The sequence below is a fragment of the Oryx dammah genome, unplaced genomic scaffold, assembly GCF_014754425.2.
Source record: "Oryx dammah isolate SB20612 unplaced genomic scaffold, SCBI_Odam_1.1 HiC_scaffold_21, whole genome shotgun sequence".
In the NCBI taxonomy this organism is placed as follows: domain Eukaryota; kingdom Metazoa; phylum Chordata; class Mammalia; order Artiodactyla; family Bovidae; genus Oryx; species Oryx dammah.
The window spans coordinates 55,933,072-56,077,250 of record NW_024070205.1 but is presented as its reverse complement, the minus strand read 5'-3'; positions in this window follow the sequence as shown (position 1 = coordinate 56,077,250).

Sequence of the window (144,179 nt, the reverse complement as noted above, 5' to 3'; positions counted from 1 at the left end):
TATGGGTTTCTGCGTGCGTGCGTGCTAGGTCGCTTCGGTTGTGTCCTACTCTTTGCAACTCTATGGACGATAGCCTGCCACATCCCTCTGCCCATGGGATTCTCCAGGCAAGAACACTGGAGTGCGTTGTCATGCACTTTCTAATACAGGTTAGGTTTCTAGACCATATCAGTCAGCTATCTCTGGAGTCCTCTCTTAGAATTTCTGGGACTCCCACGAAATTTCCTCCCAAAGTGTCATACCGCAAGCTCCAATGAGGTTTGAAAATGTGTGATGGTCTCATAGTACTAGTGATGTAAATGTTCCCCCAGCACTCAGGTAGCCACACCCTCTTCTGCTGGCCAGTTGTTGGGAAGACTTCTGAAGTCATCAGTGGAAGGTAACTCAATTCCTTATTCTGTCTTAGACTAGATTCACATTGCAGTTGTTCATTCTTCTATGGATGGATTGAGTTCTAAAAAGCCATATAGTGTTTTAAAATAGAAATCTTACTGATACCAGATATACTTTCTGGTGTACCCTAGAAGCAAAATCAGGAGTACAGTTGGTAAAGCAATTCCAGTCTGTACAGTTGGATGCTTTTGCTCATTTCCTCCCTTGATCATTGAATCTCAGCTTGCTAATGACATTGACCTTGCTAATGACATTCTTTCTGTTCTGGGAACCATTTCCTCTGCTGGTTGGGTCCCTCTGAAGGGAAACTGGTTCTAGGAACCAGAAGAGAAGTGGACCTCACGAACCTGAGGAGCCAATAGCTGTTACCCATTCATTTTTACCGAATGAATCAACACTATAATACTATCGAATTTTAATTAGGATGCCCATATATTCTGAAGAGCTGTGTGATCTTTAGTAAGTCATTTCAATGTCTTTTGGCCTTCACTTTTTTAATATGTAAAATGAAGATACAAATGATCAGCCTTACTGCTTTTATGGTTTGAGTAAAAAAAGTTACAGCATTCAGAACTAGCGATATGAATGGCGCTTTACTGACTTGTCTGCAGTTCAATGGGCTAGTGGCATCTACACAGCCTGTTACATTGTGCAAGGTACTTAATATGTCTGTTGTTATTTTCTCCATTTTAAATTCCTTGTAGGTATAATTATTTTGCTCTCTTTACTGAGGATAGTAATAACAAACATTTATTGTTTTCTATGTGCCAAACAGTATTGTAAGCTATCTACATGCTTCAACCTATTGAATCCTCACATCAACCTTATGAGATATAGGCACTGTTATTATTCCGTTTTACAGATAATAGCATCAAGGCACAGAGAGATTAAATATCTTGCCCATGATTACATGGTGAGTAAGTCAAACTGGGAATTCAGTGCAGGTGGTTTGACTCCAGAGTTCTCCCTTACAAGATGCTAAGTTATATAATTAGGGTAACCCAGCCCACGAAGGACTCAGATCCTATCTCAAATTCCAGGCTTTTTCTCTATCCATGCTACCTCTTGTTTACCTGATATCGAGGCATTTATAAATAGTTTTAAAAATCGTTATGGAAACTATATGTACATATGGTGCATAAACACACACTTATCTCTGTATATTTAGACAATGTCCCTCAAATATGTTTGTACTAAGAATCCAGCAGACGCTTCCCATTCAGATTAGGACAAGACAAATGTGATAAAGGACCTCCAACTGGAGGCTTTACCATCTTGACAGTCACCGTTTACTCTGAAATGTGCCCTGTTTCCAGCAAGAGGTAGGATCCCAGTTTTCAAAGGTCAAATAAATCACCTTTAAAGTCGTGAAAAGGTAAACAGATTGATGCCTGGGCAGCTTTCCTGAGTTTATGAGGTCTTCTGGCAACAGGGATATACAAAAAGCTCCATCAATCACCATGCACCCCCACCCCCAACTTCCAAAACATTTATTCCTAGGGGGGATCACTCTACCATTCAGGGTAATTTCCCCTAAAACTATTAATAGAAAATATTCAATCAAACGAAAATAGAACTCCCTCTTGCCCTGCTGGAGCAAATACTTCACAGAAAAGCATTTCTCCTCTAGCCAAATTTTAAAAATGTAGTTGTGATTCAAGGAGGCTGAGTGGATGGTTAGAGTGTTGGGGTGAGTGGGGAGAGGGATGTGGGGGAAATATCAGGGAGACGAAGGAGAGAGATATCTGGGACAGACTGGCGTGACATGACATAAACAAAATCGTTGTCACCATGAAAAATAACTGCGCAGCACACTGGGGTGCTTGTTTTCCGACCAGTCAGTTTCCACATTGCTGGTGTCATCTTTTAAGGTCTCGAAAAGGGCCCTACACATGTTCTTTCAGCACATTCTTAAGTGATACGTATATATTAAAAGCTTGCTGTAAATCAGTAAGTCATCCTGGAAATGACTATAACGTACAAGAAAATAAATATCTTTTAAAGGCCTTTTCATCAGAGCACTTAAATTCTGTGCTATCATTTTGCTGCTGTGTGATGAGAGCAGGCTGGGGCAACAAAAACCCTTTAGAGAAGTGACGACCGTCGCGCCTTGCAAGCTGCCAAATGGACTTGACCATCGGCTATATTGAAGTTTGTGCCAAGAACCCTTGGTGATTTTGTCTCTTCCCTGCTTTTCCTTTTGGGTGCAATAACAACCCAAGACAGGCCCTTCCATCTGGAGAAGCTCCCCCAAACTTCAAGGTCCAGTCCTGCTTTCCCTTGGTCTAGATATCATGGGGCCATTTGGGGAGGAGGCATGCCAAGGGACTTAGAATTTTGTAGGAATCTGATTTCAGAATGTGATTATTACTTTTGAGATGGGAGGAAGGGTAAGAGAAGGAAGGAAAGAGGGTCAGGAGGGAAGATAAAAACTCAATTTCTTTTCTCTCTGGTTCCTTTTGAAAATCAAATGGTATCCTATTAAATCAATCTCATTTAAATCTGATTTTTGATTCCTTTTTTTTTTTTTTTTTGCCTGCCTGGGATTTGTCCAAGTCAGGCTGGAGAGACCACCAAGTGTTTTCATTAACCAGAGACCTAATTGTGGTCATTTATTATAGTCTCTTATCTGATAGTAGCTTCATTATCTGTGATAGTTTTACAGGAACAAAATCCAGCAGGCATCCAATGGAGTGTATAAACATGTAACCTTGTGACAGGGTGTCTGTTACTTACTGTCAACACTCACTGGCCCTAGTCACATATCTGCAGCTTATATGAAGTAACGATGAGTTTAATAAGCTCCAGTGAAAGCTGCAATGTAAACATCACATCAGGAGTGTTTGCCTTGTCAGGCCTCTTAAACAAATAAAGGTGATGGAGAAGTACAAACAGAACTGGATTGGAGCCTAATGAGATGACCATCAGGTGGCTGAGGAACATTCCATTTCTGCTTCATTGCAGACTAGATCATTGTTACAGACTATGCATTTATATTTATAATACATTACAAGGGATGCCACCCAGGAAAATCTCTTCAATTGAAAAGTCACCCCAGATTCTGACCTGGGGACTTGGGTGAATTTGCTATCCATTTGGGAGAAAGTACATACTGAAAACGGGTACCACTTTCTTAGTATTCCCTGGTGGCTCAGATGGTAAAGTGTCTGCCTGCAATGCGGGAGACCTGGGTTCAATCCTTGGGTCGGGAAAGATCCCCTGGAGAAGGAAATGGCAACCCACTCCAGTACTCTTGCCTAGAAAATTCCATGGATGAAGGAGCCTGGTGGGCTACAGTCCATGGGGTCGCAAAGAGTCAGACACGACTGACTGACTTCACTTGCTTTCTTTCTTTTCTTAGGATTATGATCTTCAGAAAATATCCAGTAAGACACTTGTTTTTGAAAGGCATTAATTTTGGACTTGATACAGCTAGCGTTATATCAATATACTCCTTTTGTTAGAAAAAGTTTCTGTGTGTGATGGCACTAGGTCTCAGTTTGTCCCCAGGAATAAAACCATAAGCCAAATTTGTTAGATGGTAAAGGTTGTGGGCTGCACGGGTCAGACTATTCAGAGTTACTTTTCTACAGCCCCACTCCATAACTGTGACTACATATAAATACGTGGCTATCTTAATGATTGGTTCTCTTACCCAAACAGGCAGAACTTTCCTTGAGCCTATAGGAAGAGGGAAACTATGATCTGGATGATAAAAAGGAAGAGCTGCACTCCCAAATTCCTTCTCCTCTGGCTTCCTCCTAGCTCTCATGGCATAGCAAGAACTGGTTTCCTTTGTCCTGCCAACACCATGGAGTGACCCAGGTAGACACTATCCATGAAGTGGGTTTGCATCACAACTGAAGAACCCTGAGTTTACAGAACTCAAACATCTGTAATGGGCTGCAAGCATGCCTCGCTGAACTTTGCCCAAGGGGAGACACTGGAAAAAAAAAAAAGTCTTCCAGGATTCCTGCTAGTAGGGATTCATTTCATTATTCTGGGATTAAAGTATTTTTTTCTCTTTGACGTTAAAATGTAAACAGCTCTAGAAAGTGAGCATCTTAACCCCCTATTGACAAAGTGGCTAGCAAAAAGAAGCCGTTAGTAGACCTGGGTTCAAATCCCAGCTTGATATCTCCTAGTTGGGTGAGACTTGAGAAAGTTCCTTCCTTTTTTTTAAGCCTCAGCCTCTTCATTTGTAAAATGTGGATGATGCTACTCACAGTATTTTGGGGAATAGGAACTAGTACCAAACAGTGTGCTGTTATTATTAGTTGAACACGTCAATCTTAGTTCAATTATCTAACTGGATCCTGACAGAATGAGACACCAAATGGGGGTACTTGATGGGAGTTCAGTCTGCAGTAGAGGTTATCAAAGCATATTCTGTGGAGTCATAGATCCTTCCACCATTGTTAGGTGTAATTAAAAAGGGAGAATGAGGTCAGATGCATCTGGGGAAGAGAAGGGGTTAGGTCAAGTTGCTCTATTATAGGACTTCTCAGAGCCTTTAATAATGCATCTTGTAAACATCTAAGAGGAATTTACTATGTAAACATATAACTACACGCTTTCTTTCTCTCTTTAATCATTTCTTAAGGATAAGTATTCCTTAGTGTTTCCAGTTGGAAGTTCTGGCTTGGAGGATCAAGTTCTGTCTGGAGCATGTAGAAGTTGGTGGTCCTCTGTGTGTCAGGTCGTGAGGAAGTAGCAAGGGGTAGAGTTGGGGGAAAGGTTGACACGTGGTGGATGCCCAAAGTGAGCAGAAGCACCTAGGAAGGTGAGAGAAGAGAGGATTGCAGGCAAAGACCATCATCTTCAGAGTTATAATTAGGGCAACTTACTGAGTTGGCTCAATCCTTTGGATGCTAGTCACCAAATCCTAGAAGCTATCCGAAAGGCTATGCACTGCCTCAGAGAAGAAATACATTTGGGAAATATGGGGTTAAATAAGCTTTTTTATTGTAAGATTTCTCACTGATGTACATAGTGAATCTTTAGGAGGGAGACCCACGCCCTTTCAGGTGTAATCAAGTAAGACACAGAAGAGAAGAGAGGGAAGGAATCAAGAAGAGAAGGAAAATGAGGAGAATAGCCTGAGGTTGGTAGGGAAACTTGTGGGCTCTTCAGAGTCACCACCACCATCATTTCCTCTGATTGACATCTCTGTTGACCTGTGAGCTTTGCCCTCTCCCTGCTCCAGACAAAGATGGGCACTCATGTAGTTCGATGCTGTTGCCAGGCACGGTCTCAGGACCCACGAGGTGTGGGATGGAACGAGGGAGATATCTGAGAAATGATCTACTCTCCTAAGCCTTGGCTCTGTCAGAGCCTAGGTGAGCTTTGGTCTGTGGCAGCTGCTTAATAAATATTCAGTTCAGTCGCTCAGTCATGTCCAACTCTTTCGACCCCAATTAAATAGGATGTGTATGGCATCTCAGAGACAGAACCCTGACTTTTTCTTATCCGTAGCCTTGGGGCACTATCATTTTTAGAATTATGAAGTTATATATTAAATGAATATATGTATGAAATATACCATATGTTTTTCTTTGAGAAAAATGGAGCCATACAGGATAGCACTAATAATAATAATAATATTGAGGAGCATGTTGCCTTGTTTTAGTAATATAGACATTCTACAATGGTTGCTGCTGCCGCTGCTAAGTCGCTTCAGTTGTGTCCGACTCTGTGCGACCCCACAGACGGCAGCCCACCAGGCTCCCCCATCCCTGGGATTCTCCAGGAAAGAACACTGGAGTGGGTTGCCATTTCCTTCTCCAATGCATGAAAGTGAAAAGTGAAAGTGAAGTTGCTCAGTCGTGTCCGACTCCTAGCGACCCCACGGACTGCAGCCTACCAGGCTCCTCCATCCATGGGATTTTCCACAAGAGTACTGGAGTGGGGTGCCATTGCCTTCTCTGCTACAATGTTTGGGCACAACTCAAAGTCCATCTACCATTGTCCTCTGTTATGATTTTAATCCTTCCTTATCTTCACTTCTTTTTTTTTTGATAGAAGTACATACTTTATTCAAGTTGCACTTTTTCCACAAATATCCCTTTTTCTTAATGCTTCAGGATCTAATCCAGAATGTTACACTGCCATTTACTCATTTTGTCTTCTTACCCTCATCTTGTCTGTGATAATTTACTACTGTTTCTATTTTTACCGAAAATATATTCTTTTTTAAAAAATATATCTTCTTGGCTGCAAGGCATGGCATGTGGGCTCTTAGTTCCTTGACCAGGGATTGAGCCCGCAATCTATCAAAAGGGCAGAGTCTTCCTCACTGGACTGCCAGGGAAGTCCTGGAAATATTTTCTTTTTAAAAATTGAGATATAATTGACATAAAATATTAATTTAAGGTGTATAATATAATGCTTCCATGTTTGTATATATTGCAAAATGATCACCACAATAAGTCTACTTAACATTTGTCATCAAACATAAGTAGAAATTCTTTTTCTTGTGATGAGAACTTTGAAGTCTGCTCTCTTAGAAATTTTGGAGTATGTGGTAGAGTATTATTAATTATGCCAACATGCTGTACATTTTTTATTACATCCCCAGGACTTATTTGTTTTATGATTGGAAGTTTGTACCTGCTGAGTCTCTTTACCCATATCACATACTATATTTCTCTGACTTATTTCACTTAGCACAATGCTCTCCGGGTCCATTCATGTTGTCCCAAATTGCTTGATTTCATTCTTCTGTATGGCTGAGTTATATACAATATCCATTGTAAACATGTACCACACATTCCTTATCCATTTGTCTCTTGATGGACACTTAGGCTGTTTCCACATCTTCAGTTCAGTTCAGTTCAGTTGCTCAGTTGTGTCCGACTCTTTGCGACCCCATGAATCGCAGCACGCCAGGCCTCCCTGTCCATCACTAGCTCCCGGAGTTCACTCAGACTCACGTCCATCGAGTCAGTGATGCCATCCAGCCATCTCATCTTTGGTTGTCCCCTTCTTCTCCTGCCCCCAATTGCTCCCAGCATCAGAGTCTTTTCCAATGAGTCAATTCTTTGCATGAGGTGGCCAAAGTACTGGAGTTTCAGCTTCAGCATCATTCCCTCCAAAGAAATCCCAGGGCTGATCTCCTTCAGAATGGACTGGTTGGATCTCCTTGCAGTCCAAGGGACTCTTAAGAGTTTTCTCCAACACCACAGTTCAAAAGCATCAATTCCATATCTTAGATACTATAAATAATGCTGCAGTGAACATGGGACTTCCTTCATCTCTAATAACTTTCCAAAGGTCAGGAAACCCAAACTCTTCCCACCCAGATATTCCTGTTTCTCTTAATAATTTGTAGAACATGCATTATCTAAGGAATCCTGTAATAAAGCAACAATTCCTTTTAAATATAAATTTGAATATTGACAAGACTTTTTACAAACAAGGCCTATGATCACAGAGAAGGTTAGAACTTAAGCTGAGGGCTTCTAGTGAGCTAGCATCCTTGGGTCACCATATTTTGTAGCAGCCAGTGTGTGCTAAGGATGCCTACATCTAGAGATCTAGGGTGTGGTAAGGGAGCTTCAGAAAGACTGAGTTCTTTAGCAATGATGTGGACTGATTACATCCTCCTAAAATTCATATGTTGAAGCCCTCACCCTCATGGACTATATCTGGAGAGCAACTCCAACTCTCTCTGTTTCTCTGTCTCTCTCTCATTGACATATAAGGATATATGAGAAGGTGGTCATCTACAAGCCAGAAAGAGAGTTCTCATTATAAATCAAATTGGCTGGCATCTTGATCTTGAACTGCCAGCCTCCAGAATTGAGAGGAAATAAACTCCTGTTTTTTAAACCACCCAGTCTGTGGTATTTTGTTAGGGCAGCCTGAACTGACCAATACAAGTAGCAGAGCTGCAGTTTGTTTCTGAAATTTGACACGAAACGATGAATTCCCAAGAACCTTCTTCATATGAGTGTCTCAAATGGCAATGAGAAGAACTTGGCTCCTTTTGCTTGGTTTTTGCCCAGAGTCTTTCTCCTACTCTTATTTAAGAAGACATCTTTCCATAGACATGTACCCATTTGGGCTGTAAAAGGGGAGCTTTCTTTCTCCATCTGTTTCCTCTCTCTCCTTCGGTTCTCTATCCTTTCGGTTGCATTACCATACATTAAGTGCACAGGAGAGGATGTGCTGAGCACATGCTGATGCTTTGATGTATGGGTAACAAGCCATGTTTGTAAAATGGCAAGGAAAAAATATATGCTGAGGTTCTTCCTCAACAAATGCTGAGCTGCCCATACTTCCTAGCAGGAAGTTCATACCCATGCCGTGGTTTAAAACTCAGGAAGGACATCTGTGGTGAGAGAGCTTACAAAAGCAGATGTATTTTTTTTCTTTTTGAATTGCTGGGAGACTAAGTTGATTATTTGGAAAAAAATAGCATCTATTTATACATGTAGAAATACACAGTTCTTTTAAAAATTGATCGCTTCATGGCAGTGAGTATACACAATGCTCTGCCACTTTGAATAAATAATTGAACTTGACATTTCCTTGAGATCCCGGGTCTCTTCTCAGGCCCTCTGTTCATCTCCTACCCAGTCAGGGAATAGTCTGGGTGTTGAAAAGCTGAATCATGGGAGGAATGGCAAAAGCCCCATCATTTTTGAAAAAAATTTTTTTTTATGGTGGTGGACATAAAGAAGTCAAAGATGGCACTAAGTGTCTTCTGTTTCCTCATAAATGTCAGATCAGGGTCCAAATGAGTTATTTTTAACAACACAAACTGCTGACGTGTCCCCAGAGAATCAGAGTTTTCATCGGAATTCTCAGGAGTGGGGCTGTGGCCAGCAGGATGGAGAGAGGAAAACCTGATGTCCTTGGCAGTTGAGCAACCACACCAATTTAGATTCTGGAGGCCTTGGAGCAATTAGCAGATCAGCGTGCCATCTGCGGGCATTAATTGACTGGCCTGGCCACCTGCTGCTGGGGGTGAGTTTTGTTTGACAAGTGGCAGATGAGAATAGAAGGTCAAGTAGCAGGGAAGATGATTACTGGCCTCCCATCTAATGAGTGTCTACACTATGCCAGCCATTGCACCCTTATTTTGTCTAAGCTTGGTACCAGGATTTAGCATTGTTATAGCATTGTATAGCAACACAAGCCCTGTTAACTTGCCCATTTTGAGAAATACAGTCTTGAAAAGTGACTTGCCCAATGTTATATGGCTGAGAAGTAACAGACCTGGGCTGAATGCATTAGTCTGCCCTTTTTTTGCTCTGCCAAATTGCCACTGTAAATAAGATGAATAGCCTGTACTTTAGGGGCCCCCAAATTAATGGAAGTCCTGCTTTCCTTATTCTTCAAAGTTGGCAGACTTGATGGAGAAAGGCACTTTTATGAGTGTAAGAATATTCACAGACAATAGACAGAATTGCCAAATTGCAGAGTGTAAGGACTAGTACCAGAAGAAGGGTCACAGAATAACAGGTTTAATAACAACTTCTGCAAACCTAGGATGATATGATCTAGGGGTCTTGGGGACAAAAGGTGATGTGATCACACCCACTAGGTTTAAATTACATGAGGGCAGAGACTTAGTCTTATTTACTGCTCTAAATGGTGCCAGATACAGAGCAGATGTTCAAAAATTATTTATGGAAATGAGTGAAGTCTATACAGATATATAAAGAACTCCTGGCTTCACCAGTCCTCCCCCCACCCCATAACATTTCATTTGCATGAGTACCATTTACTAACATGTACTGAACTAGTGCTCAGCCTTTCCACGTTGGTAATCCATTTTGAAGGACTAGAATATTTGGCTGCACACTTGCAGGGATTAAACCTTTTTAAGGCCAGACCCAATGAGCTAATAATAACTAATACACAATTACTACTTTAGGACAATAAGAACTCACATCATTTGAATAAGCATCCACAGTTTCCAGACAGTTCACATTTTCACTATGCAGATGTTCTTGGCTACACACTTTTCTAGTCCATCTTATCTCCCGTCACAGAAGCTAAAATAGTCAGACACTTGCTTTCTCAGATTTTCTTGCAGCTAGGGCCTGACCATGTGATTCAATATTGGCAAATGGGATTTCAGGGACATGCGACTTCAGAAAAAAAGAGGTTCGTGGGAAATTCTTTGCTGACCATTATCATATTTACCTTTGAAGATTGGAACTATGGCAGCCATTCTGCATCCATGGGGATAGATGCTTAAAGATTAAGTCAAAGGCTTAGGTTTGAAGATGGAATGATGTAATTGAGCTTCTGAACCAATCTCTGAACCACCCTCCTCCAGACTTTTTGTTATGCAAGATAATAAACATTCTTATGCCTTATTCATTTTAGTTGAGTGATGTTATTAGCAGACAAAAGTTTCTCTGAGTACCCTTACTGTTTGGACAGAACTACTTGTGGCCCAGTAGCACTTTCTTATACACTTGTGAAATAAATTTCCTATGTTTTTTAGTAATAAGTGATTTTTCTTTGGTGTAAGCTTGGCATTACTCCCTGCTCTACACAATTTGTCTTTCCACTCAGCTCAATGATTTAACCTGGGAACATAGATGTTAGAGTACTTATATGTGTCAAGCATTCTATTTTTTTAAATTTAAGTATAGTTGATTTATAATCTGTTAATTTCAGGTATACAGCAAAGTGATTCCGTTGTATACATGTATACATATACACACGTATATATTATTTTTCAGATTCTTTTTCATTTACATTATTACAAGATATCAAATATAGTTTCTTGCACTACACATTAAGTGCTTGTTGTTTTCTATTTTATATATAGTAGTGTGTGCAGGTTATTTCCAAATGCCTAATGCCTTCCATCCCCTTTCCCCTTTGGTAACTATAAGTTTGTTTTCCATGTTTGCAAATCTCTTTCTGTTTTATAAATAATTTCATGTATCATATTTTAGATTCTACATAATATCATGTATCCATATTATGTGATACCACATAAAATTTGTCTTTCTCTGTTTGACCTACTTTTAAACATTGTTTACAATGTGACAGAGTACCTGTGAAGTGCTTAGGGTCTATCATGGTGTCATGGCTGATTGCAACAAAACTGTGTTGAAGTGCCTCTGGGTCTTCTGTTCCATAGATTGTATCTTCCTTGGGGGCTGGAAGACAACTTACTGATCCTGACTTCCCCACGGGTTTGCCAAGTACCTACTGTATAACCTTAATAATGATCAAGATGCACTGAGTGCTTATTTTGTGTTGGGCATGGCTTTAACTATTTTGGAGATATTAACTCATATAACTTTAAAATATCCAAAGAAAGAGATGGTGACTCTGAATGTGAACCAGACAGGATGGCTCAGAGCCCATTATACTCCACCTCTTACTAATAAAAACTTTCAAATAAATGTTAGTTGAATTGAACAGAATTGAAATGGCTGCTTGACATCATGTTCTCTATGTTGGAGGCACTCAGTAAATATTTGTTGAGTGCAGTCCAGCTCCTACTCAATTGCTAAGGATAAACCAGGGAAGGATCTCTGGAGAGACTGTGCTTTGAGCAAGGCTCTGAAGAAGACAGCTGCTCATGGGCACACTAGAGCCATTTCCCCTGGGGTCACCTGCTCAGGTTTAGCCCAGGCCCTGACTCAGCAGATGGTATCTGTGCGGCAGGCTAAGGGGAGTGAGTGGCGACTTTAGCCTCATGCCTACTGGAAGAGGATCTCTTTGGCAAATCTAAACTCTTTGCTGGCAGACTGAGCAGAAGGCTGGAGTAGCTAGATGCTTCTCCCTGGTGCTTAGGGTTGGGATTTTACTCTCTTCTTTTCTCCCCATGCCTGAAAGCTGGGAGAGAGCTGTGGTTGGGGGAGGGGACTAGAGAGGTTCTCTCTTAGGGCACTCCACTCGTGGCATCAACAAGGAAGGTGGCAGGGTTGTGTGTTCAAGATACAGCAATGCGAGGGTGCAACCAAGAATGGGGAAGCTGGTAGCTCATCATACACATAATTACATTTATGAAATTATGTATATAGATGCTGTCTTTTAGGAGTTTATAACACGTGGTATATGATGATATGAGGAGGATATGTATTTAAAAAAATGCCAACACCTGCAGGAAATATACACAGATACATAGCCGGCGCTAGTGGTAAAGAATCCACCTGCCAGTGCAGGAGACGCAAGAGACATGGGTTCAGTCCCTGGGTCAGGAAGATTCCCCTGGAGAAGGAAATGGCAACCCACTACAGTATTCTTGCCTGGAGAATCCCATGGACAGAGGAACCTGGTGGGCTATAGTCCGTGGAGTTGCAGAGTTGGACATGACTGAGCACATACACACATGGGAGATATATATATATATATATATATGTGTGTGTGTGTGTGTATTTATGTGAATGTATATGTATATATGGTTGAGGAGGAGGAAGATTTGTGAGAAGAGGAGGTGAAGGTCCACAGTTGTAGAAACTTTGAGCTGGAGAAGACCTATGGTCTCTATGACAATGGGATTTATTTCTGCCTATGCCTCTTGCCCATGCCTGACTTGTAGAGGTAGTCTTGTTAAATCTCATTTTTGTCCTTGGAGGGTGGGAGTTTACCGGCACAAGCCTACAGCCTGCCCCTTCCATGGTGTGAGCGTGGGCATGAGTAAGCCCCCAAGGTGTCCTCTCATTCCCTCTCCATTTATCATGACCTCCTTACCCACAAACAGCTGTGATAGGCTTTCTATTTTATATGCTGCTGAAATGATTTATGAGCGAAATATGTGACTGGATTTAGTTGTGGGCAATACTGTCTGAGCTCGTAAGTGATAGTACTCATAGCATTAGAGTGGGTGGAGCTGTTTTCCCAGGACCTGTAGGACGTTTCTATTTCCAGCACTCAGCCCAGTGCCCCTGCTCACGGGGACTGCATGAGCTCAGGTGATTCCAGGTGTGACCAGCAGCCCTACTTGTGGTCTTCCCTGCAGGGCAATTGTTTCCCTGCCATATGATCACAGCCTCTCACTGTCTAGAGCTGATAACAGGACCATAAATCTCCCTTCAGTCTGCAACTTGACGCCCAAAACCTCAGCCCAGACTTGATGTGGAAAAACCAGATAAGACATCTTGATGGGCTGTTTTCAAGCTGTCCCAGGAGGTACAGGGGAATCTTGGTAGCTTACAGGCAGGGATGGCATTCCTCCAGGCACTGTCTACCCTGCCAAGCAAATTCCCGTGAGAGAGATGAATGGCATTACCTACTGATAGCATCTACCTGGTGGTTCTGCATTGGCTTTCTGAACTTGTCAGCAGTTCTGAGGATGCTGCTCCTTGAAATAACATAATAGGATTTGGCAGAATCGGAGGAGAACGTGTTTGGGATTGTGCTGGCCCTGAAGAGAGCAGGGGAATTAATGGGCTACTACCTACGAGATGGAGCCCAAATGTCTTGAATGATTTAGCTTTCAAGACTCTGCACAATCTGGTCCTTTCCTTCCACATTCAGAGGAATAATTTCTGGCAGTGAGTACATGGGTGCTCAGCCGTGTCCTACTCTTTGTGGCCCTATGGGACTGTAGCCCATCAGGCTCCTCTGTCCATGGGATTCTCCAGGCAAGAATGTACTGGAGTGGGTTACCATTTCCTCTTTCAGGGGATCTTCCTGACCCAGGAATTAAACCCACCTCCTGCTTTGGCAGGCAGATTCTTTACCACTGAGTCACCTGGAAAGCTCTGGTAGTGAGAGTTCTCCATAAAAAATGTTTGCTGCCTCTGATGACTGAGTGGTTCAGGTAGAGGTTAGTTGGTCACTTTTCAGGATATCATTAGGAATTAATGAATAAGAAAGGGCTGTTGCAGTTGGCAACTTGTTTTTTTCTCTTCTACTAATGAGTTTATTTTTTGGTTAAAGAATTTTAGTTTGTATTGGAGGATAGTTGATTACAGTGTTGTGATAGTTTCAGGTGTACAATAGGTGATTTATTTATACATATACATGTATCTATTCTTTTTCAAATTCTTTTTCCTTTTAGGTTATTACAGAATATTGAGCAGAGTTCTCTGAGCTATACAGTAGCCCCTGTTGGTTATTTATATATATATTTATATATATATTAAATATGTTTGTTGGCTATTTTATATACAGAAATGTGTACATGTCAATCCCAAACTCCCGAGCTATCCCTCCCCCTCACTCTTTCCCCCTGGTAACCATAGCACTTGACAACTTGTAAGAGGCATTTCCATTATAAGATTTTATGGCTTAATCCTATAGCTGTATAAGTTTTTAGGTGTAAGTAAGTGTCTCTCTACTGGAGTACAGTAAATAAATTAAGTCTTAATGCATAATGCAAGCTTTGTATGTAACAACTTAACATCTTTCCTATGTATCTAGAATGGTACTAGTTATGTATTATCCTTGAGAGAGAAAACAAGAGTCATTCAAAACATTTTCTGTGTTCTGTGTTTTAGAGGAGGAATCCTGGTTGAGAATGTCGTGACTTTAAGGGAAAAGGCAAAGTTTAATCTAAATGAAGGAATTATTACCAAAGATAGAATTGCTTACAGAAGCCCAGGTACGGGGGATGGCTGGAGAGAAAGGGAGAGGATAAAACTGTTTTTAGGCTGTAGATTGTCTCATTCACTAAAACACAAACACACGTATGCATAGTTTTGTAGCGTGGTAGCACTTGGTGATCTTGTTCATTGACCATGTCCGGCCAATAAGATGGCCTCCCTGTGAGCTTGATAACTGATGAAGTTGATAATATAAAGATGTCCAGGCAAAGTTCGGTAAACTGACTCCGGGTCATGCCATCTTCTCGTGTTAATACTATTTATTCCCCACTAGTGGTCCAGCCCATCATGACAAATGGTACAAAGACCTTCAGAGAGGGAAGCCTACGGTGGGCCTCCCAGAAGGGCTACACCTTGAAGTCATTTTGATGTCTTCATCTCAATTAGGTTAAGCCCACAAAAAACAGTGTCAAAGGGGAGCACAGCCAGAATGTGCTGGGAGATCATGATAAACACTCCTGATGCTTTGCAGCTGGCCCATCATCTGTGCATTTCACAATAAAATTTTATGATACATCCAGACACCCAGCTGCTTGTGTTCATGGGGACAGCGTTTCCTCTGCTACACCATTCAGATCTGCCCCGCCTGGGACTCATTTCCCTTTTCCTCCAACTTCTTTCAAATGACAATGAAACTCCATTATCACACAGCTCCTGGGACAGCATTTGAGGAATGTCAGATCCAGAAAAATGTTCTTTAAAGGCAACTTCGTTTTATTGGACATGGAGAAACGATTCCATGGTGCCTAGTAAGCCATAGGGCTATTTGGAGCTCTGGGAAGCATTTTAGAAAAGGGCCATGCATCTCTGTGTTAATTATAAAACCCTAACCCACTTCAAGTGGGCAGGGCCCCCAATTTCTGGTGTAGTATAGCATCGTGCTTAAGAGAGTGAGAAAAGTGGTCCAGATGAACCTATTAACAGGGCAGGAATAGAGACGCAGACAGAGAATGGACATGCGGACCCAGAGGGAAAGGGGAGGGTGGGATGAATTGGGAGAGTATCATTTACAGGTATTCACTGCCATGTGTAAAATAGATAGCTAGTGGAAGCCTGCTGTGTAGCAAGGTAGCTCAGCTTGGTGCTTGCTGATGACTTAGTGGGGGTAGAATTAGAGGGTGGGAGGGAGGCTCTTGAGGGGCGCACATACATACACATGGTTGATTCACATTGTTGTACAGCAGAAACTAACACGACATTGTAAAGTAATTATATTCCAATAACAAAAAGAAAGTGGGCTTGGATATAAGACAGACCTGTCTTTACATCTCAGCTCACTACTTATTCTGAACCTGGTTTCCTCACTTGTAGAATGAAAATACCTATACACACCTGCACTGTTATGATAATGGACTGAGAAGCTGCATGTAAAGTACTTAGCACTGTGACTGGCACACGTGAACACTTGGTAGAGTGTGGCTGCTGTCATTATGTATCGGGTGATTAGGCTGCTTTCTAGGAATTACATGCTATAGGTTATCCGGTTCCACTTTCCACCTGATACCTAGCCTCCCTTCCCAGCAAAGAATTCTCTAAGTGAAAGATTTGTATTTTTACATTGAGAGCATTCACAATGACTTTAATAAAGCCATGCCTTTTTGCCCACATACAGGGACAGTCCTGTCCCAGATCATCGCACCAGTTCTAAGGGTTGCTGTTTTCCGGTAGTTTCATCTAAAGCCTTCCTGCCCTTGCAGAGGTTGAACCACTAGAGCTTTTCCTTCCCTCTCTTTAAATTTAATTTTTAATTTTGCAAGGTATTTGCATGCACATTTTCTCTTTGCAAAAATTAAAATATTACACACAAGACTACAATTTCTCTTGACCAATAGCTCAGTTCTCTCATTCCTCTCTCTTCTTCTTTGCCCTCAACTCTGAGATCACCACTGTGGTTATATAACAGTCCTTCACCAATGGCAAAAAAGAAATTCTTGAAACCCCGATGGTGTGAAAAATGAGGAATTTAAAATCTTATTTAAAAAATAGTGTTGAGAGAGATTCCAAAAGAACCTAAAAAAACCTTTCCTGTGTCTATTAGCTATGTGCATGCGTGCTCAGTTGTGTCTGACTCCTTTTGACCCCAGGGACTATAGTCACCAGGCTCTTCTGTCCTTGGGATTCTCCAGGCAAGGATACTGGAGTGGGTTGCCATTTCCTTCTTCAAGGGATCTTCCTGACTCAGGGATAGAACCTGCATCTCTTATGTCTCTTGCATTGGCAGGTGGGTATACTCCTATATAAAAAAAATAGAAAAGAACTATTCCTAAATACTTTCATACTTAACACAACACAAAACAGACGAGTAAATACACAATTTAATTTTTTAATCTTTCAAAATATGCTTTAGTACAGCAAAATTAAATATTTACCATCCCTTTCTCACTAGACCACGGTTTCTCAGCCTCTCCAATATAAGTGTTTGGGGCCAGAGAATTCTGACTTGTATGGAGTTGTCCTGTGCAATGGAGGGTGTTTAGCAACATCCCTGGCCTCTGCCCACTAGATGCCAATAATGCTTGTCATAGTCGTGACAACCAAAATGTCTCCAGACGTCTCCAAATGTCCCCAAAGCAGAAGTTGCCCCTGATTGAGATCCACTGTGCCAGATCCTTTTTCTCGATAATTCTTTCCCAGTATTTCAGTGAGTTGCTATAGGTTCATTTTGCTTTGTCTTGGATAATCCACACAGCAAGAGGCACTTATTCTGCATCAAGTTCTTCGCCCCAAAGCCCCATGTCTTTCTGATTTTATGGTTCCATGTTTTACTGCCAGCCTCTTTGCACTAGAAGGAACCTAGTAATCCTGGAGCTTGAGACAGAAAGCTTTCCTACTAATCCTTGGCTCAGATGGTAAAGAATCTGCCTGTGATGCTGGAGACCTGAGTTCAGTCCTTGGGTTGGGAAGATCTCCCAGAGAAGGAAATGACAACCTACTCCAGTATTCTTGCCTGAAGAATCCCCATGGACAGGGGAGCCTGGGGGACTACAGTCCATGGGATTGCAAAGAGTTGGACAAAACTGAATGACTAAGCACTTACTGAAATAGTCTGTTCTCTGCTGAGACGTTTTTAAGCCCCTTCCATCTCACACACACACACACATGCAACACCCAGAGACTCAGGTTTATAAAGACTTTTCCCTGCACAGAGTAACTTCATGGCAAAGGTTCCTCCTAAGCCTGCATTTGCATCTGTCATGATTGCTCTTTTCTGTCCCCCAAATCAACTCTCCTAAATTTTTCTAATTATTCTCAGTTCAAGTGACTCACACACAATTCTGAGCTTTTTACAATTTTGGTAAGACCTGCAAAAACCAACCTAGACACATTATTGAATAGAACACTGGGGGAAAAAATAGTGTAAGTGGAGAGTTGACCCCATATTCTTCATTGAATCCAAATTTATAGCTACCAAAGGGCCTGACTGTCCACGCTGTCCCCATGGACTCAGGGACTTTCCTGGGCAGTGTTCTCCTTTGGCTGCCCTGTGCGGTGCAGGGTCACTTCGGGTATTGGCAGGAGAATCCCTGGGACACCTGTTCTGACCTAGGAAGTGTTATAGCTCTTTCAGCAGAACTTATATCTCTAGCAATGATGTAATAATATAGGAAATTTCCCTTCAGTGTCCACTCTGGGGCACCTCTGGATATTACCCCAGCCAGAAATGCCCTTTGGGTCTTTTCATGTCCCCAAGAGCCCTGAGAGCCCCCAAACCACCTTTGCAACATCTTCTCTAGACTCTGAGATAGTGTCACTGACTATCTTGCTGGGAGAAGGATTGAATCTCCTCCTAACCCAGCTGCCTTCCTCTGCAAGGCTCAGTGGCCCCCATTGACACTTACAAGGAATCAACCCCAATAAATTCTCAGAAACACTGAATAGAAATATTCAAATTACTCAGGCTCTCAGGCACAGGAAACACTGCCCTCCTGCATCCCAGGAGAAAAGCCTCTCTTATTCACGGAACCCAGATGGTTGCACTGCATCAACCTCACACCACCATGCCCTTTCCTCCCCATCAGACAATAAGTTCTATGAGGGCTGGAGTGTCTGTTGTTCACCTTTGATTTCCCAGTACAGATGCCAGTGCCTGGAACAGAATAAGTTCTCAGTAAGTACTTAATGAGTAGAATCATAGTCTCAAGAGTATCTGAATTTTACAGTTCCTGAGTTGCTGCCAGGAGAACCAGGCAGAGGAAAATGAGAACTCTGAATACTTACTCCAGACAGAAGACTTAAGCTAACTGGTTTCCCATCCTGGATAAAGCTGACAGATGTTTCTGTAATTCTGCATTTATTTTCCAGTCCTATTTTTGTTTTGGCCAACCACAGATCAATGAAAGGCAAGAAGACTGGCTTCCCTCCACACTTTTCTTCAAGATATCTCAGAGCTCCAAGGCAACCTTGGAGCCCAGAGTAGTCCCAACTTTCCTTGGTATTCCAGGTCGCACATTCACCCCACCTTCTTTACCTGCCAAGTCACCAAAATTTAATTGCAAAGCGTGAAGGTGCTGTGGGCTCAGACAGGCTGGAACTGAGGAACGATTTTGTTTACTATATCCTTATCCTTGTCATAGTCAGCCAAAAACACCTTCAGTTGTCAACTAGTACACTGACAATAGGCAGTACGTTGAAAGATTTCAAGGGACTTTCCTAAGATTGAGTGAAAGTGTTAGTAGCTTAGTTGTGTCCAACTCTTTGTGACTCCATGGACTGTTGCCCACCAGGCTCCTCTGTCCATAGAATTCTCCAGGCAAGAATACTGGAGTGGGTTGCCATTCCCTTCTCCAGGGAATTTTCCTGACCCAGGTATCAAACCTGGGTCTCCCGCATTGCAGGGAGATTATTTACTGTCTGAGCCATCAGGGAAACCCATTACTGAGTTCACACTGGCTATATTTTCAACATGGCTCAACTCAAGAACTCCTTTTCAATCTCTGTTTCCTTTCAAATATGGACAACAGAAATATTTGGGCATTCTAATACTGTCAATGGAAGTAAAATTGTAGAGCAACTTTGGAAAAGAATTAGGCAGTGTCCATTAGAGTTTTAAGTGATCTTACTCTGTAACTTAGTATTCTGCTTCTCCCTTGGAAAACACATGTATGACTAAGGTAATAATAAAGGAATAAAACATGTACAAGGGATGTTCACTGCAGTGTTGTTTACAGTGTTGAAAAACGGGCAACAAACAAAACACCCATCAACAGGGAAGGACAGAATAAACTAATATATTGTTGTTGTTTAGTTGCTAAGTCTTTTCTGACTCTGAGACTCCATGGACTGTAGCCCACCAGGCTCCTCTGTCCATGGGATTTTTCCAGGCAAGAATACTAGACTGGGTTGCCATTTCCTTCTCCAGGGGATCTTCCTGACCCAGGGATTGAATCTACATCTCCTTCGTTGCAGGCAGATTTTAATGACTGTAATTAGAGAGTTAGGATTCCAAAGAAAACAAGGTTTTGTCCTTGTTGTTTAGTCACGAAGCCGTGTTTGGCTCTTTGTGACCCCATGGACTATAGCCCTCCAGGCTCCTCTGTTCATGGGATTTTCCAGGCAAGAATACTGGAGTGGCCTGCCATTTCCTTCTTATATATATCCTACCAGTAAATACTAAATATCTGTTGTATATAGCAGTTGAAGTGCAATTAGCCTGTTTGTATTAGCATGGGTAGGTCTCTAAGACATATATATATTTTTAATGCAAATGTAAATAATATAGCAGAAGTCCACTTGCTGAAAACACACACACACACAAAACTTAAATTTTCTTTATAAATGCAGTAACATTAGGTATGTAAATTGATTTAAAAATGTACAGAATAAGTTCCTCTTGATGTGTGATTTATCCAGGAAAAAGCAAAATGCATCTGTATGCAACTCATTGAGATACTGAAAAAGAATTATCAAGAAAAGAATCTGGAACAGCAGTTCTCAACCAGGGGCAATTTCTGCCTTGGGGATATTTGGGAATCTCTGAGAACGTCTAGAGTCATTGGTTGTCATGACTGAAACAAGTATTACTGGTATCTAGTGGGTAGAGGCCAAGGATATTGCTAAACAACCTACATGGCACAGGACAACTCTATGCATATAAGATTTCTCTGGCCCTAAATGCTAAAACTGGTGATGTTGAGAAACCATGGTCTAGTGAGACAGGGATGGCAAATATTTAATTTTGCTGTCCAGTTCAGTCAGTTCAGTTGCTCAGTCGTGTCCGACTCTTTGTGACCCCGTTGACTGCAGCATGCTATGCTTCCCTGTCCATCACCCTGAGCTTGCTCAAACTCATGTACATCGAGTTGGTGATGCCATCCAACCATCTCATCCTCTGTCGTCCCCTTCTCCTCCTGTCTTTAATCTTTGCCAGCATCAGGGTCTTTTTCAATAAGTCAGTTCTTTGCATCTGGTGGCCAAAGTATTGGAGCTTCAGCTTCAACATCAGTCCTTCCAGTGAATGAATATTCAGGACCGATTTCCTTTAGGATGCACTGATTGGATCTCCTTGCAGTCCAAGGGACTCTCAAGAGTCTTCTCCAACACCACAGTTCGAAAGCATCAATTCTTCAGAGCTCAGCTTTTTTTATGGTCCAACTCTCACATCCATACATGACTACTGGAAAAACCATAGTTTTGACTAAATGGACCCTCGTTGGCAAAGTAATGTCTCTGCTTTTTAATATGCTGTCTAGGTTGGTCATAGCTTTTCTTCCAAGGAGCAAGCATCTTTTAATTTCATGGCTTCAGTCACCATCTGCAATGATTTTGAAGTCCAGGAAAATAAAGGCTATCAGTGTTTCCATTGTTTCCCCATCTATTTGCCATGAAGTGATGGGACTTGATGCCATGATCTTAGTTTTCTGAATGTTGAGTTTTAAGCCAGCTTTTTCACTGTCCTCTTTCACATTCATCAAGAGGCTTCTTAGTTCCTCTTTGCTTTCTGCCATAGGAGTGATGTCATCTGTGTGTCTGAAGTTATTGATATTTCTCCCTGCAGTCTTGATTCCAGCTTGTGCTTCATCCATCCTGGCATTTCGTATGATGTAATCTGCATAGAAGTTAAATAGGCAGGGTGACAATATACAACCTTGGCATACTGCTTTCCCAATTTGGAACCAGTACATTGTTCCTTGTCTGGTTCTAACTGTTCCTTTTTAATCTGTATATAGATTTCTCAGGTGGCAGGTAAGGTGGTTTGGTATTGAAGAATTTTTCACAGTTTGTTGTGATCCACACAGTCAAAGGCTTTGGGGTAGTCAACAAAAAAGAAGTAGATGTTTTTCTGTAATTCCCTTGCTTTTTCTATGATCCAATGAATATTGGCCATTTATCTCTGGTTCCTCTGCCTTTTCTAAATTCAGTTTGAACACCTGGAAGTCCTCAGTTCACGTACTGTTGAAGCCTGGCTTGGCAAATTTTGAGCATTACTTTGCTAGCATGTGAGATTAATGCAGTTGTGCGGTAGTTTGAACATTCTTTGACATTGCTTTTTTGGGGGGATTGGATTGAAAACTGACTTTTTCCAGTCCTGTGGCCACTGCTAAGTTTTCCAAATTTGCTGACATATTGAATGCAGCCCTTTAACAACATCATCTTTTAGGATCTGAAATAGCCCAACTAGAATTCTATCACCTCTGCTAGCTTTGTTGGTAGTGATGCTTCCTAAGGTCCACTTGAGTTTACATTCCAGAATGTCTGGCTCTAGGTGAGTGATCACACCATCGTAATTATCTGGGTCGTGAAGATCTTTTTTGTACAGTTCTTCTGTGTATTCTTGCCACCTCTTCTTTATAGGCTTCTGTTAGGTCCATACCATTTCTGTCCCTTATTGTGCCCATCTTTGCATGAAACATTCCCGTGGTATCTCTAATTTTCTTGAAGAGATCTCTAGACTTTCCCATTCTATTGTTTTCCTCTATTTCTTTGCATTTCTATTTCCTCTATTTCTTTGCATTGATCACTTAGGAAGGCGTTTTTTTTTAAAAAAAGGTCTCTCCTTGCTATTCTTTGGAGCTCTGCACTCAAATGGGTATATCTTTCCTTTTCTCCTTTGCCTTTAGCTTCTCTTCTTTTCTCAGCTGTTTTTAAGCCTTCCTCAGACAACCAATTTGCCTTTTTGCATTTCTTTTTCTTGGGGGTTGTCTTGATCATCCCTCCTGTACAATGTCACAAACCTCCATCCATAGTTCTTCAGGCACTCTGTCTATCAGATCTAATCCCTTGAATCTATTACTTCCACTGTATAATCATAAGGGATTTGATTTAGGTCATATCCGAATGGTCTAATTTTTCTGTAATAATTATTATTTTGAAATATTAAAAATAATTTACTTACTTTGCTGTTTTTGTGTTTTTTTAAATATGAAAATATTTAGGAAAATTTGTTTCTTTTCTTTTTTTCATATAGAAGTGTAGTTGGTTGGGGCTTCCCAGGTGGCTCAGGGGTAAAGAATCCACCTGCCAAAGCCAGTGGAGATGCAGGAGACATGGCTTTAATCCCTGGGTCATGCAGATCCTCTGGAGGAGGAAACGGCAGCCCACTCCAGTACTTTCACCTGGGAAACCTCATGGAGAGCGGAGCCTGGAGGTTTACCCTCTATAGGGTAGCAAAGAATCGGATGCAACTGAGCAAGCAAGCAAATAGTTGATTTATATACGAAAGGATTTTTTAAAGGCTCTTTTGGAATCTCTGCCTCTTAACACTATTTTTTAAAATAAGATTTTAAATTCTTCAATTTTCATACCATAGGGGTTTCAATAATTTATTTTTTGGAATTAGTTAAGGACTATTGTATAGCAGTTATTGATTAAAAAATAAAAAATGTTCTGTTTGAAATATTGTGCTCAGAATTTTGAAGATAGTGTCCACACATTGGAGTATCCAGTGAAGAGATTTTACTGGAAATTCAGGGTATCATTATTATGTTTACAGAAAATAATTAGATTTGTCTTGTGGCATGGGCATTACTTTCTGAAACAAAGTATGTATAGGTATTAAGACCCTGAAAAAACACTTTTTGTAGGTCATTTCCCACCCCTCCCCATAATTTATTATAAAAAACTTCCAAACATAAGTTGAAAGAGTCTTACAATAAACACCACAAAGATTATACAGTTAATTTGCGCTGTATTTATTTATCATATGTCAATCCACCTCTCTCTGTCTCCATTCATCCAAAACTCCACCTTATTTTTTTAAAACTCTTTACTTTGTGCTGGGGTATAGCCAATTAACAAACGATGTTGTGATAGTCTCAGGTGAACAATGAAGGGACTCAGCCATTTGTATACATGTATCCATTCTCCACCACACTCCCCTCCCATCCAGGCTGCTGCATAGCATGGAGCAGAATTCCATGGGCTATACAGTAGTTCCTTGTTGGTTATCCATTTTAAATACAGCAGCGTGTACCTGCCCATTCCGAACTCCCTAACTATTCCTTCCACAGACGCTTCCCCTCAGCAACCGTAAGTTTGTTCTTTAAGTCTGTGAGTCTCTTTCTGTTTCATGAGTTCATTTGTATCATTTGTTTTTAGATTCCACATATAAGGAATGTCATATATTTCTCCTCTGCCTCACTGACTTCACTCAGGATGACAGTCTCTTGTGTTTGAGTGTCTCCTGTGGAGGTACGGGTCAGCAGTGGTCTGCCACAGGGGCAGGGGCTCTGGGTGGTGCAGACCCGGGTACGGCATAAGCCCTCTTGAAGGAGGTATCCATTAACCCCACCATAGAGCGACCAGAACTTACATAGGACGGGGAAACAAACTCTTGGCGGGCACAAACAGAACTTTGTGAGCACCAGGACCCAGGAGAAAGGAGCAGTGATCCCACAAGAGACTGACCCAGACTTGCCTGTAAGTGTCCAGGAGTCTCTGGCAGAGGTGTGGGCTGGTGGTGGCCTGCTGCAGGGCTGGGGCCCTGAGTGTAGCAGAACATGCATGGGATCTTTTGAAGGAGGTCGCTGTTATCTTCATTACCTCCACCCATAATTTAAAGCCAAGTCGCTCAGTCATGGCCGACTCTTTGCAACAGCCTGCCAGGCTCTCCTTCCATGGGATTCTCCAGGCAAGAGTACTGGAGTGGGTTGCCATTTCCTTCTCCAGGGGATCTTCCTGACCCAGGGATAGAACCTGGGTCTCTCGCATTCCAGGCAGACGCTTTAACCTCTGAGCCACCAGGGAAGCCCAATGATAGTTTCAGTTCAGTTCAGTTCAGTTCAATCGCTCAGTTGTGTCCGATTCTTTGAGACCCCATGAATCACAGGCACCAGGCCTCCCTGTCCATCACTAGCTCCCAGAGTTCACTCAGACTCACGTCCATCGAGTCAGTGATGCCATCCAGCCATCTCATCCTCTGTCGTCCCCTTCTCCTCCTGCCCCCAATTGCTCCCAGCATCAGAGTCTTTTCCAATGAGTCAACTCTTCACATGAGGTGGCCAAAGTACTGGAGTTTCAGCTTTAGCATCATTCCCTCCAAAGAAATCCCAGGGCTGATCTCCTTCAGAATGGACTGGTTGGATCTCCTTGCAGTCCAAGGGACTCTCAAGAGTCTTTTCCAACACCACAGTTCAAAAGCATTAATTTTTTGGCACTCAGCCTTCTTCACAGTCCAACTCTCACATCCATACATGACTACTGGAAAAACCATAGCCTTGACTAGACGGACCTTAGTCGGCAAAGTAATGTCTCTGCTTTTGAATATGCTATCTAGGTTGGTCATAACTTTTCTTCCAAGGAGTAGGCGTCTTTTAATTTCATGGCTGCAATCACCATCTGCAGTGATTTTGGAGCCCCCCAAAATAAAGTCTGACACTGTTTCCCCATCTATTTGCCATGAAGTGATGGGACCAGATGCCATGATCTTCGTCTTCTGAATGTTGAGCTTTAAGCCAACTTTTTCACTCTCCTCTTTTACTTTCATCAAGAGGCTTTTAGCTTTCCTCTTCAGTTTCTGCCATAAGGGTGGTGTCATCTGCATATCTGAGGTGACTGATATTTCTCCCGGCAATCTTGATTCCAGCTTGCGTTTCTTCCAGCCCAGCATTTCTCAAGATGTACTCGGCATATAAGTTAAATAAGCAGGGTAACAATATACAGCCTTGACGGACTCCTTTTCCTATTTGGGACCAGTCTGTTGTTCAATGTCCAGTTCTAACTGTTGCTTCCTGGCCTGCATACAGATTTCTCAAGTGGCAGGTCAGGTGGTCTGGTATTCCCATCTCTTGAAGAATTTTCCACAGTTTATTGTGATCCACACAATCAAAGGCTTTGGCATAGTCAATAAAGCAGAAATAGATATTTTTCTGGAACTCTCTTGCTTTTTCCATGGTCCAGTGGATATCGGCAATTTGATCTCTGGTTCCTCTGCCTTTCCTAAAACCAGCTTGAACATCAGGAAGTTCATGGTTCACGAACTGCTGAAGCTGGGCTTGGAGAATTTTGAACATTACTTTGCTAACATGTGAGATGAGTGCAATTGTGCGGTACTTTGAGCATTCTTTCGCATTGCCTTTCTTTGGGACTGGAATGAAAACTGACCTTTTCCAGTCCTGTGGCCACTGCTGAGTTTTCCAAATTTGCTGGCATATTGAGTGCAGCACTGTCACAGCATCATCTTTCAGGATTTGAAATAGCTCAACTGAAATTCCATCACCTCCACTAGCTTTGTTTGTAGTGATGCTTTCTAAGGCCCACTTGACTTCACATTGCAGGATGTCTGGCTCTAGGTGAGTGATCACACCACTGTGATTATCTGGGTCATGAAGATCTTTTTTGTACAACTCTTCTGTGTATTCTTGCCACCTCTTCTTAATATCTTCTGCTTCTGTTAGGTCCATACCATTTCTGTCCTTTATCGAGCCCATCTTTGCATGAAATGTTCCCTTGGTATCTCTAATTTTCTTGAAGAGATCTCTAGTATTTCCCATTCTGTTCTTTCCCTCTATTTCTTTGCGTTGATTGCTGAAGAAGGCTTTCTTATCTCTTTTTGCTATTCTTTGGAACTCTGCATTCAGATGCTTATATCTTTCCTTTTCTCCTTGGCTTTGCACTTCTTCTCTTCTTTTCACAGCTATTTGTAAGGCTTCCCCAGACAGCCATTTTGCTTTTTTGCATTTCTTTTCCATGGGGATGGTCTTGATCCCTGTCTCCTGTACAATGTCACGAACCTCATTCCATAGTTCAACCATAGTTTGGCCCCAGGTAAATAAGAGGGAGGGAATACAGCCCCACTCATCAACAGAAAATTGGATTAAAGATTTACTGGACATGGCCCAGCCCATCAGAACAAGACCCAGTTTCAGTCAGTCTCTCTCATCAGGAAGCTTCCACAAGCCTCTAGTCATGTCTGACTCTTTGCTACTCCATGGACTATACAGTCTATGGAATTCTCTAGGCCAAAACACTGGAGTGGTTAGCCTTTGCCTTCTCCAGGGGATCCTCCCAACCCAGGGATCGAACAAGTCTCACACATTGCAGGCGGATTCTTTACCAGCTGAGCCACAAGGGAAGCCCCCTATCAGAGGGCAGACAGATTGAAAACCACAATCACAGGAAACTAACCAATCTGATCACATGAACCACAGCCTTGTCTAACTCAATGAAACTATGAGCCATGCCGTGTAGGGCCACCCAAGACGGACGGGTCACGGTAGAGAGTTCTGATGAAACATGGTCCACTGGAGAAGGGAATGGCAAACCACTTCAGTATTCTTGCCTTGAGAACCCCATGAACAGCATGAAAAAGCAAAGATAGGACACTGAAAGAAGAACTCCCCAAGTTGGTAGGTGTCCAAAATGCTGCTGGAGATCAGTGGAGAAATAACTCCAGAAAGAATGAAGAGACAGAGCCAAAGCAAAAACAACACCCAGTTGTGGATGTGACTGGTGATGGAAGTAAAATCTGGTGTTGTAAGGGTAATATTGCATCAGTTCAGTTCTATCGCTCATTCGTGTCTGAGTCTTTGCAACCCCATGAATTGCAGCATGCCAGGTCTCCCTGTCCATCACCAACTCCTGGAGTTTACTCAAACTCATATCTATCGAGTCAGTGATGCCATCCAGCCATCTCATCCTCTGTCATCCCCTTCTCCTGCCCCCAATCCTTCCCTGCATCAAGGTCTTTTCCCATGAGTCAACTCTTCGCATCAGGCAGTCAAAGTATTGGAGTTTCAGCTTCAGCATCAGTCTTTCCAAAGAACACCCAGGACTGATCTCCTTTAGAATGGTCTGGTTGGATCTCCTTGCAGTCCAAGGGACTCTCAAGAGTCTTCTCCAACACCACAGTTCAAAAGCATCAATTCTTCGGCGCTCAGCCTTCTTCACAGTCCAACTCTCACATCCATACATGACCACTGGAAAAACCATAGCCTTGACTAGACGGACCTTTGTTGGCAAAATAATATCTCTGCTTTTGAATATGGTATCTAGGTTGGTCATAACTTCCCTTCCAAAGAGTGAGTGAGTGAGTGAGTGAAGTTGCTCAGTCGTGTCGGACTCTTTGTGACCCTGTGGACTGTAACCCACCAGGCTCCTCAGTCCATGGGATTCTCCAGGCAAGAATACTGGAGTGGGTTGCCATTTCCTTCTCCAGGGTATCTTCCCAACCCAGGGATCGAACCCAGGTCTCCTGCATTGTAGGCAGATGCTTTAACCTCTGAGCCACCAGGGAAGCCCCAAAGAGTAAGTGCCTTTTAATTTCATGGCTGCAGTCACCATCTGCCGTGATTTTGGAGCCCCCCCAAAATAAAGTCTGACACTGTTTCCACTGTTTCTCTATCTATTTGCCATGAAGTGATGGGACTGGATGCCATGATCTTAGTTTTCTGAATACTGAGCTTGAAGCCAACTTTTTCTACTCTCCTCTTTCACTTTCATCAAGAGGCTTTTTAGTTCCTCTTCACTTTCTGCCATAAGGGTGGTGTCATCTGCATATCTGAGGTGACTGATATTTCTCCCGGCAATCTTAATTCTAGCCTGTGCTTCTTCCAGCCCAGCGTTTCTCATAATGTACTCTGCATATAAGTTAAATAAGCAGCATGACAATATACAGCCTTGACGTACTCTTTTTCCTATTTGGAACCAGTCTGTTGTTCCATGTTCAGTTCTAACTGTTGCTTCCTGACCTGCATATAGGTTTCTCAAGAGGCAGGTCAGGTGGTCTGGGATTCCCATCTGTTTCAGAATTTTCCATAGCTTATTGTGATCCACACAGTCAAAGGCTTTGGCATAGTCAATAAATGTTTTTCTCAAACTCTCTTGCTTTTTCAATGATCCAGTAGATGTTCACAATTTGATCTCTGGTTCCTCTGCCTTTTCTAAAACCAGCTTAAACATCTGGAAGTTCATGGTTCACATATTGCTGAAGCCTGGCTTGGAGAATTTTGAGCATTACTTTACTAGCATGTGAGAAGAGCAATATTGCATAGGAACCTGAAATGTTAGGTCCATGAATCAAGGCAAATTGGAGGTAGTCAAACAGGAGATGGCAAGAGTGAACATTGACATTTTAGGAATCAGCTAACTAAAATGGACTAGAATGGGTAAATTTAACTCAGATGACCATAATTACTGTGGGCAAGAATCCCTTAGAAGAAATGGAGTAGCCGTCATAGTCAACAAAAGAGTCTGAAATGCAGTACTTGGATGTGATCTCAAAAATGACGGAATGATCTCTGTTTGTTTCCAAGGCAAACCATTCAATATCACAGTAATCCAAGTCCATATCCCAACCAGTAATGCTGAAGAAGCTGAGGTTGAATGGTTCTATGAAGAACTAACACCCCCAAAAGATATCTTTTTCATCATAGGGGACTGGAATGCAAAAGTAGGGAGTTAAGAAATACCTGAAGTAACAGGCAAATTTGACCTTGGAGTACAGAATGAAGCAGGGCAAAGCCTAATAGGGTTTTGCCAAAAGAACATATTGGTTGTAGCAAAGACCCTCATCCAACAACACAAGAGAAGACTCTACACATAGACATCACCAGATGGTCATTACTGAAATCAGGTTGATTATATGCTTTGCAGCCAAAGATGGAGAAGCTCTATACAGTCAGCAAAAACAAGACCAGGAGCTGACTGTGGCTCAGATCATGAACTCCTTATTGCCAAACTCAGACTTAAATTTAAGGAAGTAGGGAAACCCACTAGACCATTCAGGTATGACCTAAATCAAATCCCTTATGATTATACAGTGGAAGTGACAAATAGATTCAAGGGATTAGGTCTGATAGACAGAGTGCCTGAGGAACTATGGATGGAGGTTTATGACATTGTACAGGAGGGGGTGATCAAGACAATCCCCAAGAAAAATAAATGCCAAAAGGCAAATTGGTTGTCTGAGGACGCCTTACAAATAGATGAGAAAAGAAGAGAATCTAAAGGCAAAGGAGAAAAGGAAAGATATACCCATTTGAATGCAGAGCTCCAAAGAATAGCAAGGAGAGATAAGACAGTGATCAATGCAAAGAAATTGAGGAAAACAATAGAATGGGAAAGTCTAGATCTCTTCAAGAAAATTAGAGATACCAGGGAATGTTTCATGCAAAGATGGGCGCAATAAAGGACAGAAATGGTATGGACCTAACAGAAGCAGAAGATATTAAGAAGAGGGGGCAAGAATACACAGAAGAACTGTACAGAAAAGATCTTCATGACCCAGATAATTACAATGGAGAATTTTGAGCATTACTCAAATCACTCACCTAGAGCTAGAAATTCTGGAATGCGAAATCAAGTGGGCCTTAGGAAGCATCACTACGAACAAAGCTAGTGGAGGTGATGGAATTCCAGTTGAGCTATTTCAAATCCTGGAAGATGATGCTGTGAAAGTGCTGCACTCAATATGCCAGCAAATTTGGAAAACTCGGCAGTGGCCACAGGACTGGAAATGTCAGTTTTCATTCCAATCCCATAGAAAGGCGATGCCAAAGAATGCTTAAACTACCGCACAATTGCACTCATCTCACACATCAGTAAAGTAAAGCTCAAAATTCTCCAAGCCAAGCTTCAACAGTGAACCATGAACCTCCAGATGTTCAAGCTGGATTTAGAAAAGGCAGAGGAACCAGAGATCAAATTGCGAACATCTGCTGGATCATGGAAAAAGCAAGAGTTCCAGAAAAATATCTACTTCTGCTTTATTGTCTATGCCAAAGCCTTTGATTGTGTGGACCACAACGAACTGTGGAAAATTCTTCAAGAGATAGGAATACCAGACCACCTGACCTGAGTCTTGAGAAATCTGTATGCAGGTCAGGAAACAACAGTTAGAACTGGACATGGAACAACAGACTGGTTGCAAATTTGGAAAGGAGTCCGTCAAGGCTGTATATTGTCACCCTGCTTATTTAACTGCTATGCAGAGTACATCGTGAGAAATACTGGGCTGGATGAAGCACAAGCTGGAATCAAGATTGCTGGGAGAAATATCAATAACCTCAGATATGCAGATGACATCACCCTTGTGGCAGAAAGCGAAGAAGAATTAAAGAGCCTCTTGATGAAAGTGAAAGAGGAGAGTGAAAAAGCTGGCTTAAAACTCAACATTCAGAAAATTAAGATCATGGTATTTGGTTCCATCACTTCGTGGCAAATAGATGGGGAAACAGTGCAAACAGTGACAGACTTTATTTTCTTGGGCTACAAAATCACTGCAGATGGTAACTGCAGCCATGAAATTAAGAGACTCTTGCTCCTTGGAAGAAAACTTATGACCAACCTAGACAGCATATTAAAAAGCAGAGACATTACTTTGCTGACAAAGGTCCATTTAGTCAAAGCTATGGTTTTTCCAGTAGTCATGTATGGATGTGAGAGTTGGACTATAAAGAAAGCTGAGCGCTGAAGAATTGATGCTTTTGAACTGTGGTGTTGGAGAAGACTCTTGAGAGTCCCTTGGACTGCAAGGAGATCCATCCAGTGCATCCTAAAGGAAATTAGTCCTGAATATTCATTGGAAAGACTGATGCTGAAGCTGAAACTCCAATCCTTTGGCCACCTGATGTGAAGAACCGACTCATTTGAAAAGACCCCAATGCTGGGAAAGCTTGAAGGAGGGAGGAAAAGGGGATGGCAGAAGATCAGATGGTTGGATGGCATCACTAACTCGATGGACAGGAGTCTGAGTAAACTCCATGAGTTGGCGATGGACAGGGAGGCTGGAGTGATGCAGTCCATGGGGTTCCAAAGAGTCGGACATGACTGAGTGACTGAACTGAACTGAAATGTTGGCAATATGGCCATTCATGTTTGTGCAAATAGATTATTTCATCCTCTTTAATGGCTGAATAACATTCCATTATACATATGTACCATATACTATCCATTCCTGGTCAACGGACATTTAGGTTCTTTCCATGTCTTGGCTACTGTGAACAATGCTGCAATGAACATTAGAGTGCATGTATCCTTTTGGACCATGTTTTGTTTCCTGTTATATGCCCAGGAGTGGGATTACAGGGTCATATGGTAGCTCTAATTGTAGTTTTTGAAGGACCCTCCACTCTGTTTTTCATAGTGGCTGTACCAGTTTATGCTACCAACAGTGTAGGAGGGTTTCCTTCCCTATACACCCTCTTCACCATTATATTGTTTATGGATTTTTCCATCATTGCCTTTCTGGCTGCCCACCTTATTTTCTGATACGTTACAAAGTAATACATTTCATCAGTTAGGTTTACTTCATTATGCATTCATTAACTGGAGTCCAGTGTTTATTTAGAGTCCTTTTTTAAGTGGAGGGTGAATTTTGCACTATAAGTGGTACTATTCAGTGAAGTGGTTTTTTTTTTTTTTTTGATATATCCATACACCTAATTAACCCAAACCCCTATCAAGGTTTAGAATATTGCCATCAATCCAGAAAGTTCTCTCATGCTCCTTCTCACTTAGGCTCTATCTCCTGCAACACTGGTGTGATTTTTTTCCACTGTGGGGTTGTTTTTTCTACTTTTGCAGGACATTTTTGACAACACTGAGGTAAATTCTGGTTCTTGCCCCAAACCAAGTAGGCCAATCATATCAGTGCCCCTAAATGGGGATCTCTCAGGAACAGGCGAAAAACAAGAGTGGGTGAAAAGCAGAATTGGTGGACAGAAGCCTTAAAAGCCAGTGATTCTAAGATGGTGTCCAGTGAAAATTCTAGGCGAGTGGCGAGTTGATAGAAGGATTTGGGGGAAGGGACCCTCATGTAGGTGGGTGGATCTTGAAGGCATTTTGCTAAGTGAAATAAATCAAACAGAAAATGACAAATACTATACTATCTCACTTATCTGCGGAATATACGAACACACACATAAAAGCAAAACAGAAACAAAGCAAAAAACAACCAAACTCACAGAAAAAGAGATCAGATTTGTGGTTATCTGAGGTGAAGGGTTGTGGGAAGGGGAACTGGAGGAAGGTGGTCAAAAGGTCCAAAATTCCACTTATAAGATAAATAAGTATAAGGATTTAATGTACAACATGATGACTATGCTTCCCTGATAGCTCAGTTGGTAAAGAATCCACCTGCAATGCAGGAGACCCTGGTTCAGTTCGTGGGTCGGGAAGATCAGCTGGAGAAGGAATAGGCTACCCACTCGAGTATTCTTGGGCTTCCATTGTGGCTCAGCTGGTCCCACAGTGAGAGAGACCTGGGTTCGATCTGGGTTGGGAAGATCCCCTGGAGAAGGGAAAGGCTACCCACTCCAGTATTCTGGCCTGGAGACTTCCATGGACTGTATAGCCCATGGGCTCGCAAAGAGTTGGAGACGACTGAGCGACTTTCACTTTCACTTTCATGTTTCATGATGACTATACTTAGTTCTGTTGTACAAGGCATAAGAAAGTTGTTAAGAGAATAAATCCTAATAATTCTTACTGTAGGGAGCATTTTCTTTCTTTCTTTCTTTTCTTTTTATTGCAACTGTATGAGAAGATGGATGTTAGCTAAAACTATTGTGGTCCTCATTTACAATATATGTCAATCAAACCATCATGCTGTATGCCTTAAACTTATACAGAGATGTATGTTAATTATTTCTCAATAAACTGGAAAAACAAATATCAAAAAGAATTAAATTGAATGATGCACATGAAAGGTCTCTACAGATATAAGTTACCTGGCTCCATGTTGGGAGGCCAGGGAGGGAAAAAACAGAAAGCCTAACCACAAGTAAACCTACCTTCTGAATTTACTGATAAATCATGAATAAGATCAATCTCAACATTCTGTTTCTGCTCTTATATTTTCCTTGCATTAGAGTCGAAGTGCACAGATTCTTCTAGCTTTGTTGTCCCATCTCATTTTTGACCCAACATTGTGTTTCAAATGAATGTCTACTTTACTCACTAGATAAGCCTGTGCTTTGGTTATTAATAAACAAATAAAAAAGCAAATGAACCCTCATAAGAGAGACATTTACTTTTCCTTAAGATATTTGTAAATGTATGCGCAAGACTCTGAGCAGAGATCCAAAAACATTAGGGGAGTTTAGCTTCAGAGAGACCACATGTTGAAGAATAACACTCATTTCGATATCTGTGTTTACATATAATAGAAAGACAGCCAAACTACTTTATTTCGTGATTCATACTTTGTGACTAATCATAGTGACATTTCACTTAGCATCATGATCTTGGTTTTTATAGAATTAGGGAATTTCCCTTGATAATCTGGGTCTCCCACCTTGGCAAGTTAAAGTCTATGGCCAACATGATGGCAGATATCTGAGAACCTTGAACTGAGAGTTGGATTGGAAATCTCAGCTTCTTTACCAAGTAGAGTCTGGAGGTAGTTTTGTTGCCCTAATTGTGTTTAATTCTATATCTGAGGGGTTCTATGAGTCTCTAGTTTTCTAACAAGCAATGTCAACTGTATTTATCTCAGTCTTTTGTGCATAGGCTTTCTTGGTTAAGTGATCTTACTGTCTTCAGTCTCATCCTCAAAACCACCCATCAGTCATCAGGGTATGGTTTGCATGGAGGAGCTATAGGGAATAGAGGTTTCTGTAGTGTTGATGTTTTTATTGGAAATTCAATTCTGGTTCTTGGCCCTGAGTGCCTTTCTCTCCCTGTATTGTCTGATTTTTTGAAACTGTGGAATGTGCTAACAAATATGCCACAAGGAAATTGGATTCGGTGACAGAATCCCCAGGCCCTAGTCAATGACCTGGAACAGGCCTGCCTTGGGTATTCTGGTCCCTAAGAAGTGGATGATCCCCCAAAACCTGCAACCAGGTCCTGCCACATGCTGCTGCAGCTGCTGGCAAAGCTGCTTGCTGAGTTGTTGTCTTTTTTCTTGGTCTGACCATTGGACCCTGAGCCTTGGAACCATCCCCTCATACCTGTTCTGCTCGATTTAGATTCGTGCAGCTCCAAAAGCAATCTTACACTCTTGCCTCTGACAGTTTCTCTTAATATAAAAACAGATGCTCAGGAGCAAGGTTGTTTTTTCTATTTTATATCATTATATTTTAAGACAAATTTCTTTGGGCATTAAGATACTGCTATCTACATCTGTTTGCATCATTTAATTTTCTGCCAAAAATTTGTTTGCTTACATGATTTTAATGGACAAAACTAAAGCTATGGTCTCCTCTCCCACAAGGTGGGCTGGTGATGTTCCTTTTCCACCGCTCTTTCTCCATCCCTCTGTCCCATGAACCCCATCTAAGAGTTCTGTCTTTCACTCTGGAGGGAAACCTTTTATTTTTAAGTTTCTTTCTTTCTTTTTTAAATAGAAGACTGGGGCTTAAGGGAAATCAGCTTGCCTAAGAGCTCTGATTTGATTTTCTTCTTGAGCTTACTTTCTTACTTTGAAGATTCCCCAGAAACAACTTCAGAGATATGAGTACCTAAAATTATGTTTAAATCTCTTTTATGAATTCCTGAAATTACTGAGGTGATAAGGGGCTAGAAGTAGTACTCCTACTGGGTGATTCATTGTCCTCATGTGATTCCTGCTAAATTAGTAAAGTTTAATCTCATATGATGACATCTCCAGGAGACACAAAGTGCCAACAAGCTCTAGAAGAATCCACGGTTTGTCTGTATCTATAGTGGAATGGAATTTATTCATTTAAATCTCATCCATCCTTGCTAAGTATTTCTTTAAACATACAATCTTAAGTTGTTACTAGTTTTCTGCCATGTTTCTGGGGTTGGAGGACGTGTGTCTCTTCCCAAGAGCTTCCCCTGAAGAACCTCAACTTCGGTTGCTTCTGTATGTTGTGGCTCCAGTGGATAGAGACTCAAAGTATGCTAGGTTCTCAACCCCTGGATTTGATGAACCACTAGAGGAAGCTGGAACTAGGAAGGGAACTGTAAACTGGGGACCCTGACCCAACTGAAGAAGCTGATTGCATCAAGTACAGGAGAAGGCCAAACCTGACCATTCATTTGGGACATCAAGCAAAGGAACCATTCAGGTTGATGGTCTGTGGGATTGCCAGGAGAGGTTAGCTCTGTGGTTTTATCTTCTACCAGGTGCTGGAACTCTGAGGACTAAAAACACTGGCCTTTCTGGTGATCACACCCTTCATGGTAGGAACTCGCTGGATCCTGAGAACATGCCTTTTGGAGGAGATATAGGGAACAAGGTGTAGCCTCTAGGGGCAAGGTATTGGAGTGGACCTGCAGTTTGATGGTGATAGAGCTAGAAAAATAGCTTCAGTGAAGCACTCTGTAGAGGGGTTGTCTGGGAGTGTAAATGAAAAAGTGGTCGTTGAAATATCTGGTTCAAGTAATATTTTTTACCAATTACAAAATTAATATCATAGCACAATCTGTGTACATAGATCAGTTCAGTTCAGTTTGGTCGCTCAGTCATGTCCGACTCTTTGCGACCCCATGGACTGCAGCATGCCAGGCTTCCCTGCTCATCACCAACTCCTGGAGCTAGCTCAAATTCATGTCCGTTGAGTCAGTGATGCCATCCAACCATCTCATCCTCTGTTGTCCCCTTCTCCTCCTGCCTTCAGTCTTTCCCAGCATCAGGGTCTTTTCCATTGAGTCAATTTTTGCATCAGGTGGCCAAAGTATTGGAGTTTCAGCTTCAGCATCAGTCCTACCAGTGAATGAATATTCAAGACTGATTTCCTTTAGGATTGACTGATTTGATCTCTTTGAAGTCCAAGGGACTCTCAAGAGTCTTCTCCAACACCAGAGTTCAAAAACATCAATTCTTTGGTGCTTAGCTTTCTTTATGGTCCAACTCTCACATCCATACATGATTACTGGAAAAACCATAGCTTTGACTAAATGGACCTTTGTCAGCAAAGTAATGTCTCTGCTTTTCAATATGCTGTCTTGGTTGGCCTTAGATTTTTTCCCACAGAGCAAGTATCTTTTAATTTCATGTCTGCAGTCACCATCTGCAGTGATTTTGTAGCCCAAGAAAATAAAGTCTGTCACTGTTTCCATTGTTTCCCTATCTATCTGCCATGAAGTGATGGGACCAGATGCCATGGTCTTAGTTTTCTGAATGTTGAACTTTCAGTCAACTTTTTCACTCTCCTCCTTCACTTTCATCAAGAGGTTCTTTAGTTCCTCTTTGCTTTCTGCCATAAATGTGGTGTCATCTGCATATCTGAGGTTATTGATATTTCCCCCTGTAATCTTGATTCCAGCTTGTGTTTCATCCATCTTGGCATTTCACTTGATGTAATCTGCATATAAGTACAACTTGAAAAAAGCTCATAGCATAGAAAATCACAAAGAGGAAAACATCTTTCATGATCCAATTAATCAGAAATAAATATTGCTCATAATTGATACACATTCTTCAAATCTCTTTCTTTGTAACTTAAAGGTTGGTGTTGTATATACACTTTGGATGTCTTTTTTAATAATACAAAGTCCATATTGTTAATTGCTAAACTATTATATATTTCTTGAAGTGAAAATTTTCTGGATCAAAGGGGAGACCCTTGTTGTATAGAACATATATATACATAGATCTATGAAGCAACAGTTAGAACTGGACATTGAACAACAGACTGGTTCCAAATCAGAAAAGGAGTACAGCAAGGCTGTATATTGTCACCCTGCTTATTTAACTTCTATGCAGAGTACATCATGAGAAATGCTGGGCTTGAAGAAGCACAAGCTGGAATCAAGATTGCCAGAAGAAATATCAATAACCTCAAATATGCAGATGACACCATACTTATGGCAGAAAGTGAAGAGGAACTCAAAAGCCTCTTGATGAAAGTGAAAGAGAAGAGTGAAAAAGTTGGCTTAAAGCTCAACATTCAGAAAACGAAGATCATGGCATCTGGTCCCATCACTTCATGGGAAATAGATGGGGAAACAGTGGAAACAGTGTCAGACTGTATTTTTTGGGCTCCAGAATCACTGCAGATGGTGATTGCAGCCATGAAATTAAAAGACGCTTACTCCTTGAAAGGAAAGTTATGACCAACCTAGATAGCATATTCAAAAGCAGAGACATTACTTTGCCAACAAAGGTCCATCTGGTCAAGGCTATGGTTTTTCCAGTAGTCATGTGTGGATGTGAGAGTTGGACTGTGAAGAAAGTTGAGTGCCAAAGAATTGATGCTTTTGAACTGTGGTGTTGGAGAAGACTCTTGAGAGTCCCTTGGACTGCAAGGAGATCCAACCAGTCCATTCTGAAGGAGATCAGTCCTGGGTGTTCATTGGAAGGATGGATGCTAAAGCCAAAACTCCAGTACTTTGGCTACCTCATGTGAAGAGTTGACTCATTGGAAAAGACTCTGATGCTGGGAGGGATCGAGGGCAGGAGGAAAAGGGGACGACAGAGGATGAGATGGCTGGATGGCATCACTGACTCGATGGATGTGAGTCTGAGTGAACTCTGGGAGTTGGTGATGGACAGGGAGGCCTGGCATGCTGTGATTCACGGGGTCGCAAAGACTCAGACACGACTGAGTGACTGGACTGAACTGAACTGAACTGATGCCCATAGAAGCAGTGTTTTCTTTGTCCCTGACAGGGCTTTTCTGAGTCTGAGCTTCATCAGGGCAAGGTCAGAATGCATGGACTCAGGGCACATGTCATTTTGAAAATTCCTTGTAGTGGGGAATGAAGAGTCCTTGAAGCTTCTGATCTTGGCTTGGCCACCAACCTGTATATGACCTTAGGTGAATAACTACCTCTGTGGCATTTGTTCTCTCATCTGCAAAATGATATTGAATTTTATAATCTCCAGGTTCCCTTTAAATTTTTACATTTTGTTGTCCTCAGTAGCAGTGAAAATACTGAATGAATCACCCAGATTTGAAAGCCCAATATTAACATCAAACACTTGGTAAACTTGGACAGTCTTTCAGAAGAAGATTCTTGCTGCACAGATCAAGAAGAAAGATGACATTTGAATGCTGTAAAATAAAACTCCCTCTTCTCCACCTTACTTATTTATTTTGAGTCAAGGAATATAGAATACAACTTTATTTGGAAAACTGGCTGACCGAGAAGATGGCAGACTAATGTCTCAAAGTAACTATCTTCCCCCTGTCTACTTTAGATCTGAAACACCCAGAGGCTGTCACATTCTCGAGTCAATGACCACTCCCCTTCTTTTGCGCTCTCCACTATGCTGCACAGTACATTCTCATTTCATGAAATTAATTTCTTAGTTCTCTTCCCCCCGCCCTTTTCCCCCCTCATATAAGCAGATGGGAAAAGGACAAAAAGGAATGATAAAGAACAAATGCAAAATCATAAGTATGATTTTCAAATTTCATATGAAAATATGGAATTTTGTGAATGAATCCAGATAGCAACAGAGGGAATGGGCTGCTGGTGGCCAGGCTGGAATGGACTACAAAATGCCATGGAGACAACCTTATGTTCTGGCCCTTCTCAAGGCTGCCACTTTTGCTCTGACTCAAACACTAGGACTATTTCTTAGCTTTCTGTGCTGCAACAAGGCACATAGTGCAGTCTGGTAGTTGAATCAATTCTTCCTGGTTGGTTGGGCCAACAAAGGAATGATTAGTTCTTTTCTCTTGGTGCAGCTGAGTTGCTATTTAAAAATGCTCTTAGCACTTAGAATAAAGCAGTATGTACAAGAAACCAGTGGGAACCTGGGGGAGGGGGAAGCAGGCATTCACAGGGCTAATTTATTTCAAATCACACCCAGGAAATCCAGTTTATCTAAACAAACCCTGGGCCAGGAGTTAGGGCAGAGGGAGAGAAACCCTGAGCAGCCACAAAATAGTAAGCATTGCAGAGCTGGATAAAGCAGGATTGGGAGACTCAATGACTGTTTAAATTATTATAGAATGTAAACTCATCGGATGACATCTAATCTGGCCATATTTCCCTCAATTATTTCACCCCAGCAGGGTTTACTTTCCCATCAGTACTGGATCACAGAGCTGTCAGCTGGCGTTTTTGAAGGATGATTTGTTGCTCTAATGATGATACTGAAATCTGTTTATGGTTGTTTATCCAAGGGTCATCTTTCTTCTGAGGCAGTTTTCTCCTCCTGGGATTCTATTTGGGCAGCTCTTTTAAATTCCCTAAACAGAACAACTGTCAGGGTTTTATAAAGAGTAAATATTCTGTCCCTATTAATTTTATGACCTATGACTATATCTTAGTTATTGAGCCAACTATGGTAATAATGATGCTTTATTTATTGAAGATGTTTTAAAGTTTACCAAACACATTCAAATGCATTATTTCACATGACAATTATATATACTGGGCAGTTTACAATGTGCCAGATACTGTTCTAAGCAACAATTCCAAGATGTGGGGACTACTTTTATCTCCATTTTACAGGTGAAGTTATAGAGGCACAGAAGGTTAAGCAACCTGCCTAAAGGTACACAGCTGGTAATAATACTGAGGGCAGGAGAGCAGCATAGTGCAGAGCAGTGCTTAGCAGAGTTCTTAGCCGAAGTTCCCTGGTGGTTCAGACGGTAAAGAATCATCCTGCAATGCAGAAGACTGGGGTTTGACCCCTGGGTTGACAAGGTCTTTCTGGAGCAGGGAATGGCTATTCATTCTAGTGTTCTTGTCTGGGGAATTCCACAGACAGAGGAGTCTAAAGAGCTATATATCCACGGGGTCGCAATAAGACCGAGTAGTTCTTTCACTTTCACTTCTGTTAGAGTAAAGGGAATGAATATGTACTTCCAGAAGAATTTGAATTTAAATCAATCATGACTCAGAAGGCTCAATATTTCATTTAAATTGTGTGTTTTTTCTTATAATTTTGGGCACAATCTGCACTCTTTAGCTGAATTTGTTTTAGTCCAAATCTACATCAAATTTCTAAAGGAAGCTGATGTTCCAGGATGCACTTTGTTTATCTTGAGGCTTCTCATTGCTCTGACATACTGCTCACTGGGCACCACTGGGAGCATACGTCTTCCAGTTTGAGAATTCCAGATATCATGGAGACATCACTGGACTGTGAGTCAGGAAAGAACTAGGGCCTCGCTTCAGTATTGCTAGTGGGTACCTGTGGGTTCATGAACAAACCACATGCACTTCAAAGCTCAAGAGTTTCTTGTATAAGAAGTGAGGATTGGATCAGAGCAGTTGTTCTTACACTAGCCTCCTGAAACTCCTCAGCTTCTAGACAGATGGAGAAAGGAGCAAAGGTGAAGGCCCCTTATCACCTCTGTTACATACTTACATTTTGAGCCTTCTGGTAAGATTTATGCAGGCCAGTTGAATCTCACTCATTTCAAATATGTAAACAAAAACGTTTGGGAAAAACTAACAAATGAACAAGATGATTTCTAAGGCCAATCTAGCCCAAGAATCTAAAGAGAGTGGCCAAAGTCTACTCTCCTTAGACTTCTTAAAAAAAAATTTTTTTTTTATTAGAGTATAATTGTTTTACAATTTTGTGTTAGTTTCTGCTGTACAACAAAATGAATCAGCTATGTGTATATATATATATATATATATAATCTCCTCTCCTTCAGCATCCCTCTTATCCCACCCCATCCCATCCCTCTAGGTCATCACAGAGTACCGAGCTGAGCTTCCTGTGCTGTATAACAGCTTCCCACTTGCCCTGATCTAGGTTCACTTGGGAAATGTCTTCACTGTGTAAATGGTGGTTAGTTATTTTGTCTTGCCATGTTTTAGGCAATGTCCCCTGGGCTTTCCTTTTCATGGCCAAATTTAGATGATTTGTGTTTCTTTTGGAAGTGGGACTGGGATTCAGTTAGAGCATTAGAGGTTACTGTCATTTTGGTTCTTATGCTTGTGTCTTTTAAGAATATCACATAGCTCTGTGTGTGTTAGTCGCTCAGTCATCTCTGACTCTTTGCGACCGCATGGACTGTAGCCCTCCACGCTCCTTCGTCAATGGGATTTTCCAGGTAAGAATACTGGAAAGAATTCTTTAAGTTCAGTAAGCCATTTCCTTCTCCAGGGGATCTTCCTGACCCAGGGATCAAACTGGGGTCTCCTGCATTGCAGGCAGACTCTTTACCATCTGAGCCACCAGGGAAGCCTGGAACTAAATACCATTCTTAAGAGACTAAGGAGAAGGCCATGGCAACCCACTCCAGTACTCTTGCCTGGGAACTCCCATGGATGGAGGAGCCTGGTAGGCTGCAGTCTGTGGGGTCGTGAATAGTCAGACACAACTGAGCGACTTTACTTTCACTTTTCACTTTCATGCATTGGAGAAGAAAATGGCCACCTACTCCAGTGTTCTTGCCTGGAGAATCCCAGGGATGGTGGAGCCTGGTGGGCTGCTGTCTATGGGGTCGCACAGATTCGGACAGGACTGAAGTGACTTAGCAGTAGCAGCGAGAGACTAAGATAACAGATTAGATTAAAAACCAAAAACAAGTATATTATGCCTACAGGAAATAGACCTTAAATACAAAGATACAGAAATTTTGAAAATAAAATGATGGAAAAAGATATGATGTAAAATCTAAAGTAGACCAAAATAGCTATGCTAATAGCAATGGACAAAGTAAATATAAAGCCCAGAAGTGTTACTGTAGCCAAAGAGGGATAGCTGATGATGGTAAAATGTCAATCCATCAGGGAAATAGAACAATTCTAAAGGTATATATAATCTACAGAGCCTCAAAATATTTTAAAAACTGACTAAATTTAAGGGAAAAGTAAATGAATTCACAAATCTGGAATACTCAAAATTCTTAGGATGTAGCTCTTGGGAATATCAAGGATAAACTATACTTTATTTGTATGTTGTTTTATTATGCACAAAGTATTCTTTTTGCTTTGCATAATTCCTTTTAAGTAAGAAAGAAGAAGGTATGAAGTAAGGTTTCTGCTGTACAACAAAGTGAATCAACTATATGTATAGATATATCCTCTCCTTCTCATACTTTGATATGAATATACACATTATCTTCCCAGAGAACTCTATCTATATGCAGTGAATGAGCTTCTTTATTTCTTTGTCCTTGTTTTTTTCCCACCAGACCTCAGGTGCAGAGAATTGACTAATTTATATTCCTTAATTCAAGGCACATTGTCATCATCCATACAGGGCCGCTTTACTGTTTCAATTTACTCCATTTCCCCCCTTCTTTTTCAATTTCTACTCCTACTCAGTCTCAACATTCTACCTTCCTGTCTGCTCTCCCCAAGTATCCTGGGAACAAAAATTTGCAGAGTCTCTTGATAGTAGGGTTCCACTTTATATTTTGCCAATGAAGAGCACTTATTAAAGATTTGGAAGGAAAAATAGATGCAGGTGTCATTAACTTCCCTCCGTCCCTGGCATGCAGATATCAGGATTTAGACAGATGGGATTTTACAACATTTTACTGCATCAGCTGTGAACTTCAACAGTGATTTCCTGCAGGTACTGACTTGGCTAACAGAAACTTCCTACTTCTCTGAGAGGTAGAGCATCCTTCTTTGACTTGTTCTCCTCATCAACTCTATCAATGTTTAACACAGCATTTTCTCTGTTAAGTCCTTTCTTGATTGAAATACGTAGTGTGCTAGTGTTTTCCTGACCAAATATTAACTGATAAAATATTTGGTATAAGTAGCGGCTGCAGGAAATATATATCTTCATATATGGAAAGCTGGGATTCATTATATGGTCTACTTAATATTTGAAAGCAGTGATGTCATGATTGGCAGTGACATAGATATTTATAATCTATGGCATAACCGAAAACATTACTTAAATGATCACCTGTTGTTGCCAACATCAAGTTTTCTGTTGAAGAAAAGACTTTGGGAGACCAAGTGACTGTTGCAGTCAGTTGGGACTATGAGTTGGGACAATGCCTTATGACTATTATAGAGAGTTTAAATATCTGATTAAAGCACAGTTAGGGAACCAGGGAATTTAGATGACTGAGTTAAAATAACCTATTAGATATTGTGGCTACAGGGCTAATGTGTAAAAGTCAGATCCACACTTTGATCCTGCATCTCATAGAATTACATTATAGGTGGAATTCATAGCCTTGCTATGTCCTATGTGACAATTTTGACATTGCTTTGCAAAGAGAGGGACCATAAAGAGTAGGTTGGGAATATGTGGTAAAGGTTGGATGAATCTGGTTACCTTAAAGCCCCACATCTAATTGACACTCTCTTCCCAGCAGGTCTTCCCTCCCTGTCTGAGGGAGCTAGTTTTCTCTTGTTGAAAAAGCCTGTGATAATCTTACCTGGAGCAGTTCTCTTATAAGCAGATCCTAGTTTTCCTTGAGACTTGTTTCTACAAATCCTCATTACCAGCCTGTCATAGCCCAGTATACTCCAGGGGGAGCAGTACATGTCTGATTGGGAAGAGATAGCTTATACTCCCTGATCCCCAGTTTCAAGAGAGAGAGAAACAGTCATGGGATGTGTCACAGTTATTGATATGGCTGCACTGTCGAAAGATTATGGCTTCCGTGTGTGTTAATTTCAACAACTAGGAATGGCTCTACAGTTCTCTCTGTTGGTTGACTCTGTGATACTTTGTTTGCAAAATTTACTCAATAATTCCTTTAACTACTGTATACTTGTCCTTTTGTGATGGGACTTTGCAACTTATTCCATCAAAAGGACTTTACTATTTCTTCACTTCTTGAACCTGGACTTGGCAATGTAGCTTACTTTGGCCAGTGAGACATTACCAAACATGATCTAATCATAGGCTCGAAAAGTCCTTGCTACTTGGAAACATTCTGCCTTTAACAAGCTTAGGCTAGGTGCTGGTGGATGAATGATCACTTGAAGACTTGAAGAAAAGTCTCAACAATCTCAGACAAATCTTTGGATATGCGAATGAGGTTATCCTAGGTCGTTCAGTCTTCAACTCCAAGAACTGCCCAACAAGCCCAGGGAATCACAGAAATAATACTGTGGTTTGAATCCACTGTTTTTGAGAGAGTAATTATGTAGCAGAAGTTAACTAGTACTGTTTGAAGCCTGAATTTAACTCTGTCCCACAATAAATAAATTGAGATGCTAGGACTCACTTATCCACCCCCTCATCAGGTCCTTGGAAAGAGTCCAAATGATACTTGTCTCAGGAAGGCACGAAAAAACAATTTTGTGAGACGAGCATTGACATTCTTTAAAAACTCTGTAGTGACTTTCCTGTGAAAGTTGAGAATGAAGGCTGGTGATGCTGCTATTGAAATGATCTTTTGCTAGGATAGCAGTGGTCAAAAAACAACACTGACAACCAGAGACCAAATGAGCAGATTACCAACATGGGAATCAAGATTGAAGTGGTAATCATGATTGACCTTCAGAAATCTTTGATATTTAATTGATTTTGATTCTCCAAGAATCAATAGATGGAAAGCTATGAAAGTCTTATTTGATATGCATAAACAGAAGTATTCTAGGTCTTGATCTGAGTCCTCACAATGGGGATTTATGGTCCTTTAGTCAATTCTTATTCTTGAACAAGTTTATGGACCTAGAATCCCTTGAATGAAATTAGGGCAGATCCTCTGGGAAAAGAATGTCATGGCTCTGACACAAAGTATGTATTGCAAATATTTTTTCTCCAAAGAGTCACTTAATCATTTACTAGGTGACTATGTACTGGGAGGGGGCTTCCCAGGTGGCTCAGTGGTACAGAATCTACCTGGCGATGCAGGAGTTGCAGCAGACATGGGTTTGATCCCTGGGCCGGGAAGATGCCCTGGAGAAGGAAATGGAAACCACTCCAGTATTCTTGCCTGGGAAACCCCATGGACAGGGGAGTAAGGCAGGCTACAGTCCATAGGGTTGCAAAAAGTTGGACATGACTGAGCAACTGAGCACACACACACACATACTGGGGAAAGAGAAATACCCTGACTTTCGGAAATCGCTGAATATCTGACTCTGAGTTGACACCAATCCCTGAATACCTCAAAACCCACTATGGTTGTGTGATAAATGGAATTTTGACTTAAGTCTATTTCACAATGGCCCCAGTGGCTACTTCTCTAGTTTTGGAATATATATTTAGTAATTAAAATAGGCATACTTGGTAGTCAACCCCAAGTTGGCTATTTGACCCATGGAATAACAGTGTTAAATTTTTCACTTCAGCAATCAACATAATTTAGATTATGCTGGAGGAGGAAAAGGAGAAAAGTATATTACATTTACTCATATTTTTACTGTTCTTTCTTCCTGATTTTCCAAAGTTCCTTATCTTTTTCTTTTTTCTGTTTAGAGAATTTCCTTTAGATACACTTCTAGTGTTGGCCAACTAGTGAAAAATTAGTTTTCCTTCATCTGAGATTGTCTTGATGTTTCCTTCCTTCCTGAAGGATATTTTTACTGGTTGTAAGATTCTGGGTTGAGTACTCTTTTTTTCAACTCCTGGAAAATATTACACCATTTATTTGTGACTTGTATCATTTTTGTTATGAAATTCATTGTCATTAAAATTGTTTTTCCCCCCAAAGAAAGGTATCATTTTGCTGTGGCTGTTTTCAAGATTTTTTCTTTGCCTTTAGTTTTCAGAAGTTTAATTGCTCTGTGTCTTGGCATGGATTGCTTTGATTTATTCTTTTTGGTGAACATTCAGCGTCTTGATGGTCTAGTTTATATTTCTTGCCAAATTTGCACATTTCTTAGCCATTATTTTTTTGAATACTTTTTCATCCTTGCTCTTTCCCCCTTCTTTTTGTGACTATAGTGACATGCATGTTAAACCTTTTGTTATAGTCTCATAGGTCTCTGAGGCTCTTTTAATTTTACATTTACCCCGTTCAAATTGGGTAATTTATTTTGTTCCAGTTCATTGATTCTTTCCTTTGTCCCTTTCATTCCACTGTTGAGCTCATTCAATGAGTTTTTTATTTCCATTATTGCATTTTTCCATTTTAAAGTTTCCGTTTGGTTCTTCCTTACATCTTCTGTTCCTTTGTTGAATCTTTCTATTTTTTCCATTTGTTTTAAGCATGCTTGCAAATGCTCACTGAGGCATTTTTACAGTAGCTGCTTTGAAATATTTGTCAGATAGTTAAACTCAAATTAACTTTGTTCATTTAGCTTAAGATCTTCCTGTTTCTTGCTAGGATGAGTGATTTTCAACTGAAACCTGGACGTTTTAGTTATCATGAGACTGTGGACATTATGTAAAGTTTCTGTTTGAACTGGTTTCTTCTGGCACAGTTTCAGCAGGAAAAGAGAAGGCACCACCTTGTTACTACCAGGTGTATGTAAAAATCTGGATTCTCTGCCCAGTATCCATTGATATCCAAAGGCAGAGGTTCCTTGTTACTGCTGGATGAGGATGGTAGTTCCAGGTCCCCTCGTGGCCACTATAGGTACCATAGAATATAGCAGGCTGGGGATGAGTCCTGGCTCCCTATGTGCCATTCTCTGTCCCCATCCTGGTGGACACTTCACTGTAGCTTTGTTCCTGTGAACTAGTCTTTCCACACAGCCTTTGCTGGCCTGGGGAGTGGCCAGGCTCCTTCTGATTACGTGGTGTTTAACTGGAGAATAAAAATTATTATTATTACTTTTTTCACAGTGGAATATTACTCAGCCATAAAAGGAATGAAATTGGTTCCTTTGTTGAGACCGTGGTTGAACCTAGAAACTGTCATACAGAGAGAGTCAGAAAGAGAACAACAGATATCGTATACTAATGTGTACACGTGGAATCTAGAAAAATGGTACAGCTGAACCTATTTGCAGGGCAGGAATAGAGACACAGATGTAGAGAACAGAGGTGTGGGCATGGTGGGGGTAAGGGGGGTGGGATGAATTGGGAGATTGGAACTGACATATATACACTGAGTGAGTAACTGAAGCCGCTCAGTCGTGTCCAACTCTTTGCGACCCCGTGGACTGTAGCCCACCAGGCTCCACTGTCCATGGGATTCTCCAGGCAAGAATACTGGAGTGGGTTGCCATTTCCTTCTCCAGGAGATCTTCCCGACCCAGGGATCGAACCCAGGTCTCCCGCATTGCAGGCAGACGCTTTAACCTCTGAGCCACCAGGGAAGCATATACACTACCATGTATAAAACAGATTGCTAATGCTTGCACAGGGAGCTCAGCTCAGTGTCCTATGGTGACCTAGATGGGTGGGATGGGGTTGGGGTGAGATGGAGATCCAAAACGGAGGAGTTATAGGTCTACTTATGGCTGATTCATGTTGTCATATAGCAGAAGCCAACAAAACATTGTAAAACAACTGCGCCCCAATTAAGAAAAAGAGAACACTTATTGTCTAAAAGTTTTCTGCCTTATGAGGCTGCTACTTCCTTGGTTCTTTAGCTAGAGAGCAGGCTTTCACTGGAGACATTTTGGGTCTGTACCTTGACTTCTTCAACTCTAAACTGGCATATTCCAAGCAAGGTGAACACCTAGGAACATGCCACTATACTGTTACACAGTTACTAAGGTGCTTAGACAGTCTTCCTTCTCTTCTTCATCTTTTAGAATCTTTTTACATATTTTTAATTCTACAATATCCTGGATCTTCAGTTGTAACTTGGGGGAAAAATAGAGATAAGTGCTTCTACTCCATCTTTTCCAAAAGTCTCTCTCTATTTTATGTAGTAAACACAGCAGAAATTGTTGTAAGTGAGTGGGGTCTTTCAGGCATCATGTGGTCTGCAAGGATATTGCCTATTTCCCCATCTGGCTATCACACCTGTTCACTATATTAATGGCATCCTGGTGAGTGAGTGTGGGTGCGTAGTGCATTACATACATAAGAGAGTGAGAGATAAATCCATAAATATTCTGAAGGCTGACACTTGAAGATTCTGAGCCCAGAGATCCAGAGCAGGTCAAGAAATCACCTTCATAATGAAAAAAGGAAATTCTTCATACCTTGTACCCCTAAAATTAAGATAAAGGCAGAACACATGGCAGGTCTTTCTGAAGTTTATTTTTACTCATTTATTTTGATAAGTAAGAAGTAGATTTATTTAGGGAGGAAAGCACTCTACAGACAGTGTGTGGGCCATGTTGGAAGGTGAGAGGACCCTAAATATGGTGTGGTTAGTTTTCATGGGCTGGGTAATTTCGTTGGCTAATGAATGGGAGGATTATTCCAGCTATTTCTGGGAAAAGGTGAGGATTTACAGGAATTGGGTTGCTGTCCACTTTTTTATTTTATTTGGTCAGCCTCAGGACTGTCATAGTGTTGGTCGGTATGTCACTTAGCTTATTGAACTGTTATGATGAGCATATACTGAAGTTCAAAGTCCAGTGGAAGGCAACTCATCTACTGATTTGGACCCATTCAGTTCTAATCAGTTTATTTCATGTCCTATGGCTATGTCATTCTTTTAAAGGCTGTGTCCTGCCTCTTGGACGTTGAGAGATAAAACACACCCCATTTGATTGCACGTTTGTGACCTATTTACTGAGTAACCTATAATGCTGTAAATTTTAGGGAGTTATAGTATATGAGAAGTCTCTATAGTTAGTCCAGGCTTCAGTACAAATTCCTCTTCCAACTCAAGTTTTATGATTTAGAAGACTCAGTGGTAGTTGAGGTCCGATGGGTAGTGACGCTGTATGGAGTCTCTGGCAAGCCACAGTAAGAGAAGCCACAATAAGAGAACTTAAATACAGATCCCTAGGATTTTGGGAGTAGTGCCACATACCCTCAAACAAATGTTATTTTTCTTTTGAGAAACAGGTCTTGTCTTGATAGTGGGTCATGGATAAAGATTCCACTTCTGATCATGACATTACCAGTGGGCAAGTAACTTGAGCCACTCAGCATGAACTTGGTGTTATCTGACACCCTAAATAAAAAGTTGGGCATATGCTGCAGGACTCTATAATATACTTGAAGTAGATCAAAAAGTTCAAAAAGTAACTAAGGCAACAAGTATATTGTATGAACAGCTGACTCAGACTGCCATCATAGCTCCTCCTGCTGCGTTTTTACTTCTCTCTGGATCCATTTATATGAACTCATGGGAAATTCTTCAAGATCAGTTGACTGAGAAAGCAAAATTAAGCTTTATTTAAATATAGGCTAGCACCATCTGGGAATGGATTGTTGTAGAGTTATAGTCACACTCAGCATTGGTTCTGAAAGATTAGTAAAGACACGTAAGACATGTAAGACAGATCTTCCCAGTGAGTATAACCTCAAATGATACATCTTGTGGCTTACTTTGGATAGATGAAAGGCTGTCTACAGGTATGAATATATGCCCTTCATGGGCAGACATTAGTCTTTTGGCCCAGGTCTTGGAGGAATTAATTGATGACACAGGAATATGGAGAAAGGGTATGTATGAGAGTGGATCATCAAAATTCTCCAGATAGAATGAGAAGATATTTGTGCCTCTTGTAAATGCTAACTAAAGGGTACCTACTGTATAGAAGACTCAAGAGGACAAGGTGACCCTTTTTGTGGATGTCATGCAGCATCTTTTCCCAAAATGCTCCAGTTTTTGCTCAATGGACTCATGGATAAAGTTGCCAGCATTGGAGGTTTTGCATTAGCTCAGCAACATAAGCTTCTCCTCACCAAGGCTTAGACCACTGCTGGATACCAGCTTATTCATGGCAGAAGCTGTCTAAGCCTGACATGATACCATTCCTCAGTGGCAGGTTTATTATATCGGACCAGTTATATCAAAAAGAGTGTAGCATTTTGTCCTTAAAGGAATAGGCATTTATCCCTGATATGAATTTGGTTTTCCTGCTTGTAATGCTTTTGCTTCACCATCTGTGAACTCAGCAAATGCCTTATTCACCATATGGCATTCCATCCTGTATTGTTTGACCCAGTAACTAATTGTACAACAAAAAAGTGTGATAGTACTTTCATGCCCATAAGACTCATTTGTCTTTTTTTGTATTTCCTCCCATAGAAGGGTCTGGTTTTATAGAATGGTGCCTGGCTTAGTGAATACTAGTTATTGTGCCCAGCAGGAAGCACAAAACTTGGATGGGTGGAGAACTCTCAAATACATCATATACTTTGAACAAGTGACCAATTTGTGATGCATCTTCTCCCATAGCCAGATTATACTTGACTGGGGGCTAAGAGTAGGAAAAAGGAGTGGTGGCTTCTTGCACTATTATTTTTGTTTTTGACTGTGCTGGGTCTTCGTTGCAGTGCATGAGCTTTCTCTAGCTATGGTGCATGGGCTTAGTTGCCCTGCAACTTGTGGGATCTTAGTTCTTCGACCAGGGATCAAACCCAAGTCCCCTTGATTGCAAGGCAGAATCTTTACCACTGGACTATGGAAATTCCTGCACTATTATTACTTTTATTAAACTTTTTATTTTGTATTGGGTACCACCGATTAACAATGTTGTGATAGTTACAGGTGAGCGGTGAAGGGACTCAGTCATACATATACATGCATACATTCTCCTCCAAACCTGCTTGCCATCCAAGTTGCCATATAGCATTGAGTAGAGTTCCATGTGCTGTACAGTAGGTCCTTTTTATTATTATCATCCATTTAATTATTTATTTTTAAAGCTTTTTATTTTGTATTGGGGCATAGCCAGTTAGCAATGTTGTGATAGTTTCATGTGAACGGTGAAGGGACTCAGCCATACTTATACATGTATCCATTCTCCTCAAACTCCTCTCCCTTTCAGGCTGCTGCTGCTGCTGCTGCTGCTGCTGCGTCGCATCAGTCGTGTCCGACTCTGTGCGACCCCATAGACGGCAGCCCACCAGGCTCCCTTGTCCCTGGGATTCTCCAGGCAAGAACACTGAAGTGGCTTGCCATTGCCTTCTCCGATGCATGAAAGTGAAAAGTGAAAGTGAAGTTGCTCAGTCATGTCCGACCCTTTGCCACCCCCACGGACTGCAGCCCACCAGGCTCCTCCATCCATGGGATTTTCCAGGCAAGAGTACTGGAGTGGGTCACCAGTGCCTTCTCCTGCAGGTTATTATTATTTTTAATGATCACTATTCCTCTTGCAAAAATTTGCTTCACGTGTCCGAATCTTTAGTCTCTGTTGGCTCAGTGATCTTAGTTCCCAAAGGAGAAGAACTTTCTTTAGGGGACATTACAATGAAACAGAAGTTTCACATTTTGTTCTCATGTCACTGAATCAAGAGACACAGAAGCGGGTTCCAGTATTGTCAAAAATAATCAACTCTCAAATAAGGCTGCTACTTCAAATCAGGATTGGAAAGCATATATGTGGAATCCAGCAGCTAGGTTTGCCTGGCAGTGTTGTACTTTCATGCCAGAAAAATCTGATGAAAGAGTATAACTGGTTTGTGTTGTTGTATGGCAGAAACCCAACACAACATTGCAAAACAATTTTCCTCCAGTTAAAAAATAAATTTAAAAAAAGATTATAGCAGCCCAACACAGGCAGGGCCACTAATAATAGTTCAGACCATTTAGGAATACAGTTTTGGGTCAGTGTACTAGATCAAGAGGGGTTTCCCCATTCTTTAGTGGCTCAGCAGTAAAGAATCTGCCTGAAATGCAGGAGCTGCAGGAGACATGGGTTTGATCCCTGGGTCAGGAAGATCCCCTGGAGGACGGCATGGAAACCCACTCCAATATTCTTGCCTGGAGAATCCCAAGGAGAGAGGAATCTGGCAGGCTACAGTCCATAGGGTGGCATAGAGTCAGACAAGGCTGAAATGACTTAGCACAGAAGCACTAGATCTAGAACCATAGCCTAAAGCGGTAGCTGAAGGGCAAAGAGATTATGGAAAGGTTACTGCAGTACAGTTAAAACATTATGATCTTGGATATAAAAATGATGGCTGTAGCATCTATTCATATTTCCTTGTCTTAGGCTTATATGTATGTCTTTATTTATATATCTTAAACAATACAGAATTTCCATTTCCCTTCTTCTTTCCCCTTACTGTTTTATATAAATATGCTGTGGTTGATTAAGTACATGTCTTTAGATTGATTACATATTGTTGAAGAGGAACTGTGATTGAACCAGATCATGGTTACGGTGATGATGTTACACTTGGGAACATTTTTGGGAAGAGGGTGAATGCCTTCTTATTTGTACAAGAGTTAGCTCTTGCATCACATTAGGCAGAAAGTGTGCTTCTGATACTATTGTTGTTTGGAAGTTAAATACAGAAGGGGGTGGATGGGTCCTGAGCAGTCAAAAGAATGTCTGCTGGTCTTCAGCCCCATTCGAACTTCCTTTCAGGTGTTCCCAGCATCACTAAGCTAAAAACTTACATGTTCCAGATTCCCTTATCAGAAGGGTGTTCCGTTTATATTTCACTAGTGGGAGACGCCCTCACTAGAATTAGAAGGCTATTTTTTTTCCTCTGTAGTGGCAAGCAGATGTGTGAGGTTTGGCTGATGTGAGATCTTGCAGTGACTTCAGGACTTGTCCCATAAATCGCCTGCCTTGGTGTTCATGCAGCTGTAACCATTGGCATTTCCTTTAGTCCTTGTGGGTTACAGTATCAACCTCCTGTTTTTTTCATGAAGTCTGGTGGTGAACTTGGGAACTGGCAATGGTCTTCCCTGCCCTTCACTCCTCTAGCCTTTCCAATAGTTTTCTTTTTAAAAAACTTAAACTGTATACAACATATATTTTTTTTTTTCTGGTCTAAAATTTTATTGCAATAAGCTTCCCCACGGACATATTTGACAGGGATCAGAATTTCTTCCTTCCCCTGTGGGAGGTGATGTAACCTTTGACACTTGCAAAAATTGATAAAATTGAACAACACATTTCAGAGTCACAGGTTTATTCACGCATGACCAGAGTTCCAATTATCTAACACGTTCCTTGTAAAGCTCATTGCGAAGAATGTAGAGGATGGAGGGTGGAGCATGTGGCAAGGTGTGCAAATGATATTTGGTTCTAAAAAAGTAGATAGTAGACACTGTATATAATAGGAACTGGTATATATTGAAAGACCTGCTATGGTAGATTTACAATTATTAGACCAAAGCATGACCCCTTAAGCCTAGGATAATTTTACTGGATGTTCATTGGAGATGCTTGCCTTTCAGTTCAATAGAGTTCAGTCACTCAGTCGTGTCCAAATCTTTGCAACCCTATGGACTGAGGCACGCCAGGCAACATATTTTTTTAAAGTTTTTATTAAAATTAAAAACTTTTTTTGGAGGGGCCACAGGACATGCAGGATCTTAGTTCCCTTTCCCTGTTTAGGGATCAAACCTGCACCCCATGCATTGGAAGTGTGGTGTCTTAATCAATGGACCACCAAGGAAATCCTGAATAGTTTTGAAAGTACCTCAATCCCTACATTAAGTCCTTTTCTGCTTGGAGATTTCTATTTTCTCAACTGGATACTCACTGATAAATCTTTGGTAGAAAACCATTCTTTTATATTTTAAATTTTTTATTGGAGTATAATGGCTTTACACCGTTGTGTCAGTTTTTGCTGTACAACAAAGTGAATCGATTCAACTGTATGTGTGTGTGGATATATATATATATATATATCCCTTCCCTCTTGAGCCTCTCTCTCACTCCCCAAGCCTCCATCCATGCTTTCTAGGTCATCACAGAGCACCGAGCTGAGTTCCCTGTGCTATAAAGCAGGTATACAAAGACGTTTAGGTTGCTTCTATGTACTGGCTTCCCTGGTGGCTCAGACGGTAAAACGTCTGTCTACAATGAGGGAGACCCGGGTTAGAGCCCTGGGTTGGGAAGATCCCCTGGAGAAGGAAATAGCAATCCACTCCAGGACTATTGCCTGGAGAATCCCATGGACAGAGGAGCCTGGTAGGCTACAGTCCATGGGATCGCAAAGAGTTGCACATGGCTGAATGACTTCACTTTCTTTCACTTATGTACTAGTTATTGTAAATAATGCTGCAATGAAATTGGAGTACATGTATCTTTTTGAATTATGGTTTGGGAGGAAATCATTCCAATTCAGTTCAGGTCAGTTGCTCAGTTGTGTCCGACTCTTTGTGACCCCATGGACTGCAGCATGCCAGGCTTCAGTGTCCATCACCAATTCCTGGAGCTTACTCAAATTCATGTCCTTTGAGTCAGTGATGCCATCCAACCATCTCATCCTCTGTTGTCCCCTTCTCCTCCCACCTTCAATCTTTCCCAGCATCATGATCTTTTCTAATGAGTCATTTCTTCACATCAGGTGGCCAAAGTATTGGAATTTCAGCTTCAGCATCAGTCCTTCCAATCAATATTCAGGACTGATTTCTCTTCGGATGGACGGGTTGGATCTCCTTGTGGTCCAAGGGACTCTCAAGAGTCTTCTCTAACACCACAGTTCAAAAGCATCAATCCCTCAGTGCTCAGCTTTCTTTATAGTCCAACTCTCACATCCATACATGACTACATAGCTTTGACTAAATGGGCACTTGTTGGCCAAGTAATGTCTCTGCTTTCTAATATGCTGTGTAGGTTGGTCATAGCTTTTCTTCCAAGGAGTAAGCATCTTTTAATTTCATGGCTGCAGTCACCATCTGTAGTGATTTTGGAGCCCAAGAAAATAAAGTCTGTCACTGTTTTCATTGTTTCCCCATCTATTTGCCATGAAGTGATGGGACTGGATGCCATGATTTTAGTTTTTCAAATGTTGAGTTCTAAGCCAACTTTTTCACTCTCCTCTTTCACTTTCACCAAGAGGGTCTTTAGTTCCTTTTCATTTTTTGCCATAATGCTGGTGTCATTTGCATATGTGAGGTTTATTGATATTTCTCCTGGCAATCTTGATTCCAGCTTGTGTTTCATCCAGCCCAGATGTATTGATGTACGTTTCACATGGGGTACTCTGCATATAAGATAAATAAGCAGGGTGACAACATACAGCCTTGACGCACTCCTTTTCCTATTTGGAACCAGTCTGTTGTTCCATGTCTGGTTCTAACTGTTGCTTCCTGACCTGCATATAGATTTCTCAGGAGGCCAGTAAGGTGGTCTGGTATTCCCATCTCTTCAAGAATTTTCCACAGTTTGTTGTGGAACCATTCCAATATGTGTGAACCATTCCAATATGTGCTGCGATATACGTTCTTGTAAAGTAGTTTTGTGAATGCATTTGATATATTTTTTCTTTTACATCAATGGAATTGTGTTATAATTCTCATTTTATTTCTGACTTTTTATATATTTTAGACATTTACTCTTGCTTTTTAGTTTATTACTGCATAGGATGCCACAGCATGCACTTCCTACACATAATATATTCATTCTCTTAGTGATCAAAACAGTTTGCCTCCAACTGCCTGTGACTCTGAACAAAGTCATGGAAAGCATTATAATGTGTGCACACTTATGAACTTGTGGGATAACTTCTCTGGGATTTATACCTAGGAGTGGACCCACTGGGTCAGAAAAATAAGCATTTTGTTTTGCTAAACTCTGGCAGGTTCTAGGATGGCAGTGCCAGTTTATACTCTCACCAGCTGTTTTTGCTTTCTGGTGACTGTAAAAGGTACCAGGTTGTATCAGGTTGTTTCGGTCTGATTTCTGTGATTATTGGTAAGTTGGAGCATTTTTTCAAGTGCTTGTTGGACATTTGTGTTACTTTTGTGAACTGGCTGTTTATGTCTGCTCATACGGGAGTTGATTTCTACAAAACCCTCTACTAAGTCATCTGTCATTCCTCATTGGTTTGTGTTGATACCTTTATCACATGTCAAGTGTATACCTACCCACCTACATATTCACATGCACACCAGTTTTTGAGTTCTCTCTCTGTTGCACTGATCCATTTTTTTCTGTTTTTGCTGCAGAAGCTTCTGTCTTGATTAATAAGAATTTACAATATATCTTAACATATTAATGCTACTTTAATTGGCACTTGCAGTTTTACTCATAAAGAGGATATATTTCCAAATTGTGTTTCCTATCTACACATTTTCTTATGTAAATATTCCATTCATATTCTCTACATATTTTTATTTTTAAAACTTACATTTTTTTTTATCATTTTGAATCAGATTTTATATCTTAGAGAAAGTAACCTGTGTCCATAGAATTAATGCAAGAATTCCTTTGCTCTTAACATCAAACTGACTGCTGGATAACTGTTATGAGACTTGAAAATAATGTGATTCAATGATAAGTGAGTGTGTGTGTGTATCTATATAAATATGTGCTAAGAAAAGAGGTCAGTAACAGGTTTAAAGCTGGAGGACCCACTAGTCTAGTCATTTTCAAATGAAGGCTCAGAAAAATCCAATCCTTTGCCTAAGTTCCCACAGCTCATCACTGGCAGAATCCAACCTGGACTCCAGGGTCCTGACTCCCAGCCAAAGCCCTCTTTGGCACACCTGGCCCTCCTTTCAGGGGGTTAATTGACAACTTGTGGAGGACTGGAGGAGGCTGAGGGAGCACAGGGTGGGGGAGGAGGTGTTGTGTGGAGGCCTGCTGGTGAGGCGCTTAAGCTCCAAATAGAAACATTGCCTCCTTCACAGATTTCAGCTGTAGCCCTTCATTCTTGGCTTCACATTCTTTGTTTTTGTGTCTGTTTCATGGCAGCTGGGTCCCCTACAGCTTCGGCTGCTAATAACGCAGTCCAGAGTTATGCAGTAAGTAATAGCAGACCAGGAGAGGAGCTCCAGGGGAGAGCAGCCAAGTCCTAGGGCCGCCTCTCCGGCCCGCCCTCCCTGCTTGGACTCCTACCTGCCCAGGGGCTACTGAGGGTGGTAGTAGGCACTCTCCAGATCCTTGGGGGGAAGGCCTGTCCATTCTGGGGGTGTCAATCCTACAGAATCTTCAAGAAAACAGGGAGATCCTGAAGGAAAGGCAGGTTTGTGGAAATGGTTATTGTGAGAGGCAGGCACTGTGACTTTAGAAGGGAGAAGAGGAGTGAAGAGAATCAAGTCTTCCTAAGAGGCTTGTAGATCAGCCCCTGGGGGGTGGCTGGGAGAGGGTGGGAGTCCTGAGGGACCCAATCTGTGGTGTCTGAGAGGGCAGGGTTGATGGTGATGACATTAACAGTGATGTCACCACCACCACCAGCATCTCCACCATTTACTGAGGACTGGTGTATTCCAGGTATCATGTCGAATGTTTATGTGCGAAATCTCATCCAATGCTTACATGGTCTGGAAGTGAATGACCCAAAGTCATCCAAAAGGGACAGAGTGGGGACTCAAAGCCATCTCCAGCTGACTCTTACCACTCTGACTTCTGATCACTCTCACATAAAGTTCATGTTTTTCCTTTTTCTTGCTTGACCTCCACTCCTGAGCTCCAAGGCCTTGCTTTCCATCAGTGATACTCAGACCAAGCCCATCCTTCATGTGACACCCATGGTGTGGTGATGTTTCCCTCCCTGGACTCCTGTATCAGTCACTGTCTGCTTCACGTATTGGGTGCACTTAGTTTTGCCAAGCAACAACAACAGCAACAACAACAAAAGATGACCCTTCTCTTTGTGTATGATTATGTGATTCTCCTTCTCTCTACCTAGAAACTTCTTGAAGGTTTATTCATCTTTCTATTCATCTCCCACCCCCTGCACTGAACATATTACAGTGCTCTGCTCCATAATAGTCATATTTTATTTCTTTAAATGATAAATAGAAAGGCAGTGTCAGGGAGAGCAGAGAGCAGGAAACCTAAACTTCCAAGACCCGAGTGTGACTCCCAATTCTGTCACCTGCTACTTTTTCAACCACAGGACTGGAAAAGGTCAGTTTTCATTCCAATCCCTAACAAAGGCAATGCTAAAGAATGCTCAAACTACTGCACAATTGCACGCATCTCACATGCTAGCAAAGTAATGCTCAAAATTCTCCAAGCCAGGCTTCAACAATATGTGACCCATGAACTTCCAGGTGTTCAAGCTGGTTTTAGGAAAGGCAGAGGAACCAGAGATCTAATGGCCAACATCCGCTGGATCATGGAAAAAGCAAGAGTTCTAGAAAAACATCTATTTCTGCTTTATTGACTATGCCAAAGCCTTTGACTGTGTGGATCACAATAAACTGTGGAAAATTCTGAAAGAGATGGGAATACCAGACCACCTGACCTGCCTCTTGAGAAACCTATATGCAGGTCGGGAAGCAACAGTTAGAACTGGACATGGAACAACAGACTGGTTCCAAATAGGAAAAGGAGTGCGTCAAGGCTGTATGTTGTCACCCTGCTTATTTAACGTATATGCAGAGTGTATCATGAGAAACGCTGGGCTGGATGAAGCACAAGCTGGAATCAAGATTGCAGGTAGAAATATCAGTCACCTCAGATATGCAGATGACACCACCCCTATGGCAGAAAGAGAACTAAAGAGCTTCTTGATGAAAGTGAAAGAGGAAAGTAAAAATGTTGGCTTGAAACTCAACCTTAAGAAAACTAAGATCATGGAAGCCAGTCCCATCACTTCATGGCAAATAGATGGAGAAACAGTGGAAACAATGTCAGACTTCATTTTTGGGGGGCTCCAAAATCACTGCAGATGGTGACTGCAGCCTGAAATAAAAAGATGCTTACTCCTTGGAAGGAAAGTTATGACCAACCTAGACAGCATATTAAAAAGCAGAGACATTATTTTGCCAACAAAGATTCGTCTAGTCAAGGCTATGGTTTTTCCAGTGGTCATGTGTGGATGTGAGAGTTGGACTATAAAGAAAGCTGAGCACTGAGGGATTGATGCTTTTGAACTGTGGTGTTGGAGAAGACTCTTGAGAGTCCCTTGGACTGCAAGGAGATCCAACCAGTCCATCCGAAAGGAGATCAGTCCTGGGTGTTCATTGGAAGGACTGATGTTGAAGCTGAAACTCCAATACTTTGGCCACCTGATGCAAAGAGCTGACTCATTTGAAAAGACCATGATGCTGGGAAAGATTGAAGGCAGGAGGAGAAGGGGACGACAGAGGATGAGATGGTTGGTTGGCACCACCAACTCAATGGACATGAGTTTGAGTAAACTCTGGGAGTTGGTGATGGACAGGGAGGCCGGGCATGCTGCAGTCCATGGGCTTGCAAAGTGTTGGACACGACTGAGTGACTGAACTGAAGTGAACTGAACTTTTTCATCCATTTTAAAAATTTAAGTATAGTTAATTTACAATGTTGTATTAGTTCCAGGTGTAAGGCAAAGTGATTGAAATATATATGTTTATGTATACATTGTGCTTATTCTTTCAGTCATGTCCAGCTCTTTGTGACCCCATGGACTGTAGCCTGCCAGGCTGTTCTGTCCATGGGATTTTCCAGGCAAGAATACTGGGGTGGGTAGCCATTTCATTCCATAGGTGAGCTTCCCAACCCAGGGAACAAACCCAGGTCTCCTGCATTGCAGGTGGATTCTTTACCATTTGAGCCACCAGGGAAGCCTATATATATATAAATAAATATAAATATATATATTACAGACATACACATAAACATATATATATATATTACACACACACATATATATACATGCATACATATATATTCAGATTCTTTTCCATTATAGGTCATTACAAGATATTGTATATAGTTCTCTGTGCTAATAGCACATCCTTATTGTTGATCTGTTTTATATATAGTACAGTATATATGTTAATCCAAAACTCCTAATTTCTCTCCACCCCCTGCTATCCCCTTTGGTAACTACAAGTTTGTTTTTCTAGGTCTGTGAGTCACCTACTATTTTTGAAAACTCAGATCTCTATTTCCTCTTGTTTAAATCAGGCATAGTAATAAAATGAATGAAGAGCTTGTTGTAAACATCTTTGAAAAGTAAAGAATGATACACAAATATTGCTGTGTTTATATATTTCTGTTGTTTTTCAGTCGCCCAGTCGTGTCTGACCCTTTGTGACCCCATGGACTGCTAGTCCTCCCTGTCCCTCACTATCTCCCAGAGCTTGACCAAGTTCATGTCCATTGCATCGGTGATGCCATCCAACCGTCTCATCTTCTGATGCTCTCTTCTCCTTCTGCCCTCAATCTTTCCCATCATCAGGGACTTTTCCAATGAGTCGACTGTTTGCTTCAGATGACCAAACTGCTGGAGCTTTAGCTTCAGCATCAGTCCTTCCAATGAGTATTGAAGGGTTGATTTCCTTTAAGATTGACTGATTTGATTCTCCTTGCTGTCTGAGGGAACTTTCAAGAGTCCAGCACCACAGTTCGAAGGTATCAGTTCTTCGGCACTCACGCTTCTTTACTGGAGAAGGAAATGGCAACCCACTCTGGTACTCTTGCCTGAAAAATCCCATGGATGGAGAAGCCTGATAGGCTACAGTCCATGGGTCACAAAGAGTTGGACACGACTGAGTGATTTCACTTCACTTCACACTTCTTTTTGGTTCAGCTCTTATAACCGAACATGACTACTGGGAAGACCATAGCCTTGACTATAAGGACCTTTGTCAACAGAGTAATGTCTCTGCTTTTCAACACACTGTCCAGGTTTGTCATGGCTTTCCTGACAAGAAGCAATCGTTTTTTGATTTCATGGCTGCAGTTACCATCTGCAGTGATTTTAGAGCCCCAAAAGAGGAAATCTGTCATTTTCCACTTTTCCCCCTTCTATTTGCCATGAAGTAATGGGGCTGGATGCCATGATCTTAGGTTTTTTGTTTTTTTTTTTTTAATATTTCTGTTACTTAAGCTAAAATCATTTACCACAAACTTCATTCTCAGTCTGATTTAGCTCCTCTCACCACACACTTCACATGTCCTCTGAACACCTCTGTGGTGCTGTTCTTGGGTCTTCTACATTTCAGCCTTATTGGCTGGCCATCTTTTCCCCTTGGTTGCTCTGTGTCCCTTCTGACACAGGGACTTTGCACAGGATGTTCTTTGTGTCTGGTTCTCCTTTGCCTGGCTATAATGACTTTCTTTAATTTGAATTGCTTGGGTGTCGTCTCCTCCAGCACGAATTAGCTGTTTTATCTCGTGCTTCTCTCTGTTGTGCTATAATCACTTGTTTACTCACTTGTGTCCCTACTGAATAAGGGTTCTTTGTATCTTTGTGTCCTTAGCATGAAGCACAGTATCTGGTATCTAGCAAGCATTTTATAATTTTTTGTGAATGAATAAAATAGTTCATTTACATCAAGAAAAGTAAATGACCAGTGATAAAAATGAATTAGAAAATAGGTATGATTTTCAAGAAAAATATATTTCAAAGAGATTTTTATAGAAACCAAGGAACATTTCTTTACTTTGTTTTGCCCATTATCTTCAGAATGGAAAGATTTAAATCTTTGAGTGCTACCAGTACAGTGTCATACTCACCCAAAGGTTGAGAAAAATATTCAGAGAGGTGAAAATGCTGAAATAAATACATTTGCACTTAGGTAATGATAAAACAAACAAACAAAAAAAAATCAGTTGATGAGTTACTCAATAAATGAGTAAAGCAAATAGGTGAAACACAAAAATTTTCAAATGAGTCTATGGTGTCAATATTCCCTCATTAAAAAAATGAATGTCAGTAAGGGGATAAATTAGGAATTTGGGATTAAAAAACACACTATTATATATAAAATAGATAAGCAACAAGGGCCTATTGTATGGCATAGGGAGCTGTATTTAATATCTTGTAATAACATAAAAGATATCACATTGCCAACATTCACTGGATCATAGAAAAAGCAAGAGAATTCCAGAAAAACATCTACTTCTGCTTCATTGACTATGCTAAAGCCTTTGACTGTGTGGATCACAGCAAACTGTGGAAAATTCTTCAAGAGATGGAAATACCAGGCCACCTGACCTGTCTCCTGAGAAACCTGTATGCAGGTCAAGAACAACCGTCAGATCTGGACATAGAACAACGGACTCGTTCCAAATTGGGAAAGAAATACAGAAGGGCTGTATATTGTCACCCTGTTTATTTAACTTCTGTGCAGAGTACATCATGTGGAATGCTGGGCTGGATGAAGCACAAGCTGGAATCAAGATTGCAGGGAGAAATATCAATATCAATAACCTTAGATATGCAAATGACACTAGTCTTATGGCAGAAAGCAAAGAGGAACTAAAGAGCCTTTTGATGAAAGTGAAAGAGGAGAGTGAAAAAGTTGGCTTAGAGTTCAACATTCAGAAAACTAAGATCGTGGCATCCAGTCCCGTCACTGCATGGCAAATAGATGAAACAATGAAAACAGTGACAGTCTATTTTCTTGGGCTCCAAAATCACTGCAGATGGTGACTGCAACCATGAAATTAAAAAACGCTTGCTCCTTGCAAGAAAAGCTATGACGAACCTAGATAGCACATTAAAAAGCAGAGACATTACTTTGCCAACAAAGGTCCGTTTAGTCAAAGCTATGGTTTTTCCAGTAGTCATGTATGGATGTGAGAGTTGGACCATAAAGAAGGCTGAGCACTGAGGGATTGATGCTTTTGAACTGTGGTGTTGGAGAAGACTCTTGAGAGTCCCTTGGACTGCAAGGAGATCAAACCAGTCCATCGTAAAGGAAATTAGTTATGCATATTCATTGGAAGGACTGATGCTGAAGCTGAAACTCCAGTACTTTGGCCACGTGATGAGAAGAGCTGACTCACTGGAAAAGTCTCTGATGCTGGGAAAGTTTGAGGGCTTGAGGAGAAGGGGACGACAAAGGATGAGATGGTTGGATGGCATCACTGACTCAATGGATATGAGTTTGAGCAAGCTCTGGGACACAGTGAGGCACAGGGAAGCCTGGTGTGCTGCAGTCCATGGTGTCCCAAAGAGCTGGACACGACTGAGTGACAGAACAGCAAAAAAAATCCCTTTGACTCTCTGGAAGTTTCAACCAGGTGAGCATGGCACAGCAGGGGAATTTGTAAACTGAGTGGAAAGGGAAAAAGGACTTTTGTAGCCGAGATGCCCGTTTACCCAGGTAAAGACCAGAAACGAGAGGAAGTGACTTCTAAAGTTCAATTCCTGCTCTAGGATTCTCTAACTTCACAAAGAGTGTTGAGTAGCAAAACATCTTAAAATGTAAGAAGTTCCAGCCCAATGGGAAAAAAAAATCCCTTTTTTGATTTTACCAGAAGCAGGAACTCTTTCTCCCTAGTTATTCATGTTTTATGCATTTTTCAAAGATAAAACGGGATAACAACAAGTGTCAGCATCTGTTCCCCACATTTCTCTCCCTCTGACGTCCTTGGGTTATTTTGTTCTTTATTTTTTTTTCAGATCATATACATCTGAGAATTAAAGAATAAATGCTTGATTGACTGATGAACAGCTTTTGGGGGGGCTGCCTGTGAGTCAAGAGAGGGAGGAAGGAGGTAATATTAGGCTTCAGTTTGCAGACCTCATACTCCAGTTGGGGAAGTCCAGGGAGCCAGGAGGCAGGGAGCCCCAAGCTGCCTCCGAGCAGGAGACATTGAGCTAAACCGTATCTTTTTTTGAGTATTAAATCATGAACATTTATTTTTCTGTGTCATTAAAAATTCTTTGACAATAATTTTCATGGCTACATTTTAGTTCATAAAACATTAATTTAAGAATATCACTAAAATTGGATTAGTCATGTTGTTTCTATTGTTTTGTTTTTAAATTGAAGTACAGTTGCTTCACAAGGCTGTGTTAGTTTCTGCTGTACAGCAAAGCGAATCAGCTATACATAATACATATACCCCTTCCTTTTTGGATTTCCTTCTCATTTAGGTCACCCCACGTTACTGAGTAGAGTTCCCTGTGCTATACAGTAGATTCTCATTAGTAATCGATTTTACACACAGTAGTGTATATATATATATATCTTTTTATCCTTTTATACAGTTCATGAGGTTATCACTGCAAGCATACTGGGGTGGTTTGCCATTCCCTCCTCTAGTGGATCATGTTTGTCAGAAATCTCTGCTATGACGTGTCAGTCTTGGGTGACCCTACATGGCACAGCTCATAACTTCACCGAGTTACACAAGTCCCTTCACCATGACAAGGCAGTGATCTGCGAAGGGGATTGCATTTAATATGTCAGCAAATCTGGCCAAATCTGGACTGCAAGACCCAGCAGTGGCCACAGGATTGGAAAAGGTCAACCCTCATCCCAATTCCCAAGAAGGGTGGTACTCAAGTATGTGCTAACCATTGGACTTAGAAAGGGTGTTGGATTTAGAGAAGTCAGAGAAACCAGAGATCAAATTGCCAACATCTGTTGGATCATCAAAAAAGCAAGAGAATTCCAGAAAAACATCTACTTTTGCTTTATTGACTACACCAAACACCTTGACTGTGTGGATCACAACAAACAGTGGAAAATTCTTCAAGAGATGGGAATACCAGACTGCCTGACCTGCCTCCTGGGAAATCTGTATGCAGGTCAAGAAGCAACAGTTAGAACTGGACATGCAACAACATACTGGTTGCAAATTGGGAAAGGAGTACATCAAGGCTGTATATTGTCACCCTGCTTATTTAACTTCTATGCAGAGTACATCATGTGGAATACTGGGCTGGATGAAGCACAAACTGGAATCAAGATTTCCAGGAGAAATATAAATATTAATAACTTCAGATATGCAGATGACACAACCCTTAAGGCAGAAAGTGAAGAAGAACTAAAGAGCCTCTTGATGAAAGTGAAAAAGGAGAGTGAAAGTTTGGCTTAAAACTCAACATTCAGAAAACTAAGATCATGGCATCCAGTCCTATCACTTCATGGCAAATAGATGGGGAAACAATGGAAACAGTGAGAGACTTAATTTTTTCGAGCTCCAAAATCACTGCAGATGGTGACTGCAGCCATGAAATTAAAAGATGCTTGTTCCTTGGAAGAAAAGCTATGATCAACCTAGACAGCATATTTAAAAGCAGAGACATTACTTTGCCAGCAAAGGTCTGTCTAGTCAAAGCTATGGTTTTTCCAGTAGTCATGTGTGGATGTGAGAGTTGGACTATAAAGAAAGCTGAGTGATGAAGAATTGATACTTTTTAACTGTGGTGTTGGAGAAGACTCTTGAGAGTGTCTCTTGGACTGCAAGTGAGAAAGTCAATTCCTAGACAGGTTGATAAGAAGTTCAGGGGTCCTCAAGTAGAGAGGGGTCTGGAATTCTCAAGGAGAAGGAAAGGATTTCCTCTACATTCCTTAGGATTATATAACAATAATGTATCCTGCTTAAGGACAGTTTCTGGAAAAACCTTCTGGCCTATACTGTTATTTTAAAATGTAAATTATGGGAGTGGGTCTAGTAAGGTCTTTACAACCTGCAGACATTCTTTTGATTCACTGTAATAATTAATTAAAAGTATGTAACTCCATTGCTAACACTAGTGAGGGGGTACTCTTTCTGCCCCCTTCTGATGTCTATGTCAGAAGCTTTTTCTGTCCCTTTTATACTTTAATAAAGCTCTATTACACAAAAGCTCTGAGCAATCAAGCCTTGTCTCTGGCCCTGGGTTGAATTCTTCTCCTCCGGAGGCCAAGAATCCCAGTATCTTTTGTGGTTCAGCAACAACCTTTCACAAGGAGATCCAACCAGTCCATCCTAAAGGAAATCAGCCCAGAAAGGACGACTGATTCTGAAGCTGAAAGTCCAATACTTTGGCCACCTGATGCAAAGAACTGACTCGTTAGAAAAGATGGTGATGCTGGGAAAGACTGAAGGTGGCAGGAGCAGGGGACAACAGAGGATGAGATGGTTGGAATGCATCACTGACTCAATGGACATGAGTTTGAGTAAGCTCTGCGAGTTGGTGATGGACAGGGAGGCCTGGCATGCTGCAGTCCATGGGGTTGCAAAGAGTTGTACACAACTGAGCAACTGAACTGAACTGATGGAACCATTGGACAGTTGCTCTCATCTCCCATGCTAGTACAGTCATGCTTAAAGTCTTGAAGGCTAGGCTTTAGTATTATGTGAACCAAGAGCTTTCAGATGCCAATGCTGGGTTTAGAAAAGGCAGAGGAACCAGAGATCAAATTGCCAACATTTGCTAGATCAGAGCAAAAGCAAGGGAAATCCAGAACATCTACCTCTGTTTAATGGGCTACACTAAAGCCTTTGACTTTGTTGTTGTTCGGTTGCTCAGTTGTGTTCCACTCTTTGTGACCCCATGGACTGCAGCATACTAGACTTCCTTGTCCTTCACCAACTCCTGGAACTTGCTCAAACTCATTTCCATTGAGCCAGTGATGCCATCCAACCATCTCATCCTCTTTTGCCCCCTTCTCCTTCTGCCTTCAGCATTAGGGTCTTTTCTAATGAGTCAGCTCTTTGCATCAGGTGGCCAAAGTATTGGACCTTCAGTTTTAGCATCAGTCCTTCTCATGAGCATTCAGGATTGATTTACTTTAAGATGGACTGGTTGGATCTCCTTGCTCTCCAAGGTACTCTCAAGAGTCTTCTCCAACACCACAGTTCAAAAGCATCAATTCTTTGGTGTTCAGCCTTCTTTATGGTCCAACTCTCACATCCATACATGACTACTGGAAAACTATAGCTTTGACTAGATGGACCTTTGTTGGCAAAGTAATGTCTCTGCTTTCTAATATGCTGTCTAGATTGGTCATAGCTTTTCTTCCAAGGAGCAACTGTTTTTTAATTTCATGGTTGCAGTCACCATCTGCAGTGATTTTGGAGCCCAAGAAAATAAAATCCGTTACTGTTTCCATTGTTTCCCCATCTATTTGCCATGAAGTGATAGGACCAGGTGCCATGAACTTAATTTTTGAATGTTTAGTTGACCTTGTAGATCATAACAAACTGTGAAAGCCCTTAAAGAGATGGGACTACCAGACCACCTTACCTGTTTCCTGAGAAACCTATCTGTGGGTCAGGAAGCAACACTTAGAACCTTGTATGGGACAACTAATTGGTTCAAGATTGAGAATGGAGTGCGACAGGGCTGTCTGTTGTCACCCTGTTTGTTTAACCTATATTCTGAGCACATCATGAGAAATGCCAGGCTGGATGAGTTAGATGCTGGAATCAAGACAGGTGGGGAAAGCATCAACAACCTTATATATGCAGATGATACCACTCTCATGGCAGAAATCGAAGAGGAACTAAAGAGCCTCTTGATGAGGGTCAAAGAGGAGAGTGAAAAAGCCAGTTTAAAACTAAATATTAAAAAACTAAGATCATGGCATCTGGCCCCATTATGTCATCGCAAGTAGAAGGGGAAAAGGTGGAAGTAGTGACAGGTTTCCTTTTTTTGGGCTCCAAAATCACTACAGTGACTGCAGCCATGAAATCAGAAGATGATTGCTTCTTGGCAGAAAAGCTATGACAAGCTTCGACAGTGTTTTGAAAAGCAGAGACATTACTCTGCTGACAAAGGGAGGTCCTTATAGTCAAGGCTATGGTCTTCCCAGTGTTCATGTACAGTTTTGAGAGCTGGACTGTAAAGAAAGCTGAGGGCCAAAAAATTGATGCCTTCAAACTGTGGTGCTGGAGAAGACTCCTGAAAGTCCCTTGGGCAGCAAAGCAATCAAGGCAGTCAATCTTAAGGGAAATCAGCCCTGAATACTTGTTTGAAGGAGTGATGCTGAAGCTGAAGCTCCAGTATTTTGGTCATCTGATGGAAACAGCTGACTCATTAGAAAAGTCTCTGATGCTGGGAAAGATTGGGGGCAGAAGGAGAAGAGGGCATCAGAGGATGAGATGGCTGGATGGCATCACCAGTGAACTTGGACATGAACTTGGGCAAACTCTGGTAGATGGTGAGGCACAGGGAGAGCTGGCTTGCTGCAGTCCATGGGGTTGCAAAGTGTTGGACATGACTGGGTGACTGAAAAACAGCAGCAGTATAGACATGTCAATGCCAGTGTTGGAATTCATCCCAATCCTCCTTCCCCTCTTGGTATCCATATGTTGTTCTCTTTGTTCTTGCAACAGTCTGAGAAGAACTCTCAAGACAATAAAGCACTGAACCACATGCAGGGCCATTTGTTCCAGAGAAAACTAGGAGTGGAGTGTAGCTAGAACAGGCTTAAAAAAGCCCAACAGATTTATAAGAGAAACTCCTTGATGAAGAGTCTATCCCACTGCCATGCCCTGGGCATCACTGAGAGAATGCTATTCCAGGTCCATGATCATGTCCAAACCATTACCTGGGGTTTTCTGTTATGAAGACAATGTGTAATTTCTTTTACCCCTGCCAGGACGAGGGTTATCACTGAGGGTCTTGCAGGAGAGTGGGGAAGCTGACAGCATCCCGCTCGAAGACTCTGATGGCTGGAGCAACGTGGTGAGGCTGGCCTCTATGTGTTCGTCTGTTCCACTCCCATCTCCCCAGGCAGCCCCACACTTTCCATTTTTAAAATCTTTGCTTTCGCTGTTTTGTCCTGGAGAGCACGTCACAGTAGTTCTGCCTGTTAGAGTCCTACTCATTTGTTGGTATGAAGCTCAACCATCATTCCTTCTGGAAGCTTTGCTTGTCCCTCCCCAGTTGAAAGGCCCCCCTCCCTGCATTCTGAACCTGCCCACCACCCCCTTCATCTGCTGTCTGCTTGGCCTCACCCATCTACAGATAGGTGCCATTGGCATTTGTTTGCTAGCTTTTCCTTTTCTCTTTGGGTCTTAGCCATGGAGGGCAGGGACTACACCCTCCTCTTAACGCATCTCTTGACCGAGTCTGGCCCTCTGTCTCCTCCATCACTGGCTCAGTTCTGTTCCTCATCCATATCTCAGGTGGATAGCTATAGAGATAGTCTCCTAGCTGGCTGTTCCTCCCTCCAGTTTCCTTGCTCCATCAGTCCATGCTGCACGCCACCCCCAAATGATCTTTCAAAGATGCACATTTGTTAAAGCACTTCAGTGGATTTCTGCTTCATTTTGATAAAATCTCTACATCCAAAGCTCCCCACAGTTTGGTTTCTTTTACCCTGTTCATTCCCATCCCTACCGCTTTCCACAAGGACCCTATCATCTAACCTTGGTGAACCACTTGCTTTTTCTGGAACATTCCATCCTTGTTCCTATGTCTTTGATGCCAATCCTGCTGCCTGGAATGTCATTCCCAGACTTGATTACCAGGAGAACTCCTACATGGTATTTAAAAATCCAGTGTAAATATTACTTCTTGGGGGAAGTGTTTCTCCTCCTGATAATTATTAGCTTGGTAGAGTTTTGTTTTACAATACATTATTTTATAAAGAAGATGACACGAGATGATACACGTAAAGAACTTAATGTAGAAGCAGCACTAAGGTTGCTATAGATGTTATCTATTGTTGTTCATTATTATAATACTATTCTTAGGAATTGTACCTAGGCCAAGCCCTTGGAAGGGAGAAAAAGCACCACTAGAATTTAAAAAGCCTAATTTTGAGTGTGGAAGAGTTAAGAAAACACCCTTAACTTTATTAATATATATGTACTAGAGTCTAGCACTAGAGAGAGAGTGTTGCCACTTCACGGAATAAAAAGTGGTCCATCTTCCTTTTGCTGTTTTATTTCCAACTTCAGAGAAAAGTCAGTGAGTCCTGGCTATTATACCTAAGAGAATTATGTGCTAACCTAGAAGTGCATTTTGGGAAGCCTTTCACTGCTCAGCCCCATCTATCCACCTAGAATGTCTCCATCTTTTGGTCTATCCATTGTCATCCTGCCCTTCAAGGTACAGCTTCTTCCCTTTCTCTCCTGTAAATTGTTCCTCAATTATTTCAGTCCATTGGATTATTTTTCTAAGTGTGGGGTTGGGGTAGAGTGAGAGAGAGAGAGACAGAGGGAGAAAAGTCATTTTCTAAAGGGGGCTATTATGGTATTTTCCAGACTGGCAGCCTTTTCTGGAACAAAGAAACTCATCCACAGTCCTTGTCAAGGAAAACAGATCTGGACTTTTCTAAACAGGGGAACTCCAGGCCATGCGACCCTTTGGCTCTGGTGGATTGAAACATGAGTGGGATTGACCCAGGTAGTCGAGGCCTTAGAGGAAGGCTGGCTAGAGGAACTCTTGCCCGAATGTGTGTCCTCACAATTACAAAGGCCTTTCGGATTCTCCTTGCTGAGTGTTTACTGGGACAGGCAGGGCCCCTCAGGTGGTCATGCAGTGAGGGTCGGAGGCCGAAAGAACAGCTAGTCCCACTGACAGAATCTCACTAACTGAGCCAGCAAGCTCCGGTGCTCCGGAACGTGCGACAGTCCTGTCCTGAGAGCTCCTGAGGTGATGACTGACATTCCAGTCTAGTTCTGGTGAAGCCTGTTTCCTCAGGTCCAGTAAGACTCCTGCCTTTTCTTATTACTGGCCTTATAATAACCCCTCTCCCTCATTTTTCAAGGTAGGGCAGTCATTAAATGATTCAGATGTCAGATCCCTGTGCAGCAGGAAAGCCTCTCTTGATGAACCTTGGCAGAGCTGGGCATGTAGGATGTTCTAGTAAGGGTCAGTTTATTAAATAATTAATTGGGTTGACTGAGGGCTTCCCTGGTGGATCAGATGGTACAAAAAATCCACCTGCAATGCAGGAGACAGGAGTTCAGTCCCTGGGTTTGGGAATGGCTGCCCACTCCCGTATTCTCGCTTGAAGAATTGGCCTGGCTTTAAGAAGATATTAAATTCTTGACATCTGGAGCTGTTTCCTCCTGCAGTGACTCCCACAGAAAATCCAGCTTATGCCTCGGCATGTGACGGGTGTTGTATGTACACATAATCCTTGTGGCTTGAAAGACTGGCTCTAGATTCATTTCTTAGCAAGTGCTTCAGATTGACTGAAAGAACATAATACATTTTAGGAGCCATTCCTGTCTTAATGTCCCTAAAATAACGCTTTTCATGCCAATACCTTGACAAGTGAGGTTAAAATCAGGCTTTTAAAGGCTCCCCTCATTCCCACAGACAGCACTGATTTAGCATTGTGCAAAGAAGCGTCATGTCAATTCACTTAGCTGAACTTCACATAAACCTGAGAAGTCGTTGTTATGATCACTCCCATTTTAGAGATGAGGAAACTGAGGCTCAAGTAAATTAAGGGACATTGATCAAGGTCTTGCAGTAAATGGCAAAGTTAGATTTGAATATAGTCTTAACCCCAGTTTCTCTCAGTTAACACAAATTTGGGCTGCATACCAGTCACTAGTGTTCTTTTAGCTTTTAAGAGATCTGAAAAATTAGAAGGAGTGAAAATGTGGTTCTCATCAGTGGGGAGGGAAAATGAAAGTCTGGGCTCCCATTTTTCCACTGAATCAAATACCTTCAGGGCCCAGTTCCTCATTGCGTCAGTAGCCTTAAGTGTTGTTTGTAAATTACTCGAGGGCTAGATATGGAAGCCATAATAAAATGCAAAGCGTTAGAATTTGAGCCTCTTCATGGTAAAACAATTAAGAGTAAGAATCAGAAGAGTAAGAAATAGAGTGGGTCAGAATCCCATTAGAAACTTCTTAAGAAGTTTTGGGACTTCCCTGGTGGTCCAGTGGCTAAGACTCCATGCTTGCAATGCAAGGGGTACAAGTTCCAACCCTGGTCAGGGAACTAGATCCCAAAATGTTATTGTTGTTCAGTCACTAAGTCATGTCTGACTCTTTGCAGCCCCATGAACTGCAGCACACCAGGCTTCTCTGTCCTTCACTATCTCCCAGAGTTTGCTCAAACTCAGGTCCATTGAGTCAAGGATGTCATCCAACCATCTCCTCCTCTGTTGCCCACTTCTTCTCCTGCCCTCAATCTTTCCCAGCATCAGGGTCTTTTTTCACTCAGTCGGCTCTTCCCAACTAATGGCCAAAGTATTGGAGCTTCAGCTTTAGTGGCTCAAATGGTAAAGAATCTGACTGTAAGGCAGGAGACCTGGGTTCAGTTCCTGGGTTGGGAAGATCCCCTGGAAGATGGTATGGCCCCCCTTCAGTATTCTTGTATGAAGAATCCCATGGAAAGAGGAGCCTGGCAGGCTACAGTCCTTGGGGTTGAAAGATCCCATATACTGCAATTAAAATATCCTGCATGCCACAGCAAAGACTGAAGATCCCCCGAGCTGCCGCTAAGCCCTGGTACAGCCAGAAAAGAATAAATAAATAAATGAAAAATATTAAAAAAAGACACTTCTCAGAGGCTCAAAGCCTTCAGTAAATAACAAAGGGGAAAAAAAAAAAAAAACAACCAACCAAGCAACCAAGTAAACCAACCCCCAAACAATCCGACTACCACTGAGACTCTAAAGAGCTCCGGGGGTATTGCTGTCTTGGAACATTACAGCACATTTTTCAGGATTACATGGTAATTTAAAGCAGACCAGAGAGTAGGAATAAGACCCACTCCAATTTGGGAGAGAGCAGGACAATGAGGGAGGTAAGTATTATCATCCTGGGTCCTTAATACCAGGAGCTTGTTGAAGAGGCTGGTGAGACTGGGGACAGAGCTCGGCAGCACCATGGCCCACCTTCCGTGGGTTCCTGAGAAGCCAGGAGATAGCGGGACAGTGTTGGGTAGAGGCAGCGGAGCTTGTGGGATCTAGAAATGAACGCGCCTGTCTGCCTCAGGCTTGGTTTTACTCTTGGTGGAACAGCAGCTTGTTCACAGAGACAGGAGGTTGTTGGCTGTTTCTTCTTTTGGACAGAGTTGTGTGAACTTTGACTTAATCAGCAGTGGTTGACAGGCATGAGCAATGCTTTCATAAAGACGTCTGACTTTGCTAAAATTAGTGCAATGTAATCATGACTTCATGTTGCCCAATATAATCCGTCTTGTGAAGTGAGGGGATGATGTTTTTCAAACGTTTTTAGCAGCAGCCTCAAACAGATCTTGTAATCAGCTCTCAATCATCCCTCGTGAGGCAGAGGAATGGAGCGTGGATGGGCATGACACACAGTCCCAGGATCTAGTACATTTGGTTTTGATTAATGGTTGCGTTGCGTCGGAAGGCAGGTGTTCCTAATGTTCTGGGAACTCAGATTGTTTCACACTCAACACTGAAGTCACGGGCAAGACTAGAATGCTCTCTACAGGCCCGGAAAGGTTGAACAGTTCCCTCCGAGATAATAGGATGGAATCAGTTTCAGCTATGGCCAGTACAGAGCACTGTCTTTGTCATGGCTGTGCAAAACACTGCCCCACCAATGGAGTGGCCTGTAGTTTTTTCTCTTGAGAGGGATGGCTAAATGTCCTGCTTTCAGTGAACCTGTACCACATTACACAGGACTAGTGTACAAAAATGTAGGGACATCTAGGTTGCTTCCATGTCCTGGCTATTGTAAAGAGTGCTACAATGAACATCAGGCTGGGTACATGTGTCTTTTTGAATTATGCCCTGTAGTGGGCTTCCTAGGTCATACAATAGCTCTAGTTTTGTTTTTGTTTTTTTTTTTTTTTAAAGGAAACTCCGTACTGTCCTCCAGAGTGGCTTTATCAATTTACATTCTTATCAGTAGTGCAACCCTTTTCTCTACACCCTCTCCAGCATTTATTGTTTGTAGATTTTTTGATGATGGCCATTCTGACTGGTGTGAAGTGACACCTGTATAACATAGGGAGCTTAGCTAGGTGCTGTATGATGACCTACAGGGGTGAGATGGGAGGGTGGAAAGGAGGCTCAAGACAGAGAGTATATATATATATATATATATATATATATATATATATTTGGGGCTTCCCTGGTGGTTCAGTGGTAAAGAATCTGCCTGCAGTGCAGGATCCCCAGGAGGTATGAGTTCAATCCCTGGGTTGGGAAGATCCCCTGGCGAGGAGAGCATGGCAACCCACTCTAGTATTCTTGCCTGGAGAATCCCATGAACAGAGGAGCCTGGCGGGCTACAGTCCATAGGTTCACAATGAGTTGGACTTGACTCTGAAGAAGTACTTGACTTTGATGAGTAATGTAAGAGGAATAACAATGTGGCATGGAGGCAGGGGCAATGAGGGAAATCTCTGTATCTTACTTTCAGTTTTTCTGTGAGCTCAAAACCACTCTAAGAAAACCTTTTTTTAAAGTCTTGGAAGTTGGAAGTTAAGAAATGATGCAAAGTAGCCTGTGAATAATAAGCTTGCACCACTTTCTTAGGCAAAAAGAAAAGCCTCCACTAGGAGGTCCTAGGCTTCCTGGTGCTAGTGGTAAAGCACCTGCCTGCCAGTGCAGGAGACATAAGAGACACGTGTTCAGTACCTGGGTTGTGGATCCCTTTGGAGGAAGGCATGGCAACCCACTCCAGTGTTCTTGCCTGGAGAATCCCATGAACAGACGAGCTCGGAGGGCTACAGTCCATAGGTTCACAACAAGTTGGACCCGACTGAAGCGACTTAGCATGCACACATGCACGGAAGTCTAGAAAGAATAGCATAGACCACAGATACTTTTGAATTCAGTGAACACTCGTATATGAAATCATCATTCACCAAAGTGCAAGGCACCGGATGGGAGTTTCATATACTTTGCTCAGTTATATTTTAACTCATTTTTCGAAGAGGAATGGAGGATGGTGAACCCATATACAGTTAGCAGTCATTCTTTTTCTTTCACTTTTTAAAAAATGTGGACCATTTTTAAAGTTTGTATTGAATTTGTTACAATATTGTTTCTGTTACATTATTACATTTATGGCTGAGAGATGTGTGGGAATCTTAGCTTCCTGACCAGGCATTGAACCTGCTCTCCTTAAATTGGAAAGGTGAAGTCTTAACCACTGGACTGCCAGGGAAATCCCCAGCAGTCATTCTCATTGTATAGAGGGCTCTGTATAGGGAATTCAGTGGGTGAACTCAGTCGATCCTTGACACTCCTTAGCTTTTAAAAATTTATTTATTTATTATTATTTGTATGTTTGGTTGCCCTGGATCTTTGTTGCTGTGCACAGGCTTTCTCTAGTTGTGGGAGCAGGGACTACTCTTTGCTGTGGTGTGCGGGCTTCTCATTGCAGCGGCTTCTCTTGTTGCAGAGCACAGACTCTAGACGCTCCAGCTTCAGTAGCTGTGGCACACAGGCTCAGTAGTTACAGCTCGTGAACCCTAGAGCACATGCTCAATAGTTAGGGTGCATGGGCTTAGTTGCTCCCTGGCATGTGGGATCTTCCTGGACCACAGCTTGAACCCATGTCTCCTTCATCAGCAGGTGAATTCCTATCCACTGCACCACCAGGGAAGTCTGATACTCCTTAGCTTTTAAGTGTAATGAATCTTGACAAACCCAACTTAATCATGTTTTCTGTTGCCTGGTGGCCATTTGATGAAGACTTTTAGAGAGAAGTGAAGAGAGAGGCTTGATAATTGAGACCCAGGGAAACTCAAGCACCCTAGAAATTTGTCCCAGCTGCCATCTGTCACACATTCACCACAAGTCATCTACCATATCAGACTAATATATATATATATGTATGTATGTATGTATATTTTTGTACCTATTTCTCTGCTCTGGTACTTTTCCAACAGCAGTCTTATTATTTATGGTCTATTCTCTTCAATCTGTTTCTGACTGTACTACTAGGATCAGGAAACAGGTAAGAAGATGGAGATTGGGAATAAATACACAAATGGCCTTGTTCCTGCTCTCAAGGAACTTGTGCTCCTGAGCCAAATCAGTATATTGCAATTGCACGAAAAATGTAACTCTGGGAGCCTGGACAAGATACAGAGATAGAAGCACAAAGGAAGGAAGTTATTTTCTGCTCAGCCATGATCAAGCGTAATGGAAATGGGCAAAGCCTTCAGAGCAGAAACATAATCTGAGTAAGATTATTTGATATTCAGCAGAAGTTTATTGAGCAACTATTATGTATCAGGTCTATCTTAGGTGCTAGAGACACAGCAGTGAGTAAACAAATAATAAATAAATAAAATATCTAGTATGTAACATCAAGGACATAGGGAGATAGGGAGTCCCAGTATGGGAGAGATGGAATATTAGAGGGTGAATTTTCATCTGTATGAAGAGGCAATTTTTTGAGGGAGAAATTTCCCCCCAATTCCAAATAAGCTGCCTCTTCTTCTTCTTTTTTTTTTTAAGGGAGACATTTTGATGGTGGCACTGAAATGTCCCAATTAAATTGAAAAAGTTTCTGTTTTTTTTTTTTTTTTTCTACCAAGTAATACGTGTAATAGAAATGCCTGATTCTTACTTCAAATTTACTTCTAATCTATTTGTGGTCAAGTTTTACTTTGTACTTAATTCTTCATTGTATAGTTTGAAGTTCTTACAAATAATATTTTTAAACTCAGAAAGAGACTGTGCTGTGCTATGCTTAGTTGCTCAGTCACATCCAATTCTTTTCGACCCCGTGGACTGTAACCTTCAGGCTCCTCTGTCCATGGGATTTTCCAGGCAAGAACACTGGAGTGGGTTGCCATGTCCTCCTCCAGGGGATCAAACCCAGGTCTCCCGCATTGTATGTGGATTCTTTACCATCTGAGCCACCACGGAAGCCCAAGAATACTGGAATGGTTAGTCTATTGCTTCTCCAGGGGATCTTCCTGACCCAGGAATTGAACTGGGGTCTCCTACATTGCAGGTGGATTCTTTACCAGCTGAGCTACCAGGGAAGCCCCAGAAAGAAACTAGACTGGCCTTTTAGGGACAAGCCACTGTTACTGTTGAAACCATTACTATAAGAGAAGTAATTACATTAAATATAATATTTCATATTAGAACAGTGCTTAGAAAATGGCACTCAATGGAAAGTTTCCTGAGTTGTCTGGATCTAATACTAAGGATCATATTTTTGCCTGAATATCCTTCCCACTGATGTCTGATGTTTTATACAATCAAATCAAGATAGCTATAAAAAAGGAAGTGTCCACCAAATGGAAAAGTAAATACTGTATCAAGCAAATCAAATGTATGTAGTAACTGAGAGTAACTCAGTATGAACATTGTCAATGTGAGGTGGACATGAAAGAAAACCAGTGCATTCTTGAGAAAGAACAGATATTTTGAAGAGAAGTTTCTGAGTTGAGCACTTGAAAACATATGACTTTTAAAATTACATGTAGTTTGTCAGAACACTCAGCTCATTTCTCCTGAAAATCGCTGCTCCCCTAAAACTATTTCATAGAAATAAATCAGAAACGTCCTCTCCTACCTTTTAGAGAAGGATATGAGGCCCTGCTCATGACAGACAGAGAGGTGACTCTTCTTGCAGCCTTTATGGTTCTAAGACTGGTGAGAGAAATATACCTCTTCACTCTGTGTTGCTACATTGCCTTGACTCTGGAGTGAACACATGGTTTTAAAAACACATTTCAAAAACCTCTGCCTCTGTATCAGAATGGCAACCCACTCCGATATCCTTGCCTGGGAAATCCCATGGACAGAGGAGCATGGTGGGCTACAGTCCTTGTGGGGTCACAAAGAGTTGGACACTACTGAGTGTGTGTGTGCATGCGCACACACACAAAATCATCAAAAGGGCATATTCCGGAGTCCCATCTCACACCTTCAATCAGAACCTTTGTGTTGATACTTCCTTTTAATAACTATAACTATGCTATAAATATTTATCAGTTCTGACTCTAAGATTTACAATGTTCAGTGCCAACAGGAGTAATTATATATATGGTGTGAATATCTCTGAGCAAAGTGAGGAAAACTGCCTCCACATGGAGGAGCCTTTTGGTCGGGAATTCTGAGATAACTGTCGACAAGCGGAACAATATCTGTAGATTCTCAGCAAAGATGTCTATTACTATCCAAATTGCTATATCTCTAGAAGTACCTTGGGGGAGGGCTCGGTTACCCAAAGACACTTGGTGTACTGGGTTAAGTCTTGGTTTTTGTCAGTTGCTCATTTCTCTCCGAAGTCACCTCTGGGGGTGTCAAATGACTTATCTCACGCTGGAGTGGCAGCCCCCACGGCAGGCTACAGGTCACTCCCTGCTTATCACCACTTTACATGTCTTCTCCAAGCAAACAGGGACCCCTACTTGACTTGGGGTGAGAGCCGCAGGGGTGATTAACTTCAGACGAGCATCTGGTTTTCATTACCCGTGGTAGCAGAGGAGAGCAGGGATGCTGTTCGGTCTGGTGTGGTCACTTCACAACCATCAGGACCAGCTATAAAGAAAATTTAACATATCCCGTAATTACAGTCTGCCCCGCACAGAAGGGGCTGAGGAGTCTGCAGATATGATTTCAGGCCTGAGAAAATGTTTATTGTATCTGTTGCACACATTTATTTACTCAGAGGTCGGGAGGCCTGCTGAAATACGGCCTGGCACTGCGGTCCTGCAGGGGCTCAGCCTGCTTGTTTAGGTCGGGGGAGCGCCCGTGGCTCCAGGCAGATTGTCCCTTAAGGCTTTTACAGGCTGGAAATGGGCTGGCGGATCATGTCGGGAGTAAACGGTCCTCATTCTCCACTGAGCTGGGTGCCTGGAATACAGAATTTTTCCCTCAGCTTTGTGGGGGCGCTTGCACTGGCAGCTCTCTTCTTGCTCTCTGAGTCACTAACAACTGCTGGGCATCAGATACACTCCAGGCACGTGCTGGGCATTTTGAGCACCTTATCTCTTTTAGTCCCCAACATTCCCCCTGAATTAGGCATTATTATAAACCCATTTAAAAAGTAAAGAAACTGAGGCTAAGAGTTGCCGATGTAAAGGAAGCAATTGTGCCTTCCTTGACATAAGGGGAGAGAGACATCCCGTCACTACACCCCCCAGAGCCGGAGGACATGAAGGGCTCACCTTTAAAACGCTTTTCTTTCTTCCCTGACCTGGCTGTTGAAAACAGTCCTACCATCAACACTGGGGCGCATGTATCTTTTCAAATTGTAGTTTAACTTATCTAGAGTCAGAAATAGGAGTTACAGATATAGAAAGCAAACATGGTTACCAAGGGGTAAAGGGAGGGAGAGGAATCAATTGGAAGATTGGGATAGATGTAAACACACTGCTGCTGCTAAGTCGCTCAGTTGTGTCCGACTCTGTGCGACCCCATGGACTGCAGTCTACCAGGCTCCTCCGTCCATGGGATTTTCCAGGCAAGAGTACTGGAGTGGGGTGCCATTACCTTTTCCTAAACACACTACTATCTATAAAATAGATTACTAATAAGAACCTATTGTATAGCACAAGGGACTCTACTCAGTTCTCTGCAATGGCCTATATGGGAAAAGATTCTAAAAAAGAGGGGTGTATGTATATTTATAACTGACTCACTTTGCTGGACACCTGAAACTAAGGCAGCACTGTATACTCTCCAAAAAAATTTCAGAAAAGTCTTTCCGTGTAGAATTTGTGACAGAATGACTTCTGAACCATGGGTTAGAGAATCAGATCGACAAATGTTGGTAGTATCCTGGGATAGGAACTATATAAAGTGAGAAAGCTGGTCACCCTGTCTTCAAGGGCATTAAGCTCTAAATTGAGACATCTGTGGAGAAACAAGAATACTACAAGCTAAGAGATCATAAAGTAGAGAAGGGCAACCACAACAATTCAGCAAAGCTTAGTTAAGGGTTGATTCTCAAGAAAGGGGCATGTGTGAGGAAGGAGAGGGTGGCCTTAGAACTGTAAAGTGGAGAAAGGGGAAGTCTTCGGGTTTCTTTTCCTTTCTTTCAATCCCTAAGTCCCTGAGCTGTCTCTTCTCTTCTCTATCAAATGCTGTCCTCAGGAAAAGATCGGATGAGTTTGTTCACAGGTTTAAGTGGCTGATGTCAAGCAATATATTTCTGAAGAGAAACTTTCATATATTAGCAAGTTGATTAAGGAAGTTTGGGGGTAGTTGGTGTCTAACACAGGGCCAGGCTGCCCAGGAACAAGTCGGATCTGAGAAGCTGACTGCTCACCGAGGGGCAGGCACTGGGGAGAAGCCGCACTTTGGCTTCTGAGGAAATACAGCCTTGATCTAGATTTCCACAGACCAGGATGTGAGGCAGGTTAAAAGTGGAGACTGTTATCAGCACTGCTCTTGAGAAAGGGCCTGGGAAGAATTCCTTTTCTTGTATCTGGGGACAGGTGAGTCACAGGAAGCCTGGCTTGATGCTGAGCTGGAGTTTTTTAAACCCTTCTTGGTCAGAGAGCAGTCTCGGGGAGGAGGCCAGGTAGCCACAGATGAAGAAGGAAGAGGGTTGTGTGGACATGGAGCCGGGCAAGCCCACCACATCTGCCACATCCAGAATTATTCCCTGCAGACCTTTGTCTGCTCTGGGCTTCCCAGGTGGCACTAGTGGTAAAGAACCTGCTTGCCAGTGCTGGAGACGTAAAAGACATGGGTTCGATCCCTGGGTCAGGAAGATCCCCTGGAGGAGGGAATGTTACCCACTCCAGTATTCTTGCCTGGAGAATTCCATGGACAGAGAAGCCTGGTGGGCTACAGTCCATGCGGTTGCAAAGAGTTGGACATGACTGAGTGACTAACGCTTCACTTAACTTCTGGTTAAATATGACTTCCCGCATCACTACCAAATCCCACTAAAGTGATAAGAAAGAAATAAAAATGTCATAAACCTACAAGAATAAAGAAAATATAAAAAAACAGGTGTTAGAGTCATTTACCAGTGGTAAATGACTGTGCTTTAGAGAAAGTTGAAAGTTAAATACATATAGGTAGGAAGGACTGTTAAAAAGTTAGCTGAAGAACCTTGGGAAGAATTCCCAGTTGCAGGGCCAGAGCCTCTTCACCAATGTGGGCAGCCAGGCTCCCGCCTCTCCCATAACCTCTAGAGCATTGGAAGTCCACCTCCAGGAGGCAAAAGAGAGAGGCCCTGGATTCAAAGTACCAGGCACAGCAGGGTAGGGCTTGACCAGAAAACAGGAGGATTAAGTAGAGGCTTACAGACCAACCACGGATATCCCCAGCTTCCTTTCCTCTTGGAATGTTGAATAGTCAGGGTTATGCCTTCCTGGGTGATCTGTCCTTGAGGAAACTTGCTAAAGTTTCCTTTAGCTAGGAAAAAAGAATCTAAAGATACTATTAGGGGTCCCCAAGGAAATGAGCAGGTCTTCACTCACAATGAAGCTCATAACTGAGAAGAAGACTTTCACTGAAAAAAAAAAAAAAGTGCTTCTGGGACTTCCCTGGTGGTCCAGTGGTGAAGACTGCTTCCATTGCAGAGGGTGTAGGTTCAATCCCTGGCCACACGGTGTGGCCAAAAAGAAAAAAATTACCATATATCACTGATGGGAATAAAAAAAATATGTTTAGTTAGGAAAACTGATTGACTTAAAAAAATGCTTCTGAATAATATTAATCTTTAATATAGGAATGTATGATCAAGGATCACCAGGCATTTGAGGAAAGCCTCTAAGGTGATAATGTTACCAAACCCAGTAACAGAAAGTGGAGTCTGGCTGCTTGCCACTCCAAATCAGTAGAGGTCAGGTTGGTGAATGCTGGCAACCAGCGGGGGTGAGGGGACCAGTGGGCACCTGTCCCAAGGCTGACTATTCCCCTCCCAACCACAACTCCCTGACATTTGGGGGCAAGAGCTTTTATAGATTGAGGGAGAGAGCTACATGCAGAAACAGCCCAGTCAGCTCTGACAGTCATCTAGAAATTGGCCACTGGTGGTCTGACCAGCGTCACCTTGGTTGTTTTAGGTACACTTAGTCTTCAGTTCCAGAGTCAGTCGGTTCCATTTCTTTGAGGCCAGTTCTTGGAATTGGGGCAGCTTATGTCATGGCTACAGTCCGGTCATCATGTGGTTAACTTCTCCACCTGGTGGGGCTTCAGTGTTTATAAGACAGGTCCACAGGATATGGCTCAGAATATTACCTATAGCCCTTGAGGAGGAACTAAGGGTCCTTGACTTTGCTAAGAGACTACATTATTATTTGGTCTCCTTCGACTGTTTCCTTTTGTTTCTGCATTTTCTCTCTTCTCTGATTAAACTTGTCTTTTGGCTAACGTTTTCCCACAGACAAGAGGCAAGCAGAAGAAGTACTGGGGGCAAGAACCATAGGATTCTGCTCCGTTTCAAAAACAGAGACCACAGTTAAATAATAACAACACAGGGAAATGGAACTCAGAAGAAGGAAAGATAATGCAAGCAACTGAAGCACAATTAAAAATACATCTCTCCCCAATAATTATTACCTCTACAGAAATATATAAAAAGACATTATGAAGAAAGAATGATATTCTACTTAGAAAGGAATATTCAGAGAACATGAGAACTTGTAAATTAAAAAGTAAAATAAGGTAGTGAAATACAAGGGTTGGAAAATAAGTTGGAAGAAATCTACAAAATTAAACAAAAAGTAAATATTTAGAAAATGTGAGCAAGAAAATAAGAAAATTAAATGACCAGGCCAGGAACTAATAGGACTTCCAAAAAGAAAGATCAGAGAAAACAGAAGAGAGGAAATTATCTAAGAAATAATGCATTGGAGGCAGATTCTTTTCTGTTGGAGCTATCAGAGAAACCCTAACTAAAGGACATGAATTACCAAATTAAAAGGGACCTTTGAGTGCATAGAAGAAAGACACATACCAAGAACATTATGGTGAAATAATGTGTATTGGGAACTCAGAAGATCTTAAAAACTTTGACAGAGGAGAATAAAAAGGAGGAGAAAGGGGTGCATTGGAGAAAATCAAGTCATATTCAGAGGACTGACAATCTTGGCAATAGGCTTCTCAAAAGCAAACTGGAAGTCAAAGCATAGTGAGAAACACCTACACAGACTTTAATGCCTAGACAAACTATCGGTGCAGCATGAATGTAGAATAAAGACATAGAAAGTCTGAAAAAATGTATCTCCACATTTTCTGTATCTCCCATCTATTGATGGACTTTTAGGCTGTTTCCATATCTTGACTATTGTGAGTGATGCTGCAATGAACATGTAAGTTCAAATATTAATATCTCTTCAAGATTCTGATTTCAATTTTTCTGGGTAAAAATCCTTAACTGGGATTGCTGGATCATAAGGTGGTTTTATTTTTAATTTTTTGAGGAACTCTCATTCCGTTTTCCATAGTGGCTGCATCTTTTCACATTCTACCAACAGTATACAAGACTTCCAATTTCTCCACATTCTCAACCAACTTATTGTCTAATTGTCTAGAGTTTTTATAATAGGTATGAAGTGATATCTCATTGAATAGATGTTTCTCCATAGAAGATAGGCAAATGGTCAACAAGCATATTTAAAAATGCTTAATATCACCAATTATCAGGCAAATGCAAACCAAAACCACAATGAGTTATTACTTCACACCTGGTATGATGGCCATTATCAAAAAAACAAAACAGAATAGACAGTGACAAATATTAGTGAAGATATGAAGAAATTGGAACCCTTGTACACTGTTGGTAGGAATATATTAAAAAATTGCACTGAATGTTTGTGCTTTCCCAAAATTCACATGTTGAAGATTAAATCCCAGTGTGATGGTATTTAGAGGTAGGGTCTATGTGAGGTAATGTTCTCATGAGGGTGGAGCTCTCAAGAATGGGATTACAAGACTTCCCTGGTGGCTCAGTGGTAAAGAATCTGCCTGCCAATGCTGGAGACATGGGTTTGATCCTAGTCTGGGAAGATCCCACATGCAGTGGAGTGAATAAGCCCATCAGTTCAATTCAGTACAGTCTCTCAGTCATGTCCGACTCTTTGCGATTCCATGAATCGCAGCACGCCAGGCCTCCCTGTCCATCACCAACTCCTGGAGTTCACTCAGACTCATGTCCATTGAGTCAGTGATGCCATCCAGCCATCTCATCCTCTGTCGTCCCCTTCTCCTTCTACCCCTAATCCCTCCCAGCATCAGAGTCTTTTCCAATGAGTCAACTCTTCGCATGAGGTGGCCAAAGTACTGGAGTTTCAGCCTGGGAGTTGAAACTGCTGAGTCCACATGCCGTGCCTAGGGAAGCCCAGGCACCCTAGAGCTCTGCAGCAAGAGAAGCCAAGGCAAGGAGAAGCCTGGCAGCACAAGTAGAAAGTAGCCCCCACTATCCACAATTAGAGAAAAGCCTGTGCAGCAATGGAGACCCAGCACAGCCAAAAATAAATAAATACATGAGTAAAATTATATGAAGAAAGGATGGGGTTACAGTAATGCTCTCCTTAGAAAAGGAGTAGACATGGTAACTTACTCTTTTCTCCCTTGTGAGGATGCAATTAAAAGGTGGCTGTCTGTAAACCAGAAAGTGGACAGTCACCAGACAGCATGTCTCTCATCACCTTGATCATGAACTTCTTGGTCTCCAAATCTGTAGGAAATAAATTTCTCTTGTTTATGAGCCACCCAGTCTACTGTACTTTGTTATAGCAACCCAAACAGACTAAAACCCTATCCTGATAGGTATAAGGTGATAGCTCATTGTAGTTTTGTTTTGCATTTCCCTTGGGGGGTGGATATACATACAACGAAATATTATTCAGCCTTAAAATAGGAAATCCTGCCATATGCAACAACATGGATGAACTTTGAGAACATTATGCTGAACAAAACAAGCTAGCACAGAAGGACAAATATTTCATGATTCCACTTACATGAGGTATCTAAAATAGTTAAACACACAGAAGCAGAGAGTAGGAAGGTAATTGCCAAGGGCTGGAGAGAGGGGACATAGAGAATTGTTGTTTAGTGGGTGTGAAGATTTAGTTATGTAAAAGGATTGAATTCTAGAGATCTTCTGCACAATATTTTACCTGTAGTTAACAACATTGCATTGCACAATAAAGGACAGAAATGGCAAGGACTTAACAAAAGCAGAAGAGATTAAGAAGAAGTGGCAAGAATACACAGCAGAACTGTACAGAAAAGGTCTGAATGACCCAGATAACCACGGTGGTCTGCTCACTCACCTAGAGCCAGACATCCTGGAGTGTGAAGTCAAGTGGGCCTTAGGAAGTATTACTACGAACAAAGCTAGAGGAGGTGATGAAATTCCAGCTGAGCTATTTCACATCCTAAAAGGTGATGCTGTTAAAGTGCTGCACTCAATATGACAGCAAATTTGAAAAACTCAGCAGTGGACAGACTGGAAAACGTATTTTTATTCCAATCCCAAAGAAGGGCAATGCCAAAAAGTGTTCAAACTATCATACAATTTTATTCATTTCATATGCTAGTAAGGTAATGTTAAAAATCTTTCAAGCCAGGCTTCAACAGTATATGAACTGAGAACTTCCAAATGTACAAGCTGGATTTAGAAAGGGCAGAGGAACTAGAGATCAGATTGCAAACACCCACTGGGTCACAGTAAAACCTAGGGAATTCCAGAAAAACATCTACTCTGCTTCATTGACCACACTAAAACCTTTGACTGAGAGGATCACAACAAGCTGTGGAAAATTCTCAAAGAGATGGGAATACCAGACCACCTTAGCTGCTTCCTGAGAAACTTGTATTCAGGTCAAGCAGCAACAGTTAGAAGCAGACAAGGAACAATGGATTGGTTCAAAATTGAGACAGGAGTACGTCAAGGCTATATATTGTCACCCTGCTTATTTAACTTATATTCAGAGTACATCATGCAAAATGCTGGATTGGATGAACACAAGCTGGAATCAAGATGGCCAGGAGAAATATCAGGAACCTTAGAGATGCAGATGATACCACTCTAATGGCAGAAAGTGAAGAGGAATTAAATGAAAGTCGCTCAGTCGTGTCCGACTCTTTGCAACTCCAGGGACTATACAGTCCATGGAATTCTCCAGGACAGAATACTGGTGTGGATAGCCTTTCCCTTCTCCAGAGGATCTTCCTAACCCAGGGATCGAACCCAGGTCTGCTGCATTGCAGATGGATTCTTTACCAGCTGAGCCACCAGGGAAGCCCAAAGAGAAACTATAGAGCCTTTTGGTAAGGGTGAAAGAGGAGAATGAAAAAGCTGGCTTAAAATTCAATATTCAAAAAACGAAGATCATGTCATCTGGTCCCATCATTTCATGGCAAATAGGGAAAAAGTGGAAACAGTGACAGATTTTATTTTCTTGGGCTCAAAAATCACTGCAGATGGTGACTGCAGCCACAAAATTAAAAGACACTCGCTCCTTGGAAGAAAAGCTATGACAAAACTAGACAGTGTATATAAAAGCAGAGACATCACTTTGTAGATAAAGGTCCCTCTAGTCATTGCTATGGTTTTTTCAACAGTCATGTATGGATATTGGACCATAAAGAAGGCTAAGCACTGAAGAACTGATGCTTTCAAACTGTGGTGCTGGAGAAGACCCTTGAGAGTCCTTTGGACAGCAAGGAGATCAAACCAGTCAATCCTAAAGGAAATCAACCCTGAATATTGGAAGGACTGTTGCTGAAGCTGAAGCTTCAATCCTTTGGCCACTTGATGAGAAGAGCCGACTCATTTGAAAAGATCCTGATGCTGGCAAAGATTGAGGGCAGGAGGAGAAGGGGGTGACAGAGAATGAGATGGTTGAATGGCATCATCGGCTCAATGGACCTGAGTTTGAACAAACTCCAGGAGGTAGTGAAGGAGAGGAAAGCCTGGCATGCTGCAGTCCATGGGGTCACAAAGACTTGGACTTGACTTAGGGACTGAACAACAACAAATTTGTTCTTAGCTTCATTGAGTATACTTTTAAAATCACAGACATAGTTCTTATCTCTAGAAATTCGAATTGTATTTACTTCATATTATACATGTTTCTACTTAACATGCTTAAAATTTCCTTTAGCTCCAGGTTTTCCAACCTCAGCAAAATCTAGATGTTTTGACCTTTCCAAATTCCCAGCTCCATCTCTGCAGCACAGGGAGAGAGCACTATACCCTGCGTGGGTTTTCCTCACTGTGTGGTAGCCTGGAAACTCTCTGGGAAGTGAGCTGAGCAATTGTAGAGCTCACCTTGTTTCTTGTCTCTCAGGGATCATTTTCTTTCATTGCCTGAAATGTAATGAAATCTAATGTTTTTAAAATTACTGCTTATCTTCTGTTATCTTTATTAGATGTTTCATATGGGAGGGAGGGCAAATCTAGTCCCTATTACTGTATCTTGGCTGGAAATGAAAGTCAGTTCATTGTAATTAAATTACAGTCTGTTGCATTTGGTAAAAGAAAGCTGCTACCACCTCCTGTAAAGTCAAATAACACTTCTGAATGGTTCAGTTCTTCCTAAAACTTTTGAATTGATTAGTTCCATGGGTTGATACAAATTTTTAAAAAGTTAGACTTTATTTTGAGAACCTCCAGTTTACTTTTCATTTGTGTTGACTTATTATCTTTCTGAGCCCTGTACTGACTGGTGGGAATTAAGATATTTATCCACGTATGCATGGGATTGGTGAATTGATTAGTTTGAATTGTTCAAAGTCAAGAAAAATTAAATAAATTGATTTTAAACTCTGTGCTTTCTTTAAATTGAGTTTCTATGTGATGAATCAACCCTAAAAAATGCTCTTTTTGGTTGTATTTTCATTAGCTACCAAACTTAAAAAAGACTGTCTTCTCAAGTCATGGGCCAACCTATTTTGTGTGTCTGAGAGAAAGAAGCTAAGTATTAGAGCTGCTAACTTAGAGAAGAAAACTTACATGCTTGAAGGAAAGGTTTATGCTGTAAGTGGCATTATTTAGTATTTCAGTAAACTGGTCCAAATATAAACCTACTAGAAAGACTAGACCTCTTGAGTGTGACCTTGTTCTGGTGTCTTTCATGTTCCCTTGGTCCTTCTCTTTATTCATTATCACTGCATGGTCTTCAGTATTCATTTCCAGATTTTGCTGATGAAACAAAGGAAAGCCACTAATTATTAACTATTAATTAGCTCTTGCTTCTAAGCCTGACAGGACTTACTATGTAGAGGTGCTCAGTGAGTTCATGCTATATATAATTTGTTGAGTTATAGGGTCAGACCTGTTATGTATGTGAACTTGATTTGCCTTGGACGGAACATTTTTATGGGGGAATAATAATTATAGCTACGAAACTCAGCCTGCTATGTGGATAGCTTCTCTTTCTCTGAAGCTCTAGACAAAAAAAGACAAGCACCCCCTCCTTTGGAACAACTAAACTCCAAAGAGTTTCTATCTCAATTTCTATTGTCCTGGCTTTTTGCTTGTGGCTGGGGAAGAAGCCATATATCTATAAATGGAATTGTAATCACAATTCCAATGGGATTTTCCTTTTAGAAATTAACTGGAAATTTTAGCTCTGTTTTGGAAAGTCCATTTAGCTAAATAGCATACCAGGAGGCTTTATGTGTAGTTTTCAAAATAAGAGATTGAGGTGTTGAGCCTTTTGCCCTTTGTGTTGATAATCTCATCCAAAGTATTTGGTGTCAACATCAGTTTGTGTAAAGCATTCTACGTGACGTTTGGAAAGAGTAGATAAACAAAACTTGCAACATATCTGGATTTTAGATCTATTGTAGTTACTAAATTATGTCTTTAATCTTCATGTACTAAGTGGGGATGAACAAGGGTATGAATACATTGGTAAGATTTTTAAAAAAATGCCAGTCATATATATAAAGTCATCCAAAAATAACCTTACTACTCAAATAATTTTCTATTGAGATTATAAAAACCTTCTAGTTGTTAAATTTAATGATTCTCTGCCTATGTTTATAATTTTTCTTGCCTTATCTGCCTACATTACCACTGTTGATTACTTTCTTCATCTTAAAATTTGTTTTGTGATGTCATTCTTTCCTGGTTATTTTTTTTAATGTTTTGGTAGTCATGTTTCAGTTTTCCTGGCAGATTCTCTATCTCTAGTTCAAATTTTTCTCTTGGCTTCCAACTTGCATACTGATTGGCCTGACAAAAATAAATCCACTTGGGAGGCCCACAGACTTCCCTAACTGAACAATACCAAATCTGAACAATTCATATTTCTCCCCAAACCCACTTCCTGTCTTGGGTTCCATCACTTAGAGAATGATGCTAGCTTCTGCTCATTGTTCACAATAGAAACTAGAAAGCTATACTAAATTCTTCCTTTTTCTTAGCCCCTACCCAGTATCCAAGTCTAGTGGATTCTATCTCCTAAAATATTTTTCCTACTTCTCATCACTGACCAAACTATATAGAAGCAGGGAGATTGCAATTGCCCCCTTCTTATTGGTCATAAGACTTTTATTCATCTTCCCTGACGTTATCTTCCAAAGCCAGAGTTTTCTTTCCAACAAACAAGTATTCTGTTACTTCCCTGCTCAAACTCCTTATTGATTCCTCTACCAGTAAAATAAAATTAACCTTTTTCCTAATGATCTGGTCTCTTCTTACCAGTTCAACTTCTACCATTATCCTCCTTAAGGTACTTTTGAGCATGGTTCCTTACATGTGATCTATAAAGAAATTACGAATGGATAACAGCAGTCCTCCATATAAATACACCACATCTTTTTACATGTTTCTGTACGTAAACTGTTTATGCTGCCTGGAATACTTTCTCCGTTCCATTCCTTCATGAAACCTCCCATGATGCCTCCTTCCACTCAGGCAGATGCTGGTATTCCTTCTTGGCATCTGTAGCACTTAGCATCTATCTCCAGGAGAGCAGTGTGCAGCCTGCATTGTCATTGTGCATGTGCTTTCCCATCTTTCCAATAGGCTGTAAACATTTGCAGGCTGGGGACAGCAACTTTCTATCTGTGTATCCTTCAGGGCCTGATAACAGTGCTTAAACACAATAGAAGCTCACCTACTGATATATGCAAATCAATCAATATGATACATCACATTAACAAACTGAAGAATGAAAATCATATGATCATCTTAATAGATGCAAAAAAAGCTTCTGACAAAATTCATTGCCTATATTAAAAAAAGCATGCTTTTTTTTTTTTCTGAGTGAAACCATGCTTCATCAATAATTGGAAGGTAGAGATCTTATGTCTTTATTTGGTAGATTAAATCCAAACCAAATTAAAAAAAATGAGTGACTTCTGGTGAGGAGTAAAGCTAAGTGGAAGCCACTTCCCTCTTGTTTGGTGTAAAGAGGGAGTGGGGCAGGTCTGGAACCACTTCCTCTCACTAGTCCTGAGAACTGGCGCTCAGTTCTGACCATCCTCTGCTTCTCTGCATTCTGTCTGTCTTTGGTTTTTGAGAAGATAAGGGAAAATGAACAAGATGGAGAGAGAAGATGTGTGATCTGGAGGATTTTTCTTTTAAGATGTTTTTTTGATGTGGACAATTTTTAAGTTTTATTTTTTTAAATTTATTTTTTATTGAAGAATAATTGCTTTACAGAATTTTGCCTGTCAAACCTCAACATGAATCAGCCATAGGTATACATATATCCCCTCCCTTTTGAAGCTCTCTTCCATTTCCTGCCCCATCCCACCCTTCTAGGTTGATACAGAGACCCTGGTTGATTTTCCTGAGCCATACAGCAAATTCCTGTTGGCTATCTGTTTTACATATGGTAATCTAAGTTTCCATGTTACTCTTTCCATACATCTCACCCTCTCCTCCCCTCTCTCCATGTCCATAAGTCTATTCTCTATGTCTGTTTCTCCACTGTTGCCCTGTAAATAAATTTTTCAGTATCATTTTTCTAGATTCCATATATATGCATTAGAATGCGGAATCTATCTTTCTCTTTCTGACACCTTGCTCTGTATAATGGGTTCTAGGTTCATCCACCTCATTAGAACTGACTCAAATGTGTTCCTTTTTATGGCTGAGTAATATTCCATTGTGTATATGTACCACAACTTCTTTATCCATTCATCTGTTGATGGACATCTAGGTTGCTTTCATGTTTTAGCTATTGTAAATAGTGCTGCAATGAACAATGGGATACATGTGTCTTTTTCAATTTTGGTTTCCTCAGGGTATATGCCTAGGAGTGGGATCGTGGGTCATCTGGTGATTTTATTCCTAGTTTTTAAAGGAATCTCCATACCATCTTCCATAGTGGCTGTATCAATTTGCCTTTGCACCAACAGTGCAAGAGCATTCCCTTTTCTCCACACCCTCTCCAGTATTCATTATTTGTATACTTTTTGATGATGGCCATCCTGACCAGTGTGAGCTGATATCTGATTGTAGTTTTGATTTGCATTTCTCTAATAATGAGTGATGCTGACCATCTTTTCATGTGTTTGTTAGCCATCTGTATGTCTTCTTTGGAGAAGTGTCTATTTAGGTCTTTTCCCCACTTTTTGATTGGTGTGTTTGTTTTTCTGGTATTGAGTTGTATGAGCTGCTTGTATATTTTAGAAATTAATCCTTTGTCAGTTGCTTCTTTTGTTATTATTTTCTCCCATTCTGGGGGTTGTCTTTTCACCTTGCTTATAGTTTCCTTTGCTGTGCAAAAGCTTTTAAGTTTAATCAGATCCCACTTGTTTACTTTTGTTTTTATTTCCATTACTCTAGGAGGTGGGTCATAGAGGATTTTACTTTGATTTATGTCATCGAGTGTTCTCCCTATGTTTTCCTCTAAGAGTTTTATAGTTTCCGGTCTTACATTTAGGTCTTTAATCCATTTTGAGTTTATCTTTATGTATGGTGTTCTAATTTCATTCTTTTACATATAGCTGTCCAGTTTTTCCAGCACCATTTATTGAAGAGGCTGTCTTTGCCCCATTGTATATTCTTGCCTCCTTTGTCAAAAATAAGGTACCCAGAGGTGCATGGGTTTAATTCTGGGCTTTGTATTTTGTTCCTTTCTCCTATATTTCTACTTTTGTGCCATTACCATACTGTCTTGATGACTGTAGCTTTGTAGTATAATCTGAAGTCAGGAAGGTTGATTCCTCCAGCTCCATTCTTCTTTCTCAAGATGGCTTTGGCTATTCAAGGTCTTTTGCGTTTCCATATGAATTGTAAATTTTTTGTTCTAGTTCTGTGAAAAATGTCATTGGTAATTTGATAGGGATCACATTGAATCTATAGGTTACATTTGGTAGTATAGTCATTTTCACAGTACTGATTCTTCTTACCCAGGAACATGGGATATCTGTCCATCTGTTTGTCATCTTTGATTTCTTTCATTAGTGTCTTATAATTTTCTGTGTACAGTTCTATTGTATCTTTAGGTAAGTTTATTCCTAAATATTTAATTCTTTTTGTTGCAATGGTGAATGGAATTGATTCCTTAATGACATTAATTTCTCTTTCTGATTTTCATTGTTAGTATATAGAAATGCAAGTGATTTCTGTGTATTGATTTTTGTATCCTAAAACTTTGCTAAATTCACTGATTAGCTGTAGTAATTTTCTGATACTATCTTTAGGATTTCCTATGTACAGTATCATGTCATCTGCAAACAGTGAGAGCTTTACTTCTTCTTTTCCAATCTGGATTCCTTTTATTTCTTTTTCTTCTCTGATTGCTGTAGGTAGGACTTCCAGAACTATGTTGAATAATAGTGGTGAAAATGGACACCCTTGTCTTGTTCCTGATCTTAGGAGAATGCTTTCAGTTTTTCACCATTCAGAATAATGTTTGCTGTAGGCTTATCATATATGGTCTTTACTATGTCAAGGAAGATTCCTTCTATGCCCATTTTTTTTGAAGAGTTTTAATCATAAATAGGTGCGGAATTTTGTTAAAGACTTTTTCTGCATCTATTGAGATGATCATATGGTTTTTATCTTTCAGTTTGTTAGTATGGTGTATCACGTTGATTGATTTGCGTATATTGAAGACTGCTTGCATCCCTGGAATAAACACAACTTGATTATGGTGTATGAGCTTTTTGATGTATTGCTGAATTCTGTTTGCTAAAATTTTGTTGAGGATTTTTGCATCTATGTTCATCAGTGATATTGGCCTGTAGTTTTCTTTTTTGTGTGTGTTGTGTCTGGTTTTGGTATCAGGGTGATGGTGGCCTTGTGGATGAGTTTGAAAGTGTTCCTTTCTCTGTAGTTTTTTGAAAGAGTTTTAGAAGGGTAGGCATTAGCTCTTCTCAAAATATTGGATAGAATTTTCCTGTGAAGACATCTGTACCTGGGCTTTTGTTTTTTGGGAGATTTTTGATCACAGCTTCAATTTCAGTGCTTGTAATTGGGTTGTTCATAATTTCTATTTCTTCTTGATTCAGTCTTGAAAGATTGAACTTTTCTAAGAATCTGTCCATTTCGTCCAGGTTATCTATTTTATTGTCATATAGTTGTTCATAATAGTCTTTTATGATCCTCTGTATTTCTGCATTGTCTATTGTAACATTTCCTTTTTCATTTCTAATTTTGTTGATTTGATTCTTCTCTCTTTTTTTCTTGATGAGTCTGGCTAAAGGTTTATCAATTTTTTTATCTTCTGAAAGAACCAGCTTTTAGCTTTACTAATCTTTACTATTGTTTCTTTCTTTTTTTCATTTATTTCTACTTGGATCTTTATGATTTTTTTCCTTCTATGAATCTTTTTTTGTTCTTCTTTTTCCAGTTGTTTTAGGTGTAAAGTTAGGTAGCCTATTCGATGTTTTTCTTGTTTCTTGAGGTAGAATTATATTGCTATAAACTTCTCTCTTAGAACTGCTTTTGCTGCATCCCATAGGTTTTGTTGTGTTTTCCTTGTCATTTGTTTCTAGAAAATTTTTGACTTCCCTTTTGATTTCTTCAGTAATCTGTTGGTTATTTAGAAATGTGTTGTTTAATCTCCATGTGTTTGTGTTTCTTACAGTTTTTTTCTTGTAATTGATATCTAGTCTCATAACATTGTGATCAGAGAAGATGCTTGATATGATTTCCACTTTCTTAAATTTACTGAGGTTCAATTTGTGACCCAAGAAGTGGCCTATCTGGAGAATGTTCCATGTGCACTTGAGAAGAAGTGTATTCTTCATTTGGATGGAATGTCCTGAAGATATCAATGAGATCCATCTCATCTAAAGTATCATTTAAGGCTTGTGTTTCCTTATTAATTTTCTGTTTTGATGATCTGTCCATTGGTGTGAGTTGGGTGTTAAAGTCTCCTACTATGATTGTGTTACTGTCAGTTTCTCCTTTTTTGTCTGTTAGTGTTTGTCTTCTGTATTGAGGTGTTCCTATGTTGGGTGCATAGATATTTACAATTGTTATGTCTTCCTCTTGGATTGATTCCTTGATCATTATGTAGTGTCCTTCCTTATCTCTTGTACTATTCTTTATTTTAAGGTCTATTTTATCTTATATGAGGATTGCTACTCCAGCTTTCTTTTGCTTCCCATTTGCATGGAATATATTTTTCCGTCCTCTCAGTTTTGGTCTATATGTGTCTTTAGGTCTGAAGTGGGTTTCTTGTAGACAGCATATATATGGGTCTTTTTTTTGTATCCGTTCAGCCAGTCTGTGTCTTTGGTTGGAGCATTTAATCCATTTATATTTAAAGTAATTAGTGATATATATGTTCCTATTGCCATTTTCTTAATTGTTTGGGGTTATTTTATAGATCTTTTCTCTTCTCTTGTATTTCTTGACTATGTAAGTCCCTTTAACATTTGTTGCAAAGCTGGTTTGGTGGTAGTAAATTCTCTTAACTTTTGCTTGTCTGAAAAGATTTTATTTCTTCATCAATTTTGAATGAGATTCTTGCTGGGTACAGTAATCTTGGTTGTAGATTTTTCCCTTTCAGTACTTAAAATATATCCTGCCATTCCCTCTGGCCTGCAGAGTTTCTGCTGAAAGATCAGCTGTTAAGCATATGGGGTTTCCCTTGTATGTTACTTGTTGCTTCTCCCTTGCTGCTTTTAATATTCTTTCTTTGTGTTTAGTCTTTGTTAGTTTGATTAGTATGTGTCTTGCCATGTTTCTCATTGGGTTTATCCTGTGTGGGACTCTTTGTGCTTCTTGAACTTGATTGACTATTTCTTTTTTCATGTTGGGGAAATTTTCAACTATAATCTCTTCAAAAATTTTCTCACACCCTTTCTTTTTCTTTTCTTCCTCTGAGACCCCTATAATTCAAATGTTGGTGCATTTGATATGGTCCCAGAGGTCTCTGAGACTGTCCTCAGTTCTTTTCATTCTTTTTACTTTATTCTGCTCTTCAAAAGTTATTTCCACCATTTTATCTTCCAACTCATTGATTCATTCTTCTGCTTCAGATATTCTCCTAATTCCTTCTAGAGTATTTGTGATTTCAGTAATTGTGTTATTTGTCTCTGTATGTTCTTTAATTCTTCTAGGTTTTGTTAATTGATTCTTGAATTTTTTTTCTCAGTTTTGTTTTCAAGGGTTTTGATTACCTTTACTATCATTATTCTGAATTCTTTTCCAAGTAGTTTGCTTATTTCCTCTTCATTTATATGGACTTCTGTGTTTCTAGTTTGTTTCTTCATTTGTGCAGTATTTCTCTGCCTTTTTATTATTTTTTAAAAACTTATTTTGTTTGAGGTTTCCTTTTCCCAGGCTTCAAGGACAGTTGAATTCTTTCCTTGAAGAAGGTTGAATTCTTTCTTCCTTTTGGTTTCTGCCCTCCTAAGTTTGGTCCAGTGGTTTGTGTGAGGTTTGTATAGGCTGAGATTTGTCCTGAGTTTTTGTTTGTTGTTTGTTTTTCCTCTGATGGGCAAGGCTGAGTGAGTGGTAATCCTGTCTCCTGATGACTGGATTTGTATTTTTGCTTTGTTTTTGTTTAGATGAGGCATCCTACACAGGGTGCTACTGGAAGTTGGGTGATGCTGGGTCTTGTATTCAAGTTGTTTCTTTTATGTGAGTTCTCACAATCTGATATTCCCCAGGGTTAGTTCTCTGGTAGTCTAGGGTCTTGGAGTCAGTACTCTGACTCCAAAGGCTCTTAGCTTGATCTCTGGTCAGGAACGAAGATTCCACAAATGGTTTGTTATGGCATTAAGTGAGATTAAAACAAATATCCAAAAATGAGAAACCAAAGATGAACCCCAGGCAAGTGGCAGTTAAAAAATCAGGCAAATAATAATTAAAATAATGGAATATACACATATACATATACACACATGAGCAAAGTGAAAACAATCCAACAAAAATAAAGTACAGTAGATTGATCAGGTGAACAAAGGAAATAAAAAATTATATTTACCAGTTAAGAACAAAACTTTTGGACTCTGTGGGAGAGGGAGAGGTTGGGATGATTTGGGAGAATGGCATAGAAACATGTATAATATCATATATGAAACAAATCGCCAGTCCAGGTTCGATGGCATGATACTGGATGCTTGGGGCTGGTGCACTGGGATGACCCAGAGGGATGGTACAGGGAGGGAGGAGGGAGGAGGTTCAGGATGGGGAACACGTGTATACCTGTGGCGGATTCATGTTGATGTATGGCAAAACCAATACAACATTGTAAAGTAATTAACCTCCAATTAAAATAAATAAATATATATTTAAAAAAAGAACAAAACTAACCAAAGCACAAACTGGAAAACAAAACTAAAGCAAGGTGTCGAGTGGGGAATAAACCAATGAAAACAAAACTAACAAATTTGTTGAAAGGAAAGAAAGAAAAGAAAGAAAGAATAGATATGCCAAGTTAAATAGGGTAGATGAAGAAGATCTATATACATTAAAGATTAACTGCAAGGGGAAAAGAACAGTAGGAAAGGCAAACAAAGAAATACATGTAGAAAAAATATGATAGGTTTAAAAAATTAAAATTATATAAAAGAGAAAAGAAAAATAATGGAAGAAGAGAGAAAAAAGAAAAAAAAAAAGAGGAATATTTCACAGAACTGCAAAAGCCCAATGTAAAGACAGGTTTATAGCACCAGTAGAAAGTGTGACTGAATATACACATATACATATACACCCATAAGCAAAATCAAAACAGACCAACAAAAATAAAGTACAATAGATTGACCCGGCAAACAAAGGAAACCAAAAATTATATCTACTAGAATAAAACTAATTAAAGCACAAACTGGAAAACAAAATTAAAGAAAGGTGCCAACTGGGGGATAAAGCAATGAAAATAAAACTAACAAATATGTTGAGAGGAAAGGTGAGAAAGAAAAGAAAAAAAGAATAGATATGGAAAGTTAAACAGAGGTAAAAAAAGAATATTTATCTACATTAAAGATTAACTGCAAGGGGAAAACAACAGTAGGAAAAGCAAACAAAGGAATAAATGCAGAAAAAATAATAATAGGTTTAAAAAATTAAAAATTTAAATTTAAAAAAGAGAAAAGAAAAGAAAAAAAAAAAAAGAAAACAAGAGAAAAACTCCACAGAACTGGAAAAGCCCAAGGTAGAGGCAGAGGTTTATGACAACAATAAAAAATGTGACTGAGATTAATAAAAAGGCTCAAAAGCTTAATTGGATTTCTTAGTGCCAATAAAATCGACAACTACAACAAGGTGGTGGGGGGGAGGAATAAAAAGAAAAAAATCCAAAATAATCTACAGAACAAGTCAAAAAGTAAGAATAATACATGTTTATCTTGAGTCCGTGCTGTCAGAGTCCTTTGCCTTGCTGGGAATCACAGCCTCATCTCCCTTGGATGCCCTCCAACACTGTGCTGATCTCTGGACCTGCTCTGGGGCAGCTCAGATTCTAATCTGGTCCTACTCCTCTGTGTTCTTGCCTCCAATGTCCACAGATATTAGAACTGGTGCATTTTCTTTTGTGGGAGCTCGCAGTGTCATTTTGAATATTCCATAGACACAGAGTCTGCCTAGTTGATCGTGTGGATTTAATCTGCAGCTTGTATAGCTGGTGGGAAGGTTTTTTTTAGGTCTCCTTCCTTAGCCACACTCCCCCTGGGTTTCAATTGTGGTTTTATTTCCACCTCTACATGTGGGTTGTCCACTGGGGTTTGCTCCTGAGTCTGCCCTGGAGGAGTTGGGTTTGCCCCCTGTGAGGGCCAGGTGTGGAGGTGGTGCAGCTGCTTGGGTTGCAGGGGCGCTGGCAGCAACAGGTACTCATGGGAGTTGGGGGTTAGGGCAGCAGGAAGTATAGTGCTCTAGAAGGGTATGGCGACCAGTATTATTCTTGCCTGGAAAACCCCCCTCCCTGACACAGAAGCCTGGCAGGCCACAGTCTACAGGGTCACAAAGAGTCAGACATGACCAAAGCAACCTTGGGTGCATAGACAGAAGAATTTTTTTGCCTGTGGCAGCTATGCCCCAGTGAGAGTTGAGCATGAAGGTGGCATGGTTGCTTGGCTTGTGGGGACCCTGGTGATGCCAAGTGTACAGGGACACTGCCTGCCTCTACAGGAGTTATGGCCCTATCAGAGTCTTTTTTCGAGCCTCTGGTAGCTGGCGATCAGAAGGCCTCTTTGGCCAGGCTTTCTCCTTAGCTCTGCCCTTTCTAGCACTTAGAGGGCTCCCTTGCCTGGGGTTCTTCTCTGCTGTTTGGTGCGTCAAGCACATAAGGGGCTCCCTGGCTGGGGTCCTACTCTGTAGACTGGCATGTCAGGTAGTTAACGGGGCACCCTGGGTGGGGTCCTACTCTGTAGTTCAGTGTGGCAAGCATTTGATGGGCCAACCTCTTTATTGTTTAGCTGCTGTTGCTGGCCAAGTTTTGCGCAGTTCTATATATTGTTTTCCACTGGTCAGGTACTCTTGTCCCCTCTCTGCATGCACTTCTGTGTCTGAAGGTGTATTCCTGATGTATCCATGGAGATAGATATACTCCATGTCCACCTACTCCTCCGCCATCTTGTTCTCTCTCAAGTTTTATTTTATTTTCAATTGGAAGATAATCACTTTACAATATTGTGTTGGTTTCTGCCAAACATCAACATGATTCAGCTATAGGTACATATATGTCCCCTCCTTCTTGAACCTCCTTCCCTGATGTGGACCATTTTTAATGTCTTTATTGAATTTGTCACAATATTTATCATTCCCATTTTATGTTTTGGTTGTTTGGCTGCAAGCCATGTGGGATCTTTTCCCTGACCAGGGATTAAACCGCACCCCGTGCACTGGAAGGCAAAGTCCTAACTACTGACCACCAGGAAAGTACCCCTGGAGGATGCTTCTATGTAGTCTAAGTGGAGGAGGAGATATACTTCTTCCAAAGGGAGGGTGACAAGGGGGTCCTCCTAGTTCCTGGGCCTTAGTCCTCACATATATAACTTAAAACAGAAAGGTCTTTCTGCTGATCCAGTAAGTGTTGCCTAGTACCGGTTACATGATTTGCAGAGCCCAGTGGAAAATAAAAATGTGGGCCTCTCGTTAAAAATTTATGTAGAGTTTTAAGACAGTGACAAGTGACAGCAGAGTTAACCAAGCATGGGGTGCTTCTAGGTGTGGGCCCTGTCTGTCTGCACTTATATGTACAGGAAGCCAGCCCTGGTGCTCTTTGATGGAGGTTTCAAGTTCTGGACTTTAGTGATGAGTTTCTTCTACTTATTTATTTAGAAATTTCTATAAAATCTTTTGGGTGTTAAAAAAGGTATAAAGAAAAATATTAAAAAAAATTTATCAATGTACCCACCACTGGCTTAAGAGAGACAGACATAGAGAACAAATGTATGGTTACCAAGGGGGGAATGGAGGAGGGTGGGATGAATTGGGAGATTGGGAATGACATATGTACATTATTGATTCTATGGGTAAAACAGATAATTAATGACAACCTATTGTGTAACAGAGGGAACCTACTCAATGTTCTGTGGTGACCTAAATGGGAAGGAAATCCAATAAAATAAGGGATATATCTATACCTACAGTTGATTTACTTTGCTGTACAGCAGAAAGTAAAAAAACATTGTGAAGCAAATATATGCCAAAAAAAGAGTTACATGGTGACAAATACATTTGAAACACTTTCTTTTTTTGCTCCCCAGAAGTAACATGAACCACAGGAGTTTATCACTCTTGCACATGTCTATGCTTACACTATATACCTCTGATAAAAATGAATTTTAAAGTGATACAGGGAAATATTTTCACATGCAACTGAACAAGGAATCCTGTGAGACACAGGATTAGACACATCTGAATCAGTGTGGTCAGGGAGTCCTGGTCTTTTTTGGGGGGAGGGGAATACAGATTTAGTCCTTTGCATTTTTGTTCATTGCTTCTGTTTTCTTCAGCCCACATCTACCTTCCTGCCCTTTGTAGAATCCGTAAACATTTCCTTTTCTCTATACCCTGTCTTCTTCCATTTCGTCTTCCTTACTACTTGCTCCTTCTATAATGCAAAGCACCAGAGTCTGGCTCCAGGTCCGACTTCCTTTCTACCCCATAGCTATTCTGAGTCATGGTGTTGAGGATTAATCTGGTCAGATGAGCTATCGATTTTTAGTGTTTTAGGTTCAGTAGGCCCTAGTGACTTAGAAAAGTGACGCTCCAGAGAGAGAGAATCTGGTGGAATGAAAAAAATATATACACATTTAAAAAGTGGAATGAAGTGGATTCAGCAATGAATATTCAGCAAAAAGTCCCATTTGGAGAATTATAAAGAGGGACTGTGAGGGTTGGGGGAGAGGGCTGTGCTCAGCTATGCAACTCTGTGCAGGCATTAATGCAGCGGGAAATGTGATTTTGCCAAAAATAAGGGTGTGGCCCATGAAAGTGGGGACTTGGAGCCTGGAATTGTCTCACACGGTTATAATAATTAAACAATTAATAGTTTACCTATCCTTTCTGCCTTTGAAAAATGCCTTCAAATCTTGCACATCCTCCAGATGAATGTTGGAAACTTTATGCAAAATTTAGCAGTTACAAAGAAAGGCCGTTGTGAATGGCTGATTTTTCTGTCTCTAAGGATTTATCTGCAGAGCAGTAGCAGGACAAAGAGTTCAGGGATGGATTTTGGCGAGTGTTTGAACTGACTAAAATAAAAGACACCCAATGCATCCCTAATTGCCTGACCAAATACTTTACACTGCATCCCTCCAAGTTCATGTGAATAATATGGTTGCAAAAGGCCAATAATAATGACCAGGATTTCCAGCTCAGAGAGTGATTGCAAATTTGACTCATGTGCTGTCCCCAAAATCGCTCTGGCCTAATTACTGTTAAAAACAGATGAAGATAAACGTTAACATGGCCCCAGTGAGTCATCTGGTCAGGGCTCACATTACAGAAACAGTCATTCTGGGAGGAGAATTGAGGACAAACACTTTGAGAGTGGCCACAAACGATGGCAGAGGACAAGCCTGCTAGAAAAGCCTGTGTTTGGTTCCCAGGAATGGAGAGCGAGATAACTGTTACATGATCATAGGGCTGTTCATCAATCTTTTCTGTTAATAAACACATGCAATTGCCATATGGAAATAGGATCTGCTGCCCCAATTCCTCCTAAAATAGAGCATTTCTAATTGCAGTTATTTAACTCCTTTCTGAAATACTCTTCTTACTCTTCCTTTAGAAATACTTTTTAAAATTATCTGGGTTAGCTTAACATGTGGAGGAAAAGGGAATTGGAACCGGCAATTGGAAAGACTTCTCTGAAACTGGCCCCAGAGTCGTCCTCAGGTACGTAGTATTGGCGTCCTTACAGATAAAGAAAATTCGGAGCCAGAGATAGCCTATAAATCAAGTGCCCCTTTGTGCCTCAAGCTCCGTGATCAATCACGATGTTCAATATGGCAGCCTCTCTGGCTTTCAGTTTTCTCACAGATACCTTGGGAGTGATGATACTTACCCTAAAGCAATGTTATTGGTTAATTTCTAAGGGGAGTAAGGTTTTAGTAAATAACTCTATTCTGTAGGAAAGGACTTGAGGATGTGCTCTGGGTACAGATGGTCTGCTCTTCAATCCTGGGTACACAAAGGATGTTGGTCCTCTGCCGAATGGCCCCTGCTGTGTCTGCTTTTTATGCTCTCCTTACAGATGTTCTCTGGGAAAGGGACAATTTATGACAGGCCAGTTCTGATGATCCTTGGGCTGAAAACATTTCTGTTTTGCAGCTGAGAGTTTTACTTCTTTTAAAGATTGAATTGACTCCTTAATTTTCCTTCCTACTCTGGAAATTTCAACATATATACTCTCAGATTCAAAGGGGTTTAGAAACAAAAATATCTGAACTGCCACATTAAAAATATCTCTACTGCTAAAGAAAAAAAGACGTAAGGTAAGGAATACAATAGGAAATTTTAAAATAATGGGAAAATGGGGTTAAAGATGATTTATTTGTAGTAGCAATAAACTGGAAGTAACTTAGATATCCATCAATAGGGGATCACTGCTGCTGCTGCTGCTGCTAAGTCACTTCAGTCGTGTCCGACTCTGTGCGACCCCATGGATGGCGGCCCACTAGGCTCCCCCGTCCCTGGGATTCTCCAGGCAAGAATACTGGAGTGGGTTGCCATTTCCTTCTCCAAGGCATGAAAGTGAAAAGTGAAAGTGAAGTTGCTCAGTCATGCCCGACTCTTAGCGACCCCGTGGATTGCAGCCCACCAGGCTCCTCCGTCCATGGGATTTTCCAGGTGAGTACTGGAGTGGGTTGCCATTGTGTCTACATAGCCATTAAAATACTGTTGTAGAAAGATACATAATGTCATCGGAAAATGTTAACATGTAGACATGTGAGAAAACTAGATTTTAACTGCATCAACAAAATATTAATAGATTTATTGTTGTTGTTGTTTAGTCACTTAGTCATGTCTGACTCTTGCAACCCCGTGGACTGTAACCTGCCAGGCTCCTCTGTGGGTGGGATTTCCCAGGCAAGAATACTGGAGTGGGGTGCCATTGTCCTCTCTAGGGGATTTTCCCGACTGAGGGATCTAAACTACATCTCCTGGATTGCAGGTGGACTCTAACACTGAGCCACCTGGGAACCCCCTATGTATGATGATAAACTATGGATGCTTTCTTTCTAATTGTTAAAGAAGACGCATAACAGAAAATTTACCATCTTAACTATTTTTAAGTGCAAGATCTGTCTTAAGTATATTTACAGTGTCAGGCAACCAATTTCCAGGGCTTTTTCATCTTGCAAAACTGAAATTCTGCACCCATTAAACAACTGTTCCATGTCCTCCTTCTGCAGTCTCTGGCAACTATCATTCTGATTTCTGTGTCTGTGAATTTGACTACACTAGGTGCCCCCATGTAAGTGGAATCAATACAGTATTTGTCCTCTCATGACTGGCTTATTTCACTTAGCATCAGCATGCATCTATGTTGTGCATGTGACAGGGTTTCCTCTTTTTATTCAAGGCTGAATTATATTCCATCATGTGTATACACCACATCCTGTTATTCATTCATAGATTGCCTCATATTCGGGTTGCTTCCACTTCTTGGCCTTTAGGAATAAAACTTTTGTGAACATGGGTGTGCAACCATCTCTTTGAGATCATGCTTTCAATTATTTTGGGTATATACCTGGAAGTGGGATTGCTGGATCACATGGTTATTCTAGTTTTTATTTTTATTTTTTTGAGGAACTACCATATCGTTTTCTACAGCGGCCACACAGTTTTACATCTTGAGTCCCTTGAACTACAAGGAGATCCAACCAATCCCCTCTGAAGGAGATCAGCCCTGGGATTTCTTTGGAAGGAATGATGCTAAAGCTGAAACTCCAGTACTTTGGCCACCTCATGCAAAGAGTCGACTCATCGGAAAAGACTCTGATGCTGGGAGGGATTGGGGGCAGGAGGAGAAGGGGACGACAGAGGATGAGATGGCTGGATGGCATTACTGACTCGATGGACATGAGTCTGAGTGAACTCTGGGAGTTGGTGATGGACAAGGAGGCCTGGCGTGCTGTGATTCATGGGGTTGCAAAGAGTCAGACATGACTGAGTGACTGAACTGAACTGAACCAACAGTTGACAACAGTTCCCTTTTTTCCACATCTTCACCAACACTTGTTACTTTCTATATGTATATTTTTAAATAGTAGTCATTTTTTTTTGTGCTTTGTACTTTGATAAATTCCTCATTTGTTTTTTACTCTAACAATTACTTTTGTAAATAGAAAACCCACAATAAATGTAATGTAGGAGATATGGTGGAGGGACCAATATTTTCTGTGTCTAGTTTACAAGGACTGAAGGATTGGGTATTCCTGGGTTGCTGTTCTAATGACCATCTTACCTATTCCATAGTCATGAATCTGTGTAGCTGAGCATTAGGTATGGTGTCCAACAGCATGGTCTGAAGGAAAAATATCACAGAGTGGTTTCAATACTCTTGTTTGCACACTAGGAAACAAAAGGCATAGTTAAGGCTTTTTCTGTACTTCCACAAAAGAACTAGTTGAATTTCAAAAATTATGTTGATCTATGGCAAAACCAATACAATATTGTAAAGTAATTAACCTCCAACTAAAATAAATAAATTTATATTAAAAAAAATAAAAAATAAAAATGTCAGTTATTTTAATGAAAAAGATCAGTCAAACCAGTGGTCCCTAACATATTTGGCACCAGGGACCAGTTTCATGGAAGACAATTTTTGCATGGGCTGGTGTGGGGGTTAGGGTTTCAGGATGGTTCAAGTGCAGTAGGATTTGTGCTTCTATGAGAATCTAATGCCACCACTGCTCAGACAAGAGGCAGAGCTTAGATGGTAATGCAAGTAATGGGGAGCAGCTATAAATACACATGAAGGTTTAAATACACTGCTCACCTCCTGCTGTGTGGCCTTGTTTCCTAATGGACTGGTACCAGTTGGGGACTCCGAGTTAGATCAAGTGGTTTGCATTTTTATGAAACAATAGACTGATTTATTTGAAATTTGAAGAGAATAATTAGCATGATATAACTTCGTAGGGCTTCCCTGGTAGCTCAGCTGGTAAAGAATCTGCCTGCAATGCAGGAGACCCCAGTTCAGTTCCTGGGTTGGGAAGATCCCCTGGAGAAGGGATAGGCTACCCACTCCAGTATTCTTGGGCTTTCCTGGTGGCTCAGATGGTAAAGAATCTGCCTGCAAGGTGTGAAAACCTGGGTTTGATCCCCGGGTTGGGAAGATCTCCTGGAGGAGGAAATGGCAACCCACTCCAGCATTCTTGTCTGAAGAATCCCCATGGACAGAGGAGCCTGCTGATCTACATACAGTCCATGGGGTCACACAAAGTTGGACAGGACTGAGTGACTAAGCACAGCACATGACTTCATAGATCGCAGTTCCTATTCTTTTAGTGATACCTGGTTTGACAGCTGGCCAAACTTCACTTTTGCAGGTGAAAAGTCATCATGTATTCTTAATAAACCTTTTAACACCACACAGTACCACCATCTCACAGTCATTTATAGAAGGCCTTATTAAGAAATAGTTACTCTGCTTGCATTGCCTTACTTAATTCTGTCTATGAAAGGTAAAGTGAAAGTGAAAGTCACTCATTCATGTCTGACTCTTTGCGACTCCATGGACTACACTATCTATGGAATTCTTCAGGCCAGAATACTGGAGTGGGTAGCTCTTCCCTTCTCCAGGAGATCTTCCCAACCCAGGAATCAAATTTGGGTCTTCTGCATTGCAGGCAGATTCTTTACCTGCTGAGCTACCAAGGAAGCCCGATTCTGCCTATGTGCTGTGCTTAGTCGCTCAGTTGTGTCTGACACTTGCGATTCCATAGACTGTAGCCTGCCAGGCTCCTCTGTCCATGGGATTCTCCAGGCAAGAATACTGGAGCGGGTGGCCATTTCCCTCTCCAGTGATTCTGTCTATAGGGTAGACTATTTTATTTTTTTATAGATGAAAAACTAAGGCTTGGAGATATTAACCAATTTACTTAAGACTACTCAGCGATGTGCTAAAATATTAAGGACTGACTTAGGTTATGTCTTCCCATACCATCTCATGCAGAAGAGACAGATACCAAAAATTGTATCTGTTTGAATGGTGGCTTTGAGGAAGAAACTGCCCTTGAATTCTTCTCTGCTTAAGCTTTTAATGTTAAGTCTTCATCAGGAAGTTAATTGATTTTTCAGTTTTGTTATTCTGCTTTTGAAAGTAGTAATTGGGGCATCACTGATGTAGAATTCATAAATTTCCAAGAGTTAGAGAAGGTTATTTTAGATGCATAGATTATTTTCCTGTTTCCTAACTGAGACCATGGCATCTGGTCCCATCACTTCATGGGAAATAGATAGGGAAACAGTGGAAACTGTGTCAGACTTTATTTTTTTTGGGGGGGGGCTCCAAAATCACTGCAGATGGTGATTGCATCTATGAAATTAAAAGACGATTACTCCTTGGAAGGAAAGTTATGACCAATATAGATAGCATATTCAAAAGCAGAGACATTACTTTGCCAACAAAGGTCTGTCTAGTCAAGGCTATGGTTTTTCCCATGGTCATGTATGGATGTGAGAGTTGGACTGTGAAGAGAGCTGAGCGCCGAAGAATTGATGCTTTTGAACTGTGGTGTTGGAGAAGACTCTTGAGAGTCTCTTGGACTGCAAGGAGATCCAACCAGTCCATTCTAAAGGAGATCAGCCCTGGGTGTTTCTTTGGAAGGACTGATGCTAAGCTGAAATTCCAATACTTTGGCCACCTCATGTGAAGAGTTGACTCATTGGAAAATACTCTGATGCTGGGAGGGATTGGAGGTAGGAGGAGAAGGGGACGACAGAGGATGAGATGGCTGGATGTCATCACTGACTCGATGGACATGAGTTTGGGTGAACTCTGGGAGTTGGTGATGGACAGGGAGGCCTGGTGTGCTGCAGTTCATGGGGTCACAAAAAGTCAGACATGACTGAGAGACTGAACTGAACTGAACTGAATAGTTCATCATCGGAGAATAAAGACTAACCTGGAACACTCTGTATACCTTGTGTCATTAGATGAATAATTTCAGGCTACTTAAGGAAGAAATCAAGACAGAATTCTGCTATCCTGCTTCCCTCCTGCTTCATTCTGAAAGGATTTGAACATCCTTCAAATATGAGATTAAGGGGTGAAAAATATGAGTTTTTTTTTTTTTTGCCATCTTTTAATAGTAGCTCCTTCAGTTAGTGTAGCAGTAAAGAAAACAAAAAACAAATTTATTGGGGCCTGGTAAATGTATGTGCTGGTGAAGATTAGGAGACAGGACTAAGCAAAGGAGCAAGTGTATTTTTAATCAAACTGAAGTAAGTGAACAGAGACAGGAAAATTGTTATTTTTAACTATTGAACATTAACAAGCAAGAAAACATTTTTTACAATAGGCATCATCTACTCAGGCGTGCCTTGCTTATGCCAGGATCAGGGAATTGCAGTGAGAGTTCCTTTGTCTCCTATCTCACTCTCCCCCTCTGCTGGGTACTATTATTATCTCCATTTTGGTCTCCAGGAAACTTAGGCTCTGAGATGTTAAGTAACTTGTTCAAGGTCACCTGGCTAAGAAGTGTCAGAACTGGTGAGCCTAGGTCTGTGAAACCCAGAACCTGTCTTTATAACCAGGACATTTTTCTGTCTCAGACATGTATAAGAATTGCTTATGCAGTTCTAAGCTGAGAGGCAGGATGAGAAAAGGACCTTGAATATAAAGATTACTGTCCAAATTGAACTTTTCTAGGCTCCAACCCAATGTTTGTGCAGGAGTTTGTGTGGCTGGAGACCTTATGGTCCTGCCCCCCACTGGCAAGCTCTCTGCTCTCTCTGCCTCCAGTGGGAAGAGGAATGGGAGGGTCAAAGGGGTGAGGACAGCTTTAGGCTGTCAGGTGAGCGAGTTGGTGCAGTCCCAGGGCAGAGGAAGCTGAGTCCAAGGGAAAGGCTAGCTGAAGCCGTAATACTTTATGACTTACTAATGAATTCCATTTTATAGCCCAACTCCCTTAAGTTGTCTCTTCCTGTGATTAATTCTTGTTCTCCCCGTCCCCCTGAAGCAGACGGCTGTTGATAGGGAGTGTTTCGTGTTGAATGAGTAAAACGTACTAATGCATGTTCTCTTCAGCCAGAGATAACCTTGCTTTAAACATGATGGATGCAACTTTTACAAGGGGAGATATCATCAGGAAAGGGGCCTTGAAGCTTATGCATCAGACCCTCGGGGATAAACTCACTGTCCAGAAGCATCTCAATCTCTCTCCCGATCATTTCGAATAACTTGATCTGGCTGTCAGTGTCCCTCAAATGAAGTGATCCATTGATGTAAATAACCCAACCATGGGGTCATTCTGGATTTAATCAACCTTTTTTATCCCCCTCTCCCTGAAAAATATTCCATACCTTTTTCTTTCTCGGTTAACACCAAGACAAAGAAGCAAGGTTTGTGGGATGGTCAGAGAGCTTAAAAGTCACTAAATGGCACAATATTAGAAGGGACTCCTGGGGACCACAGAACTTTAGCTCTCCCGATACATGTTTATGTGTAGACTTGCAAAGATTTAGAGAAAGAACAGAGAGGTTTTGCTGGTGAGGATTAGAAATTTAGTAATTTCAGCTCAAGTCACCTCAATCCCAGACTTCTTAATTTTGACCTGGTCCACCAAAATATACAGAATAAAGCCACTGGTGATCATTATTTACAGGGATGTGTCCAGGATTGAGAAAGCTCTAGATAAAAGGGAAGGACGGAGTGGAGGGAACTGAGCTGGCAGACTGGCTGGGATTCCCAGGAGGAGGTGCTCACAGGATACAGGTGCCTACTTGAAAGCAGAAAGAAAAAGCAAAGCAAAAGTATCCTGATGTGCACAAATTATTTACATGTCCAGTTTCTTTTAGCTCTTATGAAGGATCTCTTCCATGCTGGCAGAAGACTTTAGTTTAAAGAAGAAGAAAAAAATTCTTTCTCGCAGAACTGATAACCAAATAAAATACTGTTATATTTTCTGTCTAATAAGCACAAGAAGTTCCATAACTCCCTTGATTAAGCGTATTATCCTTTTGCAGAAAGTCAGCTTGATTTATGCAAAAAGCGATTTGGACATACTTTCTCCGGCCATGGAGATTTCATAATTCCTGGTGTATGTCTGGAAAATCTCCTCTCGTCGTGAGTCCAAACCAAATTAATGTCTTCCAGAGTGACCTGAGGAATTAATGAGGTTTTTGCTGTCAGTTCTACCCATCCAGGGTCAAGTAAATCATTTGCTGGCTCTCGGGCCGCTGTTTTTTTTTTTGCTGCCTCTCTGACTCCACGTTCAATGATAACAACGTTGCAGATGCCTTTGAAATACGGCATTGCCGACACTCTCTGTCCATCTGCTGGGACATATTTTAGGCTCTGCTTCTCTTTTTGCTGTAAACTCGGCCTTTAATGGAGTCGGTAATTGCTGATAAATGGGGTATCAATGAAGTCAGTGTACTGGAGGTTTCCCCATTCTTTTCAGCTGATGTATGCTATTTAAATCTCCTCTGACGTGACTTAGAATTATTGTGTGCCCAACTGGTGTTCTTGGCTGAAGATGTGAATTATTTTTTCCCTTTCTTCTTTTCAGACAAACTAAAGCTGGTCGGTAAGAGGCTTTCTTGGGGGTGCTTTGTTCTTCTTCCCAGAAGAAGTTCCACCACCTGCTGTAACGTCTTGACCACAGAATGAGGTGGAGCCTTCAGGACTTTCCTGTCCCTCTCCCACTATCACTAGAGGGCTAGGACCACCAGATCTGGGAATCTAAGCTATGAAATAAGTGGAAGCTTTCCAAAGCTTTGAAAGTGACTCATTTGGTATCTTTGTACTGAAAGTCTGAAATTGTGTTTTCTCACTAAACTTCTTACTGTTTTCCCTTTATTTCTTTAACTGTTTATAATCAAGCATTAAAAGCAGAAGCAATGATCCTCTCCCTTCTAGTCTCCTCATTCTATTTAATTTTTCATTTCTCATAAATATGTGCTCAATTTGTGGCTGTCAATGAGAAAACAACCCAGCTGGACTGGTAAATGTTTTTTCAAAACTTTTTATTTTGTATTGGAGTAGAGCCAATTCGCGTGTACAGCAAAGGGACTTGGTACTTACATGTACTGTTCTCCCCCAAACTCCCCTCCCACCCAGGCTGCCACATAACATTGAGCAAAGTTCCCTGTGCTAGTGAATTTTTATATGGATTCTTAGCCATCTGGTCAGAGGGCCTGGGGGCCTGCTGTTTACCATTTTTCAAAATAGAAGTAGAATTTTAGAAATAGAAATAGAATTTCTGTTTTCTTTCAAAATACAAAAACCTACTAAAGGTACCTATCAACCACTGGTTTTCTGCTCCAAACCAGTCATATGGGTATAAATATGTTCCTACAAAGAGTGAAAGGTTAAAGCTTCAAAAGCAGTCTGAATCTCCCTGACCTTCCAAACCTCAGTTTTCTCAGCTACAAAATAGAGACAGCCTTACCTGTCATTTAGGACTTGGGAACCCTGTGGTGGCTGCCATTGGCTAAATTTTTTTATACTTACTATGTACTATGTCATTTAATCCTCACCATCATTCTTTGAGGCAAGTACTATTCAACAGCATCATCTTACTGACAGGGAAATAGATACCAATAAAACAATGAGGCTTAAAAAAAAGTTTTATAGGGTCTTCCCTGGTGGTCTAGTGGTTAAGAATCCACCTGCCAATGCAGGGTACATGGGCTTGATCCCTGATTGGGAAGGTCTCACGTGCTTCAGGGCAACTAAGCCTGTGTACCACAGCGGCTGAAGCCTTCGCACGTAGAGCCCATGCTTTCGCAACAAGAGAAGCCACCGCAATGAGAAGCCCATGCAGGGCAACTAGAGAGGAGCCCCGGCTCACTGCAACTAGAGAAAGCCCAAGGGCCACCGCAAATATCCAGAGCAGCCCAAAATAAATAAATTCAAAAAACAAAACCCAAACAATAAAGGTTTTATGGCTCTTAATGTTTTCAAAAGACTATGTTATTCCATCTTCCCTCCTCAAAAACTCTGTTAGGTATTTATTATGATGTTCCCTTCACTGGAATATACAGAGAAGACAAGAGGCCTTTTCAAGGTCACACAAGCCAGGAAGGGCAACGTTATGACTTGAAAGAGATATAGTAATTATAAACATGCCTCAAGAAAAAAAAAACGTGAATAATATAATTGGATGCCTAATTGTCCTGGCTATGATGTGATCCATTTGTGCCTGAGTGGAAAACAGCCTTGACACACTCATATTTTAGATTAGACCATAAAACCAACAAACAATAAGCCAAACACTTGTGAGCAAGTGTGTGATAACTGAGGAAAGATGAGGTGGGGCTGAGGAGAAGATGTGGAAGAAATTTCAGTGAACTAAATGAGGAACTTCAGGGAATTTGGTGAAAATTAGGTTGGAGTTTGAGAGGAAACTCTGATGAATAATTTTGCTAAAACCCTGAAAATGTCAGGCTGGCTAACGCCTTTGAGTCCTTCTCACCCATTTTTGATTTTGTTCAGCTGGGAAATACCTCAGAAGTTTTCCTTCAGCTGTTTGTTTTCTGACTGTTGGAAGTGGGTGTGTGGTATCTATAGCTGTTTCCCTTTAAAATAAACCAAAAAGTAGAAGAAACATTAGAATGAACTTTAGGGAACAGAATTGGGAAATGTTCCCTTTGAATGTAGAGAGCGGCTTTTTTGTTTTCCTAGAAGGCTTTATTTTTCTAAATGAGAGTGGGGGACTTCCCTGGTGGTCTAGTGGTTAAGAATCCACCTGCCAATGCAGGGGACACAGGCTGATTCTTTGCTCCAGGAAGATAGACGCCACAAGCCGAGGGTCAGCCAAGACCGCGTGCCACTACCGCTGAGCCCAAGCACGTGGAGGCCAAGCGCCACAGCTACTGAGGCCCATGTGCCTCAGAGCCCCTGCTCTGCAACAAGAACAGCAACTGCAGCGAGAAGCCTGCACAGCGAACCTGTAGACGATACCCTACTCGCCCCAACTAGAGAAAGCCTGTGCACCAGTGAAGACCCAGCACAAACAAAAATGAATGAACGGATGAATGAACAGGGTTGGTTAGGAGCAAGTATAGGTTCTGGGGGTGTAGTGTGAATAAGAACCCCTGAAATAATACCCACAGGATCACTGCATGGGTGGAGACTGGACTAGATGCTCAAGCAGACTGCTTTGTGGGGAAGCCCTGTGTTTGAAACTCTCTTACTGTTACTTCCTAGTGAAAAAACCCTAGCAAGTCAGTGCATACTTAAGCCTCAATCTTTTTTCACCTGGAAAGTGGGGGAAGCTAAGACCTAGTTCACAGGACTATTAGATGGGGTAAAATATATGTCAGGTTTGCAAACTTTGAAGCAGTAGCAACTTCCCTTATTGCTCTTTATTAAGGATCCTCTCCCCAACATTTAAAAATTTATTTTTAATTTTTATACAATTTTGAAGGGTAACTTTCCACTTACAGCTATTATAAAATATTGGCTATATGCGCCAGGTTGTGCATCCTTGAGCCTGTCTTACACCCAACAGTTTGTACCTCCCTCTCTCTCACCCCTATCTTCCCCCAGTAACCACTAGTTTGTTCTCTATATCTGTGAGTCTGATACTTAAAAAAATTTTTTTATTATATTCACTTGTATTTTTAAGACTACTCACGTTAAGTGAGATCATACGGTATTTGCCTTTCTCTGTCTGACTTATTTCACTTAGAGTAGCACCCTCCGTGCCCATCCACGTCCATCCAGCCAATTTTGCTCAAATGGCAAAATTTCATTTTTTAAAAAATGTCTGAGTAGTATTCTCCTCCCCTATATTTTAATGTGTGAAATTAAGTGGAAGATTTAAATCAAGGGCCCCATTGAAACCGTAACTAGGTCAGCAAAAGTGTGGGGGATGTAGGGTTGATGGTGGAGGGTTGTAATTTGAAGGGGCAGATGGATTCTGACTTGATCATTTGTGTGTTTGGAGTTTAGCAAAACCTCTCACTGGAGCCTCCATCTTCTCTCCTACTGACTTCCTCCCTACATCAACACCCAAACATGGGTCCTGCAAATGTGTGGTCATGAGCCAGTTGTTCCTCCATATTTTAGAGCCAAGATGCTTATCTTCAGGATCTAAGTGCTACCCAGCAAAAAGCAATATACAGTTTGGCTTTACCTGGTTTCCCACTGAGCACTGCAGTGTATCATTAAACAGAAATGAAATGAAACACTTGGAAATTTCTGATGCACCCACCATAAGCTGTCATCCATCCTCCTCACCCAGCTTCACTCTGGAGAGTTCTCTTGTAGAGGCTGCTGTGACCCTCCTGTTTGTATCTTCAAGCCACCCACGTGCTGATGCTCTCTGATGCTCTCAGCAGGCAGGTAACCTTACCCCACCTCTGACAAAAACCTAACCAGCCCTGACTTGCCAAGTTTTGAGAAAGGGGTTTCCCAGCCCTCTTCTCACATCAGTTAGTGTTTAGTTTGTAAAACTGCTGGGCAAGAATACAGTCTTGCACAGGATAAGGAGGAAGAAGCCATGTGTTATGAAAGTTCAGTCTCATCTCTGGGGGCTTTGAGGGGCTAATAAGTCCCCCATTGCTGTGTCCCTGTCATTCCCACTGGATGGAAACAGTGATGCTCGTCCTGTGATATTGTTGTGTGATTGTGCTGTAATGGCTTAAGGCGTGAAATACACATGGTTTTGAGAACATGAGAGCCCCCTGCTCCTAGCCCCGGCTCAGGCTCTACTGGGGCCTGATGAATGCATCTTGAATAAGTGAATAAATAAGTGGACAAATTGTGAAGCTGCCTTTGGTCAGTGACCAGGGAAGCAACATGTTTCCGGATGGGCAGCACAATGTCTGTAGGACTTGAATCCATGGGAGGAGAACCATTATCACTTCGGTTTTGTCTGGGAAAGCTGATAGTGTTTCTGCCTGGAGGATGCTTCCATTGATGGAATGGAGGTCATGTGGACTCAACACAGGGATTGGGGGCAGAAACCAGCAAGTGAGACAGAGGGCAGAGGGCCTGGAAGCCAGGTAGGCAGTGTGGGCTCCATCCTAAAGGCAAGGAGAAAGCAGTGTACATTTTTTTTTCTTTTATTATTTATTATTATTATTTTTTTACTTTACAATATTGTAATGGTTTTGGCATACATCAACATGAATCTGCCACAGGTATACACATGTTCCCCATCCTGAAGCCCCCTCCCACCTCCCGCCCCATACCATCCCTCTGGGTCATCCCAGTGTACCAGCACCAAGCATCCCGTATCATGCATCAAACCTGGACTGGTGATTCGTTTCTTATATGATATTATACATGTTTCAATGGCATTCTCCCAAATCATCCCACCCTCTCCCTCTCCCACAGAGTCCAAAAGACTGTTCTATACATCTGTGTCTCTTTTGCTGTCTCGCATACAAGGTTATTGTTACCATCTTTCTAAATTCCATATATATGCGCTAGTATACTGTATTGGTATTTTTCTTTCTGGCTTACTTCACTCTGTATAATCGGCTCCAGTTTCATCCACCTCATTAGCACTGATTCAAATGTATTCTTTTTAATGACTGAGTAATACTCCATTGTGTATATGTACCACAGCTTTCTGATCCATTCATTTGCTGATGGACATCTAGGTTGCTTCCATGTTCTGGCTATTATAAACAGTGCTGCGATGAACATTGGGGTACACGTGTCTCTTTCAGTTCTGGTTTCCTCGGTGTGTATGCCCAGGAGTGGGATTGCTGGGTCATAAGGCAGTTCTATTTCCAGTTTTTTAAGGAATCTCCACACTGTTCTCCATAGTGGCTGTACTAGTTTGCATTCCCACCAGGAGTGTAAGAGGGTTCCCTTTTCTCCACACCCTCTCCAGCATTTATTGCTTGTAGACTTTTGGATTGCAGCCATTCTGACTGGCATGAAATGGTACCTCATTGTGGTTTTGATTTGCATTTCTCTGATAATGAGTGATGTTGAGCATCTTTTCTTGTGTTTGTTAGCCATCTGTATGTCTTCTTTGGAGAAATGTCTATTTAGTTCTTTGGCCCATTTTTTGATTGGGTCATTTATTTTTCTGAAACTGAGCTTCAGGAGTTGCTTGTATATTTTTGAGATTAGTTGTTTGTCAGTTGCTTCATTTGATATTATTTTCTCCCATTCTGAAGGCTGTATTTTCACCTTGCTTATAGTTTCCTTTGTTGTGCAGAAGCTTTTAATTTTAATTAGGTCCCATTTGTTTATTTTTGCTTTTATTTCCAGAATTCTGGGAGGTGGATCATAGAGGATCCTGCTGTGATGTATGTTGGAGAGTGTTTTGCCTATGTTCTCCTCTAGGAGTTTTATAGTTTCTGACCTTATGTTTAGATCTTTAATCCATTTTGAGTTTATTTTTGTGTATGGTGTTAGAAAGTGATCTAGTTTCATTCTTTTCCAAGTGGTTGACCAGTTTTTCCAGCACCACTTGTTAAAGAGATTGTCTTTAATCCATTGTATATTCTTGCCTCCTTTGTCGAAGATAAGGTGTCCATAGGTGAGTGGATTTATCTCTGGGCTTTCTATTTTGTTCCATTGATCTATATTTCTGTCTTTGTGCCAGTACCATACTGTCTTGATGACTGTGGCTTTGTAGTAGAGCCTGAAGTCAGACAAATGTACATTTTTTTTTTTCAGCCAAAATGTGATGTGGATGAAGGTATCTATCTATCCATCTATCTTGGGCTTTTCAGGTGGCTCAGTGGTAAAGAATCTGCCTGCCAATGCAGGAGACTCTAGTTCAATACCTGAGTCCCCTGGAGAAGGGGATTGGAGAAGGGGAAGGAAGATCCCCTGGAGAAGGGCATGGCAACCCACTCCAGCATTCTTGCCTGGGAAATCCCATGGACAGAGGAGCCTGGTGGGGTACAGTCCATGGGGTTTCAAAGAGTCAGGCACAACTTAGTGATTGAACATGCATGCATCTATCTATCTATCTATTCATCCATCTTCCATTTGTCTATTTATGTATCCTTCTATCTATCTGAGAATGAGACACTTAGGAAGAGAGAGAGAGTGAGTTAGAGAGAGAGAAATCAATCAGCCAGTTCTGCAGACCCCATCAGTAACTGGCAAGAATGGTAATATAGTGTTATGTGGGGGCAGTCTGGCAGTGGGTGGAGACAGTGGATCATCCCTTGGAGATTGAAAGAGAGAGACCAGCTCCCCAGAGAAACTGTGGGTGGCTCCCACTCTAAAACCTTGGCTTTCAGTATGTTCTTGGGCTCACTGCATCCCCAACAGCATGAATAGAGGGGAAATTCATATTATGGGATAAACTTTCCAGGTGGCTGCCAGGAGTGACTGTCCTCAGATGGGTTGCCAGGGCAGCAAGGGGCAAGTGCAGCTGCGTCCACGATGGGATGAGCAGGGGTGTGATCAGCCAACACGGGTCTTTGTACAGAACTCAGGTGTAAGGATGTTCAGTCCACAACTACAGTGCATCTGTATTTTCTTTGCATCTTGTCACATCCTAATGAGCTGTGTGCTAAGTCACTTCAGTCATGTCTGAATCTTTGCAACCTCGTGGACTGTAGCCTGCCAGGCTCCTTGGTCCATGGGATTCTCCAGGAAAGAATACTGGAGTGGGTTGCCATGCCCTCTTCCAGGGGATCTTCCCAACCTGTGGAATAGCAAGTGCATAAAAGGTTTACTAATTTGGTAAGGGAATGTTTGGTAACAACAACGGCCTTTTGTGATATTGCTTATGTGTATATGGATTCTCTTATCATTGCGTAATCTGGTTTCACAGCTGTTTAGCCAATCAGAGACTAGAAAGATGAGATTTAAATGTTACTGTGCAGCTCATGAAATAACTGAGTACTAGTGGGCCTTGAGTGTAAAGGCACAGTGGCTTACTGGTAGGTGTTTAAAATACAAGCCCACTTCCATCCTCACTTGGAACCCCTTCCTCCTCCTCCTTCCTTCTGTCCCAGAGAAAAACAGTCTTCATTGCTGGTTGTCAGTCCTACATGGCTCTCCATGTGGCTAGATGAGTAAAAGACTCCGTATTTTATTAATGGACTTCCCTAGAGGCTCAGTGGTAAAGAATCTGCCTGCCAACGCAGGAGACGTGGATTCAGTCTCTGGGTTGGGAAGATCCCCTGGAGAAGGAAATGGCAACCCACTCCAGTATTCTTGCCTGGAGAATCCCACAGATAGAGGAGCCCGGTGGGCTATAGTCTATGGGGTCACAAAAAATTCGGACACAACTTGGTGACTAACCAGCAAACAACTTGTATTAATGCCTAATAATACTGAGTCCCTTCCCAAAAGATTTCAAAATAAGAGAACTGGATGAGAAAAGCAGTTGCTACCTATACATAGCTTAGGATGTGCTTGTCACCATGCTGTGTCCTCTTATGCATTTTCCTCTTTCCTGCCAATTGTCATTGTAGTATTATTCCATTTATTGAGAGAATCATTAGAAAGAACCAATTGCCTATTAGGACAATAAGAAGCTGTATGTGAATACATGCTGGATAAGGCTGAGCTGGAGATGGCAGGCATGGGCTGATGATCCTCTGGCCTGGGAAGAAGATGATTGGAGCAAATTGAGTTTAGTAGTTGGAATAGGTGGTAAACTGGCAGGTACCAGGAATGGTAACAGAGGATCATTGGCTTGAGAACCACTTCCTTCATCCTGAAACATCTCCTTTGGTCTCTGCCTTTCACACTCCTGGTTCTCCTCACAGCTTTCCAACTCCAGTTTCTTCAGTTTTGCAGTCTCTCTAATTCCTTTCCAGTAGCCTATCCAGTGGAGAAGGAAATGACAACCCACTCCAGTATTCCTGCCTGGACAATTCCGTGGACAGAGCAGCCTGGCAGGTTACAGTCTATGGGTTGCAAAGAGTCGGACATGACTGAATGACTAAGCACAGCCTGTCCAGAGAGAACTGAGCTCTACCAGTTTTATCAGGTGGCTATTATTATATAACAAGTCACTCCCAAATTTAGTGGCATTAAACGGCAATCATTGATTTAGCTCACGAGTCTGTGGGTCTGCTGAGCAGCTCAGCTGTCTGGGTCAGGCACTGCTGATCTTGGCTAGACTCCCCATCTACCTGCAGTCAGCAGTTGGGAGCTGGCTGGGGTAGGGTGGCCCCAGTTGGCATGACTTGTCTTTGCTCCTCTATCCTTTAGCAGGTGGTGGCAGCCTTCCAAGAGAACCAGCAGGGTGTGCAAGGCTTTCTAGAACCTAGACGTGGACCTTGTACTTCTGCTAACGTGTCACTTCCGCTGCCTTTTACTGAATGAAGCGAGCCACGAGGGCAGTCCAAATTCAGAGTGTGGAAATAGATGCTTTCTCTCCATGGAAGGAGATGCACAGTCAGAGTGCAAAGGGTTGGAGTGAAAGGAGTGGAGAATGGAGACCATTTTTCCAAATGTTCTGCCTTTGGTTGTTCACATATTCTCCCCAGGTGAATCCAACCCATGTCATGATGTCATCATATATTGTCATCATATATCCAACCCATACCCCATGATGTCATCATATATTGTCTTCTATAAAATTTGATTTGTCTTCTGTCAGATTGAAGATTGTGTTTTTGTCCTTCCTTTTAAGGGACTGAAAATCCCCCAGCAGTGCATGGCACAATTTGGTGAAAGGCATCTGAATGAGGGGCAGTGGCAGAGGCTGCTTCTTGTCCACTCAAACCAATCCTTTCCTTCGTTTTTTTTTTTTCCTGGCTATGCTGGGTCTTCATTGAAGTGCATGGGCTCTCTGCTGCAGTTCACAGGTTTGTCTAGTCGCAGTACGTCGGCTTAGTTGCCCCACAACATGTGGGATCTTAGTTCCTTGACCAGGGATCTGCATTCCTTGCATTGCAAGGCACATTCCTTACCACTGGGCCACCAAAGAAGTCCCCTCTTTTTAAAAAATCCTTCTGTTCTTTACTAGTAGAACTGCTGCTTGATGGCAGGCATTTGTTTGAGACTATATCTCCATGCTTTCTTGCAACTTTGGTCAGGCCACGGGAACTACTTTTGGCCAATGGGATGTGGATAGAATAAAACATGCCAGGGGAGGGACCTGAGTTTTCCTTCCTTTTCTTCTCTTTCCCGGTGGTTGGAAGATGGTGGGAGCTGGAGCAGTTAACTTCAATCCAGAGACTGAAGTCACATGGAGGACGGCAGAGTCACACTGTAAGCACCGGACTCTCCACTTGGGAACTGCAAAATGAGGGGACTTCTCCACTGGTCCAGTAGTTAAGATTGTGCTTCTCCTGCAGGGAGCATGGGTTTAACCATGGTGGGGGAACGAAAATCCCACATGCCACACAGCGTGGACAAAGCAAAACAAAAAGAAATTTACTGCAAAATGAGAAAATAAAAATCAAGTCCAAACTTATTTAACCTTCATTTTTGTGAGCGCTTTTGCTATGGCGGCTTAACCTGCGCCTTGGCAAATATGGTGATGGGAGAGGGAAGCGGAATGATGGAGTGCGACAACGGCCAAGCCAGGCTGGGGTGTCTTTGTTTTTTTCTTCTCCTCCTTCTCCAAGGCATTTCCCCTGTTCTCTTTTTTGTTTCACATTTCTATATGGTGTGGCAGGAAATCTCTAAAGACCCTGGCCTTAGGAGAGGAAATTAGCAATCACACAGAGGTGAATGATACTATATTGGAGGTAAGAAAACCGCTCACGCCTATGCTCCCCGCTTGGCACCCTCCTCCTACCTGGACCGCGAGCCCGGTGAAGCCCTGGCTCCGAGCTCATTGCTGCGGAGAGCCTCAAAAAACGAAAGAAAGTGGAAAGATAGTATTGAGAGTTTTCTATGAACTTCATACAGCTTCCTCTAATGTTAACATCTTACATAATGATGGTACTTTTATCAAAATTAAGAAGTTAGCATCAGTACAGTAACAGTAGCTAAATTATAGACTTTATTCAATTTTTCCAGTTTGTCTAATAATGATTTTCTGTTCCAGGATCTAGTCTAGGCTACCATGTTGCATTTAGTTGTCATAACTCCTTTGTCTCTTTGAATCTGTGATAGCTTCTTGTTCTTTCCTTGTCTCTGCTGATGTTGATACTTTGGGTCAAGTGTTTGGTAGATGACCCCTAAACTTGCATTTATCTGATGTTTCTTATGATTAGACTGAGATTATAGATGACTGGGAAGAATACACCAGAAGCACCATACCAGGTACACAATATCAGCATGACTTGTTTTCTTTATTTTTGCTGGTTGTATTAGCCTCAATTAGTTGGTCAAGGTTGTGTCTGCCGTTTCTCCCCTGCAAATTTGCAAGTTTTCCCTTTTCACACTCTATTTGTTAGAAGTGAGTCAATATTTTCAGCCCATTGGATTCAAGGGGAGGACAATTAAGCTCTTTCGTGGAAGGAGGAGTATCAAAGATTTTGATGTATGTTAAAACCACCACAGTAATTAATAAATATTTTTCAAAGGTACTTTGAAGTTCTGTGCTATTCTCTCACTAATTTTTAATGTGCATCAGTGGATCTTACCTGCCATAATTATTGCTATGTTTTAGTGATGATTTTCTATTTTTCTCATTCATTCTACCTTACTACTTGGGCCTCATCTGTCAGGAAGATTTGTCCTTATTTTCTTTCATTTATTTACTTAAGCATTTATGTCTATCAAGTATGGATTTATGGATATTTATTTTATTTTTAGCTTGTAATCCAACACAATTGTTATCTTGTTGCTCAAATTGTTTGAGGTTTGTTTATTGGGAGCTCTTTGAGGTGTCTTTTTGATATGCCCTCCTCCTTTTGTTTTCATATATTTTTTTAAGCACTTCTTTACTTTTTTGGAACTTTCAGACACTTTGGGTTCACATTTTCTCTACCCAGCTTAAGAGTCAGCCATTTCTCTAAGGATTCCTGGTTCTTTTGGTGGATAATGGTATTTAGAAATCAAAATCTGGGCAGTAGGGATGTTTATTGCTCTTAGGATGTCACTGATTCTAGTACGTCTGAACAGAGAGAGCTTGGAAATATATATATACATATCCTCATTCATGAATCACAAGTCTATATTTATTTATGTTAGTTGCTCAGTCATGTCCGCCTCCTTTTGACCCATGAACTATAGCTCTCCAATCTCCTTTGTCTGTGGAATTTTCCAGCAAGAATACTGGAGTGGTTGCGATTTCTTAATCCAGGGAATCTCCCTGACCCTGGAAGATCCCCTGGTGTCTCCTGTATTGCTCACAGATTCTTTGCCACTGCACCACCGTTTAAGCATGTGTGCATATTGACATCTCTGGTTCTGATCCAGTCAGTACCACAGGATCTATTCTGGACTTCCTTTTGTTATTTGTAGCTTCTTCCCTTGACAGTGAGTGATCTGAATCTCATTGGTTATCATGTATTTGCTTAGTTGTTCAACCTGAGAATACATGTAAAGCAGTTTCAGAATTGTTTACCTGGGCATCCCCCTCCCCCATGAGAAATAGCTAGAGTAGAGTGCTAAAATACAGTTCCTTTTTGCCTTTGGGGTCAAAAACTGTTTTCCAAAGTTTCTAAGTTAGATTCCCTTTTTCTCTAGTCTTTTAAGTAAAGTTTGTCATTTATTTGTAATATAGTTAAATTTATTTTTCATAATCTGCCTTAATTATGCCTGAGTTTTCCTGAATACCCTGGTAGATTTTTAGAAAACTTTCACATGGTGAAATTTATCTTTGTGTTGCAATATTTTATGGGATTTGACAAATTCATAGAGTCATTTACTCACCTCCAAAGTACCATGAAGAACAGTTCCAGTACCCTAAAATTCTGCTGTATGGCTCCTTTGTTGTCATCACTCCCCTGCCTAATAATCATTGATCTCTTTCCCATCCTTATAGTTTTGCCATTTCCAGAATGCCATAAGTAGAATCATATAATATACAGCATTTGGAAATTGGCTTCCTCACTAAAAAAGAAATGTATTTTAAATTAGTCGTGGAATTATATGAATTAAATTTTTTTTCATTTAGTTGTTGAGTAGTATCGAATTGTATGGATATACCACAGTTTACTTTATCCATTCACTTCCAGCATATGGAATTGTGAGTTTCATTTTGTGTGTGTTTATATGTGCCAATCTCTTATGTTTGTGATGGTATCTCATTGTGTTTTTAACCTGCATTTCCCTAATGATAATTGGGTTGTTTATTTCTTATTGTTAAGTTTTAAGTTACTTTAAAAAGTATTCAGGATACAAGTTTTTTTTTTTTTTTTAAGTCCCTTTAAAAAGTATTCAGGATACAAGTTGTTTTTTTTTCCTCTGATTTGTGTTCTGAAAATATATTTTCAGCTCTGTGGTTTGTTTTTACATTTCCTTAACAGTGTCATTTGCACAGCAAATGTTTCTAATTTTGATAGTCTTATTTACTCACTTTCTTTTTTTCAGCAATTGTGCTTTTAGTATGCTATGTTAGACTTTTAATGTTTATAATAGTTTAACATTTATAATACAATATTCATATTTCTGTTTGTGTTCTAATTCTTCATGAATTAAAATTTCTCATCCTAATACAAACTGGATATTGCTACTCATGTCTCTTTAGAAAGTATTTATATTAATTTAGCTCATGTTTTGAAGGGTGGTGAGTTTGAGTGGGTTTGGGGACAGAAGGAGAATTAGGCCAGATGGGTGTTGGGTCTGCCTTGACTGGTTCTGGTAACTGGAATAATCATTTCAACCCCCCGCCCCCTGCTGCCAGGACCTAGTTTTTTCACCTATCCTATTCATATTTGTTTGTTGTACAAGTAAAATGAACTTAGGTAGATTCCGTATAAAGGTATTCTCTCCTTTCTAAAAAAAGTAAATCTATCCCCAGACTTGTCCATGATACATGAGAAGAAGAATCAGTGAAGGAAATAGCGAATTCTCCCTTATGTGAGAATTAAGAACACTGCAATAGAAGAACCTGTGTCCTGGACATTGGAGCATTCTCGGACCTGGCCACACCCCAATTCCTCAAGGATGGGCACTGGTCTTGCCTGACTGGAAGGTTATGTAAGATCGATCGTGATAAACAGCAAACCTGGGGCCCAGTTGGTAATCCTGCCGACTATCACCATTTTCACTTATCATCATAAACTAGCAAAAAATAGAGGCCACTAAGTTCAAGGCTTTTCTTGAATTGTTCAACCTTCTCCTGTCACTTAAAATTCTAAAAATCATGGAATGTTATTTCTGGAAGGGACTTTTCAATACACGACTCTATTTTCTGATTCCTGATTTAGAACACAGGGCCAGGCACATGATCTCCCGGAGGGGTAGTGTGTTTTCTACAAAATAATTAGATGCTTTTTCCACCTGGTCACCCACTCCTCCCTGGGCTTCTTTACCCACTAGCTTTGACCCTGGTAGGGCCCCTCATCTGAGATTCTACCTTTGATAAATTTTCTCCTCCGGCTGAATTTCTTCTTCAAGACCCAGTTCAAATGTCTCCTAGCCTGTCTCATATTCCATCTGATCCTCCTCCCACCACCCCTACCAAAATGAATCACTTGTCTGAGTTGACATAGCACCTTCGTAGCTGTTTTGACATGCAATTAAAGGCTTGCTTCTGTGCATATTTCTGTTGTATACAAGTATGTATACTCGTATGTCTTGTTTGCTAAAGCATGAGTGCCTGGAGGAAAGGAAGGGTGCTTATTTCCATCCCATGGCTTGGTGTACAGATGGCTTTCCTGAATGTTTGTTGCTTGGGATCTGACTTCATGCCTTTATTTTAAAGGTGAGGGAACTGATAAGTGACTTGTATCATTCCTTTTTCAAAAATTCCCTTTCCTTAAGGATTGATAGACCTATATTCAGTATTCCTGGGAGTTGATGGTCTTTGCTGAATTATTTCTTATAATTCTTTTTAGCACAAAGAACTCACAGTTCCTCTTTGTATAAGCTATAAGAGCAAATACTCAGGACTTAAGTAAGCAGACTACGGAGCAAATAGTTCACAGTCTTCAGAGATGCACAAACAATTCTGCTTCTGGTAAGCCCAGCTGACAAAACTACAGGAGGCCCTGATATAGATTGTCTGGGATTTTCCTGTGTGGGATGGACACAATTAGATCTGCAGAACATCGGATCCTGTGAAACAAAGGCTGACAGTACGATGAATAGCCTGCTACTACATTTTCATCAGTGTTCCTACAAACAGACAGACACACTCTCTCATTCACTGTGTTCAGAAAGCCAAAATTTATAGATCTCTTCCTTTGCAAAAACTCCTAAACCTGGTTTATTTCCATGGACTTGACCTTTGGCGTTCAGACTTTCTCCCCACTGGCAGACCTGGGGTCCATTTTTTCCTGCAGACGGCCATTTTGGCAGTCTCCTTAACAGCCTGAGGAAAGAACCAGAAGTTCTACATATGGAGACCTCATCCTCGGTTGCCTAATGGATTCAAAAGACATCCTGAATATTCATCATTTCTCCTTTATGAGTACCTTGGCAATTCCCTCCAAAGGTGAAGGCTGCAGTAAATTCAGGAGTGCCATTTAGTGAATACCAATTTATTCTCAATTCAAGTCTAGTTTTTTTTCCTGCTCTACGGCAGAGCATTGGAGCTCCTGAGATCTCTGTGAATGCAGGGCATTGTCTCAGCTCTGAGGAGGCAGGATTGTTTGTGCAAATCTGAAGCCTGAAGACGTCGTCTGCTCCCCAGCCTACTTGCTTAAGCACTGTGTTCTTACTCTGCATTCTCCTCCAATTCCCTTGCTGGAGGAGCTGGAAATGACTTTGGGGGGAAATATGAAAGTCATGCTAGAATGCTTGTCTTGGTGATGGGGCTTTTAATTAATAGTTGTAAATTAGCAAATATTATTTTTCAGCTCTGCGCACAAGACCTTACCCTTTGGTGTCCTAGGGATCCATTACAATGTTCCTCAAGAGTATTTCCACGATCCTCTTGTGGACAGTTGTTCACATAATGGGTGCAGATTCAGAGAGAGACAAGCACTCTCAGGACTTTTGTTCATTTGATCAGTTCTGTCTGGTTGAACCCGAGTAGTGATGAGGGGAGGTGGGGAGTTGGGGGATGTGGGTTCTGACACTATCTACCGTGGGGTCTGCTCTGTCTCCCCCCAGGGTCTATGCTGCAAACTGTGCTTTCGCCCTCATCTCACATCCCTATCCCCCAGCATGTCCCTCATCAATTTCCCACCATTTTCCTTTCTTTCCTGGTAAAACTGGGACCTGAAATCTCAGCCCCATTTGCTTTTGCACCTTTTTACTGTAGAATAAGCACGTGTACTTATTATTTATCTATTCACGCTGGTAGGCTCTTTAAATAAGGCTTCCAATTCTATCTCCTAACTTATTTTAAGGAGATTATTTCTTGGACAAAGTGAAATGATTGTCAATCCAAATGGCCTGGGCCCACCAGCACTGGCTGCTTGCCCAGGGTTTCCCTAGGGACCTACCTTTCCTCCCCACAGGTTGTTAAACCTCCATCTGAAGCCAGGAGTCTATGCCATTTCTCTTTCCTCCTTTATGTACCCCAACTGTCTTAGTGAATTTAAATAGTTCTTCAGCCTATCATGCAGGTTGCACACCAAGGCTCACAGGCCACATTTGGTCCATGGACATGTTTTCTTTGGCCTTCACATTGTTTTGAAATGTTTTTAATTAGTTGTCAATGTTTACAAATTGGGAAATTTCACATTAAAATATCCTGACTTTGGGAGCCTTGTGAAAAATCTAACGATCTGAGTACTCCAGACCTGCATTTCTATTTAACAACTGCCTGGAACTGAACAGATGGGCATGTTGTGAGGGCTGTGCACGCGCTTACCAGTTTGCCACAATCCCCGCCACTCTCAGTATTTCTTACTAGCCCTCCTTGCTTGCACTGATCTATGTGGCCTCTGTAGGCATTTCGGTTTGTGAGGTATGGTCTAATGAAAGATGGAAAATCTGCCTAGGAGGATTATATTTCTTGATTTTTTGCCCCTCTTCTCCAATTTATTCTTCTCATGGGAAAAAAGGGACTCAAAGAAGAATCATGACTTTCACCAAATTGGGAGGGTGGTGGGTGGAACTCTTGGCACTCACCAGGGTGAAGAGGACAGATGGGTATCACACAGTTTATTGATATATATTTTTTTCACACCAAAGGCAGCAAATAGTCTTGAATTTGGGGGTTCTGCAATTCTCTAGTAGGAATTTAAAAGCACATTGCTTAAAGCAGGAATAGATTCTAAATATAATACTGGGGGAATGCAACCGAGAAGTAATCAGCCGAACAGACTAGGAAATGGTATAGATCTCATCTAGAGCTGAACACAATGAAAAGCAATGGAATTATTGCCAATCACCAGGGGAGAGAAAATAGATAAAAGGGGCCAATTATCCCAGCAGAAAAGATTAAGCATGTTAAACTGCTTTTGAAACTCAGGGTGCTTTATAAAAGCAAAGGATCATTGATCTTGTTCTTTGCTTTAGAGATGGTTGGCAAAGAGAGTGTGCTCCCTTGATTGAACAGTGAGGGGTAGAGAAAGTTGAGCCCTCTTCTATATTCTGCAAAGAGAACCCAGTACCATGCTAGGTCATAGCTGAGTATGGTGGACAGGAGTGAGAATCAATGGTGCTCACAAGTAACCTTTTTCAAAATTTTGCTTGCTCTTAGGATGTTCTTCTGTTAAAGCAAAAAATGTATTGGGGTCCCCTAGTTTGTATTAATAGGGAACTGCTGAGAGAGTAGCAAGCCTCCTTCCAGATCCTAGATTTCAGTATCCTCTGAAGTAGAGAATGTCACATCTCCTACTACTGAGCTCTACATCATCTGTGAATTAAAGAGTTGTTGTTGTTCAGTTGCTAAGTTGTGTCTAACTCTGCAACCCCATGTACTGCAGCATGCCAGGCTTCCCTGTCATGCACCGTCTCCCGGAGTTTGCTCAAACTCCTGTCCGTTGAGTCAGTGATGCCATCCAACCATCTCATCCTCTGTCATCCCCTTCTCCTCTTGCCCTCAGTCTTTCCCAGCATCAGGGTCTTTTCCCTGAGTCAGCTTTTTGCATCAGGTGGCCAAAGAATTGGAGTTTCAACTGCAGCAGCAGTCCTTCCAATGAATACTCAGGGTTGATTTCCTTTAGGATTGACTGGTTTGATCTGCTTGCAGTCCAAGGGTCTCTTAAGAGTCTTCTCCAGCACCACAGCAATATTTTGGGTCTCTTTTGGAGGCAGATGACAACTGAGCAGTCCATCTGAGCTCCATTTTTTTTTTTTTTCACTTCGTGCTATCCAAATCTGTATGCTGTGAAGTCACGTTTTAAACACAGGCCAACTTCCTGCTTTCTGTATTTGGGAATATTCTGATGATCAGACCCACATTCTCTGTAGGATACTTAGACTTCTGACTCCTCAAACTCCTAATTTTTGGAAGTGCTTCATGACTCTTGCTTCTGCTTCTCATTCAGAGCCATGGTGTGGTCCCTCTTGGCTTTTGATGTTAAGTGCCCTACTTGTAATCCGTTCAGGCTGAGAGAAAACTGAGGAATCGGAAGTATTTTATGTTCAGGCTGTGGGCCTTATGAGGTGATGACAACTTTCTATAGGGATATCTGTTCTGCTTTTCCTATTGAAATGGGGAGAAGAACTGGAGCAGAGTGCTTAACAGGGGCAGAGAGCACATGAAATACCTTTGAGGTAAAGCTGAGAATGTGGTGATGGTCTGTATCAGCTGGGCTCAAGGAGGTGAGGTGCTAAGAGCAGGTGGGGGAGGAAGGGAGGAAATGAAGGCTTCTGTACACATCTATGCAGAAGAAAAAGTCAAAGGGGCCAATAAATTACAGAAATTATAATTACTTTGAATAACTTTTATTGTAAACATCCAAAGATGGACCTTTTTGAATAAAAGGAAGTGACTGATGGCTACAGTGGCGTGGGTCAATTGCCAAGGGCTGGGGCTGTGCCTCTGGCTGGAGAGCCAGTCACTGGGCTTGTGGGCAGGGATAAATTTCTTACTCAGGTTATTGCCAAGGTTGTTGCTGCTTAGTTGCTCAGTCATGTCTGACTCTTTGAGACCCCATGGACTGTAGCCAGCCAGGCTCCTCTATCCAAGGGATTTCCCTGGGAAGGAATGCTGGAGTGGGTAGCCATTTCCTTCTCCAGGGGATCTTCCCAACCCATGGATAGAACCTGCATTTCCTGCACCTCTGGCACTGGCAGGCAGATTCTTTGCCACTGAGCCACAAGGTACCTGATGTCAATTCCAGGGCCTCTTTGGACTTTCTATTTGCAAAACAAACTCTTTCCTTGAAAGAAAGATACCAGAAAAAACTGTGGATTCCTATTTTGGTTCCTTTATTTCTCTCCTTTTGTAATTATTTTGTTTCTGTAGACAAGCATAATTGATAACATGTCATTCTGTTCAGAAGCCCCCTGTATAGTTTTAGAGTGGAATTTCATCCTTCTCGATATTAATATGTTATCTTTTTATATGAAGTTCTGGATGTACCAAGGTACTGTGGGTATAGTAAAGTACTAGGAAATTGTCAATAACTGTATTGTATTCTGGTTGAAAATCAGCCTGTCTTTATGATGATTTAGCATTAATTGTTATTGGCTTTGACAGTAAATGAAGGAGCCGGGCACGACTGAGCAACTTCACTTTTACTTTTCACTTTCATGCATTGGAGAGGGAAATGGCAGCCCACTCCAGTGTTTTTGCCTGGAGAATCCCAGGGACAGAGGAGCCTGGTGGGCTGCAGTCTATGGGGTCACACAGAGTAGGACACGACTGACTTAGCAGCAGCAGCAGCAGAAGCTATTTTGAGGTTACTTTAAACAAACTTTAAGTTCCACAGAGGATGGAATTTTACGTAGTGCATCTTTATAAACGTTTGCCCATTGGAACATTCATCTGTAGTCAATAAATCTACCCTATGTCAAGACCTGGGCTCTGAGGGTACATTAGGGAATCCCTTGTTCTCCTGGAGCTTAAAATTGTAATTTCGAAATTATAAATTAATATCTTTATTTGGGATGTAAAACAAAATCCCATGTGTCAGGACTTGGCAGTGCCAGTACAAAAGAGACGTTTCTTGACATGTGTGGACTTATGAGTTAACCCACCAGAACTTGGATGAGTCTGCAAGAGTTGAGTTTCTGTTTGTTGGTTTCCATTCTCCCTTCTTTAGTTTCTTTCCCCACCGTTATGACTTCTGCCTACCAGTTGCTCTTCATGATTTGAATGGTCATTTAGACCACTTTAGAACAGTAACAGTGGCTGTCTTGGTTTCCAGTGTTCTGGCGGGAATTTTTTCTCTAACATGACCAAGTTCAGCATTTCAGCCTGCTGTAGGCAATACCTCCATACCTCATCCTTGACTTGCCTGCTCCAGGCTTGAGCTTTACTGTGGGCATGAATCACTTACTACTTCAGCTCTAGCCTTGTCTTCCTACTTAGCTGTGTCAGGGCCAGTTCTGCTAATTTTAAGTCATTTTCATATGACTCGTTTATTCTTTTGGGTTAGCAATATCTGTGTTTATTCTCTATTCCCTGGTAACTCGGATGGTAAAGAATCTGCCTGCAATGTAGGAGACCCAGGTTTGATCCCTGGGTGAGGTAGATCCCCTGGAGAAGGAAATGGCTACCTTCTCCAGTATTCTTGCCTGGAGAATTCCATGGACAGAGAAGCCTGGTGGGCTACAGGCCATGGAATTGCAAAGAGTTGGACATGACCTTCACTTTAGAGCCTTCCCTGTTAGCTCAGGTGGTAAAGAATCTGCCTGCAATGCAGGAGACCCAAGTTTGATTCCTGGGTCAGAAAGATCCCTTGGAGAAGGGAATGGTTACCCACTCTAGTATTCTTTCTTGGAGAATTACTTGAACAGAGGAGCCTGGCAGGCTACAGTCCATGGGATTGCAAAGAGTCAGACACGACTGAGCGACTAATGCTTTTTTTTGTTTTTTCCTTAGTAGGTTTTAACTAGCTTCCTCTTTTCTCACCCCTACTTTTGTCTCAATACCATTAAATCTATGGCAGTATTTTTTTCTAAGTTTTTTTTTTTTTTAATGTGGACTGTTTTAAAAGAGTTTTTGCTGAATTTGTTACAATATTGCTTCTGTTTTCTGTTTTTGGTTTTCTGACCAAGAAGCATGTGAAATCTTAACTCCCCGACCAGGGATCGAACCTGCATTCCCTGCATTGGAAGGAGAGGTATTAACCACTGGACTGCCAGGGAAGTCCTTATGCTGGTATTTTGAACACCTCTGGCTGTCACAGTATATTATTAACTTATGTGGCATCCAGCTGTAATAAATACCTATCTGTGGTCTTTTAAAAAATACAAGGAAAGTAATTGGTGATAAAAATTTTGTTAATGCCCCAAAGAAGCTTGGATCTGTTATTTTCGTTTAACCATGGTGGTGGTTTAGTTGCTAAGTCATGTCAATGCCAAATCTTCTGAGACCCCAGGGACTGTAGCCCACCAGGTTCCTCTGTCCTTGAAATTTTCCAGATTTTACCAAGTGTCTGTTACTTAATTTAAAATATTATGAGGCACTTGACTGAGGCACCAACTAGCTGACTGGACAATATTTTTCAGTGATTTCACTTTGGTTATGTACTTAGCAGATAAATCGTTTTTGTGACATTTTATAAGAGAAAATATGTGTTGAATGAAATTTTATTCATTTGTACTTGTTTGCCGGCCTTTTCTTTCCTCAGTAGTTACTGAGATTGTATCTTCCCAAATTCCTAGCATTGATATGTTTAGGTTTAAAAAAAAAACTATTATATAAAAGAATTATGAATTATTTTAATTAAGCCATTTGCTAAACAAATGAAACTAAGTTTAACTTCAGGGTGAGATAAAATTTCTCCATCAGTGTTTCTGTTAGAGAGATTACCTGATGAAAAATGATCCTGTCTTTATCAGAAGGTGTTGCCCTCCCACCTTTCCAAGCAAGAATAAAAACTCAGCCTTAAATCCCCACAAATGGATAAAAAAAAAAAAAAAAAAGATTCCCATATAGGCTGGCTTTTCGTGTAATCCTTTACTTCCCTTTGGAGGAAGGTCTTGTTCATTGACTGGTCCCAGCAAGAGACACATTTAATTGCTAATTCTTTTTCCTTTTTTTACTGTTATATTTATGATTACAAAAGGTTGTTTAAGGCATTATGACTAAAAAAAAATGTAGTCAAACCTACTGGAGCTCTTAAGGAACTTTAATAGGCTATCAAAAAACAGTGAAGATTTATTTAATGTCTCCCTTCCAGGAGGATATATTGTTAGTTCAGCTGCAACTTCTTAACTTCATCATATTTTATATACTTTGGCCATCATAGATTGCCACAAGGCCTGTTACATGGTGTGATTTAGAATGTGTTCTGATTAAGTATACAGAAGTGATCCTGTTCCCCAATGGAGGAAGGAAAGGAACATCATAAATATACATTGTTTAAGTGTAAATTCTACTTCGCACTCACAGGTTATATTGTACTTGCATGTTTTATGCTCTGTTGGTACTTTAAAAAAATTCATTTGGGGGCATTTCCAGGGATCAAATCAAGAGCCAGGCAGTGGGGACCTACTTAGAATTCTCTCTTAGAATTCATGGTGGGAGCAGAGTAAGGTAAGTGCAGGAAGTAAGTCTGTAGAATAAAACTCTCCCATCTAATTACACAAATCTCAGTCTACCAGCTCCAATGGACAAGGATATACACTTTTTTTTTTTCTTATATCAATGTTCCCAGTTTGCCAGAGAAGTAAAAATTCCATTCATTGATGGCCTCTTTTCTTTTTTTTCAAAGAGATCCCAAGAATCTAGGAGGCCATGAAAGGTTAGGAAAATGGGTAAAAGTTTTCTTATCTCTGGATTCTCTTGTTCTCATTGACTTCCTTGTGCTCAAACCATCAAGTGTCCTTGATATGTACTTGCTCACTGTTGGGAGTAAGTTTCAGGGATTTCTGCTGATCCTGGGATCCCAAACTGGGAAATTGAGGTAAGTACTGTTTCTCCAAACTGTAAGTACAGTTTCTCCAGAACTGTGTGTAACCCATAGAAACAGTTCATGTGATGAAAGCAGTACAATAAACGAAGATTGAATGAAATAAAGGAAATTGTAGAGGGCAGGGAAACGAAGACTTCTTTTTTTTTTTTTAAATCTTTTGGGCAATGGTTGCTTAATAAGTATTGTCTAGTTGTTCCCATCACAAGAGAGTCCAAAGCTCCTTTGGACTCTTGCATAGTATTTAATTACAGCCAAAGTCCTAATCTTAAACTCCTAGAGACCAGATGTTTTTGGGTTTTGTCAGTTATTACAAAGATAATACAGTGCATATACCTTGTACTACATAACACTTTCTGTGTGGCCAAGGGTAACACTTTTTAACAAACAGTATTTGTTGAACAAATATAAAGTGTGAATATTTTTCTTAAGTGAAATCAGTTAAGACTACAAATAGTGTCACCTCCATTCATGTCAGGTTTTGTTGTCCTTTAAATTGAAATGCAGGTCAGATCTTATGGTCAAATCATTACAAAAAAATTTCAGTGTTCAGGGGCTTTGTATTTTGAAATTGCACATGAGTATTTTGGATTTTAAGTGAGAATAAAAAGCTGTCCCTCACTGGTCAAGAAGAGAGAATGAAATGTTCTCTGTGCATAAACTGTCCACACCAATTTAGACATGTGGTAGAATATCATCTTTCTTCTTCATGCTAACTTATTAGTTTCTTAAATGTATAGGGAAAAAAAAACATACATTTTTGGCATTATGCCAGTTAACATTAAAAAAAAATTTTTTTTAAGTGAGCTGGAAGCCTTAGTCTTTCTCATTCTACTCATTCTACAATGAATGGGGATCTACTCTGTATGAAGAACCGACCTGAGTGTTGAGGATGCAAAGTCCATGAAGATGGTTTGTGCCTTCATCACGTTCCACATATGGTGGGAGAGAATGGGAAATAAGTGGGTAGGGATAATGTAGACAATGTGGCAAATGCTCAATTAGGAGAAAGCACAGGATGCTGTGGGTACAGGAAAAGAAAGCCAGCTCACACAGAGGGTCAGGGTGAGAGTGGGTTTGTAGGAACAAAGGAGGAGATAGCTCTGAGGTCAGTCTTGAGTGATATCTAGGCATTACCAGATGAATGGAGGCAAAAATGATGGTGGAAGGAAGGTGGCAAAGGAATGTTCCAGACAGATGGAGCCACATATGCAAAGGCAGCATTATAGAATATCAGCTTGGGAGAGAGAGGACCAGTGGGGATGGAAGTGAGGGGCCAGGGGCCAGCTTATGAAGGACAACTTGGTCTGATAATCTGGATCATCTACCCCTGTGGCTCATAAATGAAAAACTTACTCCGTTGCAAAAAGCATGGTGGGAGCATCTGTTCATGAGCTACTACCAAGAGCTCATCTGGTTTGATTAAAGATCTGTTATTCAAGTCAGAAGCAAAAGATTAGGCACTGCTCTGTTGTAAACACTAAGAAGGATAAAAAATCTGGAACACATATGAGAAGAAGCAGTCTAAAGATCACACTTGTAGAATCAACTTCTAGCAACAACCGAAAAATTGCCCCCAATCCTTTTCCAGAGAAGAGGAGAAGGTCTTAGAGACATAGCTTCTAACAGACTGGTTTTTTACTTATAAAAGGTCTCTTTGAGAAAAAAGCAAAAATAAACAAATAGAACTATATTAAACTTAAAAACTTTCACACATCAAAGAAGACAATCAGCAGAGTGAAAGGGAGCATATGAAATGGGAGAAAATATTTGCAAATCATACATAAGGGATCTACATCCAGGGTATTTGTAAGAAACTCCTACAGCAACAACAACAAACCCAACTAACTCAACTAAAATGTGGGCAAAGTTATAATAAAAAAGATACATGCATCCCAATGTTTATTTCAACACTATTTACAATGGCCAGGAGATGGAAGTAACCTAAATATACATCTATAGGGATAAAGAAGATGTAGCACATATATGGAGAAGGCAATGGCCCCCCACTCCAGTACTCTTGCCTGGAAAATCCCATGGACGGAGGTGCCTGGAAGGCTGCAGTCCATGGGGTCACGAAGAGTCGGCTACTTACTGAGTGACTTCACTTTCACTTTTCACTTTCCTGAATTGGAGAAGGAAATGGCAACCCACTCCAGTGTTCTTGCCTAGAGAATCCCAGGGACAGGGGAGCCTGGTGGGCTGCCGTCTATGGGGTTGTACAGAGTCGGACACGACTGAAGCGACTTAGCAGCAGCAGCAGCAGCACATATATACAATGGCATATTATACAGCAATAAAACAGTGAAATAACAGCAACATGGATGGCCCTAGAGATTATCATACTAAGTGAAGTAAGCCAAAGACCAATATCATATATCACTTAAAAGTGGAATCTAAGAAAACGATACAAATGAACTTATTTCTAAAACAGAAATTGACTCACAGACATAGAAAAAAAACTTATGGTTACCAAAGGGGAAGGGGAGAGGGATAAATCAGAAGTTTCAGATTAAATCATACACACTACTATATATAAAGTAGATAACCAACAAGGACCCACTGTAGAGCACAGGGAACTCTACTCAATATCTTGCAATAACCTATAATGAAAGAGAATGTTAAAAAAGAATATATATATAATATAAAATTGTAATGTTATAATTATTATAATATTAAAAAATGTGTATATACACACTCAGTTATATATATACATATTCAGTTATATATGTATATATATAGGCTTCTGAGGTGGCAGTAGTGGTAAAGAATCTGCCTGCCAGTGCAGGAGACATAAGAGACACGGGTTCAATCCCTGGGTCAGGTAGATCCCCTGGAGGAGGGCGTGGCAACTTACTCTAGTATTCTTGCCTGGAGAATCCTATAGAGAGAGGATCCTGATGGACTGCAGTCCACAGGGTCACAGAAAGTTGGAGACAACTGAAGTGACTTAGCATGCATGCATATATGTATAAAACTGAATCATTCTGCTGTACACCTGAAACTAACACAATATTGTAAATCAACTCTTCAGTAAAATTTTAAAAAATATGGGCAAAGGACTTGAAAAGATAATTCTCTAAAGAAGATATGTCAAAGATCAAAAAACATAAGCAAAGATGCTCAGGATCACTAATCATAAGAGAAATGCAAATCAAATCCACAAATCAGAGAAACTGGAACCCTTGTGTACTCTTGGTAAATGTAAATTTGAACAGCCACGATGAAAAATGGCATGGGGGCTTCTCAAGAAATTAAAAATAGAACCTGCTGTGTGTTCCAGGATTCTCATTTCCGGGTATATACTCAGAAGAATTCAAGCTGCATCTTGAAGGGATCTTTGCACACCCATGTTCATTGCAGCATTATTCAGAATAGCCAAAAGGTGGAAGCAAACCAAACGCTTACTGATGGATGAATGGTTATAGAAAATGTGGCACATACATGCAATGAAATATTATGTAGCCTTAAAAAGAAGGAAATTCTCTCACATGCTGTAACACTGATAAACCTCAAGAACATTTTGCTAAGTCCTATAAGCAATTCACAAATGACTGTACTGTATGATTCCACTCATGAAATATCACAGAAACTGAAAGTAGAAAATGATTGCCAAGGGCTAGGGCAGGAGGGGGAGGAAATCAGTGTGCAATGGAGAGAGAGTTTCTGTTTTGCAAGATGAAAAAGTTCTAGACATTAAACAATGTCAAGTTACTTAACAGCTAACTGTACACTTAAAATGGGTGAAGATAGTCAATGTAATGTATGTTTATTTTTCACTACCATAATAGAGTCAAAGATAATATTTCATTGAGTAGCAAGGTTCTGATGGTTGTGGAGGCTTCCTAAGGGTTTGGAAAGAGGTTGCACAGGAAACGGGTTGGCATTCTATGCCACAGCAACCTTAAGGGCACCAATGTGTGGACAGCATGTAGACCAGGCAAAGACAGCTGGAGGCTGAACAAGTTCTGGGCAATTGTAGACTTTGCAGCACCCTCTTTGCCCTCTTTTCCTACCTTTTCCTACTTTTTCTGAGCTGCTGCTGTGTTACTTCCAGTTCTTACAGCTGATGAATTATGGATGGTGGTCTTTCCCCAAGTGCAGGGCATTCTTCCTTAATTAGATTGGTTCATAATATTACAGTGCAGACCTGCTAGTCGGACATTTGGCACCAGGGCAGGTATAAATCTCTCGGCCAGCTCCCCCCACACCATTCCTAGGATGTAATACATACTTTACCACCACCCAGAGATTGCCGTCTGGCGATGTGTACTGCCTCTGCCCTTCTCCGCTCACGTGCCCTAAGGATTCAGATCTTTGTGATGCTGGGTGTTTTTGTTTTTTTTTTGGCCAGTCTCAGTGACAGTTTTCTGTTCCACAAAAAAAAAAAAAAAAAAAGAAAGAAAGAAAGAAAGAAATAAAAATAATCTTGTTCCCATTTCACCCTAGGAAGTAGGTTTCTCAGAAGGAATCTCGTGTCCTTTTTATGTATCTTATGTATGTATTTAAATATGTATTTAGGGGTTTCCTAAGACAACTAATGACCTAGTTTAACACTTTCAGCTGGTATTTGCAATTAGGAAAAACTGACAGAAAAAACATGTCGCTTGGGGAACCGGGCAATGGTAGGAACAGTATTTCTTATAGATATTCAGGAATCTCTTGTCTGCAGTGTGATCCTGACAGAAGAGTGTACAGATTGAAACAGTTTCTTTCCAACCTTCTCTCCCGTGAAAGTCCGGACTCTAGATATCCAGGATGGTTGTGTTATGGGATGGCTTTCCAGAGTTCTTCATAGTCTTTGTACTTATCTTAACTTTTCTCCTTCCTTCCCTAGCAAAACAGGTCTATGGTGGAATGATACCCTAGAAAGAGTTTGCTATCAAAATATAGCTTTAAGGTTACAATTCAAACAAGTTCATAATAACAGGGAATCCCCAGGGGCCATGGCAACTGAGGAGGAGCAATAATTAGAGGGTGGTGTTCATAGATTCCCACCTTAGAGTGTCCATCTGCTCCCACCTTCTCTGCCTTCCTGCCTCCCACCATAAATGAGCTCTCTGGTCTTCTCTGAAATCAGCGTGTCCACTTCTGCATGGTCACCTCATGTGAAATCAAGGTGTTGCTTCTACAGTTTTCTCTACTGTATCACCATTCATTCTCTTTTCCAGATTATTTTTTACCAGTTTATTAACACTTATTAAAAATCCTACTTTGAGGACTTTCCTGGTGTTCCAGTGGTTAAAACTTCCAGTGCAGGAGGTGTGGGTTCGATCTCTGGTTGGGAAGGGAAGAGCCCACATGACTTGCAGTCAAAAAAACTGGGGAGCTAATACAATTCTGTGGCTTTAAATACAACAGAAGCAATTTTGTAACACATTCAATAAAGACTTCAAAAATGGTCCACATTAAAAAAAAATCGGTAAAAAAAGAAATTCGTACTCTTGACCCCCTCCTCCATTCCCTCCTCCAACTAGCATCCCAAATCTTTGCCCTCCTTAGCAGAAAATCTCCTACAAACTCTTTCTCTCCTTGCTGCTTCCAGGTCTTTTCTCTCCATTCCAATCAGACCTTTCCCCCTTCACTGCTTTTGTCAAGGTCACTAGTGACTTTTATTTTGTTAAATCCGATGACCTATCAGAACTGTTTAACACTGGAAATACTTCCTTATCTCTGGATACCACTTTCTCTCTTGGTTTTGGCAAAATTTCTCTGGCTACTCCTACTTAGTCTCCTTTGAATGTTTGCCCTCTTCTCTTTGACTTCTAAACATTGGACTCAATTCTTGGATCCTTTCTCATCTCTGCATACAACCAGTGCTTGGAAGCTCATATGATTCTGTGCTTTTAAATACAACACAGGCTTAGGAATACCAGTTTTTTTTTATGTCCACTTCAGTCCTCTTTCCTGAATCTTCAGGTGCCTATACCCAAACTGCCTACTAGAGTCTCTACTTGGAAGTCAGTCGTGTATTTTAAACTTACACGCCCAAAGTTGAACTCTTAATTTTACTCTCCAATTCTCAGTCTTCATCAGTGGATTCCCTTCAGATCGTCATGCAGCTTTCCCCATCTCAGGCCAAAAATATTGACATCAAATCTACTCCTCTTTTTCTCACATCCCATATCCAAAAACCATTAAGAAATCTTGAAGGCTCTATTTGCAAAATAATACTCAGGATCCAAGCACTTTTCACCATCTCCTTAGCTGGTTTTTTTTTTTTTTTCTTTTGGTCCAAGCACTGACATCTCTTATCTATATCCAATAGATTCCTAACTTGTCTCTCTGCTTCTTCCCTTACAGTCTTTTATAAACAGAGAAGCCACAGTTATCTTTATAAAATACATAGTTAGCTCATGTCGATATTCTGTGCAAAGTTCCCCATCTTACTTAGAATGACAACCAAAATCTTTACAATAGTAAGGGGTCCTCATGGTTTATGCTCTTCCGACTTTTATTTCTACAGTTTCCTCACCTACTGTACCCCTTCCTCCCAGCTCTCACTCTGCTGCAACCTCATTGGCCCCCTTGTTGGTTCTCAATGTCAGAAGTGCTTCCTTTTTTGGACCTATATGTCTGGGAACCTCCTCTTGAGTTTTCTACCTGACTGACTTCCTCAGTTTTCTCAGGTCTTTGCTCAGCTGTCACCTTTTTAATGAAGCTTGCCTTAACCATTCTATTTCCCACTGTCAATTTGTTTCATTTGCTGTTTAGTTGCTGCTGCTGCTAAGTCGCTTCAGTCGTGTCTGACTCTGTGCGATCCCATAGACAGCAGCCCACCAGTTGCTAAGTGTGTCCAACTCTTTTGTGACCCTATGGACTGTAGCCTGCCAGGCTCCCCTGCCCAAGGGATTTCCCAGGCAAAAGTACTGGAGTGGATTGCTATTTCTTTCTCCAGGGGATCTTCCTGATCCAGGGATCAAACCTGCATCTCTGCGTTGGCAGGCAGGTTCTTTACCACTGAGCCTTACCCACCTCATGGGTACTCCCATTTCCTCTCAGTGCACTGTGGTTTTTCCTAAAGTACTTATCTTCTTGTAATCTGTAATTTAATTACATATTGTATTTATTATAATTTATGTCTACCACCAACCTCTCTCAAGAATACAAGCTTTATAGGGACAGTTTTAAAAGAAATATTTTATTCACTGTTAACTTCCAAGCACTTATGTTATTATCTCAGTTAGGTGCTGTGTGTGTGTTAGTTGCTCAGTAGTGTCCTACTTTTTGTGACCCGATGGGGTGTAGCCTGCCAGGCTGCTCCATCCATTGGATTTTCCAGGCAAGAATATTGGAGTGGGTTGCCATTGCCTTCTCCAAGGGATCTTCCTGACCTAGGGATAGAACCCAGGTCTCTTGCATTTAGGCAGACTCTTTGCCATCTTAACCACCAGGTTAAGATAAAATGCTAACATATCTCAACAGGTTAAGATAAGATACTAACATATCTCAGTTAGGTGCTGTGTATGTTAATACATTTTTATTTGAATGAACACAAATGAACACGTTAGACTAATATCTTACAAAGTATGGTCACATATTATCCTCTTTAGTTCTCACAACAGTACTGTTATGAGTGTAGTATTATATTATCATTACTATTTACTGAGAAGCTAAACAGTTATCAAAGATCAAGCAGCCAATAGATAGCTGATGTATGGGTATGTGGAACTGGATTGTTAAAAACAAATCTCCTCCAACTTGTTGACATGTAGCCTGTGGATGACCTTTATATGAAATAAACATACCTGCCCTCTCATGTCCTTATGAATGTCTGCAAATACTGTAATCTGTGCCCTTGGAAGCTTTTGCTTTGGTGACAGGTTTTGAGACCCAGAACCTCATTAAGGGTTGGCCTGGATGGTCCAGCATGCAATGGGAAATGACCATGGCTCCATTCATTTCTAATGGAGAGTGTTTCTTGAAGTCATTTGCAAACTTCCCCGTGATGAAATTCCCAAGAATGTTCTTACAGACTTTTCATTTCCTTGAGCACTACACATGCTTTCCTGAGAATAAGGGAGTTTCCCTGGAGGATCTTGCCTGATGACTTTCTCTGTATATTGGTTCTCAGTATTCTGTAGACGAGTCTCCCAGGCATGCTCATGCTTCCTTTTGAAGCAGGAAGTGCTCATTTCTTGCAGTAATAAATCTGCATATGATATTAAAATTAATTCCTTTGAGACCAGTTGGGAGGTACTTCCTCAAGGCACCTTTTAGTTGAGTCCTTGGGTTGCTATGAGTAGTTTCTGGGACAAGGTGGTTGCAGTAGCGTCAAAGGACTCTGTTGATGGAGAAATAAAATCCCGAGGGAGATCATTGAGTTGTGAGTCACTGCTTGAGACTGGGCCAGAGAAAGTTCTCCATCTCTGTTTTCTGATCTTTACTTTCAAGGGTCTGCTGGACTGAGCACCGGGAAATGTCCTCAGAAATTACAAACCTGAAGATGGGTCAAATAGAGAACTCAGGCACCAGACACTCCCCTTGACTTCTGGGAGAAAAAGGAAATTTATCTTGCTCTAAACAATAACTGATTGGTGAAAGTTTGAGAGGCCATTGGGGAAAGAAATCACAGAGATAAACTTACATGAAGTAAACAGCTTTAGCAAACTTATCTTGGGAGACTTATTAAAACTCTGAAGCAGGGAGACATGGAGGGTAATTGTGTCTTGACAGGCTACTCTCAGTGGAGTGTTGTGGGCATAGAAACTTCATCTGAAGGAACAGTTGGCCTTTGAGGAAGCACTTAAAGGAATACCCAGAAAAATTCTCTGCCCTCTATTTTCAGGGCATGCTTTCTAATGTCCTGTAACTCTATCCTTTGGATTTAAGACTTTTCTTATTTCAGTGGATCTTGAGTCATTTTAGAGACTATCTTAGAAATTATCTAGTGTGACTCCCTTAATTTTCAAAGGAGAAAATAGAGACTCATTTGTAACTTGCTCAGCTAATATCTATGACAACGAAGGCAGCAGCTGTCATGAAAGTGACAATAATTACTGCCATCACTGCAACCTCCAGCACCATCTACTCAGCGTCTACCAACACACTTGTAATATTAAAAATACACTGTGGTCTTCATTCCATTACTTCTAGAAATTAAGCTATGAAGTAAAGTGTTCCTAATTCCATGGAGAAGAAATTACAGCTGGTAAATTATTACTTTGCCAACAAAGGTCCGTCTAGTCAAAGCTATAGTTTTCCCAATAGTTATGTGTGGATGTGAGACCTGGAACATGAAAAAGGCTGAGCACTGAAAAATCGATGCTTTTGAATTGTGTTGGAGAAGACTCTTGAGAATCCCGTGGACTGCAAGGAGATCAAAGCAGTCAATCTTAAAGGAAATCAGTCCTGAATATTCATTGGAAGGGCTGATGCTGAAGCTGAAGCTCCAATACTTTAGCCACCTAATGCAGACAGCTGATTCGTTAGAAAAGATCATGATGCTGGGAAAGATTGAAGGCAGGAGGAAAAGGGGACAACAGAGGATGAGATGGTTGGATGGCATCACGGACTCAGTGGATATGAGTTTGAGCAGGCTTCAGGAGATGGTGAAGGACAGGGAAGCCTGGTATGCTGTAGTCCATAGGGTCACAAAGAGCTGGACATGACTGAGCGACTGAACAGCAACAACAAAATTACTTGTCCAAGTTATACAGTTGATGTCTGGGTAAGATTTCAAAGTCAGTAGTCTGGCTTCAAGACCTATGCTCATGAGAACCTCATGAACTGTAGCCCACCAGGCTGCTTTATCCATGGAATTCTCCAGGCAAGAATACTGGAGTGGGTAGTTATTTCCTTCTCCAGGGGATCCTCCCGACTAAGGGATTGAATACATATCTCCTGCATTTGCATGTCAGTTCTTTACCACTGAGTCACCAGCGAGGTCTGGTATGGCAGAGAGAAGTCTAAATTTAAAAATATATATATATTAGGATAAATGTCAATGTTAAAAGGGAGATGTTTGAGACTAGTGACTCACTTTGTTTATGATATTTCACTCATGAACATTTTTTCTATTATTTTAAATTTTGCTTTCCTAGAAACTGTGTACTTTTGGGAAACTGAAGAGAAAGTATTGAATCAAATATAATATTTTTGGTCAAAAAAAAAAATAAAAATAAAAATGAGAAGTCTAAAAAAAAAAGAAAGAAATAAAAAAGAAATAGAGGTGTGACACTCCTCTGATTCAAAACTTCTGAGGGTTCTCCACTGCCTTCAGAACAAACAACAGACTTCCTACCCTGGATCACCACACCCTATAAGATTTACACCTTCTCTGAGTTCCCTTTCTCATTAACTTTCTTTTGGTCAAATCTCCTTTCCTTCTTAGGGACTTTGTGCAGTCCTTCCTGTAGCTTCAGATACTCTCCCAGGAAACTCACACAGCTGCCCCTTCTAGCAGTGTTTGTCTAGCTTAATTGCCAGTTCCTAACAGTGTCAGACTTTATAGTTTTGGGCTCCAAAATCACTGCAGATGGTGATTGCAGCCATGAAATTAAAAGATGCTTACTCCTTGGAAGGAAAGTTATGACCAACCTAGATAGCATATTCAAAAGCAGAGACATTACTTGGCCAACAAAGGTCCATCTAGTCAAGGCTATGGTTTTTCCAGTGGTCATGTATGGATGTGAGAGTTGGACTGTGAAGAAAGCTGAGCACCGAAGAATTGATGCTTTTGAACTGTGGTGTTGGAGAAGACTCTTGAGAGTCCCTTGGACTGCAAGGAGATCCAACCAGTCCACTCTAAAGGAGACCAGTCCTGGGTGTTCATTGGAAGGACTGATACTGAGGCTGAAACTCCAGTACTTTGGCCACCTCATGTGAAGAGTTGACTCATTGGAAAAGACCCCGATGCTGGGAGGGATTGGGGGCAGGAGGAGAAGGGGACGACCGAGGATGAGGTGGCTGGATGGCATCACCGACTCGATGGACATGAATTTGGGTGACCTCCGGGAGGTGGTGATGGACAGGGAGGCCTGGCGTGCTGCGATTCATGGGGTCACAGAGAGTTGGACATGACTGAGCGAGTGAACCAAACTGAACTGATCTTGACTCCACCACCCTCATGGACAATAGCCACCAGTATCTGAGATCTTATTTTACTTCTCCCTATGGTAATTACTATTGCCTGATATTTTTCTCTTTGGTCTGAAGGCTTGTTTGTTTCTTCTCTGCTTCTGCCTATCAAAATGAGATGTACGGACCCCTTCTCTAACTAGTGCCTAAAGGTGCCTGGCAAATAGAACATGCTTGAGAATTGTTTGTTGGCCAAGTGAATGAAAAGTACAGATGGGCAGATAGAAGCTTTGGGTTCATATATTTATTAATCTATTAGTTTATCTGGTGTTTGACCTTAGCTCTGTGTTAATTTTATTACCTTGGTAATTTACCCAAGCAAATGTACCCCAGCTTTCTCATATGTTGTATGAACATAAAAAGTCCTAGTAAATCAACTATACTTTAAATAAATAAATAGTCTCACTTCTTGGAGTTGTTACTGAGTTCAAGCTCGCTCTGCTTACTGTATAGGCCAATAAATTGGGAGAGATATTGAGGCAAGGAATAGTGACTTTATTCAGAAAGACAGCAGACTGAGAAGGCGGCAGATGACTGTCTCGAAATAACTGTCTTATATGGGGGTCTGGATGCCAGTTTCTTTTGAAGAATCAGAGAGAAAGAGACAGTGACGAAGTAAAGTAAAAAGGTCGTTTATCTTGTAAAACATCTCCTTGCTTGGCTGGCATCTTTGGGGATAGAATATGTTAATTTCTTCTTTCCTGC